The 144,179-nt window shown below is 42.6% G+C and overlaps 1 protein-coding gene and 1 pseudogene across 4 annotated transcripts; one reads left to right on the top strand and one right to left on the bottom strand.

The window, feature by feature from the left end:
- Window positions 1-5,416: 5,416 nt before the first annotated feature.
- ATP6V1C1 (ATPase H+ transporting V1 subunit C1) lies at window positions 5,417-105,188 on the bottom strand. Of its 4 annotated transcripts, XM_049633553.1 has the most exons (14): window positions 52,269-52,440; window positions 49,654-49,695; window positions 35,930-36,100; window positions 34,577-34,644; window positions 28,488-28,573; window positions 23,859-23,953; window positions 21,817-21,908; window positions 20,685-20,783; window positions 18,621-18,689; window positions 11,391-11,483; window positions 11,205-11,298; window positions 8,947-9,044; window positions 7,968-8,094; window positions 5,417-6,624 (listed from the first exon to the last, which is right to left on the bottom strand). In XM_049633553.1, exons 3-14 carry the CDS (start codon window positions 36,059-36,061, stop codon window positions 6,529-6,531), a joined length of 1,149 nt encoding a protein of 382 aa, XP_049489510.1. In that variant the 5' UTR covers window positions 36,062-36,100; window positions 49,654-49,695; window positions 52,269-52,440; the 3' UTR covers window positions 5,417-6,528. The 4 variants fall into 4 exon arrangements, with proteins under 4 accessions (XP_049489510.1, XP_049489512.1, XP_049489511.1 ...); XM_049633555.1 differs by lacking the exons at window positions 49,654-49,695; window positions 52,269-52,440 and adding an exon at window positions 105,073-105,188; XM_049633554.1 differs by lacking the exons at window positions 49,654-49,695; window positions 52,269-52,440 and adding an exon at window positions 53,329-53,493.
- Window positions 25,066-26,401, top strand: LOC125924779 (centromere protein N-like; annotated as a pseudogene).
- Window positions 105,189-144,179: the final 38,991 nt, after the last annotated feature.

Here is a 144,179-nt window from a genome sequence, read left to right on the forward strand (position 1 = left end):
GTTATTGGAACAAAAAAAAAGCCAAAGGACACAGGGCACACTGGAAACTAAAAGGCAAAATGGCTCACTACCTGAGCCTGACCAACTGGGCCTGTGCTGGCTGATGCAGGAGCCACTAGCCACAGGTAGCTATTTACATTAACCAAGTAAGATTAAAAATACACTTCCTCGGGGCACCTGGGTGGCTTGGTCGGTTAAGCGTCCGACTTCGGCTCAGGTCACGATCTCAAGGTCCGTGAGTTCGAGCCCCGCGTTGGGCTCTGTGCTGACAGCTCAGAGCCTGGAGCCTGTTTCGGATTCTGTGTCTCCCTCTCTCTGCCCCTCCCATTCATGCTCTGTCTCTCTCTGTCTCAAAAATAAATAAACATTAAAAAAAAAATTAAAAAAAAATACACTTACACCAGCCACATTTCAAGTGGACTACAGCTCATATGGGGGAGGCTACCAGCCTGGGTGGTACAGACACAGAATGTCCATCATCACAGAAATTTTTTGTGGACAGTGCTAAACCAGATTAACTGTGTGGTCATATTTGGAGGCAAAAAAAAAAAAAAAAAAAAGTCTATTCTTCACTCACTGACTGATATTATATAGGTTGATAGGTTGACTTTTATGGACAGATATCCTCAAGTATGTTTCAGACTTTTGATTTCACAGATCAGTAATTACAATACTTTTTCTAATCTCGGGTTGTTAGGCTCAGTGCCTTTTTCCTGCCCAGCATCACATCCCTGGTACCTAAAACAATACCTGATTGACGGTATGTGCTAGAAAGCTGTCTGCTGAATAAATGAACATATGTGCACACAGGTGGACAGACAGGTTGTATATATCCTTACTTTTTGCATTTTATCTTTGGTGAAAACTGTCACTGGCTGGCACTAGTCACCTCAAGGTATTTGGGTTCTAAACACTGGTTCTATACACAAAGCGCCTCACACACACACACACACAGGTTGGATTAAGTCACAAAATGAATACAAGTTGTCTAGAATTTTCTGAGACCTTTATATGAATAAATGCTTGTAACAAAATATTCCAAATCAGAACATTACCTAGTTTTTGCGGGCTTCTCTAAATTGACTGTATGTTTCGTAAACAAACCATGAAGGGGAGTTGGGGGTTAAACTACCTGTTTGCTTCTAGATGGCACCAGAGCGCCCTCTTGTGGTGAAATATAGTACCTGTGTAGTCACAATTTCTTTAAAAAAAAAAACAAAAAAAAGTGACTTTCTGCTTCTCACATTAAAAACTGGACTGACCTGTACCTACTCTGAGAATCAACCCAACTATGTACCAAGATAGTTAAGATCTGGCAAGTTGTGGTGGTGATAAAAGGTAATTTAAGAATGATTTGTCACAGAACCATCCAAAGAGGTCATCCACGTACCTAGGAAACAGCAAAATACATCAAAGCTGCTCTCTGGATTTGATACTCTGGATAGTTTCTGTTCATCCTCTGGTTAAAAAAAAATATTTTGAAGTTCAAATATATACAGTTTTTCCTTTTTCAGTCTGGCATCAACAATTATCTTTGCTGCACCCAACTGTTTTCACTTTTTTCTTAATATCCTTTTGTTTCCTCATACAAACCATTCTCTGAAAATCTGTTTTGGTTGTTCTTTTACACTCTTATAAGCAGTGATAAATCATTCCCAAAGTGGGTTTTCATATAAAGGATAGAAATGTGATTCTGGTCACTTTAGGTTATTTTTACAAATTTCAATTTGATATTCTATGGCCTTGCGAGAGTAGAAGACACCTGCATTCATCAGTTTCTGTGGAGGCAGAACTTTCTGGTTCTGCTGATTAATAATAATGTAGAATGCTTCTTTAGGTGGCAGAGTAGCAAAGCTGATTTATCCTTAATGATCCTATTGAGTGTTGTCTGTGAGAAAGAGAGAAGAATCACTATTTGAACGAGACCCCAACATGCTCCCAAATCCTAAATCAACAACCCTATCTGGGGGTTCAGAGGAAAGGTCTTCCAAGGGTGGTCTCACTTAGCTGGCTGATCACCAGCATCCAAGTCTCTTGGGTGTTTGTTAAAAATGTAGATTATTCGGGGCGCCTGGGTGGCTCAGTCGGTTAAGCAGCCGACTTCAGCTCAGGTCATGATCTCGCGGTCCGTGAGCTCGAGCCCCGCGTCAGGCTCTGTGCTGCCAGCTCAGAGCCTGGAGCCAGTTTCAGATTCTGTGTCTCCCTCTCTCTGACCCTCCCCCGTTCATGCTCTGTCTCTCTCTGTCTCAAAAATAAATAAACGTTAAAAAAAATAAATAAAAATAAAAAAAATTTTTTTAAAAAATGTAGATTATTCTTCGGACCTACACAAGACTTACCACATCTCTGTGGAGTATGGCAATGAATCTGCATTCTTATTAAATTCCCCAAGTAACAACCATTACGGATCTAATCAATTTCACTATTAGGTAAACTGTCAGGAAATCTGTTTGTGTTTGCTCACTACTGCTTCATTTTAAACTTTCTTCTTCTTGCATTATCTTGACCATTCTTGGTGCGAAGTACGTTGTCGTTTCTCATCAGTTTCACTTTCTTCTCTAGCTAACCATCCCACGAGCTATCCCCTACTGCCGATCGGTTCCATGGCGTTACCTTGTTCCCTTTTTCTCCAAGTCACGGGGCCCAGATGAAAATCTGTCCTAAGGGTGAATCTGCTGGTAAATAAAATAGTTCTGGTGGGTTATATTTTCTAAAAAGGCCAGAATTACATTCATATTAATCTAAAGCTATCTAGGCTAGAAAAATAAAGACCCTAAACAAGTTTACTTTACTGAAACGGTTAAACTTCAATTTACAGAAAACTAAGTTACCATAGTTTTCAATGTACTTCCTCTAGAACATAATATTGTTACAGATCTTCTAGTAGAAACCATCTTTTACTGATGCTAATAGATAAAAACAACCATTTTTTTTTTTCCTACAGAGCACGGCTTTCATTATAGGCTATTCTATAATATGTGTATGTATGGTTTTTAACCTAGTGCATTTGCTATTTCTTTAAAAAAGGGGGGGGGGTGCCTAAAGAGAATAAAGGAGAATAACCTCATATCTAGATCAATTTCTTGTTATCTTATTTCCAACATTTGGGACTATTTAATTTTGAAGTGAGAACAAAGGAAAGTTTACATTTGCTGAGTATTTGTGATGCACAAAGTATTACTTGAAAGGTATTACTTGGTATGTCCTTATTTAAAAAGCTGCATGGGAGTCTGATCCATCCAGACCACATGGTGTCTGCCTAAGAACAACTTCATCAGGTAGGAAAACCTTCCAGGTTGAATTACCTGAGCTGCTGAAATTAGCATACAACAGCTAGACACATCATGACCTGTCACCAACGAAAATGTCTGGGCTCCCAAGTTCCTGCCAAACACCAGCGCAGTTTACTATCTCATGAACTACACTTAATTGCCTTTTCTATATCGTGACCTTTTGGGGTGAAGGTGAAGGAATATGTCTGGCTCACTCCTACAGGACCCAGCAGAGGGCAGGAGGCATGATATGGACAAAAGAGCCCAGCAGTCAGAAGTCTTCAAGACTTCTTCAAGAGCTCAAGTTCTGACTCCAACTCAAAATCTGTGAGATCTAAGAAACCACTACAATGCTTTGCCCCTAAGCCTCCACAAGTAGAATGGGGACCACCAGTCCTTCCAGCACAAACAACACAGGGAAGGGGTGAGGCAACAAGTGTTGAGAGCACCGGCGGAATGGTCTCTGACAGACACCCAACAAATGTCTAATGAATGTCAAAGTTATCTGAGCTCTGTCTCAGAGAACCAGCAGCCTCTGAAGCAAACAAGGCAAAACAGTAGGAAGAGTCCCTTCCCAGAAACGGTGGCTGCCATCACAGGTGTAAAAACTTCAATGCAGGCTGAAGCTCAGAGACCCACACTGCTTTAACATTATGCTACGTACACAAACTCTACTCACCCCACCACACACACGCGTGCGCGCGCGCACACACTTCCTTCCTTCTATCTTCAGACTCCACAATGTCACAAATCTCGAAATTCTCAGATTAAACACGGGTGAAAAGAAGCTACAGGCACTCATCTAGGATGGTGAGTACGTGCATCTAATAAGCTCTCTCCCCAGCCACCATTCAAAGCACTCCGTGTGCAGGGGGGGATCTATTTCAGTCAGCACAGCGGCCCTATGAGGTGGGCACTCAGGTTGTCCCCAGTCTATGAAGGAGGGACCGGGGTGTGGAGATACAGGGCTCATCAGTAGCAGAGGTGGGCCTGGGCTCCACAGCTACACTCTCAGCCACTCTGCATCCCTGACAGAAATTATAGTGAAAGTTCCCAAGTTCCAAATGTACGCTGGGATTTTAAACTTGAAATAATCCCTACCTACATGGGTCAAAACATGTTACAGTCCAAGTAAAACCTTAAAGTCATCACGTAGGCCTACCAATCTTTTACTGTAATTGTCAAAACACATCCCCGACCCCAGATTATGCCCATTGTACAGATACTAAGACTCGAAACGACGCTTGCAACAGAAGGCAGAGAACCAGAATTTTCTGATATCAAAACCAAAAATTTTCAGCTGCCTCTTATCCAAAGGAAAATTGAAAATAAAATCTGCATTCTGAACGTGTCTTAAATTTAGAATTCTGACAGATAACTTGGCAGTTTGTGTCGAAACTTTAAATATACATACCTATGACCTGTGAACCCCAGTCCCAAGGTCTTGCATATGGAAATACTAATACAAGTAAACAAAGGTATTAGAAGGATGTTTACTGCAGCAGTGTTTGTTAAGAGCAAAAGCAAAACATAACCTGTATAGTCATCCAGTCAGCTATATTATGGCACAAATACATGATGGAAAACCATGCAGCCAGTTAAGAGAAACTGAGGTAGCTCTAGACAGATGGACCTGTGGCTCTTCTGGATAATACTAGTAAGCAAAAAAGCAAGTGACAGAATATATGCGGTCTGATCCTACTTTTATTTAAAAATAAAGTGTTGGCGCGTGTGTGATATACACGTTGTGGAAATCTAGTAAAAGGCCTGGAAGAATACACAAAAACTTCCTTAAGAAGAAATGTGAGAGGCAGGAAGGGTCATCTCTCATTGTTTACTTTACAAAAGTCTGAATTTGAAGTTAACTTCTCTTGAAATAACAGTATAAATTTTTGAAGTAGAAAGTATTTGGAAGGTTAATTTCTAGAAGGAATAGAATAGGTTAGAAATGCCCTTACAACAGAAACTTCTCTCTCCCATGTGCAAGCCTGGGAGTGCACAGGAAGGCTCGCACTGCCACAAAACCCGCTTCTAAAAGTTCCTTCAGGATGTGAAACTAAGTCACACCATTTCAGAGATTTTTAAAACTAACACTGCCTCTTTTCAGACCATGTCATCAATGACATATATGTCAAAATGAAGCCTTTTATCACAAATCTTAAAAAGGAAACCTGTGGGGGCTCCTGGGTGGCTCAGTCGGTTGAGCGGCTGACTTCGGCTCAGGTCATGATCTCGCGGTCCGTGAGTTCGAGCCCCACGTCGAGCTCTGTGCTGACAGCTCGGAGCCTGGAGCCTGTTTCGGATTCTGTGTCTCCCTCTCTCTCTGACCCTCCCCCGTTCATGCTCTGTCTCTCTCTGTCTCCAAAATAAATAAACGTTAAAAAAAAAAAAAAAAAAAGGAAACCTGTAAAACAAGGACTTACACAACACAAATGACCGAAACCGCACAGTTTTGCTATACTTTATTCAAAGTTGGCCCTTCTCTTAATTTGAGCGAACTCAAAGTCTAGTGTCCAAATGTAAATATCCGTCATACGTTGAAAAATAATCTTTACATTTGTGCTGGGACCCAGATTTGGCACACTTAAATAATACCCGAGTCAGACACAAATGGTCGACACTCCATACATAACAAAACCCTGCAAGTGGGACAGCAAGTTAGCTACAATATCATTTATCAAACTCGCAAACTCAACTGTCACCTTCCAAAGTTACACACACCACAATGCACCTTTGCACAGGTCATTTTATTCTCTCCTGTGGGTGTCAACAGTGCTCACAGATTGTAATTTGAAACATTCAGAAAGCACATACCTGAATATTGTCACATTTCTTTACATCATGATTCAGTCACTATTAAACAGTTATGTCTACTAAATACAGTGAACAAAATGGTATAAACGTTTACCATTCCCTTGTAAACAAGGTTTTTCTGCACAACAGTAACAAATGGAATTAATGCATACCACAATGAGGAAAGACCTTGTCTTTAAATAAACTGTTCTGTTTATAAATAAACTCTGATTTTTTTTTTTAGTACACATTTACAGACCTGATCAATAAAAAGAAATAAGACATCTATTTTCCTTGAACAAGAAAATACTGAGAAATGGACCACTACAGAAGAACTCACCTAGGAGAGGGGGTCAGAAGCAAGCAAAGGACAATAGAGAGTTAAAAGTACTGTCATACTGTAACCTATTTCTGTTAGAATACACCAACACAAGGACAGGATTGTCTGGGAAGGAGCTCTTTTTTACTTGAATTCCAGCAAGTTGCAATCAATCTTGTAGTACACATAGGGGTAGTATTCCTGCTGACTCAGGTTTAAGCCTGGAATATCCATAGGAGCCTATGGAAAAAATCAGAATTATTCAATGAAATACTTACAGAAATCAAAAAAAGAAGAAACTAAGTATTACCATTCACCTTCCTATTGACCACCTACTGTGGGCTAAGTTTGTATGTTTACCCTAATTTAATCTGAGTTAGGCATTATTACTCCTATTTTGCCAATGAGGAAACACAGTAAGTAGTAAAGCCAGATTTAAGCACTGACTCCAAAGCCTGTAGGTGTTTAACCATAATCCTACCAATGCATAAAATTTTTAAAAATTTTTAAATCTCAGGTTTGGGATATTGGGTTTATGGGACATATGGCTTATAAAATGTTGAACAGAAGTAAACCAAGCATAATTTTAATGATATCACTTACTATTTTAAATGTTTTAAAAATGTTTTTATTTATTTTTGAAGGAGAGAGAGACAGAGCATGAGCGGGGGAAGACCAGAGAGAGAGAGAGAGAGAGAGAGAGAGAGAGAGAGAGAGAGAATATGCAAAGCAGGCTCCAGGCTCTGAGCTGTCAGCACAGAGCCCTCCTTATGCGGGGCTCAAACTCACGAACTGTGAGATCATGACCTGAGCCAAAGTCAGTCGCTTAACTGACTGAGCCACCCAGGCGCCCCTGATATCACTTACTATTTATGCATGTTTTAAGAATACACTGGTAGGAAATTATGTATCAAATAGTTGGACATCATTTTTTACTGATAATGTAGGAAGTAATTTCCTTCATTTTCTTCTATCAAGAAAAACTGACTTTCCATGGGTTCTAACTAATGCAAATGTGAGTGACATACTACTATCCTTAAAACGAAAAGAAAATCAACAAGGTATTTGAAATAAAAAATATGAAATAAAAGCCCACTACAATTTTAAACAACGGCAATACCAAAAACACACGTATGTTGTTTATATCCTCTGTTTAAAAGAAGATATAAAGACACCAGTTTAGAAAACTGACAGTTCCCTTTAAAATGCTCCTCTATTGACTTCGCTACTTCTACCAAATACAGTTAAAATAACTACTTATTTTCTTCTTCTCTGCCATTTATTAACTTTTGTAAACAAGTGTATCACTGGTTGCTTCTTTATTTCCACAGCTATGAACATCTGATCTATAGCAAGATAATGACTGGCTTAGAAGCAAAGCACTGCTCTAACTAGTATAAAACAGTAAACAATGTAAATTACTTGCTATGTTTAGCTAACAAATTAATGGAGAATCTCAAAGCAATTAAAAAAGATAGATTAAATAATAGGATATTTACTATCCCTTTTCTATCTCCTTCCAATAATTTTTTCTGAAATTAATTCCAGTTCCTACTCTAATAAAATACCGAATAAGTACTTACATCAATAATAGCTGCCGCACTGCTGTCTAGATGTTTATACAATTCATATAATACTTCTCTTAGTTTCTTCATTGTTTTCTTATTGGGCTGAAGGAGCATTGCTTGGAAGTTCACGGGCAAGCCATACCTTATCAGGAAGCAAACGTGTAGTGTGTAACACAAGTAAACATATAAACAGACTTTTGTTTCAAAGCAAATATTCTCATACTCTTCTTTAATCACAGTTAATAGAGAGAGGGTACCTCATTTTAATGATCACCTTTGCAAGTTCAGCTAATTATACAAAGAAACTCAAATCTTCTCTGGTCCTCACTGTCCACTAGAAATCTTTCCTTAAAATGAGAGCCAATTGTCTACTAGGAATTATTTTTAATTACTCTTCAGTTTCTAAGGTAATCTATGAATCTATGAATCCCAGCAAATAGCAATAATATGTATACTTAGTAGACACCTTCATAGTAATAAACATAATTACTCACATCTTGAAAAACCAATGAAATTTACAAAGAGTGAGCATGGCTACAGGCAAGCATTTTGAACTATTTCTAATATAAGCAAAATGTACAGAGGATCACAAGATGATTGAGATTTTTAAGTGTCTCAAAATAAAATATTTTAGGTTAATATGAAACAATGATTTCAAATAAGTCACCAATACACTGTGTACTAAACTACCTATAAAACATACAAAAGATCTTCTTTTAAGCAAACATTGGCTAAATAGTGTATAATTTACTTTTAGCTTAACTACACAAGAAAAGAATCAGGGAGTACAGCAGCATGGATCACTTTTTCTAATCCTGGTATTAAGGACAAGACTAACATGCACGTGTGATACTGCCGATCTCTCCCTCATAGCTGTCCCTTCGGTTTCTCGGCTGCAATTTCCCATCACTGGACTGTGTGTTATAACAAAGAGGCCAATGTAAAGGGACCTATGACCCCTTCAATTTCAAGTTTCTTAATTAGCTTTCTTTACCTTAAGACAGACTCAACAAAAACTCTCAACGCTTTCACATGAATCCACGCAATAAACGCCTCACTGAAATTTACTTTCAGCCACCGTACAAGTGGTCCCTATAAAAAGGAAAAAAAATTACCACAAATTTAGTATAGAAATGGCAATTAAAAATAGACAAATCAAATATTTTTATTTTATTTTTTTAAACATTTTTTTAATGTTTATTCTTTGAGAGAGAGCGAGCACACGAGGAGAGGGGCAGAAGACAGAGACATAGAATCTGAAGAAGACTCCAGGCTCTGAGCTGTCAGCACAGAGCCCGACATGGGGCTCGACCTCACGAACTAGGAGATCATGACCTGAGCTGAAGTCAGACGCTTAACCAACTGAGCCACCCAGGCGCCCAACAAATCAAATATTTTTAAAGGAGTGACTATCTAGTAAGAATCTACAAGAAAATCAAATCACATTATAATTCGTTTTTAAAAATGTTTCATCTTTAAAATGTTTTAAAAATGTTAAAATGTTTTATTTTAAAACATTTTAAACAAATTTTAAACAAATTTTAAATTTGTTTAAATTTAACAAATTTTAAAATGTTTCATTTTTAAAAATGTTTTAAAAATGTTCTCATTATCTTGGATGCTTCATCTTCAATAAAATTAAAGGGTTAGTCACTACTCTATTACCTCAGTAGACACTAAAATTCACAGAACCTACTCACTACACAGGAAAAGACATACATTTTAATGAAAGTAATTTAAACTGATACAGAATACAGATGTGCCCTATGCTTGAAAACCAAAAAACAAAAACCTGGATGTATTATGCAATACATTTCAGACATTTAAAATAGAATTCAATTTACAAACAACTTCTCAGGAACAAGGATAAAAAGTTATGCAATAAGTCTTTTTTTTTTTTTTTAAATGTTTATTTATTTTTGAGAGGGTGTGCAGAGAGGGAGACAGATGATCTGAAGTGGGCTCTGTGCTGACAACAGAGAGCCCAAGCCGGGGATGAATTCATGAACCGTGAGACCATGACCTGAGCTAAAGTCAGATGCTTAACCGAGTGAGCCACCAGGCGCCCTGCAATAAATCATTTAATACCTATCCCTAGGTCTTAATTTTTTCTTTTGTAAAATCAGGGATGTTCATCTAGATCTCTTAAACCTCTCTGCACATTCCAAACTTTTAAAGATTCGATTACATTAAGTTCTTTTTGAACTTAAAGTATTCAGTATGATTTCCAGTATTAAATAAAAATACTTCTTCAAAGAAACAGCTTTCAAATAACTCAATACTGCCTCTCAATACTTAAAAGACATACATGATAAGTTCAGCTAAGTTATTTAGACAACATATTAGGCTCATTCAATGTACCAACCAATTAATTTAAGGAAAAAGGATCATAAGACAAAGTGAAAAATCTTTGGTTAAAATATCTGTTCTTTAAAAGGGTTTGGGTCCTTCCTAACAAGTTGGTTTTACTGGGCATTACTTGGTTAGGGTTAGTTTTATCCCAAATGAGATGATATGGTTTATAAAGTACCTAGGAATAATTTCAAATGGGATTTGCTTTTATTTCTTTTTCCATTTCAAGAGAAATCCATTTTCAGTCATTCTTCCCCTCCCAGACAAGCTTTTTGTCTTCACAATAATCCAGCACTTCAAAGATGGCAAGGAAGTTGACACCATCTTCCGTTTTCACAATTCTATCCCCCTTCCCCATTTTGCCCAGAACATACTACAACTCTCCAGTGGTTTAAATACCAATTGCTTCAGTATAAGATTGCGGCATTAAAAAAATTTGCCTCAAGTGAAAATTCTTACTGAAAAAGAAAGAATACTATTTAATTAAAATAATCGCTTGTAGGGATTTAGATGGAATAATTAAAGGTATGATTTCAAGATAACTATTCACAGATCGAAGTCTGTTTAGAGATAATAACCAGAGGCGCCTGGGTGGCTCAGTGGTTAAGCATATGACTCTTGATTTTAACTCAGGTCATGCTCTCACAGTTCATGAGTTTGAGCCCTGCGTCGGGCAATGCACTGACAGCGTGGAGCCTGCTTGGGAGTCAGTCTCTCTTTCTGTCTCTCTATAAATAAATAAACTTAAAAAAAAAAAAAAAACTATTAAAATAGAAAAAATAACTAAAACCAAGTGTCTGAAAAGTAAAATCAGAGTTTTCTTTTAAATAAAAAGAAGAAAGCAGTGCTGCCCTCTTCTTTTGCTTAACACTGATAATATTGAATATTAACAACACATACAAACTGCTTTTTCTTGTCAGTAGAAAGCCTGTTCATTTCTTCTTTATCTGCTTTCATCTCCTCTTCATTATACTGGAAGTCACGAACGATGAATCTAAATTTTGGGGAGCGGGGAGAAAACCAAAATTGTCCACTCTGTGTATATAGGTAATCAACAAATTAAAAATCAAAAAATAATAATCTTACTTGTTTTCCCTGGCTTTGTGTCTGAAGTCATCAACTGCCTTCCTAAACAAGGTGACATTGCAAAGGTAACTGTCTTGGTCCTCTGAGAGTACACTATGGGGGAAAAAAAGTCCATTTAAAGTTTGATATTTATTCCTCTCTTTCACATTGAGGGCAGACTTCACAAACAGGAGGAGGAGGAACAGTAAAGGGCAGCAGCCCTTCTTCCCAAACCACCTCAATGCTAACCATCTGTGTTTACGATTTTTTATTTACAATGTCTTCATAGCCCTATGTTACATTTACCTCTCTCTAACCCAACAAAATCCAACATTAACTCAAGTGAAGTGTCCAAACCCTAAGGACCATGCTTTTCAATCTGTAACAGTGCCAGGCCGGCTGAGGCAAAACCAGGAGCCAGTTTATTTCCAGAGTTTCCCTGCTTTCTTGCTAATAAGTACCTTCTTCTCTTCTGGAAAACAAATTCTCTCTCTCTCCAGCCCAACCCAGCCCACTGAGGCCTGGCCCACCCTCTCTGCATTGCCAGTACCTGCTACCACAGATCTTTCCTTTGTCTCCCTCCACATCTTAACTCAAAAACTGACAAATGCAATGGTCTAAACAACTTCTGACGCATCTCAGATTTTTTTTTATGCATCTCAGGGCTTCCTTCTAGGCTCTAGAAGATCCCAGCAGCGAGATCAGAACTTCCTCCAGTCACAGTTCCCATGGACATCACTGGAATGACTTTTCTAGACACGATGGGGAAATTTTAACTACCATATACATCTGAAATGCCTGGGGGAAAGACCCACTGATTGGAAAGGCAAACTTCACAGTTCACGTATACTATGATCCTGATTTGGCTTTCAAAACTTACCTACAGCTACTTATGTACAGAATCCCATGTATGAGGTCTATGAAGCTATACACTGAATTGTTCCAACAGTGATGATGGTGGGGCAAGAGAATCACTTGGTGGTGGGTGGCGGGTTGGGGGGGGGGGGTCTCTTCTCCTTTCTATCTTTCCTGTATCGGGTTTTTTTTTATTTGTTTAGTTTTTATTTATAACATGGTACTTCTAAAATCAGAAAAAAATGTTTTATAAACCTGAGGGAGTGCTTGTGGAATTCAAAGATATTTTACTAAATATGGGGGGGGAGGACAAGTTTAGTTTTTCTAGGAAGTCTAAGAACTGCCTGATTGGCAGTTAATTCAGGAGGCAACTACAACGCTTTAATGCAGAATGGCTAGAAGAACTGAAGCCACTGATTCTCAGTCTTCCTCTCCAGCAATAGGCCCAGCAGATGCCTCTGGGAGGAATGGCCACTGTCATCACTGACACAGAAACCCAGCTACTGCGGATTTAGAACATTTAAACTTCCTTTTAAAAGGTGCCCTCTCTGGCTGGCTCAGTCGGCAGAGCGTGTGACTCTTGATCTTGGGGTTGTGAGATTCGGCCCCACATTGGATGCAGAGATTACTTTAAAATAAAATTTAAAAAAAAAAAAAATTTTTTTTTTTTTTAAATGAAAGGTGCCCTCTCAAAACGATTACCCTTAGTTCCTGCTCCCAGTGACTATCAAATCCAAAGCAAGGCAGCTACCAAGTGGACAGAACTTAATAAAAAACCTTTAATGATCTTCTGGTCTACCAGGCTTGACTCTAATATGCACACTGTGATCAAAAGAAATCCAAATCCAACCTGACAGGCTACTACAGACCCCTAACAATATCCCACCACTGTCACAGTAATCTTTTAAATTCATACGGTACTCTGCTGTTTTAAAGACCGTTTCAAAAGCGCCTGATGTCTGACATGCTCTGAGACCATGAGCAGGGTGTCTATTACACAGGCTCCTCTGTCATGTAGAGACCTAGGTCACGGCGAAGTTGTTTGGTGTATTTAAAATCCTTATGATGAAGGGAGCCACGATAAAAATTCAGTCTTATTTTAGGACTAAATCCTGCTGTGCTACCTTATTAAGAAAAAAATAAATAGAAACCATTTATTTGCTTTTCCTTCCTATCCCCAGGAAAGAGATTTCTTAAAATCTTATTAAAAAAACCAACCACGTGTCCTTGGTACAATGGACTTTCAATCATTTAACATGTACTCAGCCTCAAAAACAAAACAAAAACCACACACACCACCACCACCACAAAAGCACGTACTGCGTCTCTCTATAAACGTGCACAGCTCTTGCTACGTATTAGGAATAAAACTAGGGGGTGCCTGTGTGGCTCAGTCAGTTAAGTGTCCAACTCTTGATTTCGGCGCAGGTCAGGATCTCATGGTTTCAAGCCCCGTATCAGCCTGTGCACTGACAGTGTGGAGCCTGCTTGGGATTCTCTCTCTTTCCCTCTCTGTCACCTCCCTCACTTGTGCTTTCTCTCTCAAAACTAAACTTTAAAAAAAAAAAAAAAAAAGGAACAAAACTAAGACAAAGTGGTTCTCTGACCTCAAGACACGGGTCTAATAAAGGAAACAGAAAGAAACAAGTAACACGATACAGAGTTGTCAGTGTATCAGAAGATATATGTGACATATTGGGGCAAAAAGGGAATTAATAACTTTATCTCAGGGGCACCTGGGTGGCTCGGTCAGTCAAGCGTCCCACTTCAGCTCAGCTGGGGATTGCACAGTTCATGAGTTCAAGCTCCACGTCGGGCTCTGTGCCGACAGCGCGGAGCCCGGAGCCTGTTTCGGATTCTGTCTCCCCCTCTCTCTGCCCCTCCCCCACTCATTCTCTCCCTCTCCCTCTCCCACTCTCTCAGATAAATAAACATTAAAAAAATAATTTCAAAAACCAACTTTACCTCAGAGAATATTAAAGAGTTTCACAAAAGCAGTGATGCCAAGTGGAAGTCTGAAAGACAGGCAAAGAAGAGAACATGCCAGTAGAAGCCCATATGCAAACGCATATAGGTGTGGAATAGCATGGTGCATTTGGGGAACTGCCAGAAAGAAGTGTAGCTGGAACACAGGGTACGAAGGGTGTGTGTGTGTGTGTGTACACACACGTGCCAGTAACAGACTGGTACACCACAAAAATGAAAATGGCAGCAATGCAGGAGACTGATGAGAAGAAGAAAATATTGGAGATAAGGAGCCCAGATAATGGCAATTACAATAGGCCAGGCAAGAGATGGGAGTCTAAACTAAAGCAGTATTAGTAGCTGAGGGAGTGAGGGGCGGGGGAGGAGGGGAAGAGGGGGAGGAACAGCTTTAAGTGGGTGGACCTGAATGAATTGTTGGTATCTGACCACTTTTGACCTACAAAATAGCAATTTCATATGGTTCAACCAAATGCTACGGATGGTAGAAATAACACAGCTGGTTAAATTGGGGTGGGGCGGGGTGGGGGAGGGAGAGGGAAGAGTTCGAAATGAAGGACTCCCATGTTCTGGTTTGGTAACTAGGCAGATCTTGCTCCCACACACACAAGGGAGATGGGCGACTGAGGCTGAGGTTGGGGGGACAATGTCCTATTGCGGTTACCGACGTACAGACATGTGCAGTGCCCGAGAAATCCAGGCGTGTAAGTCTGAAACTATGGGGATCTCCAGGCCACAGATGGAGATTTCAGGGTCCCAAAGCCGCAGGCAGAGGCCAGAGTCCTGGGGGTGGTTGAAAAGGCGCTGACAGAAGAACAGGTTGTCCCACTAAGACAGAAGAGCCCAAGTCCACTAGCCAATACTCAGGGCTACCACATTCTGTCTCACTCATGCAATTCAGGCATAGAAGCCAGGAGGCTGCATTACAGGCTAATGAGGGGAGGAAGTCACAGGAAGTCACAGGGTCCAGAGACGATGGTGCACGCAGGACAACAGTTAAAGTGATGACTTCAGAGTCCAGGTTCAGCAGGAGAAGCAGCATGACTGGAGGAAATCAACAATGTCAAGGTAAAAAGGTGGACTGGAGATGTGGACAAGGTCAAAGAGCAGGTTCTGTCACAGTGAAAAAAAAAAAAAAAAAACAGAAAGAAGGCTCTGGGTCAAGAGCTGGATTACAGGTTTAAGCCTTTCTAAAAGTAAAGCCTTTCTAGAAGTCAGGGATGTGGCAAGGGAAGGGCATGCAAAACTCAAGTGGACTTGGAGATCTGCAAGTGGCAGGGATCAGGGAGCTGACAAGCCAGAAGCTGGAGGGATTTCAAACCAAGCCAAAACAAGCAGTGACCTTAAGTGATATATGAGACCAAGGTATAGAAACAAAATGAAAACCAGAAGGAGAGGAAAGAGGTAAGAAAGTACCATCTTTTCATGATTAAACATGGACATAAACACTTCCCAGATGTGATGCTGGCTAGGAACTGGCCAGGAACAGCCTAAAAAGGAGCTCAGTTTGGCTTAACTCAGCTTGCCTAAGTTCTACTAGATTCAAATAAATGACCCAAACACACTCCTTTCTTTTAGTTCTATTACATAGAAGTAGCAGCACTATCTTCACACAGATGTAACCAGGCCTGAAGGAAACGTCAACATTTTCCAGGTGTTTCACGGCACTTTCAGTAACCCATGTGAGTGGCCGTGCTTCTGGAGCTCACTAACTCTGCCTGCCACTTCTGATTTCTTAGTTCACTCCTAAGACTCAGACCTGCCATCTTCTCTGTCCCCTAACCAATCTTCCCATGTCACTGCAGGGGCATCTCTCCTGCTTTTCTTCATAAAAGTTATCTTTGCAAGCCCAGCTATACAACCCAAAGGAAACTTTTCTCTGCACAAGTTTTTTCTAGGCTTTCCTAGCTACGTTCCTCTAGCCCCCTGAACACCAATCTCAGTGAAGAACCAATGCATTTGTGGTACTGCTTCCAAAAACACAGAAAAGGCAAAGCTAACTAGCAATTGGACCTGGTCAGACTATCTTCAGAAGCAGAAGTACGTAAAAAAGAAAAGTGGTAACCCTAAGTACCACTTAGGTGGTGAAAAACACCTCTCTTTGAGCAGGCTTTCCAACAAGAAGCAGAACAGCAGCCAGCCTCCACTTCTTTGGCCGTAACTTTGCATGGCATTTACACGCATCCCTACACTTATCTACACAACAGTGGCATGGCTCAAAGTCTGCAATAATTTTAAGAGTTAAGTAGAAAATTTTGCAGACAGCAAGATTCTAAGGGTTTTTTTTTTTAAGTGACATTGTTTCCTTCAGGTTTGAAGACAGTATTTTTCAATCCATTCTCCTACCTCACAATTCCACTCTCCTCTTCACTGCTCCCAAGTAAGGACTTACGTACCAAGAAGCGACAAGTGAATGCATCACTACTCACAAATGACTTAAAAATAAAGCACTTAGAAAAATTACTAGCACACAGCAGCTACTCAAAAATGTTAGTTACTATGATCAGCAAAAAAAAACCAGCATCAAGTCCTAGAGTTCTTTCCTGAACAATGGACAAAATTCCAGACTAACCCACTACAGCCTGTCTGTCCCCCATGAGTGAATCGTGCTATTCACGGTGCCGGCTGAGATGCTGCTGTTCTTGCGGACTAAATTTAAAAAGCTAAGCCTCACGGCAATGGTTCCAAATGTCTTTTGAACTGAGAAAAAGGTAGAACAGATGTTTCCACCGACTGGTGGTCAGGGAGTACTCATCTGTCATTCAGAAGACAGGTGTTGTCTACACTAAACCATTCCCACCTGGCATTTTTTCCTCTAAACTACTAAATTAATCTTCAAAAGATGCAACTCTCTGAAGTAATATTTTTAGAGTCCTTCTTTCAGAGTCAATTGGAAACGTGTCTCCACACCACTCCTCTGGACCTTAGGCCTGGCATATATACAACTTGCATTCCATATGCACTGGGTCCGTAGTCCCCTCCTTCCCCTGCCTCTTGGACACCAAGTCAACCTCTTCGGCTTTAATGGCCTACAGAGTACAAAGGTATATGCAGTTGTTATTTGTCCTTCAGTGGAAAACTAATATGAAGACACCACCTTGGTCTTCAGTTTGCCATGCGAAGGGCTGGTGTGTGAACAGAAGGTATTCCCCGAAATGGAGAAAAAAAAAAAAAAAATTTGTGATGAGCAGGGGTTTGTGGTTTAGTTCTCAAAAAATCAACATTCATGAAACTACGATAATCATATGACCTCATGTTTTGTATACCTTATCAAGCCTTAAAACAACCTCATAACGTGTACTGGGAAGGTGCTATGCTCTTTTTACAAAGAAAATGAGGCCCGGAGAAATTAAGACTTACCCCAGGTCACACAGCAAGTTGGTAGCAGAACCAGCAATAGAACTCAAACCCCTGGGTCCAGTACTCTTTCTATTATACTAAGGTACCTCCCATATAAAAACTGGAAAAGCAAATACTTCATGGGCCCAATCTCACTAATACCACTTCTTTACTATCTGCTATACCTTCCTCTCACCACATGTTGCCACCTCTTGAGGGGTATCCACACAAAAGAATCCTTGGGCGATGCATATATACTGTATTTAATACTTCCTCGGAGAACATCTCACGTGGAATGATAGAACACAGGAAAAAAATGACAAGGTAGCGTCAACAGTACGAGCCCTAATGTTAAAAAACCTGACTTTTAGTCCTAACTTTGTCACCGGACACTAATACAGCCAAATGCAGCCATATGCCTTAGATAACTATTTAATTCTTCTTGCATTTTTACTTCTTTATCCACAAGAGCGATAACTGCTCCAACCAGTTCACAGAATTGTTGTAAATATCAAATTAGATAATGTATATTAATCTATAAATTTAAAATGCAAAATTTTTAATGGAAAATACAGATTACACAGTCTCTATGCTCACTGGAAAGTGATGGTGAGTATTTACAGAACAACATGGTACTCTAGCAGCCATTTTGGTACATTTCCTTTGCAAGAGAAATGAATGGCAGACACATAGTAGGTATACAATAAATACCGGACAAAACATTTTCAGAAGGTGGCACAGCACAGCAGAAAAAGTACCACACCAGTGACCCAGGTTCTAATTCTAGCCCTACCATTAATGACATGTGCGACTCTGGGCAAATCACTTCACCTCTGCGGCCTCAAACTTCTACACCTATAAACATGAGTGAGTCGATCATATTGTACAAAATCCCCTTCAGGTCTATGATCGTGATAACTAGAGTTGGCGTAACTTATTTATGAGGTGAAAAAGATGGTTCTGAAACCATAAACTTACCACAAAGAAAAGGTAAAAAGATATTTCCTAACCCAACATCCCAACTATAAAAGGAATTCTAGGAAAGCAACAGGTTTTACAAAGACTACTACTTACTTGCTAGACCTTGGAACTACCATTTCAGCTAGTGTTTCATACTGCTTAATCCAGTCGTTGTGGTTTAACCTGCAAAAAAGGTACAGTAAGTAGTGGAAAAGAAAAACAAGTCTTACCTCCTGCCATGCTGAGACAGAAAAAAATATGGGACAAACAGGAAATTCAACTAAAGTATACTTCAAATCTATGTCACACACAAAATTCAAGTTTCCTACTGAGAATGAATTTCAAATACAGTGAGCAGTGAAGCAAGAAATACAGTTCACCACTCTCTTACATCCAGTAACTATTGCAAAAGAGGCACATCCTAGAACTAAGTTTGGAAAGGTAGTAAAGCAAAGTATACATTCTAAATTACCTTCAAACTTCAGAGTCAATAATGCATTACCTCATTAAAAATAAATAAATTCAAAGGCCATACTGAAGTCACTATCATTTCTGTTCACTGGCCATTATGAAGGGCTGGATCAAACTATTTACCAAAAGCACAAAGTAGCAGGAAGTATTGAGTAAATTAAGTGACAGTAAACCACGCTCCACAGAACACTGTGCAACAACTTTCTTTACAGACCAACGGATTTTGGGGGTGTGGGGAGAGAAGGTTATGTTTGCAATATAAAGAACTACAGGATTTATAGGTCAGGATGGTGACTAATTCATCATGGAAGGTGCCCCAGGTCCTAGGTTTCAATAATAGCGAAGCGAAAACTATAAAAACGTCTGATTTTAAACACAAGTTTTCAATAAAAACAGAGACAAATCTTTTATCTGCACAAAGGTTATTTTCCTACATGCATAAAAACATAGACACACAGAAATTTATTATAAAAAATCAGTGCTCTATAGTATTCTGAAGTTGGGGGAGAAAAGCAGAAGTCAGATGATAGTGTAGCCACAGTAAATTCAACGGAGGTGCTTTCCCATCCTTTCCAGGAGGCATCATTTTCTAATACTCCCCATTTCGTAACCAGATAAAAAAAATGGAGAGCACAGCAAAGGAAGAATTCGTACACCGATACTGTGAAGAATCCCCAACTTTTCCACCTCAGTTTGGATCCTCCAAAGATTCCCTGATAGCAAGACTTCAGTTCAAGTCAGAAGTGAAATCATTAAGTGTTTCTCTCTCATAGACACACATGCACACAGAGTTCTAATTCTTCCTATGAGTATCGAAAGGCCTCATTTTATTAACAATGATCAAATGTTAATTAACACAGAAGACCTAATCTAAAGATTTCAAAGGGTTATCTAACCCAGCAAACTATGCCGAGAGCCTGAAACTGTTTTTGTAAACAAAGTTTTACTGAAACAGAGCCACATCCATTCTGTAGGTACAGTGTATGGCTGCTTTCAGCTACAACCACGAAGTCGACATGGCAAAGGTGAGTGGCTGTAACACAGACCCTATGGCTGGCAAAGTGTAAAGTATGAACTATATGACCCTTCACAGAAAAAATTTGCCAACCCCAGATCTAATCTATCCTTTGCTTCTTAAAGGGCTTAATTCATCCTAACCAATCATAAAGATTTTTCACAAGGGCCACCTGGCTGGCTCAGTTGGTTAGGCGTCCAACTCTTGATTTCAGCTGAGGTCACGATCTCACAGATTTGTGAGTTTGAGCCCCACGTTGGGCTCTTCAAGCTCTGTACTTTCTCTCCCCGTCTCTGCCTCTCCTCCTCTCTCTCTCTCTCAAAATAAATAAATAAACTTAAAAAAAAAAAAAAAGATTTTTCAGAAAAACAAAAGCTTCCTCCTATAGAAAAATCTAAAATCTATATTATTTTTAAAATCTAATAATTTAGCATTATTTAATTTTTAAATAAGCCAACTCTACTAAGCTGCTAAATTTGATTTGGAATCTCAATTTATAATTGATGTCTCCATTATCAGATTATGAACTAAATTCTACTTACGTGCCACCTGAGTACATGTTAGTTGATGGAATGAATGACAACGTAATAATATTCCCTTTACAATTGAGTTCTATGGAAAACTTAAAATTACAGTATCAGACACTAACTTTTTTTAATATTTTAACAAGCAAAAGTAATTAAAAGACCTACTTGGGAACCACGACCAGTAATGTGACGAGATACTCTGAATCAAGAACAAAGTCATCCTTCTTCACAATTTCTGCTAAACTTCTAGTTAGCAAACTTCCTCTGAGGAGTAAGAAGAAAATAATCAGGCTGATCATGCCTCCATAACATAAGAAGTATCAGGCTAATTACATTCACATCTACTATATGTACACCTCAAGAGACTGATTAGTCTTAGGTAACGTTTCTACTTTGTAAGAAGACTAAATGTAGCTGAGTATTTCCCACCCTCACTATCGAAGAAATGCTACCATTTATCAATATTTGCCTCTAGTATCTCCCCTTGTGTTTGCTTTAATTATTATAATTCAACTCTTCTCCTGATTACATATCTAGTACCTTGACTGGGCAAGTGTTATTCATTGTATGCCAATTAAAACCTATTTCATCATAATTACAAAATTACATCATCTAAGGACAATCTCTGATCTTCCTCCCCCTCCCCAGGTATCATCTGATCCTAGGCAATTTTGGTTAGTTAACCCAATAATCAAATCAGTCTTCATTTGGTCTCCCAGTACATTTCATAATGAAAGTGACTTGCCCTGTTTGTACCACTGATAGTATCCAACCAACTTTCCCTCTGGAATATGAATGTGTAACTTGAATAGTTAAACATTTAAAGCTACACTTGCAGTGGTCATACTACAATGAGATCAAGAAAACAAACGTGTCCTACTTTTGGAAAATCTAACATGTAAAAAAGCTAAACTTGGAAAACAGATAAACAGACAAATTACATTCTTTGATAGAATTATTCTTTGATAAAATTCAAATAGAATTCTTTGATAGAATTCTTTTAAGCAGCAGGTGATTGCTATGCAATTAAACTATGATTCAATTTGAAACAATTTTAGGCAATCTTTCAGTGAAAACACAAATGGATCAAGGGACAAATTAGGACCCAACTCACAAGTTTTATAAAACAAGAATAAATCAGCTTCATCTGTTTTGACTAGTCTGAATTAATAAATTTTTCTCCGTGAAGTGAAAAAACACCATTTTAATTATAGAAATAGAATAAACTGGAATTCACTAAACCCCAACAATAGCTCATTCAGCACTTGCCCAATTCTTAATATTCACATATGCTTACGCATTCTTCCGTTCCAAATTCTGAAGATTCCCTTTCAAGTTATTATATGCGGATGCTCTAGATTTCAGGTCATTGTCAATCTGAGTCACTCCCTTTAAAAATGAAAAAGAAAAATAAGCAAAATTTTTCTAACAGAAATAAAGTAGCTGTACCTGAACACTTTAAAAAACAAATACCACTAGTTGCTGATGTAACAACTATTATTTTAAAAGGACAACTTTTTTTTTTTAACGTTTATTTAAATTTTAGTATATAGTGCAATATTGGTTTCAGGAATAGAATTGAGTGATTCATCACTTACGTACAACACCCAGTGCTGATCACAACAAGGGCCCTCCTTAACACCCATTAGCCATCTAGCCCATCTCCCACCCACCTCCCTCCATCAACCCTCAGTTTGTTCTCTATTGTCAAGAGTCTCTTGTGGTTTGTTTCCCTCTCCTTTTTTCCCCCTTCCCGTATGTTCATCTGTTTTGTTTCTTAAATTCCACATGATTGAAATTATATGGTTTGGTCTTTGATTAACCTATTTTGCTTAGCATAATACATCCTAGCTCCATCCACATTGTTGCAAATGGCAAGATTTCATTCTTTTTGATGTAAAAGCACAATTTAAAAGATGATTAAAAAAATAACTTCCTTCATTTTTAATAACCCTGGTAATTTCCATATGAATCTCTTCTACTAAAGATAATGTTTTAGTCCACATATATTTTAATTACTGTTATGATACTACATCTTAAACCATAAATGGAATCTAAGCCACTGGGTATAGAGATTATTAATTAAAAAGCTTTAAATTCACAAGGCTGAAGGATTAATTTCCAAAAGTAATGAAGCTACACAGAGTTTTATTGTTCATAATGCCACTGTTCTTACATAGAATATTTTTTCAATTAAATTAAAATTGTGGTTAGATGTATTTATAAATGTTACAGAAGCTGATTTTTCAAAAAGAGTCCTAAAACTACTAACAATGTAGGGAGAACATACAAATCAGCAGATTTAACATTTGAAGAATGAGTTTCAATTCAGCTCTACCATTATCAGTTGTGTGGCAATACGGTAAGTCAATTCACCTCTCTGAGCCTATTTCCTCATCTATAATAGTATCAGAAAATGATGATTAAATCCTTGATAACTGGACCAAAATAAGGAGACTTCAATCATAGTAAGAGCACCACTTTATATTATCAAACTACTGATTTTCATTATATTATAATGATTACCTCAGCTTTAAAATCCTTGATAATCTACTCATTTATATTTAACTATACAGCACTTACTCAAAGTCACTGAAAGCTAGGAAAAGGAAAGTCTGTCCAAGTAATTTAAACTCCACTTTTCATCTCAGGTCAAAATGTTGACAAACAGTTAATAGATCCTTGTCTATCTGCCTTGTTTGGAGTTTCAGGTAAGACTTTTATATTTTCTCTCAAGTTCAATGACTGTAATATAAAAGGAACTCTTAACTCGGTGAGTTCATGGATGAGCTTCAGGATCTGTGTACTCATTGAAACCGTACATAAAATCATGTGTACATGAATACAGGCATTTTTCTGTGTCGAGGGTCAATACTGAACGTCTGAAGGTGTCAGAAAACCCATAAAGTTTAATGTCTGAAGCAGTACTGTATGTAAACATGCCAAAGTAATCATTATCACTAGCTGAATGACTCCTAAATCTTTAATAGATTCCAATTTCCTGTTCTACATAATCTCAGTTAACCCTTAAAATTTGTATCAGTAATAATTACAGGATTTTAAAGTTTTTTTTCCTTAAACACTGTTGATGTAATATTTAAGTTAACCACTTAAGTAAGTAAACTACACAACTTGGATAATGTACACTGGAAAGTATAACACTTTTTAACATCTTTCTTTTTTGGTAAAGTTGTAGTAATGGTACCTCCTATTTCTATCAGTCACATATAATTCAGTTGCTTTCTCAAAACCTAAACAGTATTTCACAGCTAAATACTTATAAAATCAATAAAGCCACTATGAATCAGTGTGTCCTACCTGTGTCATTTTTTATCTTACCTTGGCAATTATTTCAGAAATATTTTTCAGGGACTGCTTGATTGGGTATTTAGCCATGTCCCACTGAAACCTTGTTATATAAGTAACCAAGTCAACTGAAATAGGGAAATAAATTAATTACTGAGAAGCAATAGAACGTTCATAGTTTGCTACACAGTAATAAATTTTAATGCTGAAATTTGCATCGAGAAAATCAGTAAAAACGTCATCACTGCTGGAGAGTCCGGATTTTTAAAATGTGGAACTATATTCAGTAATGGATTAATCAACATTTTTACTTTGTCATCTGACTGGATCTCTTCTTACTCAGAATTTTATATTTATAAATGCTCCTTCTAACGTGAGGACTTAATAAATGGAATATGCACATACCCATGATATACCTCATATGTAGGAGAAACAGACACAAAGATTAAGAAACTACTCCTCAATAAGTAGAATTTGATGCAAGTATGTTCTTTCTTTGCCAGCCTACCCAAATAAACTGAAAATAAACCTGTTAAAACCAGGTAACAACCGTTTCTAGGAGTCTATACAACAATCTTCAAAACACAAGCCCTTTCACATTCAAATGAAAATAAAAAATGTAAAGCCAAAGAGACACTCAACAACTACTCCCTGGAAAGTTCAGTAATCAAGATGACTTTACTTCTCAAGTCTAATGGGATCAAGGTCAAGGAGACCAAATGGCTAACTGGCAAAAATAATTTACATCAAAATATCCTTCTCTCCTCAGTTTCTTCCTACATTAATGTTAAGGGGTCAATATGGATGCTATTTCTAAAAGCAACTGCAGACGCAGTGCCACCCAGGTGGACTGTCAATCCCCATTCCACCTACTAGACTGCATGTCCTAGTTCATCAAATACCTACAAGATCAGTAAATGCATCCTAACTTAACATATCTACCTTCTATCCTTCTGCCCCGAACACAAATTAACAGAAATAGTAAACAACTAGGTCAGGATCACTATTGTAACAAAGAGCAAGAATAAATCACTAAATTTTTGTTTTACTAAGTATTTATTCAGCATCTATTATTTGCAAGGAGAAGAAATGAGGTTAGAGAAACACTAAATTAAAAATACAGTTAACTCTTGGCCGAGAAGAAACACTGCTAGAGATAACCGACTGTTAAGAGACCCGCGCAGTGTGGGATCAGGCCCTTGAGTGTGGCAGGAACCTTGAGAAAGCCACATCCCAGGCTTGTGGGGCGACTTTTCCACGACCGCCACATGTTCCAATTGCCAAAGAGATGGATGAAACTGTTGCCACGTTTATCATGAGGACCATCTTGAAAATCCCAATGACTGAAATGATGAAAATCCCCAAAGCCTGGGATTTTTTGTCTGCAAATCAACTGCAGACCGTAAACTTCCGGCAGAGAAAGCAATCTCTCGTTCAGGACTTGGTTCTGCTCTGTGAGAGTAAGTGTGCAAGTCTCCATGACACAGCCCTTTTAGACATCATTTATACTCAATTTCATCGGCACCAGAAAGTTTGGGATATTTTTCAAATGAGTAAAGAACCAGGTGAAGACGCTGACCTTTTTTGATACGGAACAATTCAAAAGTTCCTTTGAGAAAATTCTTCGGAGAGCATTAAAAAATGTGAGGGTCAGCTTCAGAGACGCTGAGGAGAATGCAGTACGGATCTGAATTGACTGGGGAACGCAGCATAGAAAGTCAAACCAGTACAAACCTGTTTGTGTGCTGTATTACTCCCAGACTCCCTACGCCTTCACTTCCTTCTGCCACCTGAAGAGCAATATACCCCTTCTGGGTCAGGCACTGACAGTGGCTAGCAATCACCATAAGATTGTGAAAATGGACCTCAGAAGCCAGTATCTGGACTCTCTGAAGGCTATTGTTTTCAAACAATATAGTCAGACCTTTGAAACTCACAACTCCACCAAGCCTCTACAAGAAACCCTTGAGCTGGACATACACACGGATTCAAGGACCATTCATGAAAACAGAATCAAAAAAGAGAGAGTCCGGAGAGTGACTCAAGAAACTTTTGGAGACTATCCTCAACCAAGACTAGAATTTGCACAATATAAGCTTGAAACGAAATTCAAAAGTGACTTCCATGGGGGCATCTTGGCCGAGAGAAAAGAGCCCCTCCGGTGCCTAATGAAGTTCTCTAGCCTGCATCTTCTGGAAGCACTGAAATCCTTAGCACCAGCTGGTATTGCAGTCACACCACTTTCTCCATTGCTCACCCAATAAGGGAATGAATTATTTTAAAATCAGAGATAAATAAGATGTCTGTGGTTTTGTAAGCACGGTACTTCCTTGACTATATTGCATATGCATTTCAGTTAACAGCTAGCTGGAAAGCTTCTGTTTATGAACTTGTGTTTTAGAAATTCATTCTTAATATTGACAGTCCAGAAATGTTCAATATGCTTGTTGGGACTGATTCTTTCCTCCTCCAGTATGCACCCCGCTCCCCCATATCCTGCAAAGCATAGCAATTGAGGGCCTTTAAAAAGCGATAAGGTGTCCTTTTCCTCACTCCTATCTCTCCTTGATCCTGGAGAGACTGGGTTCTAATTGCTTGTTTCCAAGGATTTTGTCTGAAGCCTTGGATCATGGAAAGAAACAGCAAGAAACTATCCTCAACTCAAAACTTTCTAGGAAAATCATAAAATTGGTCCATTCAAAGGGTAGAGTTGGGTCCATTAAGTTATTGCAGGAAGTAGAATATCAGATGATTCAGTAATATAATAGTTTCAATGTAAGTATGATACTTTTCATAATCTGTTTTATCCTACATATGGCATTCAAACTCACCATACAATACTGATTTGTGAATAAAGATTTCAAAACTGGTACATCAGTTACGTCTGATGGCAATTCTTCGGTGATCATCACAATATAGCATGTCCTTTCTTAATAACATTTCGAAATCTGCTTCCTATTGTGTTCCACAAAGGATATGGGGTATAAAAATGTATATTACAATTATGATAAAATTAAAAGGTGAGGCAGTTTTGGACAAATGGGAAAGCAAACGAAAAGCAAGGACCGAATAAAGGTAGAGATAAAACTGCCATGTAACAAGATACGAGTGCCTCCATCTGCTAGAAGATTGAAAAACTGGAGTGGAGTTAGCCAGTGGTCAAAGCAGAGAAGAAAACACCATTCGTGAATGAAGATATTTAAAAACTGGTACATCAGGGGCACCTGGGTGGCTCAGTGGGTTAGGCATCCAACTCTTGGTTTCAGCTCAGGTCATAATCTCACGGTTCGTGAGACGGAGCCTTGCGTCAGGCTCTGCGCTGACAATAAAGGGCCTGCTTGGGATTCTCTCTCCCCCTCTCTCTCTGCCTCTCCCCTGCTTGTTCTCTTTCTCTCTCTCAAAATAAATAAACATTTAAAACAAATTTTTTTAAATACAGTTAACTCTTAGTCAAACTACTCCATACTGCTGCCTCGGCATCCATTTTGTGTGGCCAAGTGGCCCACAGGGAACTAGAAATGACAGAAGCCTTTTCCTTGGGAGCAGTTCTAGGTAAGAGCCTGCAGAGTGGCAAGAAATGTGAGTTCCTGATAGACTCCCACTGACAAAACACTCTCCCCCACTGCCCAGGGCCTTCTCCCTAAGACAAGACCCCCTCAAAGTTTGCCAAAGCCCTACGCTTTTTGGTTTGAACTGACCAACCCCAACTTAGCCTGGGAACCCCAAAGCACTCCACCCGCAGACCCTAATAAAGGCATGTGCCCCAGGTCCTGCCACTCTCTGCCTGGACCTTGATCTCCCCGTATGGTGCCCCCTCCCACAGGACCCGTGAGTAATAAACTTCTCTATTTCACTTTCCCTTGAGGTCTTTTGCTGAATCATGGCTCAACATCCCATGATACTCCAGGACTCTCAACTCAACAAATGTTAATATAACAAAATCACAACAGTGACATTCATCACAGTAGGCAATACAGGACAGAATGAAAGAAATCTTATTATAATGACATATCACTAAAGATGAGCCTAAATTAAAATGAAGTGTCATTTCATAAAGAACACCAAATACAAGTACAAATGACAACAGTGAGGTCAAACTATCTTTACAAAGTCATTATTATACCAAGCAAACTATTAGCTTCCAGCTACAGAGAGGTCAGTAGCAGACTACTCCATGGCACTAAGGTAAAGAAATGCCATATTCAAATTTGAGGGGAAAGGCATTTCCCCTGCACTAAAATTAAAAATTTTTATTCCAAGGCTTTAGAGGCTGGATGCTATTAAATACAAAAGCTAGAGAAGACAAGTATTCAGCTGGAAAAATGCTGAGACACATAACCTAGAAACACTGTGAACGTGAGTTAACAACTGGCTCCAGGAAAGAACTCAGGTAAATCTTTATAATATTGCTTTTCGAAGGACGTGACATCCATGTCATAAGCTGTATTATCTACTATGTATGTAAGACTGTCTTACACAAAATGTTAAGGGGGACAAGATGTAACTAGAATATCACCAAATTCAGTAATAATTCTATCTTTAGTGGCTTTCTATTATATTTAATATCCTTATCTATAGTTTTTTTTACATTCTTTTTTTGTTTTTATAGCTAAGTCATTCACCTTATACAAGTCAGTATCAAATCTTGAAACATTAGCTTACCTCCATTGGCCAACAGATTCTCCTGAACTTTATCTTTACTATCTTCCAATACATCAGCCATATATTGAGCCACTTTCTTAACCACCCTTGGGAGGGGAAAAAAAAAAATCAATAATCGTTTCCAGGAAAAAGACCTAAATTCCATGCTTCACAATGAACACACTACATACACACATGAATTGGACTATATATCCCTTTACATGTATCTATTTAATACAGAACAAATGGGTTATAACTTCTTAAGTAATGTTTTAAGGATAGAAGGGACCAAGATTTTGTAACATGCAAAGCTGAACTCAGTAACCGTAGACTTTTAACTATTTCTTAACTATTATTTAACTATTTAACTACTATTAACTATTAGGAACAATGCTAAAGAGAAACCATGGTGTTGTTAACTACTGAGGCACCTACACATCACCTTATCAATCCCTTCATTTTATATAAGTAAAGACACCAAAGTATAAAGAGAATAAATGACTTAGTCACAAAAGTCACAAAATCACAAAAGCAGCTAATGGCAGAGCTGAGACTAGAAACATAGTGTCTGGGCTTTGGTGTTCTTTCTCTGGTTCCATGTCTGCCTCTAGGCCCTAGGGGGTGGGATACAAAAGTATACAAGACAAAATATCGAGTTGAAAAGATACCAAAAAATACAAACGACTAAATACAAAGCAATGTGTGGTTAAGTGCCAACTGAGATTACCAGGTTACAGAGAAGAGAAGCATAAAGGAAAAAGGGATCACTTTCAGCTACTGTAATCAAAAAGTCATAATGACTCTGGGGCATCAGGGTAGCTCGGTCAGTTAGGTGTCCGACTCTTGATTTCGGCTCAGGTCATGATCTCACAGCTCATGGGTTTGAGCCCTGCATCGAGCTCTGTGCTGATAACGTGGAGCCTGCTTGGGGTTCTCTCTCTCTGCCCCTCCCCAGCTTGCGTGCTCTCTCTCAAAATAAACTTTAGAAAGAAAAAAAAAAAAGCACCATGACTCATGAGCAGGGCAATAAAGGATAGGAATGGTCTTGAAAGGATGATTAGATGGGGAGAAAGTATTCTCTTGCTACAGGGCACCCTCCGAGTCAGGATCAAGAGAGGCAGAAAAGCCAATGGGCCTTCACAGTATTATGAGGAATCCAGGCTGCCCAGCGTGCTGAGAGGGGGAGGGGGGACGAGGAAGGTGGCCCAGAGCCAGACTGCAGATAGACAGCCTCTGAGGTCAGACTTTACAGAGAAGTACAGTATAACACAGTCCAAACAGGGTTTTTGACAATTCGTCTGAGGACCATATGCTCAATGGCAGGGAGAGCAAACTGGTAGACAAATTAAGAAACTCCATGCAATATGAACCAATAAGGCCCAGAAAAAATCCTATGCTGAATGACCTCAAACCTAATCAAGCAGAACTGCAGAAAAAATGATAAAGCTGTTAAGTCTTCAACTCGAATTTGTACACACATTTGGCTATGTCTCCAAAATTCACTTATCCCTTCAAAGGAGACAAACCATTATTCCCATATAATTTCCCAAGCATCTTGTAAACAGAACCATTTACTATGAACATGCAAAAATGGTCATATGTTTGCCACAGAAATAGTTCAAGAGTGTAGAACAGACTGGTGTCAAGTTTATACACTTAATGTGTAATTGAGAACTTCACAATCTCCCTGTGCATCTCCACAAAAGTTATCTATGTCCGAGTACACATGGTAACCTCAAAAGCTGCTCTTATCATTAGATTACTTGGTAAGTAAAAACTGTAATTTACTCCACATTATCACAATGTTCAGACTTAAAAAGCTAATATCTGTCAATTCTACCAAGGTCTAACCACCACAGATTTTTAAATTCTTCAAAGGTTTCAGGAAAACTGACAAAGACAAGTTGCATAACAGTGCAGAAGAGGAGACAAAATGCACAGGCAACTTTTAATTCCACGACCAAACAGACTGCATTTACCCTAAATACTTTCCAGATTCCTTCCCTAAAAAATGTGAACAAACCTTAAACTATATGCAGGACATCCCAATGACAATTTAAAGAAAGACCTATAGAGCCATCCAGGTGATTAACAAGAATCCAAGTAAGTGTTGATAATTACATTCTCAGGGACTTCCCTTCTTCAGATTTCTTTGGTTGTCACCACCTGAAACTGTAATGTGGGGATGGGACTGTAGGGAAGACCATCATCTCAGGAATGGCAACTACGAAGAGTTTTCCTCAACTAAAAATGTGTAATCCAGAAACCAAGAGATGATTCATACCATCAATCAGTCCCCAGAGAATATCATCAATAATTACTTTCACATTTGCCCTACCATGAATACATGAAATTGGTAACCATAAAGTGCTGTTACTTTTTCTTTCATCCTTTTACTAATTCTTATGCCAAGTGTCTTGCCTCAGTTGAAGCTTGTAATATCTCTTGCCTAATCTACTGTAAACCTGTCTCCTAATTGGCCTCTTTGCCTCCAGTGTTAAAGACCATCAGTATATCTTCTGGTCTATTTACTTACTATATGTTGGTATGTTAAATCAATGTAGAGAGACAATATTTGCCTCTATTACCAGAAAGATTGCATTACGGTGGTTCTATCGATTCAGAAAAGCCTAATAGCATACATGGGAAATCCTTCTACACAGACTTCAAGTTCCCTTAAAGCTTCAATCAAATACACATTTCTAAGATTCTCCAAAATTCTGTATTTTACAAAATTGTACCTATTCACCTCAACCCTACCTATTTAAAAGCTCTGTATTCCAAGAGTCAAAGGGATTATAGACTGATTCTGCCAATTAATCAAAATGCAAAAAGTTATCAAGGACCCACACCCATCTTCAGCTAAAACACAAAGTAAATTTCAGAAGTAACTGAAACTGGAGTTTAGAAAAACCTATGCTCATGGATGAAAGACTTAATATTGGTAGGATGGCAATAATCCCCAAACTGACCTACAGATTCAACACAATCCCCCTCAAAATTCCAGCTGACTTCTTTGCAGAAATTTGACATGATCCTAAAATTCATATAAAAATGCAAAGAATCAGAATAGCCAAGACAACCTTGAAAATTTAGAAAAACACAGAGAATTCACACTTTCTGATTTCAAAACTTACTACAAAGCTACAACAATCAAGACAATATGGTACCGGCATAAAGACAGAAATAAGGAATAGAAAGAAATACAAAATAAAACTGAGAGTCCAGAAATAAACCCTCACATTTACGTTGAATTGATTTTCAGCAAGGGTGCCAGGACAATTCAATGGAAAAAAAATAGTCTTTTCAACAAATGGTGTTAGGACAACTGGATATCCACATGCAAAAAAAAAAAAACCCTGAAGTGGGGACTCCTACCTCACATCATATACAAAACTTAACTCAAAATGGATGTAAGACCTAAATGTAAAAGCTAAAACTATAAAACTCTTATAAGAAAATATAGCTATAAAATTGTGTCACCTTGAATTAGGCAATGGTTTCTTAGACAAACAAAACAAAAGCAACGAAAAATAGATATATTGGACGTTAAAATGAAAAATTTTGTGCTTCACTCTCTCAGGTTTCCAAGATGACCAAGAAAGAAGGAATAATGGTCATGCCAAAAAGGGCCACGGCCCCATGCAGCCTATTCTCCGCACCAACTGTGCCCGTTCCGTGCCCAAGGACAAGGCCATTAAGAAGTTCGTTATTCTGGGGCACCTGGGTGGCTCAGTCAGTTGGGTGTCTGACTTCAGCTCGGGTCACGATCTCACAGTTTGTGAGTTCCAGCCCCGTGTTGGGTAGGCTCTGTGCCGACAGCTCAGAGCCTGGATCCTGCTTTGGATTCTGTGTCTCCCTCTCTCTCTGCCTCTCCTAGCTTCTGTTCTGTGTCTCTCTCTCTCAAACATAAACAAACATTTAAAAAAAAAAAAAAAGAAGTTCGTTATTCAGAATATAGAAGAGGCTGCCGCAGTCAAGGACATTTCCGAAGTGAGTGTCTTCGACGCCTATGTGCTTCCCAAGCTGTATGTGAAACTACATTACTGTGTGAGTTGCGCCATTCACAACAAGGTAGTCAGGAATCGCTCTCACGAAGCACGGAAGGACCGAATACCACCACCCTGATTTAGACCTGCTGGTGCTGCCCCACAACCTCCACCAAAGCCCATGTAAAGAGCTAAGTCCTTAAGGACTGAAGAAAAACTGTTCTCTGTTAAAAAAAAAATAAGACAGAGATTATACTTAAAAAAATTGTGTGTGTGTGTGTGTGTGTGTGTGTTTCAGAGGTGCCTGGCTGACTCAGTTGGTAAGGCATGTGACTCTTAATCTCAGGGTTGTTGAGCTTGAGCCCCACACTGGGTATAGAGATTATTTAAAAATAAAATCTTCAAAAAAAATTTTTTGCATGTGCTTCAAAGGACACTATCAAGAAAGTGAAGACAATCCACAGAATGAAAGAAAATATGTGCAAGTCACATTATGATAAGGGACTTGTATCTAGAATATATAAAGAACTCTTAGAATTCAATAATAAAAAGGCTAATAAGCCAATTTAAAAATGGGCAAAGAATCCAAATAGACATTTCTCAAAAGAAACAGAAATGGCCAGTAAATGCATGAAAAAATGCTCAACACATCATTAATCATTAGGTAAATGCAAATTGAAAATTCAGAGAAAGGGGTCTCTGGGTGGCTCAGTTGGTTAAGCGTCCAACTTCAGGTCAGGTCATGATCTTGTGAGTTTCATGGTTCATGAGTTTCAGCCCCACGTCGGGCTCTGTGCTGAGCCTGGAGCCTGTTTCAGATTCTCTGTCTCCCTCTCTGTTTGTCCCTCCCTCAATTCATGCTCTGTCTCTCAAAAATAAAATAAACGTTAAAAAATTTTTTACAGAAAGGAAAATGCATTGAAACACTATTTCATACCCACTAGAAAGACTATAATCAAACAGATGAATAGTAACAAGTTTGTCAAAAATGTGAAGCAATGAGAACCTCCATACTCTGCTGGTGGGTCTGTAAAACGGTGTAACCACTTTGGAAAACAGTCTGGCAGTTCCTCAAAATGTTAAAAATAGAGCTACCATATGACCCAGTAACCCCACTCCTAGGTACACATCCAAGAGAAATGAAAACATAGGGGTATACAAAAACTTGTACACAAATATCCATACCAGTATTCTCAAAAAGTAGAAATAGCCTAAATGTCCACCATCTGATAAATGGATTAATAAAATATGGTACATCTATACAATGGAGTATTATTTGGTAAAAAGAAATGAACTACCAATACGCGCTACAACATGGATGAATCGTGAAACATCATGCCAAGAAGAGAAGCCAGTCACAAGAGATCGCGTATTAAAGGATTTCATTTACACGAAATGTCTAGAATAAGCAAATCTGTAGCGCCAGAAAGTGGGCAGGGGGTAAGGGGAGGCAAGGAATAGGATGTTTGTGATGGTGGTAGTGGGAGAGTGATGAAGATGTACTGTGACTGACTGTGGTGATGGCTGCACAACTCTACGACTATTCTAGAAATCACTGTACACTTAAAAGGTACACGTTGTACACTTTAAACAGGTGAATCGCATGGTAAGTTATATCTCAATAAAAATATTAAAGATAGTCACCATTTTCATACTTCAAACAGGTATATTTTATTGTATATAAAATGTACTTTCATAAAGGTGATTTACAAAGAAAACAGAGTCATCATTTTCTTTTATTATTTAAATAAATTACTTATTAGCATTAAATTAAATTATTATTATTTATTTATTTTTATTTATTTTGAGAGAAAGAGAGGGGAGGGGAGGGTCAGAGAGCAGGGGAGGGTCAGAGAGAGAGGGAGAGAGAATCCCAAGCAGGCTCCACGCTGCCAGCGCAGAGCTCCACATGGGGTTCAACCTCACCAACCGTGAGATGATGACCTGAGCTGAAATCAAGAGTCAGACGCTTAACTGACTGAGACACCCAGACGCCCAAGAGTCAGCATCTTCTAAAACCATTCCAATAAGTAAACTATACATGTGATAATAAACCCAATGTCCAGGTAGCCTGAGAACAGTGACTCGTTTTGCTCTAGTCAATGCATATAAATACATTACCCTTCTACAAATGCATCCAGTTTAGCCAGTTCATCCGACAAACCAACCAAGACATCCAGTGTGCCAACCTGGAAGGGAAATACAGCATTTTACTACTTAGGTTTCATCCCCTGCCATTTTTTTTTAACAAAGTGATACAACATCTTGATTTGAAGGGCCCATAAATCCTAAGTTCTCCGTATTTTATTCCATGATGTGCAAGTGTGGTTAAAAAAGTTTGCCAGCCATTTCAAAGGTATTTATATGCACGGGATAATCCTCTAATTCATGGGTACAGCCAGCATTTAAGAGGTGAAGATTCTGCAATGGCAGGCCTATGCGTCTGCTTCTACTGCCCAGTGATGGGTGGACCATTTGAAGTCATGGTTTACAGCAGCAGCTCTTAAATAGGGAGGGGTCCATGACTATCAGTGTCTCAAAGGAATTCGTAGCTCCCAAAATACGAAGAACCAGTAATTTCAAGTTATTTCTTAAATGAATGCTCTATAGAACTACCTGCTAAGTTACCCAGCAAAATAAAAATACTGTGATTTTTCCATTCTGTAAAATTACTGATAACCTGCTTCCCTTTGAGGCTGCTAGGTTACAGACCTTCAATAAATATTAACTAAATTAACCACATTAAATAACTAAGGTAGACCTGCAAAGTATGATTAAAGAGGTCTAATGGTAAAACGTTTACAACATTACTGAAACTTGCATGAATTTAATAACAAAAAACTGGGTTTGCTGTGATATTGAAGTATATTACTAAGATTTTTCACTTCTGAAGATATATGTGAATATAATATATCAAATATTTTCATAACATTTCTCATTACAATTCAAATTACAATTTAGAAAAGCACAAAAGTTTAGAAAAATGTTATTCACTTTGGTAGTTTACTTCTAAAATCTCAAGTTCCTCATTATTTAAAATGTGAAGATTAGAGGGGCTCCCGGGTGGCTCAGTCAGTTAAGTGTCCAACTTCGGCTCAGGTCATGACCTCTCGGTCAGTGAATTCGAGCCCCGTTTTGGGCTCTGCGCTGATAGCTCAGAGCCTGGAACCTGCTTCAGATTCTGTGTCTCCTTCACTCTCTGCCCCTCCCCCGTTCACTCCTCTGTCTCTTCTCTCTCTCTCTCTCTCAAAAGTAAATAAACATTAAAAAAATTTTAAAGACCGAGAGAAAATCAAATTAAAAAACAAAATCTGAAGATTAGAAAGAACAAGATAAGTTTTCAATTATGCCGATGGCTAGAAATGAGGTTTTTTTTGAAGGAACCCAGATCTCTAATTTCTACCAAAATGTAAGCAAAGACAACTGTTCTCTTCACAATGAACTCATGCACTACTTTGCACCATGCCGTTTTACCTTTAAGTCAGGAATGTTAAATTTTGAAGTAATAGCAAGATTATTGTTCTTCGTAGTTGCTGCATGCAATTTCTCCCATGTTTGCTGACATGTTTTCTCCCCAGGAGCAGATATAAGCCAGAACTCAGTCATATTTGTTACCAAGTGTTTCTTTCCAAATCAAAAGGGACTCTGAAAGGTAAAACGAAACAAACAAAAAATACTTTCAATGCCATTTGTTTCTAAAGTATTTCAGAGTCACAGGATAAGTGATAAATATTAACCTTTTTCAAAACGAATCCAGCATTGGCAGCTGATCCCAAGCAGAGTCAAATGTACCTACCTGAAGTAAATCCACATAAATGGGAAAAGGGGATTTATTTATGACACTAGGGGGAAAAAGATGATAAAAACCTAACACATTTAGTATCTAATTTTTTTTTTAATTACAAAACATTCTAAAATGGGAATTATTCAAAGAGGTGCAACTACGGAAAATACCAGCCACCAAAGGTCTCATTCCACAAAAGCAGTAGGAAGAATCACAAATTTACAGGCTAATCTTAAACTTTTAAAACAAAAAACCAAAATAGGACATTTTAAAACATGCATAACTTTTACCTTTGAGAAGGAACTGAATCAGTGCACTTGAAGAGAAGCCACCAAATAAATTTGTCACATCTGGCTTAGCAAATCCTACGAAGTTAGCCAAATTAGTTATTAATTTTAACCCATATTCAACCTAAGGGAATCTCCTCACATCCCTGGCATACAGTTAGCTGCCATCAAACTTTACGAATTTGCAAAACAATCTTCCCAATTGGCCTTACACTTAAAAATATAACAGGGTGGGGGCCGGGGGTGGTACACTATTGGATCTAAGTGAGAGGCTGTGGACCTCCCTCTCCAGGCAGTTCCATTAAGACACAACCAACCCTCTTATACAATCTCTCTCCTTCCCTCCCACGTGGAAAAATAAAAGTCCAGAGCCAAATCTATTCAGAATCTAAGTAGGTAAAGCACACAAGCTCCTAAAAATGAAAATATTACCGCACCATTATTTCTACTTGAATATGTCTTCATTAGGACCACCATAAACTTTCTACTACCAGTCACTGTTGACACTCTCCCGAATAGAAAAGAACTACCTTACAAAGGTGTCCTGATAACAAAATCATGTAACGAATGTGAAAGGACTTTGTAAATTTAAATTTACTTTAAAATATAAAGTAGAATAATCATAATGGACTTTTATTAAGTTCATAACTTCACTCATTTATTAACTTCGTAACTTCACTCATCCTACTTTTAGAATTGTAATTAAGGTACTCGTAGGCAATCATTACACAATTGAAAGTGAACACAGATGCCATTCTATATACTTTATCTTTTTCCAATTTCTGTTTATACAGATCTTCTACATACCAGGTACTGTTTTAAATGTTTTAGGGGCACCTGCATGGCCCGGTCAGTTAAGCATCCGACTGCAGCTCAGGTCATGATCTCATGGTTCGCGAGTTTGAGTCCCACATTGGACTCTGCTGTCAGCTCAGAGCCTGGAGCTGGCTTAGGATTCTGTGTCTCCCTCTCTCTCTGTCCCTTGCCCACTCACATTCTGTCTCTCTCTCAAAAAAGAAGTATTAAAAAAACAAAAAAATAAAATAAAAATAAAAATGGGGTGGAGCACCTGGATGGCTCAGTCGGTTGGGTGACCGACTTGATTTCAGCTCAGGTCATGATCACAGGGTCGTGGGATCGAGGTCCATGTCCGGCTCCACGCATGGAGCCTCCTTGGGATTCTCTCTCTCTCTGCCCCTCCCCTGCTGGTGCTCTCTCTCAAAACAAATAAATATTTAAAAAAATAAAATAAAAATATCTAGGGAAAATATGGCACAATGTTAATAACTGTTAAATCTGGGTAGTAGGTACACGGATGTCTGTTAATCTAAAGTATTTGAACTTTTCTGCATACTTGAAATATTTCAAAATTAAGTATTTTTAACTGTTACAAGAATGTAATTACTTCACAATAAAATAAAACAATGTTTAGCAAATTTATAAATTTTAATGGACTCTCAAACAGAATATCCAGAGAATAGTCTTGTTACCATGTTGATCCCCCAAGCACAACTTTTCTGTTTTAAAACTAGTCAAGATGCTTTCTAGTCTGTTCATACTGTGTTATGACCAAGTATAGCAATATATTGAACAAAAACCTTCCTGATGTCTTGGAATTTTTTGTCAAGAAATACTTCAGGGTCAACATATTCAGGAACTCTAACTGCATAATATTGTAAAGGTAAGAGCTTGGGCTACACTTGTATTAACTCCAGAGTCCACCTCAGTAAGTTGCTCTTTAAATTCCTGATGAAATGTTGTGGTTCTATCTCCTGCTTTCCTGTCTTCCCCTAACCCGAGTCACCTCACCTAAGCTGCTCCAAACCTTGCTATCCTTTCATTTGCCTTTGGCAACTTTGGCTCTGGCTTTTCCCCTTCTCTGGTCTCCTCCATCTAATATTCTTGCACTTATCAAATCTAGTTTTTTTTAGCCCAAACACCAGTCATAGCACTACCTTAAACTTTAAAATTCTAAGTTGATCAGAGAATTCCATAACATCTTTAAACCTCTTTTACTAATCCAGATCTTCTACATGATGGTAGTTTTGGGAAATCTGAGGTTTTATTATTATTATTTATGCAAGCAATTTTGTTAAAGTGTATCTGATGACATTTTATACCTCCTCTCCCTTCCAAAATAGCAGGGATTAAATCAATAAGTTCTTTCTGATATTTTAAAATTATCCAAAGTGCAGCTTCTTCAAAGACTGTAATAATATGAGCTATTACAGTAGATGTCACTATCATACCATTTAGAGTTCTAGAAAATCTTTTTTTATCCAACAGGTTTCCAAAGTATTTCAAAAAATAAGAAAAAGAACCCCATTTTTCATCTATAAGTAACTGCCCTATCCTATTTCACTGAGCTATTATCAGGACCACATAAAATAATGTCACGATGATTCTAAACAAAAGTAGAGTCTAGAAATGTCTAGGAAAGAGGTACCTGCTGGCTCAGTCAATGGAGCATGTAACTCTTGATCTCCAAGTCATAAGTTTGAGCCCCACACTTAGCCACCAGAAATCATAAGTTTGAGATTGGTTAAAAAAAAAAGAAAAGAAAAGAAAAAGGAAATGTCTAGGAAACTTATACAAAGTACTCTAATTCCATTTTTAACTGGAGCCCTCTCTAGGGCCTAATTGTTTGGATATGAGGAGGAAAAGGTACTCTTGATCTTGGGGTCACTGAGTTCAAGCCCCACACTGGGAACAGAGCCTACTTAATTAAAAAAAATTTTTTTTTCCTTCAAATTTAAAAAACTTTAAGCTCAGCTCCATATAAAATTTATCTTTGCAGATGAATATACATATATCTTAAATGAAATTGTATTGTTAAACACATTTCCCCTTTTCTCTCAGCTGCACTGAAACAGTCAAAACTGGGTGTCCACTGGTTATCTTCTCATCAAGAACCTAGACATTTCCATCTCCTCTGAATGCTTCAAATGACTTCTGTTTTTATTCCTAATCATTTCCCTTTTTTCATCTTGCATATTGGAAGTCAGGCATAAATACACATGAATCATATATTTAACAAAAGGGAAAATTAAAAGGTACCCTAATCAAATGTTGGAATTCCTCAAGACTCAGACCTAGGTCTGACTCCCTCTGTTACATGTGGGTATAAACATGTGCATACAATTTTTCTCTTGAGGATGTTATCTATAACAAGACAATTCCAGGCTAGATGAACTCTCTCAAATTTTTACCTCCAGCTCAGACTCCTCTGCTGCATCCAGAGCCATACCCAACAAGCCTCCTCAACTAACTACAAGACCTCTCCACTTGGAGGCCTCAAAAACATCTAAAACCCAGTGTTTTTAGTCAAATTCATGTCTTCCCCTAAACCTCTTCCTACTCCAGTGTTCCCTGGGTTATTACAGGTATACATTAGACAATTAGAACTGTCAAATGTCATCAAGGTAACAGCCAATACTTACTGGGCACTTCCTATCTCCTAGCACCAATAAAAACACTTCATATATATTAACTCATTTAGTATGTTTAAAACAACCTTATCAGATGGGTAGTAGTTGCAAAGAAACCAAGGCACAGAAAGTACCTCATATGAGATACACCACAGAATGGATATCATACATTGTGACAGTATATATTATATGCTACAGATAAATATGTTATATGCTCTCATAGCACCTTCTTTTTAGTGTTTCCCTGAGGGACACTTTTTATTCAAGTCTTTCTTCCAAATAAACTGCCCATTAGAGTTGGTGGAAACCATGATAATTTTTGCTCACAACTCAGTACCTGGCACAGAGGCCAGTATGTAGAACCTCAAAAAGTACCTACTGAATATTTGTGAATGAATAAATAACTGTGAGGATTAAATGAGATAATCTAGTTAAAATATCTGGTTTATTACTGATTAGCTCCCTTCACTTCCCCTATATTTTTAAAAATCAACTTTATGAAAATACAAAGTTTCATGAGTTGTTGACAAACATATACACCTGTGTAACCACTACCACAACCAAGATTTAAAACATCTCTTTTGTCCCAAAGCCTTCCCCCACACCCAGTCCCAGTCAACTCCTACTGCACTGCCAGCCCTGGGCAGATGCTGATCTGCGGTCATACGACAGCTCTGCCTAATCCAGAAGTTTGCTGTAAATGAAAATACATCATGTACTCTCCGGTATCGGACTCCTTTTGCTCAGCAAGTCTTTCGTATTTGTCCATGTTGTATCAACAGCAGTACATTCTGTTTTACTGCTTATTAATTCATTGCATGAATGTACTACGGTTTGCTGATCTATTCGCATGTTGAGGGATATTTAGACTTTCTGCTTTGGAGCCATTGACAACAAAGGTGCTATGAACATTCCACGACAAATCTTTTTTTTGAAAATATATTTTCATTTCTCTTAAACATCAAGAAGTGGAATTCCAGAGCTGAATGATTAGCGTATGTTTAACTTCATAAGAAGGCGCCAAACGGTTTTCCCAAGCAGACAGGCCATCAGAAAGGTATGCAAGCTCCAGGTGTTATATGTGCTCACTCAGTGCTTTCAACTTATCAATTCTGATGTCTAATTTACCAACTTTTCCCCCATAATATATGCTTTCTGTGACATAAGAAAAATTTGCCTATTCCATGGTCACAAGGGTTTATCCAGCTTAGACTTCACTGAGCTTCCTGAATCGGTGTTTACTTTTCATCAAATGTGAAAAAATCCCATCCATCTTCTTCTTCAAATTTTTTTTCCTGCTTCCCTTTCTCTTCTCTTGATACAAAAGTCACACATTAAACCACCTAATACTGTCCCACAGGTCAAAAAGCTTCGATTCATTTTTTTTTCAGTTGTTTTCTATGCTTCAGTTTGGGTATACTCTTGCTCTATCTTCTAGTTTGCTGAACTTTTCTTTAGAGTATCTGCTATTCATCTCACAAAGTGAATTTTTCTCTTTAGATGTATTTTTCAGCTAAGTTCCATTTTCAAAAGCCTTTCATTTTTATCCTCATTATGTTCCGTTTTCTGTTAGATCACTAATTCACAATGTTACATTGCCAATCACTGGATTTTGTCGTCTTATAAGAATGTTGTACTCTCTTCTGACAGGTACTTGAGAATTAGCATAATACACTGGAGGCTTATTTTTAAACTTTGTTAGAATGTGTCTAAAGCTAATTAAGCTCTACTACTAAGGTCTTTCTGGGGATTCTAGCGAATGCCCTAGGTATTCAAACACTTCCCAGCCCCATGTGCCCTGGATATTGTTCCACTTAAAGCTCTCTAGTCATTCTTTGCTGGGCCTCCTACAGAGACCTCTATACAAATTTTTGGTGTTTTTTCTGTCTGGCTCCCTCCTTTCTGACAATATGATCTGCAACTTCCAGCCAGGTAAGTGTTCCCCAACTCCAGTCTCCTCAATTCAGCAAGACCAACATGCTTTACTTGGTTTTTCCTTCTGAGACCATGATCTAAAGAGTGACTCCAGACAGAAAGCAATTCCAAGTAGAAAGCAGAGGAACTATGGATCTCGCTTCATTTGTTTCCAGTCTCTCAGTTCAAATACTACCTGTTGTCCAATATTTGGAAGAATTTTTTCATACATTTTGTCCAGTTTCCTAGTTGTTCATGGTAAGAAAGCAAGTATGGTACCAGAAGATCCATCATGGCCAAAAACTGAAGTCTCATCTAGTTTTGTTGTATAGACTGTTCATCAGTTTTTGTTACAAGTTATCTGTTTGTTTCTATGTAGGGATCCAGCCATAACCTTCCAGCCTCTCTCAGCAGTGTTTTAACACTCAATAGAAAGCAGGAGTAACAACAATGAACTTGAGAAATGTTAACAAGTTTAAGCTGACTGTAGTAATACTGTGAACACAACAATGAAAATGTATTGCTTTAGTAATATGGGGAGAAATTGTTCATTTTTGTTAAAAAAAAAAAAAAAGAACAGATGGGGCTTGAATTAATGTCCCACACATTCATACATGTTATTACTTCCGAAATGTATGGCATGCCGACATGATTGATGAAACAAATTCATTTAAAACCATTAAAAAGACATAATAACTTGCTATTAGTACTTTCTCCTCAATCTAAAATAACTATATAATACCTGAAAGACCAAAAAGTTTTGTGCTTAAAAAGAGACAATTTCTAGAAGGCAGTTTCAATATTTATCAAAAGCCATAAAAATGTACACATGTCCCAGCTATCCCAACTTAAAGAAAGGAAAGGATGTATGTACATGTGAACATTAAATTATAAAGAAACTGTTAAAGATTATCTCTTGGGAGTGAATAATGAATGTTCTCATTCTTCCTACACATTCCTGTTTCCTAAGTTTTCAATAATGAAGTACTATATGTGAACACACACACGCGTGTGCATACACACACACACACACCCGATACAATTAATTTAAAAAGGCAGTATCCTCACACTTGAAATCATGTAAAAGTTTAGAGACCACTAAATGGCATGGTAACAATGAACCGTGGAGATAATACAAAAGGGCAATGCTGGTTAGTAATAGTTACGTCTGAAGCATGAGATCAAGGTTGGTAAGCAATCCTTTTATCTCACTGGAAATTACAGCCAGAGAAAACCCAAATGCCAACTTCAGGAAGCACAATGTAATGGCCAGAGCACTGCACTGAAAATATGAACACCTGAAATCTAATTCCAGTTCTGCTTATCACTGTCTGTGTAAGTTTCTTCATTTGTAAAATGAGAGGACTGGATACGATATCCAAGATCCCTTTCTCCTCCTCTATTCCATTAATCTATACAGGGTGAGATCCAAGAATTTTTTTTTTTTTTTTTAATATTCTTGTTACATCCCTCAGGTAATTCAGGTGATCACTCCGGTTTCAGAACCACTGTCCTAAAATAGGCATTTCCGTGATTAAGTAGTGGATTGCATACTGATTATATGGTGAATGTTATTAAAAAAATGGTAGATATTCTTTAATAAGATGGCTAAATGTCATATCATCAAGAATCATACAGTATTGCTAGTTCTATAACACAGAAATGGATTTTTGTTCTGTGGAGTTTAGAAACCCACTTTTTGCATGCTTTCCATGGCAGGTTATAAGCTTAAAATGTGAAAAGCAATACGATATCAAGTACAGAACAAAACAAAATCTGAGTAAACTCTTACTTTGCTCAAGAAATGCGAACTTTTATTTAATTTATGAAGGACAGCATACAGAGGATTTTAAACGCCCTACATAAAAGTCCTTTCTTTGACCACAGTGTAGAATCCAGATTCATTCCCAAAACTTCTCCTTAAAAAATTTTTCCAACTCTAAAAAAATTACTGTAGATGATAGAAGGCTGATTAACTCACAAAAATGTCTGCCCCTACTTTGCTTCTTTCCTGGAAATAAAACTCAAATCTGCCAGTCTTCACTGTCATCACTACTGATGTCCTTGTCTGAGTTTTTCTACTTTATCTTCACAATCTTCCTGAACTCTATCAATCTTGTCCTCAGGCCTGCCTACCTTTAGTCCTCTTTCTACTTGCCTCCGCTCAGTCCATTTTGCACAAAACAACTCCTTTCCTGTTTAAATCAATTCAAACTTCCCTTCATGAAAGATTTCCCCAACTACACCCAACCATGCACTAAAACCATTATTATAATACCAAACCAGTATGTCCCCCTCAGTATGTTCTCCCTCAACCCATTTAGAACCATGTAATTAACTAACTGCATTAAAGCAGACATCTATTTTGTGTTTTGTCACATGTCTCTTGCTTGACTGTAATTGTTTTCAATTTAGGATCATATCATTTATCTCACCAAACGTTGTGGGTGCTTAAGTTTCCAGAACCGTAGTAGGATCTAAGAAGCAAAACAAATAAAATGAACTCCCTATCGTGAAGGAGCTTACAATTTTGAGCACGCAGGTCTGTATGAGTAGGTAGGTCTGTGTGTGTAGCTAGGGGTGGGAGGGAAATTTAATCCAGATGACAAGATAAAAAAGAAAAATCAAGGCAGCATCCAGTGGAAACACAAGAGAAATACTGATCAAATTTTTAAAATACTTCTATATTGTCTGACTGCAGTAAGTATGCTGCTTTTAAAAACAAAGAAACAAAAAACAAACAGTGGGGCGCCTGGCGGCTCAGTCAGTTGACTGACTGACTTCGGCTCAGGTCATCATCTAACGGTTCATGGGTTCAAGCACCACATCAGGCTCTCTGTTGTCAGCAAAGAGCCAGCTTTGGAGCCTGTCTCCTTCTCTCTCTGCCCCTCCCCTGCTTGCACTCTCGCTCTCTCAAAAATAAACATTAAAAAAAAAAAGCAGTAACAATTATTTTTCAAAATGGAAGAAAGGAGAGAAGAAAGGAAAACCTGGGTGCAAAGCTCTATTTACTGTTATCAACCCATTGCTGGGAATCTGAAGGCCGTGGATTATTTTCCTACCACAATTCACTTGAATATAAAACAAAAACAGTAAAGCAATAACTATCACAACATAAATGGTGGGGATAATAAGCTCAAACAGAGAGCTGCTAGCATTTCTTTTTGAAGGTATGAGCCTGACCCAACTTAGGGGCAATCACAGAAAATATAGCACCCCTGTAAGTGCTCCAACACTGAACTGACTTTAACTCTTTCAGAAAGCAATATGTTAATCTTTGAAATGCAACCACCTTTCACAGTAAATAAATTTTTGCAATGAGACTGCAAGTGGTCTACATGCAAAACCACCTCCTTTTCAGTCCTTGAGAATACAGGTTTACTAAATAAAGTGCCGATTTCAATAAGCACGAGAAGAAACACCTTGGATGTCAGAGAAATATCACATAGCCTTCCAACTGTGATTTTAAAAACTAATAAATTATTTAATAAAATTTAAAAAAAAATTTTTTTAAATGGGGGGCACCTGGATAGCTCAGTCGGTTAAGCATCTGACTTCAGCTCGGTCATGATCTCACAGTTTGTGGGTTTGAGCCCTGCATGGGGCTCTGTGAGGACAGCTCAGAGTCTGGAGCCTGCTTCAGATTCTATGTCTCCCTCTCTCTCTGTCCCTCCCCTGCTCACACACACTCTCTCTCTCAAAAATAAACATTAAAAAAAATTAAAAAGAAAAAATAACAACTTTTTCCTCTTTGAATGTTAAAATTCTACTCTTCAAAACAGAACCATCTTGAGATTGTGGGAAGGGCTTGGCTTACTGGTAATAAAACTTGTTTAAAAGTTTCTAGTAACTAAAAGGGGAATTTTACCTTTCAAGGAGTAGTCTCATGACTCATACAGAATGAAACTTAAAAACTGTCAGAACATATTTCTTTAAATAAGCCTTAATTTTTGCTTTTTTCTGTTTTCAACTAAAGTATTTAAAATTGTTCTATAATCCCATTACAGACTACCTGAATTTCATGCCATAAATACATTTAAAGATGGAAGACAATTTCATCTTTAATAGACATAGTTTATAAATGATCATCTTTTTTATTTCAGTTGGCTAGAAACAATTTGTAAAAGCCAAGCCTGGGGCGCCTGGGTGTCTCAGACGGTTGAGCACCCCACTCTTGATTTTGGCTCAGCTCATGATCTGAGGGTCATGGGATCAACCATGGGTCGTGGGTCACCTCACCCGTGTCAGGCTGAGCGTGGAGCCTCCTTGAGATTCTCTCTCCCCCTCTCCCCCTCAGCCCCTCTCTCCCACATGTGCTGTCTCTCCCTCAGCCCCTCTCTCCCACATGTGCTGTCTCTCTAAAAAATAAATTAATAATAAATTGGCAGCGCCTGGGTGGCTCAGTCGGTTAAGGGTCCGACGTAAGGCTCAGGCCATGATCTTGTGGTTCATGAATTCAAGCCCCACATCAGGCTCCATCCTGACAGTGCAGAGCCTGCTTGGAATTCTCTCTCTCCCTCTCTCTCAAAATAAATATATAAATTTAAGAAGAGGAGCCAAGCCTTCCTTTTGCATAGATATCTGTCTTAAACACTGAAGGGTTAGGGAGGGGGTGGTGTTAGGTTGTGTTAGGGAAAATTTCTTGTAATTTCTGGTAAGCTAGACATGGCAAGGAGGGCACTGTACACCTATTACTGAAAGTAATCATCAGGACCTTCTGAGCTCCTAGAGACTTCCTCTCTGCCATATGCAACTCAGCAATGACCCAAGGAACAAACAATTCCTTCCAATCCAGGGGAATCCCTGAATCTACACTCATGGCTTCCAAACGTTATTTCCCTTTTCTTTGGGGTGGGTTTTTTGTTTTTTTTTTAATTTTTATTTTAAGTAGGCTCCACACCCAATGCGGGGCTCAAACTCACACCCTGAGATCAAGAGTCACATGCTCCATGGACTGAACCAGCCAAGCAACCCTGGGCTGGTATTTTGTAACCGTGAATGGACCACAATACCATGTTCAGCCAGAAGATGCTTATATCTACAACACATATCCTAGCCTGAAATTCATCAAGTTACAGACTTACAACATGTTAGTTTTCTCCCATTCTTCACTCTAGAAGCTTGAGATTCTGTTTACTGGTAGTGACAACCACTTACTGAATATGCACTATGTGATAACCACTTCAGTATGCTAAGTAATTTTGTGCTTAACTCAAAGAAGATATTACTACCACCCCCACTAGAAAACGACAGAACAGTTAATGAAATTATGTGCCCAAGATCACACAGCTAGCGGCTATACACATTTTACATGCTAGCTTATTAAAATACTACTCTTAACTTCTAGATCCCCAATAACTAACAGAGTGCCTATCACTTAACAAGCACGCAAGTATCTGTCCAACAAATAAATGGTAGCACCACATGTGTTTTGCAAGCAAATGGTACCTCTCTCCTCCAGGAGTCTGAAAATATACGAGAGCATTTTAGGTTCTCCCCGTACGGAGGCCAGACGACAGAGTCCTGTCCAAAATGCCAGTAGCACTCATACAGGAACACTAAAGTATAGGCTGCTTCATAAAGAAAAGCTTTCATGGTAAAGTTACTCCACCTATTATCAGTTTTAATTTACAAGTAACTTTCTATTCACTGATAGCTTGCTTAAAATATCTTTAAAAACACATCGGTTTCAGGGGGTGCCTGGGCGGCTCAGTCAGTTAAACATCTGACTTTGGCTGAGATCATGATCTCACAGTTTATGGGTTCGAGCCCCAATTGGGGCTCTCTGCTGGCAGCTCAGAGCCTGGAGCCTGCTTCAGATTCTGTGTCCCTCTCTCTCTGCCCCTTCCCTGCTTGCTCTCTGTCTCTCTCTCTCTCTCAAAAATAGTAAACATTAAAAAAAGAAATTTAAAAAAACAACAACAAAAGAATATAGTTTGCTGGGAATGCAAGCTGGTGCAGCCACTCTGGAAAACAGTATGGAGGTTCCTCAAAAAACTAAAACCAGAATTACCCTAAGACCCAGCCATTGCACTACCAGGCATTTATCCACGGGATACAGGTGTGCTGTTTCGAAGGGACACATACACCCCCATGTTTATAGCAGCACTATCAACAATAGCCAAAGGATGGAAAGAGCCCAAATGTCCATCAAAGGATGAATGGATAAAGAAGATGTGGTGTGTGTGTGTGTGTGTGTACATATATATATATATATATATATATGTATATATATGTATATGTATATGATGTGTGTATATATATATGTATATGTATATATATGTATATGTGTGTGTATATATACGTACACACACACACACACACACACACAATGGAGTATTATTTGGCAATCAAAAAGAATGAAATCTTGCCATTTGCAACTACGTGGATGGAACTGGAGGGTATTATCCTACGTGAAACTAGTCAGTCAGAGAAAGACAAATATCATAGGACTTCACTCATATGAGAACTTTAAGTACAGAACAGATGAACATAAGGGAAGGGAAACAAAAATAATATAAAAACAGGGAGGGGGACAAAACAGAAGAGACTCATAAATATGGAGAACAAACAGAGGGTTACTGGAAGGGGTGTGGAAGGGGGGATGGGCTAAATGGGTAAGGGGCATCAAGGAATCTACTCCTGAAATCATTGTTGCACTATGTGCTTATCTGGATGTAAATTTAAAAAAATAAAATTAAAAAAAAAAAGAATATAGTTTGAAATTTCTAGTTCCAAAGGTCAGTCATCTCAGTAAGATTTTAGAATGGTCTGGGTCATTGCCTGAGCTATCTTTCCAAGGGCACTATGCTAATGGTTTCTACTAGGTCTTAAAAACATTTATGAAATGGGAATCTAACATGAATTAGTTTATACATAAAAGGGTATTAAATGTCACATCCAAAGGGTGAAAAAGATTTACTCCTGCAGACAGATCAGAATATGTACAAGAAAAAAATTTACCTAGGAGGTACTTAGTCAAAACTGTAGCTACCCCTAAACAAACTCAAGTTCAATAGGAAGACTGCTCTGGAACTAGTGGACTACAAAAGGAGATCCTGCCATAAAGGTTTATTTCGGCATTCCAGTTTTGCTCTTTGGCCAATGGAATTATTTCACAAGTTGTGGAAATAATCATAGTATCCAACTTTTGAAGCCCAGAAGTTTCTTTTTAGGTTGTAAAAGCAAATGTAAATGAAGCTCCTAAGACTAACATGCCAAAAATTAAAAACGAGTATCTTCTATCCAGTTTAAATGCAAAATTACACTATCTAGCTCTCAGCATTTACTTTAGTCAGATGCCAGGTACTGTTTCTTTAGATTTTATCTAGTCCCTGCAAGATATACCAAGAGAAAAAGATCCGGGAGCTCTGAGACACAACCCTGAGGCTCCGCTGCGTCTTCAGCACACCTTAAAACCTGCTTGTTGCCAAAGAACCGTGATTGACAACCTGAGCACTTTGAGCTCTACTTTGTTGCTCATTATCTCCTCCAGCCGCTGTGTACTGACTAGGTTTACCCAAGCTTACAGAAAAGCAGTTTTAAAAGCGCTGACCACCACTGCCAATCCTTTGAAGGTGTCCTACTAGAAAAAGTTCACCAAAACTGCTGAATCAAAGATTACAATGTACTTTAGGAAACTCAGCCTTCTCTCTAGATATGATTGTGGTTAAGTATTATGTAGGTGTATCAGCAGGAACAATACCAGGAGTCAGTACACTCTGGAAGTTATGCCACACTGAGACAAAACTGTTTCTAGCTCCAAGGGTCTTAACAGGTTCCTACCTTTACAATGAACAGCATTTTCATCTACCTTCTCTCAAAGACCTGTGAGAACAAGATAAACATGAAAGGTAACTGAGTCCGCCCGTTACTATTGTTCAATAAAAGGTATTCTGGAGAAGATAACATTACCAGACGATAAGTCTGAGAGACCAAAGACAGATTTTTGCAAAACAATCTCTAGTCAACTCCCAAACGATTCCCTGTGGACTTCAGGACTGCTTAGGGGGTAGTTAGAACTGCCCTCAGTGAAGGGTCAATATAGAATCTAATCACTTTTTCCCTTCCCTGACTCCTTGAGTCTCAAAAGTGAATACAGTTAAACCTTCTCAATTCCTTACTGGAGAGAGAAGGTATCCTGACTTCAAACCCTTCAGTGGCTCTCCATTTCTTACAGGAGGATCTATTAATTGCTTTGCCATCTCTTGGCAGGAATTACAACAACGTCCTCCCAAGGTGGTTTCCCCTCATTTACTTTTGCACCCTCCACTCTCTCAACAAAATTTTATTTTTAAAAAAAATTTTTTAATGTTTATTTTTGAGAGAGAGCATGAGTGAGGGAGGGGCAGAGAGAGAGGGAGACACAGAATCTGAAGCAGGCTCCAGGCTCCGAGCTGTCAGCACAGAGCCTGACATGGGTCTCGAACTCATGAGCTGTGAGATCATGACCTGAGCCGAAGTCAGACACTTAAGTGACTGAGCCACCCAGGCACCCCAACAAAATTTTATTTTTAAAAACCACGTCTAGGGGACCTGGGTGGCTCAGTCGGTTAAATGTCTGACTTCGGCTCAGGTCACGAACTCAGGGCTGGTGAGTTCAGGCCCCATGTCGGGCTCTCTGCTGTCAGCATGGAGCCCACTTTGGATCCTCTGTCCCCACCCTTCCGCCCTTCCCCCACTTGCGTGCTCTCACTCTCTCTCTCTCAAAATAAATATTAAAAAACAACAACAACACATCTAACTCACTTTACTGACTATAATCTTCACTGGCTTCCCTTTACTTTTAGGATAAAAGCCCTGCTGGGCCTGATCCCAGCCTTCCTCTGCATGCCTCTCTCACATAGCTCCCTCCAGGTTTGGCCATGCTAGCCCTCCTACAACTTCTCAAAAGCTTTATTCCTCTTCACATCTCAGGGCACGGACATACATACGCTGTTCTTTCCACCTGGAACATTTTCAGTCACACCTTCTCCTCCTTTCTAGCCTCTTTTCAGCTATCAGTTTGAAAGTCACATGCTCCAAAAAGCCTCCTTTGTACTTTCTAAACAGGCATCTCCTTTACAAACTCTTTCACACCACTCTGTTATTCCTTCCAAGCACATTTCACACTTGCACGATTATTTATTAAAACCCATCTCCTCCACTTGACTGTAAGTTTTACCAGAGAGATCCTGTTTTCTAAACCTTAATAGCAGCATAGTACTTGGTATATATACATAGCTCAGTTGAATGAGTATCAGTTGAATGAATGAGTAAATATCATTCAGTAGTCTTCATTATCAGACCCCAACTTTATTTCTCACTTCTCTGTAATTCAAATCCACCACAAACCTGGATTTTTTACTCCCCTAGAAGCACTTTCTTCTCATCTTCAGGCCTTCAGATCCTGTGGATTTCCTCACCTAGAAAGTTCTCCTCATTTCTCTCCACCAGTTCAAATCCCACCGGCTTGCAAAGGCCCAGCCCCAGTTATCTTTCCTCCAGGACATTTCATGATACTGTCGGGTCATATCTCCATCCGTACTTCACAATTCCAAAGCACTTAGCATTCTTTTTGATAATTTCTTGTAACTTCATAGTACTTCAATGTTTCATGTGTGTCTGACTTCTCTCCCCAACACTGGTGGGAACTCCTAAGGCTGGACTGTTTACACCCCACTCCCGCATTCCTAGAGCAGTGCTAAGTTCTGAGCTCTCACTGAAATATTTTATCTTTCCCTAACATACCAGACCTTTCCTCTGAAAAGAGTATCAGCTTCTATTTACTCATTTTCAGGTGATTCAATTTGCCTTACGTGACTCTCTCAAGTTCCTTTGCAGGGTTTCTTGCCTACCCTTCCCCCATTCTAATAAAAAATGGTTTGAGTTCTCTGGATTCTCACTCTTTCCCCTGCCTACAAAGATCCTGCATCCTGTGCGAGAGACCCCTACCAGTAGTGAAGGGCTCGCAGACCCTTTAAACTGCCATCCCCCTACTCACAAGCGCGTACACCCAGTGAAGGCTCTCGAGCTCGCGGTGACTTCACACAACACCACCCCTGATCCTCATCTGGGCCACTCTGTCACATTTCATCCCTCTCAATCAGGGGGCGTGGATTTGCTCCCCACCCTCAATGCAAGGAGAAATGTCCCAGACCCTCAGTGTTTTGCCTTCCTGTCTCTGCTATTCCGTACCCCCTAGGGCCATTTCTTTTTCCCTGCTTCCTCTTCCTTAGAAACAGAACCTACGCCCAAGGTTTCAACGAACTGGCGCCGAGAAACCAGCCACAGCCACCCAGCCAGCTCCAACGCCACAGCTTCGGCCCCTGCGCCCGCCCCCATCCCTCCCAGACGGCGACCGCAGCGCAAAGTTCGGCCTGGCCAGGACTCCCCATCCGGGGTAACCATCGCTCACTGACCCAGGAAGATGTCAAACGACGAAGTGGCTGCACTAACAGGTACGGAGGCGGACAGCCCGGCAGACGTTAACGGCTCAGCGCTCCATCCCTCCCGGACCTAAGCTCCGGCCCCACGGCTTTCACGACCCCAGCGTCTACGGAGCAAGTCACGTGCCAGCCGAAGCAATCAGCTGACCGCGGCGCGCGCCGCTTCGCCTACGCGCGCGCCACTGCGCAGCCGCAGCTGCCGTCGCAGCAGCGACCTCCGAGGAGAGGAGGGGCGGGGCTGGGATGCGGTCCCGGGAACCTGGAAGACCCGGGAGGGCAGGCGGCCGCTGTTACGGGGTGGGTGGAGTTTGCCGCCTCTCCCAGAGTCCTGGCGCCGTCCGCTCCGCCCCCTGCGAACGTCACCACCGCCATCCCTAACGTTATTCCACTTCTTCAGGTGTCTGCGGCTCAGAGTTTGTCTCCAGCCGCCCCCCCATACGGGCTATTCCATTCGGGGTTTTCTTCAGACAGCCCCGTTTTCTAAGTAATATCCTTAATAGTTCTCTTCAAGTGGTTCACGTTTTCCTGCCAGTCCACTTCCAGTTAATTCCATAAATGTTCGTGGAGCATTTACTGTGCACTAGGCGTTCTGCTAAGTTTTTAAGAATTTACCGGAGCGAATCCCTCCTTGCCACGAGAGCACGTTCTCTAGTTCAGGAGTATGTGTGGCGTGAGATAAACACCACAACAGTCGAAACCACATTAGATAATGGGAAGCCGAGAAAGGTTTCAGGAAAAAGTATGGATGGGAGAAAGCATATCCTTAGGTAGCAAGGCGCTCTTCCAAACCCTGCATAGTTCATTGGCTTGGGAAAATGGGGGGCGGGGGGTATTATTCTAACTTAGAACATAGTTTTAGAAATGGTAGAGAACTTTGGGATTTTCTAATTTAGTCCTTTTAGACTTGCAGATGAGGAAAGTGAAGAACCAGAGGTTTACAGGGGTGCTTAACACATGAGCATAAAGGTATCTTGTTTTAGATCCTGGCTCTGCTACTGTGTGACCTTAGGCCTCTAAAGTTCAGCTTCCTTACCTGTGAAATGGTGGCAACGATACACATCTTTTAGAGGTTTTGTGAGGATTGAAGGAAGTATGCATTCAGCACAGTGACGGGCACATAGGAAACACCCAGTGAATGGTCACCAGTCTTACTGGATATTACAGGACAGAAGTTTTCTGAGCTATCCTGGGCTTTTTCTGCTCTTGTGTCCCTGTAGAAGAAATTCACCACAGAATTTCTTAGAGCCTTAGTATTATATTGGACAGAAAGTAACAACCAACCAAACTATCCCCAACCTGATGCTTTTCACCAATTCTGGAGGAAGTTCAGGCAACTCCAACAACCAGTTCTGTTACACAGCTTTGGAAACTTGTCAGGAATTCCAAAAGCTTTATCTGGTATCACAAAAATGGCCCTGAAGGCAATATTCTGTTAGCTCTGCACTGTCCAATAAAACTTTCTTCGATGATGGAAATGTTACTCTGTGCTGTTAATATGATACCTACTAGCCTTATGTGGCTGTTGAACACTTGAAATGTGGCTAGTGTGGCCAAAACTGAATTTTAAAATTTATTTCACTTTAGTTAAAATTTAAATACGCACGGGAGGTTAGTAGCAATTGGTTTGGACAGTGCAATTTTAGGGTCTGCATTTAAAACCTTTCCGGGGTTTTTGTTTGTGTGTGGCCCTGAAGCAGAATTCTCATCCCAGTTTCTTAAATTTTAAACTCAAGTGCATCCAATTCTGGCCTCCCGACACATTCCAGTGTTGTAAACACCATGTTATACTTGAGAGATCGTGTAATGTAGTGCTCGGTAAATGTTAGCTCTAATTATTACTAGGTCTGGCATATGTCAATTAAAAACCTAGCAAGTGTTTATATAAGCAGGGAATGATTGCTTTTAAGAGTAGGAGAATGTGTTTTACAAAAAGAGAGCAAGCTCACTTTTCTATACTACATGTAGGAGCATGCTTACTATGTCAGTGTGTATAACAGGCATGCCACACTTTTCCCTCCATTTCCAAATATATACTCCCCACCAGGAAGTGCCTTCTAAGCTTAAAGGCACTGAAAAACTGCATAGAGAACACTTATTTTTTTTCTTACAATTTTTTCAAGGAGAAAAAGATAAATATTTTAATTAAACAAAGTGAGAAAAGTAGTTCAAACTAATAGCACAATAGGAATCAAAATCATGTCACCTGGGGCACCTGGGGGGCTCTGTTGATTGAGCGTCCAACTCTTGATTTCAGGTCAGTCATGGTCCCAGGGTCGTGGGATTGAACCTTTAGTCAGGCTCTGGGCTGAGCATGGAACCTGCTTAAGATTCTCTTTAGGGGCACCTAAAGAGAATGGATGGCTCAGTCCGTTATAGTGTCTGATTTGGGCTCAGGTCATGATCTCACAGGTCATGAGTTCAAGCCCAGTCTTAGGTGCTATACTGACAGCTCAGAACCTGGAGCTTGCTTTGGATTCTGTGTCTCCCTTTCTGGTTGCCTTTCCCCCACTCATTCTCTGTCTCTCTCTCAAAAATAAATTTAAAAACATTTAAAAAAAAAGGTTTTTTTTCAAGATTCTCCTTTCTGCATTTCTCCCCAACTCATGCTCTCTCTCTCTCTCTCTCTAAAATAAAAATTAAAAAAATGTTTGTTCATTTGATAACATTAGGGTGGAAGTAATTCAAAAGACAGGAAAATATTTACACAAAATATGTCCATTATGTCATAATGTCTGTTTTCATCAACAGCAACATCAATTAAAGATTTAATTGAAGGACTAAGCCCCCTATAAAGGTGAAGTGTTGAAAATGATTTGAGGTTTATATCTTGAATGTTGAGTTTAATATGAATAATTAATTCATACATAATTAATGATTAATGATATATATAATTAATAATTAATGAATAGAATACACTAGACCAGTGGTTCTCAATCAGAGGACATTTGGCAATGTCTGAAGATGTTTTTGCTTGTCACAACCTGTGAGGAAAGGGATATTACAGGTGTCTAGGGGTAGAACCTAGGGCTGCTGCTGAATGTCCTACAATGCATAGGACAGCCCCCGTGACAAAGAATTTTCTGATCCAAAATGTCACTAGTGCTGAGGCTGAGAACCCTAGACTAGATGCATGATATTCTCAGATTCCAAAGTTTTTATAACTTTTTTTTTTTTTTTAAGTAATCTCTATGCCCAGTGTGGGGCTTGAACTCCCAACCCAGAGATTAAGAGTCACATGCTCTACCAACAGAGCCAGCCAGGCATCCCATTAGATTCCCAAATTCTTGATTACCAATATGATATATAATACTCTAAGTTTTCATCTATAAAATTGAGACGATAATATCTACCTCTATTGTTCCTGTAAGATTTAAATGGAATCAGGTAATATTATGGTCACATTGCCATTTTGGGTTGTCAGCCAGACTCACTTACTAGCGAAGAGATTCGTTTCCATATGCCACCCTCCTAGTGAATTCTGGACTCATCGTAGTCACAAATTTCTGCATATTATAGTCCTTGCTTGAGAAGAATAGAAACACAATTTTTTATCAATAAATGCCAACTGTTTAAATGAATAATGGCGTTTTAAAACAGGGTTTCATTTATTCCTAATATAACAAATAATAGATATTAATTATTAGTAATTAGAAAGTATAGACAAGCAAAAATAAGAAAGTAAACATCACCTGTCATTCCACGACTCAGGGAAAATCAATTGGGTACATCCTTCATGAATATTTCAGTTCAGATGTATGCACATATGCAACCTTTGCCCTAGGCTCAGAGCAGCAGGTGTGGAATGTCTTTGTCTAGCCTTCCCCAGAGCAAGACCCAAGGACATCCATGTTTCTAGGGCCTCAGCTGGGCTGTCAGAAAAGGGATGTCTGACATTGTCTCCATTCCATTTCCTGCTGTTAACCAGGATCACCTGTAGTGACTTCTCATTCATAAAGGTTGTTTTTTTTTTTTTTTTTTCTGAGCTCCACAATCATACATATAACAACAGCAATTACAGCTGGACTTCTAAAGCACTTAGCTTTGTGCCCAGCACTGTTCCGTGTGCTTTGAATATATTAACTCATTTAATCCTCAAAACAACCCTTTGAGACAAGTATTATTATCCCTATTTTACATATGAGGAAACTGAAGAACGATGGGATAATGTCATTTGACTAATTAGTAAGCGGCAGATCTGAGTTCTGAACCCAGGCTGTTTCCTGAGTCCATGCTCTTAGCCTCTGCTACATAAAGCTCTCTTTGCACTCTGAGACATACTCCTTTTCTACTCTGAATTCTCACGGCATTCTTAGGGCATTTAATTTCACTTGCATTACGATTTATCAGCCTAACCAAGACCACCTTTTACTCAGTCTTGAATGGGTATTGTACATGGTAAGCATCCAATAGACGATTAAATAGATTTTATAATTAAAAGAAAGGCGGGATTTTCAAACATTGAGTGACAGCGGGGAAGGGAAGAGGTTACTGAGTCATTAAACCTGTCGGTTCCTTTCTTCTGTTCCCTGCATTGTTGGTCCCTGAACTAATAGAAATTATCACCTTTGTCATTGTCTCCTTGGAAATGTTATGAAACGTTCTTGGGAGCAGCAAATATTCATAGAAGTAGGAAGATAAAATATATTTTAAAAAATTTTTTTATGTTTTATTTATTTTTAAGAGAGAGAGAGAAAGAGAAAGCAAGGGAGGGACAGAGAGAGAGGGGGAGACACAGAATCCAAAGACAGGCTCCAGGCTCTGAGCTAGCTGTCCACAGGGCTCGAACCCATGAACTGCAAAATCATGACCCAAGCTGAAGTCAGATGCTTAACCGACTGAGCCACCTGGGCACCCCTAAAATATATTTTTTAAAAAGCAGTTCTGTCCTTGGGCACCGACTCTTGATTTTGGCTCAGGTCATGATCTCGTGGTTTGTGAGATCGAGGCCTGCATCAGTTCTGCACTGACAGCATGGAGCCTGCTTGGGATTCTCTCTCTCTCTCTCTCTCTCTCTCTCTCTCTCTCTCTCTGCCCCCCGCAAAAATAAATAAATAAACTTAAAAAAAAAGCAATTCGGTCCTTTCATCTGTATTTCAAGATTTTGTTCCCTTTATCATGACTTTCTAATTTGCTCATTCCAGCTTTAAATAACACAGTGGGCAAGATTTTGAACAAGTACTGTTCTGTACTGGGAACTGGCTGGCTTCAGACCAAATCAATTTAATTTTCCTCTTATTTACACTAATAGCCTAGAAGTAATAGCACAGGAAGTTAGCATCCAGTAGTTATAATGAACCAATCAGGTTTTTTTTTAAAGGAAAAAACATGCCAAAAAAAACCCTGATAATAATCATAAACATGTTCTCTTTAGTCCCTCATTTATTGTTACATCTAATTCCTCAATTTACAAACATAACATCTTTCCAAACAGTTAATAATACAATGGGTTTACTGAAGGGAAAGTGTGTTAAAACAAATTAACAGACATAATGAACGGTGATTTCAAGTGCCTTTTCAATACTTTTATCTCAGCCCTCACTATTTTATTAAATGTATTTATGTGACCCCTGTAGGGAAAGAATTCTTCATGGGTCTCTCACATCTCTGCACGTCTTGGTAGTAGAAGCACCAACTTCCCCAGACTATCTTTTCCAGGATGTTTGTATAGCACACAGCGTCTCCTTCTGAAGTGCTGGACAGCCACACATACTGTACCGTATGAAAGATCTGGGTTCCCTAAGCTCAGGGTTACACGCCTGTAATGAAATCGACTATGTGTCCCCGCATCCATCTATGTCCCCGCCGTGGGCATCGGGGTGGAGGAACGGATAGAAATACACTGAAGCCCCCACCACGTACTGTACTGTGAGTCTAAGACCTCTGTTTCTGACCCAGGGGTCTTATGTCTGCGACTAGCATCCATGAAGCTCTGACAGGCCAGGCTAACTTGTAGTGTTCAATCTCAGACCTTTCCCAGCTCTCGATAGTGTTTGTGACAGGGACTGCGGACTACATCGCAGACACAGCTTTCTGGAAGAGGAAGGATGAGGATCTCATGGGCTGATTGATGGATTTTGCAAGAAGTCCCTGAAAACAGATAATAAGCCAAGCTGTATGGTCCCTGGGAATCAGTTGTAGGCTACATCGAATGTCTGCTGAGCAATAAATGGTTCTCTGCTTTATAGCCTGTTGCCGAGGAGGAACTGGGGAGGCGGTTGCAAGTCATGCGGTCTCAAAGACTAGCTGGGGCCAGGGTTGCTGGGCTGCTAACTCTCCTCCAGGCGGAGGCACTTCCTCACCATTCTGGCAATCAGCCTCAGCTCTTCCCTTTATAATGACTGGTACTGATACGTGTCCTGGGTGAGCAGAAGCCCCTGCCCCCACCCCAGTCAAAGAACAGTTACAGAGATCATAAGGATAACGAACACTTGGCTGAACACACTATTCATCAAGTCTCCCTAGAGTGGCCTGTTGGGGGCCAGAGTGGGGACATAATAAATCACGGTAAGTTTATAAAAATTCCTTATCCTTCTTGCAAGTTTCTTCCAGATGAAAGGTCCAAGTGAGCACAGAGAATGACTGGGGAAAGGTGAAGGGGAAGCCGCTGGAATGGGACACTTGGATTTTGTGTTGGAGGAGGGAGAATAACCCAGCCCCTGGGCAAGTAACACTCTAGATCTTAGCAGGTATGGAGGAAGAAGGACCTTGAGGATCTTTGTCATTTAGATCATCCCCAGAGCCTTCCTCAGAAAGGAGAACATCTTATCGTGATTCTCCTAAACTTTCCTAGCACTTTCCATTTCATTCACTGCTTTTCCCAGCCTGTTGGCTCTGAGAACAATTGGAGGTTTGATCCTCTTCCCCTTAACCTTACCGCCATGTTTATCTGAAATAGCAAGGAATGGTCCCAGCTCCTGCATGTCCTACACAAAGCACCTGTCAACACTCCTGGCTGTCTTCCCGAGCCCCACTCGTACAGTCATTGCACAGTCATTCCAAGGGGTGGATGAATGCCACCTGCCTGGTGACACGGACAAACGGACAATTTTAGTCTGACTGCCCCCAGGCAGCTCCTCAAACAAGACTAGGCTCAAGTATTCCAAGTGACATGAGAACTCTAGGACTTAACAGCTGGTGGGTGACCACATTAGTGGAACTGTCAACCTGTGCCCATTGAATGACGTAGGTTTAACTTGGGGGGCTCCGACAATTGTAAACAACACTTTCTTTCCAGGGCTCCTAGGTACACCCCCAGGAGTGTATTGCTTGCCTAGAATCTAGGCATTATCTTGACTTATGATTAATATCATCACATCACTTTACTTGTGGAGGACGGAAAGTGTATTTAACACAAATTAACATCTCGCAAAATACTCTTGGCATAACTGATTCTCTGGGGACCACGAGAGTTTTGTGAACATCAGGAGTGAGCTGGGAAAGGGAAGGGGCATTGTAAAGCATGATCTTAGACAGACTGGGTATTGGGCAGGGACTCAATGCACCCGTTAAGGGTGGCCCTGGTTCTGTCACTTGCTACCGTAACTGAATCTCAGTTTTCTCATCCATAACCCTTGCAATAGGCTTATTAGGAGGATTAAATGAGATCATGCACTTATGCAAGCACCTGGTGCCCATTGAGTCCCCACAAAATGCTAGCTATAATGATCATTATCATTTATGAATAAAACTGGAACACACGAAAGGGAATTGAGTCTCAAAAAAGCAGTTAGCCAAGTTCCCAGAATAGTAGCTGGTGTGTTAGGCACAGGGTGATGATCATGAATCTCAGCATGGTGAGCTAGAGGGCCTCATATCTCAGCTCAGAAACTGGAACAGAGTTCTGAGCCTCCAGGAAAAAATTAAATAAATTAAATAAATTTAAAAACTGCTGCAGAAACTGAACACAAGCAGTATCTAAAGAACCTTGTGAATGATCATAACCTATTTTCTGTTAACACACATGAACACACACAGACACGTACATTCATAAAGCTTTTTAGCCTTCACTTTTAATTGTTTTTTTTTAAATATTTATTTATTTTTGAGAGAGAGGGCAGAATGTGAGCAGGGGAGGGAAGACAGAGAGAGAGAGAGACACAGAACCCGAAGCAGGCTCCAGGTTCTGAGGTGTCACCACAGAGCCCGATGCGGGGCTCTAACCCACGAACCGTGAGATCATGACCTGAGCCGAAGTCGGATGCTTAACCGACTGAACCATCCAGGCACCCCATAGCCTTCACTTTTTTTTTTTTTTAATTTTTTTTAACGTTTATTCATTATTGAGAGAGAGAGAGAGAGAGAGCATGAATGGGGGAAGGTCAGAGAGAGAGGGAGACACAGAATCTGAAACAGGCTCTAGGCTCTGAGCTGTCAGCACAGAGCCTGACGCGGGGCTTGAACTCACAGACCACGAGATCAGGACCTGAGCTGAAGTTGGACGCCCAACCGACTGAGCCACCCAGGCGCCCCATAGCCTTCACTTTTTAAAAAATGTTTTTTAATTATTTATTTTTGAGAGAGAGAGAGAGAGCACAGGTGGGGAAGGGGCAGAGAGAGAGGGGGACAGAGGTTCTGAAGTAGGCTCTGCACTGACAGCAGTGAGCCCATGTGGGGCTCCCCTGAGCCAAAGTCAGACACTCAACTGACTGAGCCACCCAGGGGCCCCTAGCCTTCACTTTTAGAGGTTAAATTCACATTAAGCATCCAGATTGCACTAAAACAATCCTTGACATTAATAACACCCTAACCATATCAATTTACTTACAGAGCATCCAGATGTAGCTACTATTGCATGAATGAAAGCAGATGAGATGATCTATCTTTTAGGTTTTAAAAAATAATCCTATAAAATTAAATCCAGTTTATATGACACTACCAAATCCACCATGGCTTATAATTTTTTCCCCCCCGGCTGCCCTATTTACTAACTGTATGATCCTGGAAAAATATCAAATTCCTAACCTGCTAAGTGATATGCATATTAGCACCTCATAAGTTTTGAAGTTTGAGATAATGGAAATCACAGTGCTTTGAAATCATGCTTGCTATATAATTATAGTTATGATTATTACATACATTCTCCAACCAGGCTTTACAAATATCCAATCCAAATGGTATATCAATACCAGTGCATTCACTGAGAAAATAAAATACACACACACACACACACACACACACACACGAGCAAAGGGAGTGAGTACAATGCAGAAATAAAAGGGTGAATTAGGAAAGGGAAGTAAAAACTAACCAGATATAAATGAAAATGACATTGGCAACATGAAAGCAAGCACGCATGTACCTGCTGGTTGGAATTTAGACCCTATTTCTTCAGACAGTTAAATAAGAGCTGTGGCAAATTAAGGTTTTCTTCCCGTATAAATGTAAATTTTGCAATTCAGAGGGAAAGAATAGTCTCACCCTACACCTACAAGTTTCTGAGTACAATAAATTATAAAGAAATTGGGGCAGGGGGCACTGGTGCTGGGGAAGAATAAGAATGAGCAAATGTTTTCAATCCATTATAAAACAGCAGCCTGATCATTGTATGTGATTGTATTCTCAAATAAAACAAATACCTTCGAATTTGGAATTTGGAAACACTGTTTGATTCACCTTTTCCTCTGCAGTCGATCAGCTTAATTAAGCCCAGAAGGGAAAAGTTGCACAGTAAGTTCCCTTTGTACTTACGGTTCTTTGATAAGAACTCTAAAACATTATTTTGTGGATCCTAGCAACCATTTTACAAATATCAGAAGGTAAATCACCAGTTCTCTAATTTGATGATTCATTAGATGGCTTTAAACAAAATTTTACCTACCTACTCCAACCACACCCTTACAGCCACCCTCCCTAACTCTCATGGAGCTTGTATTAGAACCCCCTAGGCTTCTTGTTTAAAAATGCAGGTAACTGGGGCCTTGAAAAAACCTGAATTTGAATTCTAGGGGTTGTGACTTGGGTATCTGTATTCTAATAGAACTTCACTCTACTTGATAAATCTTTGCACTAGAACTGGTTCAATACATCTGAATCTCTGTGCATGGTTGTGTTATTTATTTAGCATTTAGGGTGTACTGGTACGTATTCATTCATCCAGCAAATTCATACGTGCCTACTATGTATCCAAACTGTGCTAAAAACTCTGCTGTCATTTTTTGGAGTGTCTACCACCAACCAGATTACAAGGCCCTTTCAGATAGGGATCCTAAGCAAACATTTCTTCATAATCCTAAAGACTGATAATATAGCCTCCATTTAAGAGTTGCCCCCTCAGGGTCCATTCCCCCTCCTTCCTTTCTAACAGAATTTCAATTTTGTCCAGGGACTCATCTGCATAGCCAAGTATTTCAGAGGAAATTGTCAGGAATGAGTCTGATTCCTCTAAAGGTAATGCCATTACCCTTACGAGAACTGTGTCAGGCATTTGCATGTGACCTAATTCTGGCCAATGAGGCATGAGGGGAAGTCGGCTGGGAGGCTTTGGCAAAGTTTCCTGCCTCCTCCAAGAAAGCTACAGGAAGAGGTGGTCTCTCTTTTTCCTCCAAATAGCGATACTTCTGCTGTGTTATCTGAAACTGCGGCAGCCATCTTGTTACTTCTCTGAGGAAGAAGCTTCCACTGGGGACAGCAGAGAGGAGAAATGGGAAATACTTCGTTCCTTAATTAATTAATTAATTAATTAAAAATTTTTTTGAGCCTCTAATCAACCAATGGTGACATCTACTCTACCTTAGGGCTTCCGATTCACTGAGAGAAAGAGAGAGACACAGAGGGCAAGCAGGGGAGGGGCAGAGAGAGAGAGAGAGAGGGAGACACAGAATCTGAAGCAGGCTCCAGTCTCTGAACTGTCAGCACAGAGCCCGACGCGGGGCTCGAACTCGCAAACCATGAGATCATGACCTGAGCCGAAGTCGGACATTTAACAGGCTGAGCCACCCAGGCGCCCCAAGTCTGCATTTCTGTATTTGCAGCCAAAGCACACTGATGGTTCTAGATGATGTTGACAATGACTGCAAAAATAAAATGATAGGCTTTCCATATTCACAGATGGCACTACTGACCACAAGTGAGGTTTATTTGTGGGGCTGTAAATAAAAACATCAATGCAAGACCTAGAATCTGTACAGAGCTACCCTCTTTCTCCTAAGCCCCTATAACCTTTTCATGTGCCTTTCAGACAAAGGAAGGTCAGGAGAAGGTGAGTGGCTCCCAAAAATATCTAGTGGCCACCATTGCCCTCTTGCTTTTTGGCCACCTCCTCCACCCCCTGGCTTGAATCCTCCTCCTCCCTTGGCTTATCTGACACTTGCTTACTATGTCGCTTTTCTTCCTTACATGTCAACACTGTTCTCCCTCTCCTTCAATGGCTCCCTTCCTCCTCTACCCACAAAAGATGAGTCTTTCCAAAGAATGGACTCCTCCCTTCTCCATTTCTCCCACTCTACTAGAGTTTCTGACTGCTTAGCAGACAGTTTTACCTAGATATTATCCTCTAATCAAAATCAGTGTGTTCAAAGTCAGACCTACCCGTTTCTATCTGAACACCATCTCCTCTATCTGGAAACGATACCATAATTTTTTCAAGATTAAGACCTTGATTGTGATCTTTGATTTCTTCACCTTCCCCATCATTTTCTCCTGGCTCCAAGTCCTAACAAGCCCTCTTGCATAATTTCTCCCTCACACATCCTTTCCTTCCGTTCTTACGGTCACTATCCTGGTTCAGGCTCCGACTTTATCACCTTAGACCTGGAATACCACAGTAACTCTCTAATGCATTCCTCTCTGTTCTTGCCTCCTGCCCTGTGCCCAGCCCTTCTTGCATAGTCCAGAACATCTGCCCCGTCAGAAACCTTCAGTGAGTTTCCACTGCCTTTAAATTTATGTCCAAACTCTCTGGCCAAGCAAGGCTCCAAAATGAGACCCGCAGTTATCTTTCCAGGCACGGCTCCAAACATGCCTCTCTACAAACTCAACACAAACAAACAAATTTACTCCTCATTTTTCATGTATTCCTTACAGTTTCCTTCCTTCAGCCTTGGGTTTATACTGGACTACCCTCTGCCTCCTCCCTGTCTCCAGCCACCAACACTGAACCTGTTTTCCAAGGCTCAAGTAAGAGTCTGAAAGTGTCCTGATTGCCTCATATGGAAGTTATTCATAAAAGTAATAATGACGATTTAAAACAATAAGTACTATTCAATGAGTGCTTACTCTATGCCAGCCACTTGTAAAATGTGGATGATAAAACCCACCTAATGGAGTTATTATGAAGAGTCAATGAGCCGGTGTACAAACAAGGCTGAGACCAGATCCTGGTATATGTGGAAGGTGCCCAACACACATTGACTGAATTGTCACTAATTATGCCATTGAAATGTCACAATGAGGTTTTGCTGCAGTCCAAATGCCATGTGTTGGCTACTCAAAAGAGAATGAATGTGGAGGAAGTGGTTAAGATTACCAGGGGGGTTGGGAAAGGAGAGACCCAGTTCCAGTCCCTCACGGCACCCCCAGCACAACTTTCCGAGTCGCAGGCAAATAATTATGTCTTTGTTTCAAATCACATATATTGTCTGGTGATATGCTTGTTCTTCACATTTCTATTGTGTGTGTGTGTGTGTGTGTGTGTGTGTGTTTCATAGCCCTTCACTTCCTTGTTCTGGGAAGCGAAATGCAGAACTCCGAGAGCATTGGGAAACAAGTTCTTTCCAATGTGATTAGAGGTATAAAATCATGTGGGAGACTAAAGAGAAAGCTCTTTTCTGGTGAGCAAAAGCTCCTCATAAATTTTTATCCCCTTAAAAATAAACAACAAAGTTTCCCCCTCGTGCTATATTTATTCTTGCTGTTTCTCAAACCAAAACACAACTTCAGAGACCGTTACTACACAGGAATGTTAAATACGTGGTTTGCATGCTAAGTCTGTGACAATCCTTACTCACATTCCGATGCTAGGAAATTAGCAATTTAAATCTCTCTTTGAAACATACTGTGGATTTACTCCTCAGAATTTCTCCCCCCCCAAATCCCAAACTGCATTCAGTTACGCTAAGGTTAGAACGTTATGATTTGCATAATAATTATTTGTTAATAAGTAAATATCCCAGTCCTCTAAAACTGAGATGGGAAGTGTAGTTAGAGTTCGGACCTACTTAAAAAGATTCATTTAGACCAAGGAAAGCCCCGATCTGGTGCTTTGAAAAATATGGGGCCATACGTTCATGAATGACACAGGATTTAAAATTCCTGGAGGGAGAAGGTCCACCTGCTCCAGTAGGGGGCTGGATTATGACACACAGGGATGCAATCTCCATTTCTCGGGAATTCAGGTACAAATTAGCATGTCAAGGATAGCCGAGTTACTCCCTGGAAAGCTACAGCATATTCTTCCATCCCAACATTCTTCTATAGTCAAGACTCCCTGCTTGGGTTTTAGCGCCACACCGCCTGGGGTGCTTCTTAAAAATACAGATTCTCATGCTCAACCCAAGGCCTGAAAATCTGTATTTTTAACAAACACCCATGTCTCAGCTGACTCATCCTTCAATCCACATCACCTTGCAGAGAAGGTTGTTTTATCTTCGTTTGTTTGTTGTGTGGCAACAGATCCTCTGGCTTTCTCTTTTTTGAAGCGTGTCCTTCCGGGGTGCTGAAGATTCCCCAGGTATGGTGCCAACACCCAGCTCTGTCCTCTGAAGCAGATCTTCCTTTTCTTTTTGCCTCCTCAGTATTCACCTTTTCTGCAGCACCCTTTCTTTCCTGGGGGGGACGAAGCTCTTCTGATGTGTGTTAAAGGACACCAGTGACAATTACTCACATGAGCTTTTATATGTGACTTTCAATGCCTTCATTATGATTATTCTGTTCTTCCATGGGCCTCTTGTCAGAAAGTGGTTTTAAATGCATAAAATGAAATACAAAGGAAACCAACTGTATTGAAATACTGCTCTCAAAATATGTTTTGAAATGTGAAATAGTAACGTGTTCTTCTTTATTGATATATCAGAAAATAAGACCTAGAGGCATATCTAATAGTTTTCTTAATTTGAAAATATCGTGAGCATCAATGGTATCTCAAAATATTCATAGCGACGGTAACGTCATACAAAAATACCTATGATTTCTATTGGTGACGAAGTCTTAGGTGGTGCTAAGGTGTGTTGACTACATTCATAATTAAAATTTCAGTTAGGTGAGAATGCAGATATAATTTAATGTAATTTTTTTCTTCATCCAAGTTCACGGACCCCCTGAATTCAAGGTCCTTGGGCCTTGGATCCTGATTAAGAAATCTTGCCTTCATCAAATGATTTGATTAATTGTGGAAATTTAGCCACTGTGGCTGGCCAGTGCAGGCTTTTCCTACACAAATAGAGTGTGTTTGAGTTTTTTTAGCCACGAGTCTCTGAAAGTCACCCACCATATTGCCTGGCAGTTAGTGAGGGATTACAAATGTTTTGCAAGGCTTCTCTTCCTTGGGTGTTTATTTGTTTTATGTCCCCTGGAGACTTCACCTGTTCTGGTAATGCCCCCAGGCCTTCCCATCCCCCTCCCATCTCTCTGTGGAATCTTCATTGGCTCCCAGGCCCTTACTGGGCCAGGCCCCCTTTCCCCTCCCCCATCCAGCTTGCTGCTCCAGCCTGGGTCCGTTCCCTTCCCTCCCCTTGGGCTTCTACTTTCCACTGTGTCCCCTAAAAAGCTCCTGTCCCCTCTGGGAGTTACCCGGTTGTGTTTTCCAGTTTGCCAACAAATGTTTACAAAATCCTTCAGAGGTCTCGTCCCGTGAGAGATACTGAAAAATACCATTTCTCTTGCCCCACTGATCAGTCAGCTTTGGACAACACTTTTTTCACCCTGTAGTCACAGGCATTAGTGATAGACACGTCAGCAAGTTATTTGGCTGAAGCCTCGGTGCTCACCAAAGCACTGACCTGGCCTGCTTCTTTCTAATTGAGTGCCAAGCCCCCAACCCACACCCACATTAAAATAAGCAGTTGATATCCGAGAAAGAGAGAGAGAGAGAGAGAGAATTTTCCATGTTTACACAGAAGGAAATTTAGACAAAAGTTTCAGAGTCAGTGGTTTTTCACTTCTATTCCCTGGACACAGATTTTGAGACAAGGAATATTCATAGGAAAATGATGTATTAGGGAGTGTTCCCAGGAAAAATCATTAGGGGAATAAGGAAGTGGGGCAGGGAAGAAAAGAGGACCAAGTAAGGCTGTGATACCAAGCCGAGGTGACCTGGGGAGGGGTAGCTCACACCTCAAGAGTTGTCCCACCCAAGGATAGGGATGGCAACATTCGTATCCCCGTTTCTGCCTGTGGTCCATTACGGACTACAGGTTGTGGAGGGGGATAATCGCCAGGGAGACCCGGCTTTCTGCAGCACAGGTAAAGCAGGCTACAGCAGAGATGGGGTGGCTGATGGCAGAAAGCACACCCAGTGTCAGGGCACACTGACAGCATCTACTGAGGGGACCTCAAGAAAGGAGCAGCCTTATAAAAGGACCGGGGTGGCTCGGTCAGTTAAGCGTCTGATTTCCATCCACGGCATGATCTCAGGGTTCGCAAGATCAAGCCCCATGTCGGGTTCTGTGTTGACAGCACAGAGCCTGCTTGGGATTCTCTCTGCCCACCCCACCCCCGCTCTGCCTTTCCCCTGTTCTCTCTCTCTCTCAAAATAAATAAACTTAAAAAAAAAGGGGGGGGAGGGGAAACAACAACATATAGCTCTGACTTTGTTGTGTTCTATCTGTATGGATAACATTCCCTGCTGGAGAACAAGCACCAGGAAGAGAGCAGCAGCAAGCACTGTTCTTCGAGTCAGGAGGCCTGGGTTTCAGTCGGGGTTTGGGCCGCAGCGTGACCCTGGGGGAGTCGGTCAGTCCCGCTGGCCCTCAGCTTCCCCTCCGGACCCCGTGCAACGTCAGAGGCAACAATGGAGATGCCAAGTAAACACTTGTGGGTCGACTAAAATGGTAGTATTTCAGCACCGTAGGAATTTAGGTCGTGGCTAACCTCCAAGCTCCCTCCCTGCTGGGTCTTTAGCACGAGGCCGCCTCCCGGTTTCCATGTTTCTGTTATTCTTCTAGGGGGAGTTTGCTTTCGTATATGTGATTCAGCTCTTCAGAGGGAACCCGTGACAGTCATGTGAGATGTGTTTAATTTTGTACGGTTTAATTGTACATTAGCCACAGGGTCTGCTAGATGACTCTGCTTTTCCGAGGAAAACTTTTTCAAGATTTTTTTTTTCTAGGAGACCGAAAAGAGGGAAACATCAATGACTATTTCCTTTGTAAATATCCATGTCGGAATAGAGAAATCACATAGAGTGGCTTTTTGTCCAAAACAGGTGAATAAATGACTTTTTTTTTTTTTTTTTCATTCTCAGGATGAGATTTACACTGTCAGACTTGTACTCCAGTTTTGTGGTATTCTACAGTCCGGTCACAATTAGAATGAACGTTGTCAATGCCGTTATATGAGGCAGAATCGGAGTGAGGAAGGCAACTCCCGTGATCTGGTAGACACAGAGGGGTGCCGCCCAGATCCCCCTTCAAGGAGGTATGTGCTGTCTGGCTGGGGGCGGGGAGTGCAGTCAGCAAACAGCCTGGCCGTCAGCTCCTTCTTGGTGGGTCTCAGCTGCCTAAACGGCTTCGTGCAAGGTCATGCCCTTCCCAGGAAAGCCTGAGTCCAGTGGCTGAGGAAAGTGGGGGGGTATTAAAGCCTAACTGTTTTGACCTAACTGGGGAAAGCATGACAATAAATGCTTGCTCCAGATTGTCCTGTTGGGTTGCTGAAGCCTTTGTTGGGTGGATGTAACAGTTAACTTCTTCCCCAAAGCAGTCCTGCTTCCTCTCACATCCTTTTACGGGTGTTCATCTCTGACAACCATCTTGCACCCCAGACTTCCAGAGACTCTAACCTGCGGCCATTGGTGCTGGGCGTGGTCCCAGAAAGCAGGCGACAAAGTGAGGGTTTGAAAGTGGGTCACACACCACCAGGCTGGCCGTGAGGCCCCCATCGCTGGTGGTAAGTAGAGTCCAGATGCTGCTAGCACCGGCGGCCATTCAATTGTTACATCTCCCAGGGCGGGGGGCTGGGGGGTGGGGGGTAATTTGGGCACGAGTACCAGGAGAAGCCAATGCACTAGTGGGTGCGATGTATCAGGTATTTGAAACTTGGAAGGAAAAGGTAGATATAAGGATAATTGGATCGGGTGGCTCTGGCTAAGTCCCACTGATGGCTACAGAAACTTAAGGAGCAGCTGAGGGTGAAAACCATGTATGAAATCCAGGCGTGAACGCCAGAAGGCTCTCACTGGATATTCACAGATGCACCTTCAGACCTACAATGGTGGGATAAGAAAAAATTTTGGACTCTTCCAGCTAAGAGACTGGACTTCATAAAAAATTAAAGCAGGCCCATGTCAAGAGAGGGGACTAGGTTAGAAAAACCTTTAGTCCTAACAGATGGAATGGAGACATCTTGGTGGATGTCCCCAAAGATTTTGACATCTCACCGTCTGAACTTCCTAGGCCGTTGGCCACCCGAAAACTGGCATGATGGGCACATGAATGGAGAGGCCACCGTGACAGAGATGGAGGCTGAGAATATTTCCAAGGGCACATAAAGGCAGTTCTTGTCTTGCACAGTAGTGCGGGATGGTAAAAATGACCATGCACCCTGAAACCGTGCAGTGTTAATAATCACTGGGGAAGGGGCGCCCCGGGGGGCTCAGGCGGTTAAGCCCCTGACTTCAGCTCAGGTCATGATCTCATGGTTTGTGAGTTTGAGCCCTGCATGGGGCTCTCTGCTGTCAGCACAGAGCCCACTTCAGATCCCGTGTCTCCCTCTCTCTGCCCCTCCCCAACCGTGCGTGTGCGTGCACACGCGCACATGTGCTCTCTCTCTCTTCTGTCAAAAATAAACATTTTTAAAAAATCAGTGGGGGAAAAATGATGATCATGCTGCGACTTTAAAAACGTTTTGTCAAAATATTAAAAACCGTTTTACTGTTGGTTATACATGTATAGGGAAACAAAAAAAAAATAGTACGACTAATATTTTGTTAGTCAACTATGAAAACATGAGAACGTCTGGAAATTAGTGGTTTATTCCTGTATAAGTAAACTTAGCAACAAGAGTTGGGACAATGTTTACCATCTTGTATACTTTTCTATATGGAGAGAGCATCTCTTTTATGCCTCTGTGGAGAACTGTTGTATTCCTTTCTAAGTCTGGATCAGTTTCCGACATTTGATGCTTTGCGCTTTCCACGAAATTGAACGGGAATGTCATGAGAATTTTCAAAGAGCCGCTTCCGCGTGAAGTTTCTGCCAGGTCCGCTTCCTCTGGGACACCTCCGCTCTCTTGCTGCCACCTCGTTCTCAGTTCCGTTGCTACCTTTGGCCTTCACTAAGTTCCTCTGCTGTGCATCTAGAGGCTCCCAAAAGGCAGCTGGGGGTGTGTTCCCAGAGTCAGCTGTTTCTTCTATAATTCGTTTGACTCGAATTTCACTTCCAGCCTTATCACTGTGGGGATTCATTGCCGCGCTTTCATCTCTTTGGCCAATTCCCTTTTTCGAGTATCCATCGTAGTCAACCGTCACATGGGTAGCTTCGCTGGGAACCAGGTAACACAACTAGATGCTTGGCTGCCCGCCTGTGTGTGAACCGAACAAAGGTGGGCAGTGACCGGTCACCACCTGACTTTGAAAGAAGTGATGTGATCAGCACCGATCATGACATGCATCTTCTATTTACATAGTGATCGTTGGCCTACAGAGCTAACATTGGGGTTTGCGCTCTGCACAGTTTGTACAGTTAATACAGTGTGGTAACAGATATTTGAACCGTGTTGTTGGGGGACCGGTGTTATTTAACTAAATCATGGTAACTGAAGTTTTGTGCGTATTGGAACCATGCAAAGCAAGGACTAACTGTACTTCCAAGACTGATGTAGCTACTGCCACTGTCCAATGTCCAATTTGCCTGCAACAGAGACCAATATTGAGCCCCTTACTCCTCAATGAGGCCAACTGGCCAACTGGGGGCAAGTTGGCCATGTTGGGCCCCTTCCATTTTTGGAAAGGTCAACAGTTTGTTCCCACAGGACATATTCCGGTATGAGCTTTCCTTTCCTCATCCAGCACCACTATCTGAGGGCTTACAGAGTGTTTGACCCACCAGTACCAGATCCCACGTTGTGTCAGACAGGGGAACTAACTTCACCAGAAAGGAGGTGTGGAAATGGGCCATGACCGTGGGATCCGATGACCAAATCACCCAGACGCTGCCAGCCTGATGGGGCTGGAGCAGCCTGCTGAAGACAGAGCTGAAGTGCCAGCTAGAGACATTACTCTGTGAGGATGCATCTTCCAGAGCACATCATGTGCCTTGAACCAAAGTCTTTGGGTAGCTTTGTATTCCCAATAGGAAGTGTAAATAAGTCCAGATGGCCTCACTTACCATCATTCTCAATGACCCACTTCTGAGGGACTTCGTGTTTCCTGTCCCCACATTGCTGGGCTTTGCAGGCTTAGAGGACCTCAGCCCCAAAGAGGATTCACTTTTTCCAGGGGACCCAGCAAGAGCGCATTGAATCATAAGCTACAGCTATTGCCCAAACACCTTGGGCTTCTTGTGTCCAGGGGCCAGCAGGCAAGAAGAGAAGTCACCATTGTGGAAGGGGTAATTGACCCTGATCATCAGGAACAGGTAAGGCTATTATTACGCAATGGGGCAGGGAGACATTCGTGCCCAATCATGACTGTAAATTGACAAGTACAGGAGCCTGGCCAGAGAAGGAAATGGTGACCAGGGCTCAGGCCCCTCATTGATGGCAGTCCAGATCAAGCCCCCAGGTAAGACTCCAAGGCCAGAAGAGCTGGTAGCCGAGGGTGAGGGGGATCTACAATGGACAGTGTAGGAGGAAAATGATGTAGGTCAATTGTTGCCCCAGACCAATTGTAGAGACGGAGGCAGAATTTGTTTCTCTAAAAGTGTACCTCAAACAGAGAGGCCGCTGGAATCCTGGGGAAGCTGCTTTTTCAATGCCCATAAAGAATGGGTTCAAGCAGCATAAGGAGACGAAGGACATGGAGACGCCAGCCCAGGATCTCCCTTCAAAGAAGGCCTGAGGTGCAGCCCAGCTGCAGGAAGAGGGGTTCATGGATAGCCTGTAGCTGTCCTTTTCTTCAGAGCTGTCACAACTACAGAGAGCCACGTCACCTGAGCTTGCACCTTTCTCTGGTGCCTCGTAAGGCAGGAGTATAGAGACCCAGCCCTTCCAACCTGAGGCAGGACACCGATGGGGAATATGCACTTCAGGGCTCCCCACCAGGCTGAAAGCTTGTGGCGGTATATCACAATTCAACCTCTGCCCAATCCTGCTCCTCCCCCAACCCTTTTATAAGTATTTTTTTTTAATTTTTTTTTTAACGTTTATTTATTTTTGAGACAGAGAGAGACAGAGCATGAACGGGGGAGGGTCAGAGAGAGGGAGACACAGAATCTGAAACAGGCTCCAGGCTCTGAGCTGTCAGCACAGAGCCTGACGCGGGGCTCGAACTCACGGACAGTGAGATCATGACCTGAGCCGAAGTCGGCCGCTTAACCGACTGAGCCACCCAGGCACCCCATAAGTATTGATCCCTAACAAACATCCCCCAAATTTCCTCCCATGCCTACTTCTACTTCTCCAACAGTAGGTGTCCATATCCTAAGAACTTTTTGGGTTAAACCACCTATCATGTAATTTTCATGTTTCAATCTTATTTTGTAAGTAATTTAAGAGGGGAAGAAAGCTCTTAGTCCCCTAAATATACGATCTCCAGCAAGCCAGACTGCAGAGATCACTAAGTTGTGAACGATAATACTATTTATTTATGCCATGTGTCACAATTTACGAAGCATTTTTATATTTACAGGGTTACTTGTTCCAAGCAGCCATTCCATGCACTAGGCAGATATCTGTATTCTTTCCAGAAAAAAACAAAAACAAAAAACAAACCCAAACTAAGATAAACTGCAGAATGTCTAGGCATAAATCCCAGAGAATATTCCCCACTTGTGCTCAAGGAGTAAATACAAGGTTATTCACATAAGTGAAAAATTGAAATGGTGAGAGGCTGGAACATTCCTAAATGCCCCTCAGTAGAGGACTAGACACAATGTGATCTGATCATCAATTACAATACCATATAGTTAGTTAGAACAGATGAAATATAATACATCATTTATAAACTACATCAAGTCTCAGTATAAATCTCTGAACATAATATTAAGTCACTGAACAGAAAATTTCAGAATCTATATACTATGGTATCATTTAAATAAATTTTTAAATAATGTAAAAACAATACTAAGCATTAATACATATATAGAATTTTTTAAGTATTCTTATTTTATTTTTTTAATGTTTATTTATTTTTGAGACAGAGAGAGAGAGAGAAAGAAAGAGAGAGTGGGGGAGAGGCAGAAAGAGGGAGACACAGAATCTGAAGCAAGCTCCAGGCTCTGAGCTGTCAGCACAGAGCCACACGTGGGGCTCAAGTTCATAAACCGTGAGATCATGACCTGAGCTGAAGTCAGACGCCAACCGACTGAGCCACCCAGGTGCCCCAAGTATTCTTATTTTTAAGTTTATTTTATTTTATTTTATTTCGGTAATCTCTACACCCAACATGGGGCTCAAACTCATGACCCTGAGATCAAGAGTCTCACGCTCTTCAGACTGAGCCAGCCAGGCACCTCAAACTTTTTGAAGTATTTTTAAAAATTAAAAAAAGAAAAAATTTAGTGTTTACACATTTATTTTTGAGAGAGAGAGAGAGAGAAAGCCGGAGAGGGGCAGAGAGAGAGAGGGAAAGAGAAATCCCAAGCAGGCTCCGTGTTGTCAGTGCCTGATGAAGGGCTTGAACTCATAGACTGTGAGATCGTGACCTGAGCTGAAACCAAGAGTCAGGTGTTTAACTGACTGAGCCACCCAGGCGCCCCTTAAGTATTTTTAAAAAGACTGATTAGAGGGGCGCCTGGGTGGCTCAGTCGGTTAAGCATCCAACTCTTGATCTCAGCTTACATCTTGATCTCAGGGTTGTGAGTTCAAGCCCCGCATTGGGAGGAGCTGGAGCCTACTAGAAAGAAAGAAAGAAAGAAAGAAAGAAAGAAAGGCACTGTACTCCCTGCAAGGCTTTAGGTGGTAAAGCATAAAGACATGGAAGGTCCCTTGCTTTATAGGAATTGTCCTTAGATTCAAGATACTTTTAAGGCGACATTGGGACCTGGCAAAGAAAGACCCCATTGAATCATGGCTGGTAAGTAAGCACAGCTTGATTTTTTTAACTTCCAGCTCTTTGCAGAGACTCATGATCCTCATTTCCCTTTCTCCAGGGCTAACCCACTCCTTCCCACGCTCAGATTTCTGATTCTAGAATACAACGTGTGCTCTGTGAAAGTCAGAGGCAAAGGAATGCCCCTCACACCCCAGCCCTTCCAGCCCCCCAGTGCCTTCCCATCCTCATCACAATGAGGTTTAGTTCTGGGGTTAAGCCCAGTGGCGGTGAGCACCAGTCCACCTACCACTCAGCACTTGGGGCAGTTTTAGGAGCCTTCTGTCTGCCACCCCCAGACTGTATAAAGAGAACAGCTGGGTGGAGGCCCATGGAATCTTTCTTATAGAAAGGCATTTAATCGGAACGGGAGGTCCATTGAAAACCGACCCAGTGAGCAAGGCACACACATGTTCATGGCTCTGGAGAGTGCCCACACCTGGGTTTCTTCTACCCTGTTCAGTGGGACTGAGCACTGAGCTCAGGGAGAAGCAAGAAGATACAATTTTATCCTTTCCTAGTCTGGACAAGGCAAGGAAAGACGGTCTCCATGCCTCCTCTGGTAAGACAGGGCTTAGCCTCTTTTTGCATGAACTGTTGATGAATGCAGTGTTGTAGGAGTACCTCAAACCTATTCCAAACTCTCTAAGATTTGGCTCAATCTGATTTATCATTTTTGAAGTCCACTTAACAGTGTGTATTTCTTGCTTTTTATTTTTTTTACCCCTGTTCTAACCAGAGTGCTTCTGAGTTGTCTCCCACTTCTCATAGGTTGAAATTATCCAGGCATCTGAGATCATCCCAGCTGTGAGAGTTTGCAACGTAGGGAACAAAGAGAGCAAAAAATATTATGTCAAAATATTTTACATATTGAATTTTAAAAAGCAATTATTTGAGGTTTTGAGACACTAATGTATTCTTTACACCAAGTTCAACCACAGAGATCACAGACAGCAGAGAAGATTGTTTCGTTACTGAGAGTAAAGATCACCTCTATTTCATAAGACTGGGACATTTGAGAATTAAGTAGACAGGCTTTGCGAAGCACTTGGTAGTGTGCCTGGCTCATAGTAGGTGCTTAATAAACTCAGTTGGCATTCTGTTTTGCATGTACCATATTAAGTCTTCGGTGCAGTTTAAGAAGATTCCTGCTCTCTCTGAAACAGCACTTGTCACAGGTTCCAAGCAAATAAAATTAACTGGGGATTTTGTTAAATTGCAGATTCTGACTCAGTGGGTCTGGGGCGAGGCCTGGCAGGCCAAATTTCTAGCCCCCTCGTGTTGCTGATGCTGCTGGAATGAGATCCACTTGAAGTATCAAGGTTCTACCTCAGGCATTCTTGGAGTACCTGGCTGGCTCAGCCAGAAGAGGGAGCGACCCTTGATCTCAGCGTTGTGAGTTTGAGCCCCACGTCGGGTGTGGAGATTACCTTTTAAAAAAATGATCATTCCTACTTATCTGTATCTGACAGTTGTGAATATACTGTTTCATCCCATGTGCCTTCCTCGACCCCTGATCACCTATTCAGATCCTATATAACTTTCAAGGAGTACTTTAAGCTCCACTGTTTATTTTTTCAATTTTTTTATTACATTTATTTATTTTTGATTAGAGACAGAGCACAAGTGGGGGAGGGGCAGAGAGAGAAGGACACACAGAATCCGAAGCAGGCTCCAGGCTGTAAGCTGTCAGCACAGAGCCCGATGTGGGGCTCGAACTCACAAACTGCGAGATCATGACCTGAGCCGAAGTCGGATGCCCAACCGAGCCACCCAGGCGCCCCAGAAGCTCCACTCTTTCGATTAAGCCTTCTTCCCAAATTTTTGCAACCCTAAATGATTAATATCGTCTTTGAAGCCCTGAATCAAATTTAATAAGACTGGAGAGGGGGGTCTGGATGGCTCAGTTGGCTGAGTCTCTGAATTCGGCTCAGGTGATGATCTCATGGTTTGTGCGTTTGAGTCCCACGTCGGCCTTTCTGTTGTCAGCAAAGCCTGCTTCAGATCCTCTATCTCCCAATCTCTGTCCCCCACCCCCCGACTCATCTCTCTCTCTCTCTTTCAAAAATAAACATTAAAAAAATTAAAAAAAAAATAAGACTGGAGAGAGATTGGTTAGTTAACCTAAAAATTTGGTTAAAGTGGGAATATAATTTAAATATACCTGCTTTACACTTTTAATAAAATCATCTAAAATCACCTTGTTGACCAAGTTTTTTAACAATTAAAAAAAATTTTTTTTAATGCTTATTTAATTTTGAAAGAGAGAGACAGAGCGTGAGTGGGGGAGGGTCAGAGAGAGAGAGAGAGAGAGACAGAACCCGGAGCAGGCTCCAGGCTCTGAGCTGTCAGCACAGAGCCCATTGTGGGGCTCAAACCCATGAACCGTGAGATTGTTACCTGATGCTTAACCGACTGAGCCACCCAGGCGCCCCTGACCAATGTATTTTTTCATGCGAGGCCTAGTTCTTTTGTGCAAGTAGGTTTCCCGATGGTAGAGATTTGGAACTTTGCACGTATCAGTACTAGGTAGGAAGTTGTTCCTGCTACAGTGTCCTCGTCTTTACCTACCCTATGTATCACTACTGCTCTCCCTGAAGCACTATTTTTTCTTATTCTGTCTGCCTGTGCCAGTGTTAACGTCGGCATACCCCTTGGTTCTCAAAAGCTTACCAGCATGGATTTGGTCTGTGTCAGCCATGCTGCTTAGTCAGATGTATATGTGTCCTGTTTTTAAAATACAAATATATTCCTTTTTTTAAGTCTTTTAAAAAATGTTTTATTTTTGGGGCGCCTGGGTGGCTCAGTCGGTTAAGCGTCCAACTTCAGCTCAGGTCACGTTCTCACAGTCCGTGGGTTCGAGCCCCGCATGGGGCTCTGTGCTGACAGCTTGGAGCCTGGAGCCTGCTTCGGATTCTGTGTCTCCCTCTCTCTCTGCCCTTCCCCTCTTGAGCTCTGTCTCCCGCTCTCTCTCAAAAAAATAAATAAACATTAAAAAAATGTTTTAAATGTTTTATTTTTTGAGAGAGAGAGAGAGAGAGAGAGAGAAAGTGGGGAAGGGGAAGAGAGAGGGGGACAGAGGATCCAAAGCAGGCTTTGCGGACAGACTGACAGCAGTGAACCTGATGTGGGACTCGAACTCACGAACTGCAAGACCCTCAACTGACTGAGCCACCCAGGCACCCCTTAATATAAATATTTTCTTTTTTTTAATTTTTTTTAACGTTTATTTATTTTTGAGACAGAGAGAGAGAGAGCATGAACAGGGGAGGGTCAGAAAGAGGGAGACACAGAATCTGAAACAGGCTCCAGGCCCTGAGCTGTCAGCACAGAGCCCGATGCGGGGCTCGAACTCACGGACCTCGAGATGATGCCCTGAGCCGAAGTCGGACGCTCAACCGACTGAGCCACCCAGGCGCCCCCATAAATATTTTCTTAAAAGGAAATTAAAATGAGTACGCTTACCTTTCAAAAAAAAAAAAAAAAAAACCAAAACGTGTTCTGCTTCGTCTTTCTTACACAAATCATCCCTATTACATATTGTTTAATTGTTTTGGATCTGACATTTTTTCCCTCAAATTTTCACAGATTTCCTGGCCATACCTAATTTGACCACATTTTTAAAACGACTTGCCTTAGCTTATTTACCTTGTTCCATAGATATTGCAACTCTTTCTTTTTGCCCCCCAGAATTCATTGGTTTCATTATATTTAAGTTAAATTAGGGAGTTGCAAGAACAAGTACAAAAACAGAGCTGGAAACAAACACAACCGACCGGTGGGAGTATGATTCATCTGTGAGAGAGGAAGTGGAGGAGTGGGATCTGTGGTAGGCTGAATAATGGCTCCCCAAAGACGCCCCTCTCCTAATCCCAGGAACCTAGGAATGTTACCTTATATGGCCATGAAAATTAATAAAGGGAAACCTCCTTAAAATAGAGTCAGGAGACCACAAGGGGGAGCCCTCAGGCACTACCACTTGCCATCGAGTACAGACCCTCAACAGAAGAAGCTTACGGAGGACCTCAATGGGAAGAGAGGCATGTTGCCACTTGATACGACTTTACTAACACCAGCAAGAGGAAGGAAGATTTTTCTCTTTGCCTGGCAACAGCCCAGACAATGAGAGACAGTCACAACTCGGCCAATGAAAAGCCACTACAATTTGAGCTCTGAATTTATTCCTACGGACTTTTTGTTTCTAACAGTCTTCCCAGCTTGCCCCTTTCCTCTATGAAAGAGTATTCCTTGGGGTGCTTGGGTGGTTTAGTCGGTTAAGTGTCCGACTTCAGCTCAGGTCACGATCTCATGGTTCGTGAGTTCGAGCCCCGCGTCGGGCTCTGTGCTGACAGCTCAGAGCCTGGAGCCTGCTTCGGATTCTGTGTCTCCCTCTCTCTCTGCTCCTTGCCTGCTCACACTCTGTCTGTCTGTCTCTCAATAATAAATAAAGATTTAAAAAAAAAATAAGAGTGTTCCTCTCCTTGGTTCTGTGGACTTTGCCTATGGCTTTAGCTATAGCTATAAAAGCTATAGCTTGCTTATTCTGAGTTGCAAATCCTTTGCTATTCTCAACTAAACCCATCTTGCTGGTAAAATAACTGTGATTAAGAGAAGGATTTTGAGATGGGGAGATTTTCCTGGACTATCTGGATGAGTCCAACATAATCTCTTATAAGGGTCCTTGTAAGAGATAGGCAGGAGGGTCCGAATTGGTGGCACAGTATGTCACAATGCAAACAAGAGGTCAGAGTGACAGGAGGAAGGAGCAGTGAAATAGAACACAGAAGCTTTCCGGAAGCTGAAAAAGGCAAGAGAATAGATTTTCCCCACAGAAATTCCAGAAGGAATCAGCCTGGCTCGCACCTTGACGTTAGCCCAGTGAGACTGATTCTGGACTTCTGACATCCAGAACTGTGAGATAATGGAAGTGTGTTGTTTTAAGCCACTGTGTGTGTGGTAATTGCTGCAGTTTCCATTGGTACTAGCACGGGACCCAAGTGTCATGCTCTGGAGAGGCACCCAGAGTGCTGGGGGCAGAGTGGCACTGAGGACATGCGTCAGTCTGTCTGGCAAGTGCAGCCGGTGAAGAGGAATCAAAAGCACTTCTACTGTAATTAATTTGGCACTGTATTTTGTTTACTAATTCTTTCCTATGTCTTGCCGGAGAGATGGGGAGATTCTCCAGGGCATCGGTATATTCTTTTGCCAGCTTTGCAACTTGAAAGATTACATTTTAAGTCAGCAACTGATCACTTTTGTGGTTTATAATACAAGATGGCCTGGGTGGAGTGTGTGTAGCTTAATCGTCAGATTGGCATATTTAAGATTTTTTTCCCCCTGTCAAGAAAACTGGATTCTCGACTGTGCTAAAAACCTTTTACCTAGGAGATGTGAGATGGAGAAAACTTAGCAAAGGTTTTGGGGTCCTACAGGCCTGCATTCTGCTACTGGCAATGCTATGCCCTGGGACCTGTTAGGGAATTTCTCTCACCTTCGTTCTTTTTTACCAAAATGGTGATTATAATAGTATCCACCTGCTAGCCTTGCTGAGAGGAATGAATAAAGTACAAAAAATAAATAAATAAATAAATAAGCTTGGTCTCCAGGTACACAAGTAAGGCTAGTAGATTCTTACAATTGTATTGTTGATAGAGATAATGCTCTAGAATGGCATGAAGGAGTAGACAAAAGGATACCCTTAACAGCAGTGCAGATCATCAGACTTCTTTATATATACACTTTATTAAATTCTATTTTTTAAAATTTACACCCAAATTAGCATACAGTGCAACAATGATTTCAGGAGTAGATTCCTTAGTGCCCCTTACCCATTTAGCCCATCCTCCCTTACAACCCCTCCAGTAACCCTGTTTGTTCTCCATATTTATGAGTCTCTTCTGTTTTGTCCCCCTCCCTGTGTTTATATTATTTTTGTTTCCCTTCCCTTATGGTCATCTGTTTTTTTTCTTAAAGTCCTCATATGAGTGAAGTCATATGATTTTGTCTTTCTCTGACTAATTTCACTTAGCATAATACCCTCCAGTTCCATCCACGTAGTTGCAAATGGCAAGATTTCACTCTTTTTGATTGCCAAGGAATACTCCATTGCACACACACACACACACACACACACACACATATATATACATATATATATATATATGATTGCCAAGTAATACTCCATTGTGTATATATATATATATATATATATACACCCCATCTTTATCCATTCATCCATCGATGGACATTTGGGCTCTTTCCATCCTTTGGCTATTGTCGATAGTGCTGCTATAAACATGGGGGTGCCTGTGTCCCTTCGAAATAGCACACCTGTATCCCGTGGATAAATGCCTAGTAGTGCAATGACTGGGTCCTAGGGTAGTTCTACTTTTAGTTTTTGAGGAACCTCCATACTGTTTTCCAGAGTGGCTGCACCAGACTTCTTTATATTTTTTAAAGCTAGAAGGACTCTTAGGGGTTGGCAAACCACGGCCCACAGGCCAAATTGGCCTGCTTCCTGTTTTCATAAATAAAGTTTTATTAGAAGACAGCCATTCATTTATCTATTGTCTATGGATGCTTTTGCACTACAAGAGCAGAGTTGAGTACTTGTTATAGAGACTTTACCGCCTGCAGGATCTAAAATACTATTTGAGGGGCGCCTGGGTGGCTCAGTCGGTTGGGCATCCGACTTCGGCTCAGGTCATGATCTCACAGTCCGTGGGTTCGAGCCCCGTGTCGGGCTCTGTGCCGACAGCTCAGAGCCTGGAGCCTGCTTCAGATTCTGTGTCTCCCTCTCTCTCTGCCCCTCCCCCACTCGTGCTCTGTCCCTCTCTATCAAAAAATGAATAAACGTTTAAATAAAAATTTCTTTAAATTTTTATTTTCTTTTTTTTTTCTTTCTTTGTTTTTCTTTAAAAAAAATAATAAAATAAAATACTATTTGGTCTTTTGCAGAAAAGTTTTGACCACCTGATCTAGAACATCTAATTTTACAGATAAGGAAAAAAGTCCCAATAAGATAAGTGACTTGGTCCAAAGTCACATTGGCAGTTAAGACAGAACTAAGACTATAATTTAGATGCCTTGACTCCCAGGTCAAAGCCTGTATGAGACAGAGAAAATGGTAGGTCTCTGAATTCAGCTCAAAATGGGGTCCTTTGGTGGAGTTTGGCTCTGATCTAGGCTTCTAGGGAAAAGACTGCCAGGTGCCTTCTTCAGACACTCCCTGGTTGGTGCACACCTTCATATCCTCACATATGCAACTTGTAGATCTTCCCCAGAAGAAATGCTAATGCAGAAATAGAAGGCATAATGTGAAGCCTTATGAAGGCTTCATAAGGCTTCATATATTTCTTCATATATGAAGAAATAAAGAGCATTGAAATATAACCACAAGGTAAATACAAAGCCAGTATTATATTTTTAATTTGTAACCCATTTTTCCCCATACGTTTTTTTTTTTAATGTTTATTTATTTTTGAGAGAGAGATTGAAAAAGAGACATCGAGTGGGGGAAGGACAAAGAGAGAGGAGGATGGATGATCTGAAGTAGGCTCTGCACGGACAGCAGCTAGCCCAATGCGGGGCTTGAACTCACAGACTGGGAGATCATGACCTGAGCTGAAGCTGGACGTTCAACCAACTGAGCCACCCAGGCGCCCCTCCCCCTAGGGCTTGAAATACAAATGAATGAACAGCAATTACAGATTTATGCTAATGGGCACATCATGTACAAAGATGTAACTTGTGATGAAAATAACAACATGAAAGGGGAATGGAGTTGCACAGAAGCAGATTCATATATACGATTGAAGCTAAAGTGGTATTAATTCAAAACTGATCGCTGTATGTTTAAGAGTGGAATTGTGATCTCCAGAGTAAGAGTATGAATATGATTAAGAATATGACTAAAACCAAATAAACAAAACATTTAAAAAATGGAAAAGGAAATAAAAAAGGAACCAAAACAGTACGCTACAAAACAAATCAAACATAAAAGAAAAGCAATAATGGAGGAACTGAGGAACACTGATTTCCTCCCCTGGTTCTTCTCTTGACTTAACCTTTGTGTTAATGACTGCAAAACAAGATGAAAAGAAGATGCTGCGTATTGAAGAATATTTTGCAATGCTTCTCCAGCAACTGGGTGTCACAAAACGGAAGTCGTCGCTCGTTCCTCTGCACGTCTCACTGGTGCCTAGCTACTCTGACTTCTCCTTTCAGTGTACTGGCCTGCTGGGCTCTTGCAGTGGTTCTGTAGGGCGGCACCGGCACTGAGGTGATTCATTTCTTTAGGTTTTATTACGCCATTTGAAAGATTTTTGAGTTATATTCTTTTTTTTAAGTTTATTTATTTATTTGGAGAGAGAGAGTGCGTGAGAAAGTGTGTATGCACAATTAGGGGAGGGGCAGAGAGAACCCCAAGCAGGCTCCAAGCTATCAGCACAGAGCCCGATGTGGGGCTCAAATCCACGAACCATGAGATCATGACCTGAGCCAAAATCCAGAGTCGGAAGCTTAACCCACTAAAACACCGAGATGCCCCATATTATTTTTAACCGTGAGTTTACATGTCTTTTATGTAAGAAATTCCAAATACCTGAAGAAGCTCAAGTAGACAGTGAACGAAGGGAAACTACCTTGTCATGTCAGGATCTGACAACTGACGTTAACATTTCAAATTATCGAGTCCTTTTTAATAACATTGGGTGTTACTGAAACAAGATTTGGAAAATTTTGGGCTCTTTCGGCACATTAATAGAAAACCCAATGTGCGTTAAGACAAGAAGAAAACCTACTGGTTCAAGGAACTGAAAAGTCCAAGGCTTCGGGCACTCAAGACTATGTCATCGGGATCTCTTAGGTTCCCCCAACTCTGGGCTCTTCTGCTTCTGTGTTGGCTCATTGCTGAGCCAGGCGCTCCCCTGGGCTGCTAAGATTGCTGCAGCAATCACATCCTTGCTTCACATCCTTGCAGGTTCAGGTAGAAAGACAAAGTCCTGGGACTCATTCTGATGGACTGGCCATGGGTCCTGGAGGATTTGGGGCACTGATGTCCAGGCCTGTCCCGGACAAAGCACATGGGTGGAGAGTATGGGCAGGGATGGCTTCCCTAAAGGAACTCAGAATGTTACTAACAGAAGGGGCCGTGGATGCCGAGTGGCTGCTATACTCCTTCCTACGTAAAATGCCAGATGGCAAAAAGACCACCAATGTCCACACAGTCTTCCCTCAGATGCTCCAGAGGGGAGAGGCTGGTCAAGAAGGAGGTCAGACTGCCAGGGTGTTCAATGTGACTGCAGTCCAGCCCCCTCCTGTGACTTCAGAAAATTAAATGATTCATTTCTGAATCCAGAAAAATGAATGACATTCACAAGATTACAACTTCTTTGCAGTGTTTGCTTGAAGGGTGAGGGAGTCCAGGTATCCTGGCCCCTCATGCAGGCCGTTCTACTAAGTACCCCTGGCAGAAGCGGTTAATTAGTAGAAATACCGAGTGCCCAAAGATAAAAATTTTTCTCAGAAATGGACAAAGATGGTAACTTACATTTTTTCTACCTCCTCCTATACCTATAAGATGTTGAAGTATATATCTGTATATGTGTAATACAAATAGATTTATGTTATATGTATCTACATAGGTATTACATAAATAGATATATGTACGTGGGTGTGTGTATATGGAACATATATGTGGAAAGAGATTATCTGCATTTTTTTTTAAATTTTTTTTAACATTTTTATTTATTTTTGAGACAGGGAGAGACAGAGCATGAACAGGGGAGGGTCAGAGAGAGGGAGACACAGAATCCGAAACAGGCTCCAGGCTCTGAGCCGTCAGCACAGAGCCCGACGCAGGGCTCGAACTCACAGACCGTGAGATCATGACCTGAGCCAAAGTCGGCTGCTTAACCGACTGAGCCACCCAGGCGCCCCAAGATTATCTGCATTTTAGACTCATGCCTGAGTAGAAACACTTAAATAAAGGTGTTTTTTTTTTCCCCCTTCAAAATGTGTAAAGTTATAGGATAATTATAATTCAACACCAGGGAGAAGGAATTGATTTTCTCCAAGTTCCCCCACAGTTTGTGTTATTTTTATTGACTTTTTTCTGAAGCTCATTTCCAAACATCTGAGTAAACATACAAAATAAATATTCCTCTTAAGTCATTACTATTGTTGTTGGGGCTGGAAGCCAGGCCCTTGCATCTGTCCCCTTTCCCATTATGATTCTGTAAAGTGCCCGTGAACAGATGGCTTGCGTGCTCCGCTGAAACATCTGGAAAGCTTGGGCTGTGTTTGGCCACAGATGTGGCCGGGCGCTGTATTACACTGGAGGCCAATCTCGGCACAGCTCGTTTGACTATATCATACCAGGACAGAGGAAAAGGCCCTCAGCTGAGGACATAAACATGGAGATCTCATACTTGAGATGGGGGGTGTTTGTTCCTATGATTTAAGAGACATCAAATGACTAATCCAATAATCAAACATAGGTACTAGGTCCAACATTTGGTTTCCTTCCCCCGCCCAGGATAATCCAACAGGCAACATGTCCTATGAAAAATAAGCCTTGTTAAGACCTCCTTCTGTAAGTTGGCCATTCACCTGGCCTTTTCACTGTGGTCACTAGTCTTGACTACAGTTTTTAGGTGTGGATCACCCAATAAGTATCTAAAGGGGTTCTTCGACTTACAGCTTTATAAACGTATATAATAAAATGAACTTGGTACAGCCATTTTGGAAGACAGTTGGCAGTTTCTTGCACACTAAACATGCTCTGACCACACCTTGTGGCAATTGTGCTTCTTGGTACTGTATTTACCCAAAAGAATCAAAAACTTATATCCACACAAAAACTTACACATGGATGTTTCTAGCGGCTTTATTCATAATCGCCAAAACATGGAAGCAACCAAGATGTCTTTCAGTAGATGAATGGACAGATAAACTGTGGGTCATCCGGACAATAGAGTATTATTCAGCACTAAAGAAATAAGCTATCAAGCCATGAAAGGATATGGAGGAATCTTAAATGCATATTACCAAGTAAAGGAAGCCATTCTGAAAACGTTGTATATTGCATAATTCCAACTAGAATCATAAGATAGTGGTTTTCAGTGGATGGGGGGGGGGATGAATAGGCTGAGCACAGAGGATTTGGGGGGGTAGTGAAAACACTCTGTATGATACTATAATGATAGATACACATTATTATACATTTGTCCAAACCCACAGGATGTACAACACAAAGAGTGAGAACACAAAGACCAACTATGGCCTTTGGATGATCATGATGTGTCAATGTAGGCTCATCAATTGTAACAGATGTACTGCTCTGCTGGGGGATTTTCTTAATGGGGGAGGGTATGCATGTGTACGGGGGCAGGGGCTATATGAGAAATCGCTGTACCTTCCCCTCAATTTTTCTGTGAAGCTAAACATGTTCTAAAAAAAAAAAAAGATCTTAATAATATAAATAAATCAGTAGATAAAATGAAGTCTAAGCAATAGCCACCAGTTAATTTAAGCTGCTTATATTTATTCATTCATTCTAAAAATATACTGCATGCTTCCTACAGTCTAGGCACTGAGCTACTGAGCTCAAGGCAGGAGGCAACACCACAAATAATATGCAAATTTTTTATATGAACCCATCATCCCTCTTAAGTGAATTGGTAAAAACCCTTAGACATTCTGATCCAGAAGTCTCTCTGTGTGGTTCAACCAGCTCCATTTCTTCTGATGCCCAATAAACCTTTTCTGCCTCACTCAAAAGAGTTTAATCAGTGGCTGTTAATCCCAACTGCAGAAAATCCTCTCCCCAGTTGTACATAAAGTTCATTCTCTAAGTTCAGCCATCTCTTTGGCAATAGAGTTCATTAATATTGGCTATGGCAGGAATCACTTTTTGAAGGAAATAAAAAGCGTCCAAGTTGAAGGAACAAATTCCAGGTACTTTAATTACCTGGAAGAGTTGCCTCTATTGCTAAGAAGTTCTTGAACTATATGATACTTCCTGTTCAACACCATTAGAAGCTTCCTCTAAAGTTGGCATTCCTCTGACTCTCTCAATTTGCCATGATTCTCTTCCATAGTTATTACCTGAAGCAGGGGGTTAATATTAAATACTTTGTTTAGCACACTAAACGGGAACTGAAAGGTCCTGGGGGTGGGTAATCGAGAGAAGGTCAAGGTGCCTCAGTATGAGACTCTTTCGGACCTTATGCCAATCCCTCCCTGCTCTCCTGACGTGGTCAACTGGGAAGACTGTTCAACGCCCAGCTCAAGACCACTTGCCACAAGCTATAATGTTTCTTCTCCTTTATGCAATTTTAAGAAAATGTTTTATTTTCAACAGTCATATTTAAGGTTAAGGGCTCAATCTTGAAAACTGCATAAAGTTGAAAGTTTTAGATGGCAGATGTGGACAATCTGAACCAAGTGATCTTCAGTCCCTGCCTGCTCTATAAAATTATTTGAAGGCTATTTCTTCTGAAATTCACTCTTCAAAATGACCAGGACTTGATTAGGTCAGCTTGCCAAAATTGGCCAGGTTATTTCATTATTTAATAGAAGAGAACTTTTCAAACTATTTATCTAGGAGACATGACTATTCTCTCTGTTCTGGTGTCCCAGTCCCCAACGCCATCAAACTTGGTGTCTATTAGGGGAGGGATGGATGAGTAAGTAGGTGGGCTTCATACTGTGGAATCCTGTGCAGCAGGTGAAACAGCAAATGAGATGAATGGACAACAATCTTAGCTCTTTAAAACACAGTACTGGGTGAGAAAAAAATAGACGAAAAAATAAAACATAAAGCACATATGCACAAAACACTATCTTGTATGAGATAAAGGTACATTTTTTTAAATTTAAATTCAAGTTAGTTAACATACAGTGAACTCTTGGCTTCAGGAGTAGAACCCAATGATTCATCTCTTACATATGCTACCCACTGCTCATCCCCAAAAGTGCCTCCTTTCGTGCCCATCACCCATTTAACCCATCGCCCCCCACCTCCCCTCCAGCAACCCTGAGTTTGTTCCAAGAGTCTCTTATGGTTTGCCCCCCTCTCTGTTTTAATCAAGATAAAGGCATATTTAAGGAAGATAATAAACACACGAACATGGGTACTTAAGGTGGGGAGTGGGGGGTTGGGGATAAAGGGGAAAGATAAAATACAAGAGAAGCCCTGTTGAAATTGTGATCATAAGGTAGTGTGAACTGAGGATGAGACGGACTCTTTTGAGGTCTCAAAAAAGGCATAAATAAATGCTAGTTTTCAGAAACATCATCCTGTAAATTAGTGTGTCCCAACTGAGGCCCGATGGTACTTGAACATTCTCGAAGATGTTAATAGGTGTTCCCCAAAAGGAGATGCCCCTATCAAGCACAGCTGGGAAACAGATTAAACAGAGCTGATCAGGGTTCTTCACTTCAGGTGTTCCCAGAGCATATGATACATAGTGTAACCCAAGGTGGATATATGCACCATTTCCCAAACTTCTTTGGTCTTAGAATGCTTTTTGCCAAATGCCGTTTTTGTAAAAGCACAGAGCAGGAAATGCGATTCTAAATATTTACCCCAGTTAACTTTCTTCCCTCAGGACATCCTTCGTAATTTATCCCTCCCTCTGCTGCAGGTCTCATCTCTTCCATGAAACCCCCTTCGTAACCCACAACTGTCTCTGTTCTGATTTTATTGCTGCAACTCTCTGGCCTTTGGACAGAGACCGATGAGTGGTAAGATCAGAATACTTCACTGTTACTGCAAAATACTTATTCCTGTAGCAGTAAGATCAGAATACAGCGGGCAAACTTTACTGCTGCTTCTGCATAGACTGTTTGCTCTCGTAAGGATGATGTGACATAATCTTTCATCTACATCCTAGCTTTTGGCTAAGTTGGCTTGAATAAATTACAGGGAAGGTCCTTTCAGCCAATCATTTTACTCCATCTATTCAGATCAGATCAAAGTAATATTTACCGCTTGCTTCTCCCACTGGCAGGTTGGGGGGGGGGGGCGGTGAGGCGTATGTACAAAGCATCCTAACAGCCACAAGAAAAAAAGCTTTCTTCACAATGTTTCGATGCTTTAATAAATTTAAGGGAAAATGAGAGGGCAAAACAAGGAGTTTGCAAGCTTCCACACAGAGCTCCAGGTCAATCAAATGGCTTCTTAGCTCTGCCTAGCTCTGTTCCTCAGGAATATTGGATGATGATGATGAGGAGGATGAAGAAGAAGAAGAAGAAGAAGAAGAAGAAGAAGATGATGATGATGAGGGTGGGGGTGGCGGTGGTAGCTACCTATAAAGTCCATATTTCAGGCCAGGTATGATGCTAAGCATGTCTTTTACCCCCACAGATTTAATAAGAGAGGTCACTAAAAAGCGCCTCTGACCAAAAATGCCTTCCCCACCTGCCTCCCATAGACCTAAAATTTCCATCTTTTTAAATATTGTTTGTTTGTTTGTTTGTTTTTGAGAGACAGAGAGGGATAGAGCATGAGCAGAGGAGGGGCAGAGAAAGAGGGAGACACAGAATCTGAAGCAGGTTCCAGGCTCTGAGCTGTCAGCACAGAGCCCGATGTGGGGCTCGAGCTCATGGACCGCGAGATCATGACCTGAGCCCAAGTCTGGTACTTAACCAACTGAGCCACCCAGGCGCCCCAATTTCCATTTTTTTTTTAATTTTTTTTAACGTTTTTTATTTATTTTTGAGACAGAGAGAGGCAGAGCATGAATGGGGGAGGGGCAGAGAGAGAGGGAGACACAGAATCGGAAGCAGGCTCCAGGCTCCGAGCCGTCAGCCCAGAGCCCGACGCGGGGCTCGAACTCACGGACTGTGAGATCATGACCTGAGCTGAAGTCGGACGCTCAACCGACTGAGCCACCCAGGCGCCCCCCCATCTTTTTTAAAAGAGTTTATTTTTAAGTAATCTCTACACCCAATGTGGGGGTCGAACTCACAACCCCGAGATCAAGAGTCACATGCTCTGTCTGAGCCAGCCAGGTGCCCCTAAAATTTCCATCTTTAGATACCAGTTCCTACAGCCCCTTCTACATTTATAAACATGCCACAAGTATTATACTTAGTGATACCTTTGTATAAATTTGTTTATTGTAAATTTTAAAAAGTCACCCAGCAGAAGACGTTGGTCAAATATTCAGCTTTGATTGTGGTGTGAGGGGGTACTCTTTGGCAGAACAGAGACAGAAGAAACAAAGCAATCCAATTTTTCCTCCCAGTGTTTGCTTAATTAAATACTTGACATTCACTAAGAACACACTATTTATAAAAGATACTTTCAAGGTCCCTGGAATTTTACAGATCAATATAGACTGCAATCCTTACACTTAGCACTTACCAAGGAGGCAATCACCAATAATTATAATATGATACAACTGCTTTAGTAAAGACATGACAATTATGTATGTAAAGCACCCAGCCCAGAGGCTCAGCACAGAGGGGTTGCTTTCTTCTCCCTGTTTCTCTGTGGGAGTCAAATAAAGCTTCACAGAGAAGCACTCTGTCTTGGAGAATAAGTAGGAATCTTCCAGGCAGAGAGCAGGAGGTGACGGCAGTGTGCTAGTGAATGTTTAACAACCGGAACTCCAAGGGCAGTGGGGGGAGGGGGGAAGCCCTGACGAGTAGGATTTGCTAATTTCCACGGTGTACATTCTCCTACTGTGGCAGATTTCAGGGTACCAACAGGATGCCACTGAGCAGAGTTGGGACCACAGATGTGCCTGAGCCGACAAGAGCCAGCTCCAGCATACCACTGGAGGACAGATGGAAGGAACAGCACGTTCTAAGGTGTGGAGGTCCAAAAATGTCTGGTGATCAATTGGCTATTGTCCTGAAGAATCTGAGTTAGGGTCTGGAAAAGAGATGGAACCAGAGAACCTTGCACGGTCTGAACCAGAAAATCCACAAGGGCGAGATAGATGTAGCCTGTACTGGGAGAAACAGATCTTGAACGAATTTGGAAAGCGGTTTGGAAAGAGATTACAAAAGGCATTGAACTTTTGCAACTTTCTCTTTTACGCAACTGATAGCAATCTAAACCATCCAGGATTTACCTCTAAATTCTAGCGGCAGTATGCAGGAATTGCCAGAGGACAGAGAGACTGGGAGGAAGGTGACTGGTCAATAAATTCTCAAGACAGTCTTGAAAAGAGCTCTAAACGGCCAATGCTTGGCATCTCTGGGCCACAACTCAGCCATTTCGGTCATGCTCATAGATACCCTATCTCATGGGGTTCTTTAACTCAGGTCTCCGGAAAACGACAAGAAGAAATAAACATAATTTTTAAAACTCTCCTAAATACAAACTATACAACATAATGCGCGGCTTTCTCAAACAGAAATGTGAGTTTATACCCAGCGAATTCTTTTATGAATTCCTGTTCTTCCGCAACAGGGAATAGTTTATCTGCTTCTGCTGACCTTCTTACCAATTTTTATTGCCTCTTGCTGAGTATCACACTGGCCCCATTAAGCTCTCGTGTTTGTGATATATTTGATGTTCAATGACGCAAGTGCTCACCCCCTTTCACTACGAACCAGAAAAGTTCGTTTTTGCAGCTGCAGCTTCCTGCTGCTCATGGTGATGAGCCAGACTGCCTAGGTGGTACGTGTTGTTGTTGCTGAACTCAGCATCTACCCTGGAGATGTCCCACTTTTCTCAGGCCTCCTGGCCTAAGCCCCACTCCCGGCCCATGGCCCTGGGTCTATGTCAGCTGACTGTCCAGAAGGCTCCCTGACAGAGCTCCCTGGTCAATAGTGGTCCATCAGACGGTCACGTAACTGCCACCTCTGTGCCTCGGCCACACATTGCTGTGACGCTTTCCAGGCATAGGCGTGTATCCTCACGGGTGGCTCTGTGGTTTAAAAAGGGAGGGGTGAGTGTGACAGTGCCTGCAGAATCTCATACCATCCCTCTACCTCTCTCCCCCTCTCCTTCTCTCTCTCTTATTTTTTTTCCGGTTTTCCTTTTCCTTCTGGATTTGGCATCGGAACCAAGCATTTATTAGCAAAGGCTGCATTGCCCAGCTCCCTGAACTCTTGTACCACCAGCAGGTGGGGACAGCAGCAGCAGCAGGAGAGCACAGGAGGTGAGGGAGAGGTGGAAAACTCCACTGCCGCTTCTTTCTCACTCCCCCTCAGCCTCACCTCGGAGCCAAGTAGGCAAGTCTGCTCCCTTCCTCCCGTGCACGCTAACCCACTCTGCCGCACCGAAACGCGGTGGTTCAAAGTGTGGACCCTAGAGTCTGACCACTTGATCCAAATCTTGCTTTGTCACCTGCCAGCAACGTGACCTCAGGAGGCTTGCCAGATTTAGCCAAAACAAACAAATGTCAACAGGAGACTCATTTGAATTTGTCCGATATACAATGAATACTTTCTAGTATAAGTACATCCCACGAAATGTTTATACTAAACCATTATGTTATTTATCAAATTTAACTAGCTGTTCTGCAGTTTATCTGGTAACCCTAGACCTCAGGCTAGCTACCTAACTTCTCTGTGTCCAAATTTCCTTTTCTAGAACTTGAGAATACCGGGGCTGCCTACCAGCAAGCATTCTTTATCTTGAGGATTAAATGAGATAATACATATATAATGTTAGGAATCTGCCTGCTGGCACACATATGGTATGGTGGAGTGCATGGCCTTGGGAATCATATAGACCAGGTTCAGCATGACCCTGGGCAAGTTAAACTTCTCTCTGCCTCAGTCTCATCGTCTACAGTATCTTACCTTATGTTGTTGAGAGGAGTAAAAAAAACTATACAGGGGAATCATTTAGCACAATGCCTGGCTCATAGTAAATGTAACCAATAGTATGCTAGGTAATATATAGTCTAAGAACGCCATCCTCACTCCCTCCATGAGCCATCTTGTTTTTTTTCCACTTAAGCGTTACTCTAGACCCGGGACTTGAACTCATGACCCCGAGATCAAGAGTCAAACGCTCTACCAACTGAGCCAGTCAGTCGCCCCTCTATGAGCTACTTTTGCTACGCCGCTTCTCCGTCTTATTCCAGAGGCACTGATTTCACAGCCTCTGAATTTCTGCAGTCCTTGATGATTTTACCACAAACTGGACCCTTGACTGCATTTTCCCATGTACTGCTTGCTAACTGTCCCATTTATGGATGCCTTATTTCGTCAGTCAGATCCTAGAGGCCTCTTCTCCCAGCCTCTCCCTTTCATGCTGGGCCCCATTTTCAGTACCTATCTTTTGACTGATTAACTTTTTAGTGCTGTCGTCATGGACGCGAGGACCAAAAGAGTCAAACCCGTGTATCTAAATGATCTACTCCCCGAGACTGACAGTGCAGATTCTCTCCTGCACGTGGAACCCTGGAGAAACAATACAAAGTGTCAGGGTTACCACTGTCAGAAGGTTGGTCAAGCAAACCATCAAGGTGGTTGCATTCTCCGTCTTTGGGACAGGTAGGCTCCTTCCCTCAAGTCCTACTGGTGGGGCTTGAGACATGAAGATGTTCAGCACACGGGTACTGAACAGACCAAAGATAATGTGTTCGAAACAGCCTTAGACCTTAAGAAGGGACAAAACCAGGAGTTTTCAGTACATCCTGAACAGGGTAATGATAGCACCTGGAGAGTTTTAAATAAAACTACCAAGATTCTGGGGCACCTGGGTGGTTGTCGGTTAAACGTCCAACTCTTGGTTTCAGCTCAGGTCATGATCTCAAGGTTTTATGAGTTCGAGTCCCACGTGGGGCTCGGTGCTGACAGTGTGGAGCCTGCTTCGGATTTTTTCTCTCCCTCTCTCTCTGCCCCATCCCTGCTCATGCACACACACTCTCTCCCTCTCTAAATAGATAAACATTAAAAAAATAAAATAAAAACTCCCAAGATTCTGGCTTATTTGGTCTGGGTTGGGGAGCCTGGCTGTCTGGAGTTTTAAAAGTTCCCCAGGCGATTCAAATGGACAGCCGTGGCTGAGAAACTCTGCTTACACAGCTTTACATTTTTTTTTAATGTTTATTTATTTTTGAGAGACAGAGAGAGACAGCATGAGTGGGAGAGGGCAGAGAGAGACAAAGGAAGACCCAGAATATGAAGCAGGCTCCAGGCTCTGAGCTGTCAGCACAGAGCCCGATGCGGGGCTCGAACTCACAAGCCATGAGATCATGACCTGAGCCAAAGTCGGACACTCAACCGACCGAGTCACCCAGGCGCCCCTGCTTGCACAGCCTTAAATGAAAACTGACGGCTTGCCTGACACATGATGTCTGCTAAGTACAGAATACTAAATTGGCAACAGGTGGAGACCTAAATACCATTCTTTGCTTCTGGACAGTAGATAAAACAACTCTAAAATGACTTGATGTTCTTCCAAATTACTGTGTAATTAACTATCACTGAACAAACTTCTTGTAAGGCTTTGCCAATGGCATATTCCTATATCCTGTTCAGCAAGCAAACGAAGAGCCAATTTTCCAGCTCAGGGTAAACTCTGGTTTGTGGGAACCGATCACTAAAATCACCTGGTGGCCCACGAAGGCAGGAGCAGGGATCACAAAGCTGCAAACTGTTAGAGCTGGATGGGATGCCGGAGCAGAGCTCCCTGCACTGGACTGTGCACACAAATCACCTGGGGTCTTGTTAATGCCCACGTACTGATTCAGTGGGTCTGGGGAGGGGCCTGGGAGTCTGCATTCCAATAAGCTCCCAGCTGGTCCCAGGACCACGTTTTGATAGCAAGGCCTTGGAATAAATGTGCCTTACAGAACTTTTAAAAATGTCCCTTGCCTGGGGCACCTGGGTGGCTCAGTCGGTTAAGTGTCCAACTTCGGCTCAGGTCATGATCTCATGGCTCGTGAGTTTGAGCCGCGAGTCTGGCTCTGTGCTGACAGCTCAGAGCCTGGAGCCCACTCAGCGTTCCGTGTCTCCCTCTCTCCCTGCCCCTTCCCTGCTCACGCTGTCTCTTTGTCTCTCTTTTTCTTTCAAAAATAAATAAACGTTAAAAAAAAAAATTTCATGTGCCTAAGCCCCCACCCCAGACCTAGTGAATCAGGATCTCTAGGGGTAGGGCCTGAGCATCGGCGTTTCTTCGAAGTTCCCCAACTGATTCTAATGGCAGCCAAGACTGAGAACCACCCATCTGTCAGCTGAGGAAACTGACGCCCATAGACGTGAAGTAGGAAAAGAGCTAGCTGAGGGTCCTACACTTTGAACCTAGCACCCAGGATTCTGGCTACAAAAACTTTCTTCCTCTTCCTCTTCCATTGAGCCAGGAAGTAGATTGGTGGTTGCCAGGGCCGGAGAGAGGACGGAAATGGGGAGTGACTGCTCATGGACACAGGGTTTTTTCGGGGGTGATGACAGTGGTGCTGATGGTTGTACAACTCTGTAAGTGTACCAAATGCCACTGGGTGGTGCACTCGAAATGGGTGAACTTTATGGCATGTGAATTATATCTCAATAAAACCACAGAACACATTTTTTGAAACTTCTGCTTCTCCTCACTATTGTTTTCCTTTATCTGATTCAAGAAATTCTAAAAACAGCAGGGGCTGGGGGTGGAGAAGGGGGGGGCGGGGCAGGGTGTATCTAAAGAGACTAACACCTGCTTGGATGCGGGCTAATTCAGGGGTGTTTCTAGCTGAGCTGCTTCCTCCCCGTGTGGCATTAACTGCCATAACTTTAAGGCATCCTGGGGTCTTCATTCTGTACGGGCGTTCAGTTGCAGGGTGGAATATGGGGTTGAGTCATCAAAGTTTCAGTCTCTGTCAGGTCACAGTCATCTCAAAAGCAGACCTCTGACACTTAGGGAAAGAAGACTTCTCCTATGCAGATGAGGGCTGCCATAAAATAGTTTCCTTGCGATGGCTTTTCACTTCAGAGACCAGGAACTAGGAAGTGGAACTTTTTTCCATAGAACTCATCACCATCGTATTAACATTTATCGTCCAAGCATATTTGTATTTCAGAAGATTAAGTAGATCCCAACAATAAACAGGTTTAGGGTGATAAACCCTCAGCAATTGGTAAGCAAAGTGTTTAAAAGGATATGTCCACCAACTTAACAATAAAATAAGGGAAAGGGATTCTGAAATTCTTAATCCTCTTCATAGCAGAGAGTGGAAAAGTTAGGGATAAATGTCTTCACGGGATTTCGTAGTGTCTCCTTCTTCAATTTTACCCCAGAGGGGTTTCAAATGACTCTGGGCAACTAAGATTCCAGAACATTCCATGCCCGGAAAGACATTCTATTCTACCAGTTAATTCCTAAAGTTCAACTCCAGCCAGTCGGGGAGCTGTTCCTCCAGTCACTGGACTCAGGCTAATTGTTAATCCACACACAATTTCAAGGCCATTAACCAACAGAGGATTTCTTTATACACACTCTTTAAAACCTTTCTCCTAGGAACAGGAGGGTGAAAGGAGAAAGCTGTAATCATTCTTTCACTGCTTCAGTGAAAATGGGAAGTCTTAATAGATCGATGTGAAGGCAGGTATTCAAGGCCATTTATTTTTTGGGAAAGGATCAAAATCCCTTTCAGTTTACAGGGTGAATTTCCCATCTACTGAGGTTGGTTAAGAAATCTGTGAGATAAGCCATTTTTGTTCTGTGGCATCTTTTAACTTATATTTAAGGGAAGATAAAAGACACATGGAAAGGGTTGGGTTTTTTTCCCCCTTTCTTTCTGGGAGAAACTAGAATAGGACCTTGTTACTCGAAGCAGTATCGGGGGACTAGCAGCCTTGCACTACGAGGGAGCTTGTTAAAAATACAGGATCTCAGGCCCTTCCCAGGACTACTACATCAGAACCTGTGCTTTAACCAGATCCCAGGTGATTCATATCATATTAGTCTGAGAAGCACTAGTCCAGGTCAGGTGTTGTTGAACTTGGCTGCACATTCTAATCACTTGGACAGTTCTTAAAAGTCCCAGTTTCTACGGGCGCCTGGGTGGCTCAGTCGGTTAAGTGGCCGACTTCGGCTCAGATCATGATCTCACGGTCCGTGGGTTCGAGCCCCGTGTCGTGCTCTGTGCTGAAAGCTCAGAGCCTGGAGCCTGTTTCAGATTCTGTGTCTCCCTCTCTCTGACCCTCCCCTGTTCATGCTCTGTCTCTGTCTCAAAAATAAATAAATGTTAAAAAATAAAAAATTTTAAAAAAAGTCCCAGTTTCTAGACCAATTAATCAGAATCAGACCAAGCATCAGTACCATCAGTATTTTTTAAGTTTCTCAAATGATTCCAATGTGCAGCCAATATAGAAACTAATGGTCTAGGTCAGTGCCACAAACTTTTACTGTAAAGAATCAGAGAGTAGATGGTTGAGGCTTCATAGGCCATACTGTCTTTTTTTTTTTAATGTTTATTTTTGAGAGAGGAGAGACAAAGCGTGAGTGGGGGAGAGGCAGAGAAAGAGGGAGACACAGAATCCAAGGCAGGCTCCAGGCTCTGAGCTGTTAGCACAGAGCCTGATGCGGGGCTCGAACTCACGAACTATGAGATCATGACCTGAGCCAGAGTCGAATGCTCAACCGACTTGAGCCGCCCAGGCGCCCCTTTAGGCCATACTATCTTAATCACAACTTCTCTGCCATTGTAGCAGGAGACTATCCAAAGCCAATATATGAATGAATGAGTGTGGTCATATTCCCATAAAACTGACCCTGGACACTGTAACCTGAATTTCACATAATTTCATGTGTCATGCATAAAAATACGTTTTTATTGGGGCGCCTGGGTGGCTCAGTCGGTTCAGCATCCGACTTCAGCTCAGGTCACGATCTCGTGGTTCACGAGTTCGAGCCCCGCGTCAGGCTCTGGGCTGACAGCTCAGAGCCTGGAGCCTGCTTTGGATTCTGTGTCTCCCTCTATCTCTGCCCCTCCCTCCCCTGCTCATGCTCTGTCTCTCTCTCTCTCTCTCTCTCTCTCTGTCAAAAATAAATAAAACATTTTAAAAAAATACGTTTTTATTGTTTCCACCATTTAAGCACATAAAAACCATTCTTAGCTTGAAGGTCATACAAAAACAGGTGACAGGATGAGATTTTGCCCTCCAGCTTTCGTTTGCCTATACTTAACTAGGTCACTTTCTTACCAAATGGGAGGAGGGGAGCCCTGACGACCTTCACTTTAATTTAGGCTGATGCATAAGACTGAATGCTAGTCACCAAATACCAACTAGCATTCTAATTCAGAGAGCTTGATTAGAATGTTCTGTCTGCAGAGACGCTGTTTGCTGTTCGCCATTCCTGCTCCTGGGACGACCCGAGGGAGTAAAGAAAACCTAAATAGGAGTCCTCCCACTCGACTGCTACCTCTCACTTACTTTTGAAGACTTTGGTTCACACTAGTCCGTATCAATCCAGGCTCACTGCCTGCAGGACGTTTCGTTGTTTGCTTGGAGGGGTTTCAAAGCAACTAAGGAAGGCTCAACTCTTGCCCTTGAAGGCCTTGAAAGGTAATGAGTGACAAGACAAAAGATACTGTAGGAAGCTGGACATATATTAAAATCAATCGTGCTTGTTTCTTCTGGCTGGCATTTTCATTCTAAATAGGGAAATGGTTACATGAACATCTGTATCATGGTCCTCTACCAGATTAGCAACGTGCTTTAATTGGAACATTCGTGCCTGTTTTCTAAAGAAGTGATTCACAGAGTTACACGGCAGTCAGGGGCAACAAGGGTCGTTTAATTTTCTCCTTTGATTCAGCCTTGGGGCTGTGGTTTTGTGTGTGTGCACTTACGCTTTAGTAATGATTCTAAGCTGATGTGTACCCTTTAGCATTTCCTTTTCCTTTAAGATTTAGATTTGCCGTACAAGGTTCGCACTCCCAGCCAGTTCCCATCTACCCAGAGCCCCAGCATTGGGGCCCTACCATCACCTGGCCCCAGCTGCATTGTGTAGGCTGCCTCAACAGACTCTAACTTTCCTTTTAACCCTTTTTTGATGACTTCCAGAAGGAAGCCTCAGCCATTAGTTGCCTTTAAGGCTCCTAACACTTGCTATTTTTAATTTTTAAATGATTATTTTTAGTAGTCTCTACCTTTAACGTGGGGCTAGAACTCATGACCCCAGAGATCCAAGATCCACATGCTCTACAGACTGAGCCGGCCAGGCACCCGCCACTTTTTTTTTTTTTTTTAAACATAAAACAGTCTTAGGGCTCAAGGCCTGCAGTTAGTCATGCTATCTAGCTGGAATTCAATGACGTTATTTTATCTTTATTGTACTACTTGTCTTTACAGTTAGCAGTAACTGAACTACCCATTTAGAGCAGTGAAACACAGTTTTCAAAATGAATTGATATAATCATGGTACAGATGTATGCAAGTTTATAAAAGTAAGCTGATTTAAATTAAAAAAATTACGTCCTTGGCAAAAAAATAATTATGCGACCAGACAGAGGTATGAGCTAACACTAAAGTGGTAATCATGTGGCAAACATAAAGGTATCAGATCAACGACGAAACTCACACACTATTATATGTTGATTATATCTCAATCAAAATTTAAAAAAGTAAAATATCTCAATCAAAATTAAAAAAAGTAAAAACATCATGTAAATACTCTGTATCTATATGTATAGCAAGTACATACATTATCACAAATCATGGTATAATAGGAGAATAACTGAAGTATGGGGGAGCCGAGCCTCAGCAAGAAGGAACAGGCAGCCACTGCAGCCCAAGGTCAAAGAGCTTAAAGAACCATAGCAGCCTTTCAAAGAAGGTAATGGGCAGAAGAAGGTGAAGAAGGGGGCCCAGAAGGGTGGGTGGGCTGGGCAGAGACATCAGTTCTCATTGTCTTCAATCCAATCAGAAGGCCACTGAAATTTAACTCTTTCACTGCCCACAAAAAAAGTAGTAAGCTTTTAGAAGCCTCTTCTGGTAGTTGCATTAAGACAGAGAGAGAAAAAAAAAATAAAGTAGCAAAGAAAAATATTTTTTAGTTTCTTTTCAAATCAACAAGAAGAGCAAGGCAATATATGCTCAAGGAATAAAATATCCGTTTAAATGTGGAATTAGAAATAAACCTTGTAAAGTATTTTAATAATCAATAAAAATATATCAAGACGAATAGATATTATATTAAATAAGTAGCATTTGTCAGTGTACAAACAGCTTTTCTTTTTTTAAAAAAAAATTTTTTTTTAACGTTTTATTTACTTTTGAGACAGAGAGAGACAGAGCATGAACGGGGGAGGGGCAGAGAGAGAGGGAGACACAGAATCCGAAACAGGCTCCAGGCTCCGAGCCGTCAGCCCAGAGCCCGACGCGGGGCTCGAACTCACGGACCGCGAGATCGTGACCTGAGCCGAAGTCGGCCGCTTAACCGACTGAGCCACCCAGGCGCCCCCAAACAGCTTTTCGAATACATTCTGGAAATTTACTTTTATAATTGTGAGGTAGGAATAATTGCTGGTGGTTTTCTTTTTCTTCTCTGTATTACGTAGTAAGCAATTTGTGACTCACAGAGAGCACATTGATCTCCAGATATCACATAACTGAAGCCTGCGTTCACGTGTTCCGGTTGCAAATTCTACCTTCTTTCTGCTCTGCATGGAATAAAACATCCACTACTAAACCCTAAAGGTAAAGTTTTAGAAGATTCTTTGAGAAGAAGAAGGGACATGTTTTTATCACTTTAACAATCCATCAGCAAATACATACATATGTGTGTGTGTGTGTATGTGTATATATATACGTATGTATATATTTTTTAAATTTATTTTTAGAGAGAGAAAGAGAGTGTGTATGTGCCAAGGGGAGGAGGTGCAGAGAGAGAATCTCAAGCATACTGTATGCTGTCAGCACAGAGCTGGAAGTGGGGCTCGAACCCCCAAATTGTGAGATCTTGACTTGAGCCTAAGTCGAGTCAGACACTTAACTGACTGAGCCACCCAGGTGCCCTTCCATCAATATTTCTTGAGGGTTTACCAATTGCTTACCGTGTTCCAATTGCTAGGAGGAATGCATACGAAGGAGTGTGATGCAGTTTCACAAATACAAGAAAAGTTAAAAAGTGATAAAGACAGCAATTCCCGGGCCACCGCAAATGGCCTTCAGGCTCTGTGTCCTACTTCAGACAGTGCAGCTTGAGGCCACCAAGCTTGATCAAGCTTGTAGCCCGGTGCAGGGAGGGAAAAGGATGTTCTCGGTTGTCTGCTAGGAATTGTGAAGGTTTTTAGAAACCAATCTAGGAGCTCCTGGGTGGCTCAGTCAGTTAAGCAGCCGACTTTGGCTCAGGTCAAGGTCTCACGGTTTGTGAGTTTGAGCCCTGTGTTGGGCTCTGTGCTGACAGCGCAGAGCCTGGAGCCTGCTTCAGATTCTGTGTCTCCCTCTCTCTCTGCCCCTCCCTTCTTGTGCCTTCTCTCCCTCTCAAAAATAAATAAACATTAAAAAACGTTAGAAAGCAATCAAGCAATTCTATTAAAATTTAAAATACATAGATCCTTGCAGCATGCTTTTAAGGTCTTGGTAATCTTCTATTTCTTGATCCAGGTGTTGGTTATACAGGGATATTCAGTTTGTAAAATTTCAGCAAGGTGTACAACTTATATATGTTATATATTTTTTTTAACGTTTTTATTTATTTTTGAGACAGAGCATGAACGGGGGAGGGGCAGAGAGAGAGGGAGACACAGAATCGGAAGCAGGCTCCAGGCTCTGAGCCGTCAGCCCAGAGCCTGACGCGGGGCTCGAACTCACGGACCGCGAGATCGTGACCTGAGCTGAAGTCGGCCGCTTAACCAACTGAGCCACCCAGGCGCCCCAATATATGTTATATTTTAATGTGTTGATTCTGTATGTATATTTTAATAAGCAAAACAATAAAAATATACCCTCTGATCCAGTAATCCTTTTCCAAGCAAGATATTCCATAGAACCAGAATGTTTATTAAAACATTCATAGTGGCAAAATTTGGAAACATCACGGAAGCCCATTAATGTAGTGTTTGTGGTACATCTGTGTGAAGAATAGTATTCACCTATTAAAAAGAATTACGTTTAAAAAAATGAATTATATTGACTTGGAAAGATTTCCATATTTGTTGTTGAATGAGATCTAGAGAGGTGGATATAATTTCATTTTAAAAATAACACGAGGGGTGCCTGGCTGGCTCAATCAGAAGAACGCATGACTCTTGATCTCAGGGTCGTGAGTTTGAGCCCCACAGGGGGTGTAGAGACTACTTAAATACACTTTTTAAAAAGCTTAAAATAAAATATAACATAATTCCCCAGTACAAAGATGTGAAGTGTCTACATCAGATGTTACGGCATGGAGAAATGAATGATGAATGCCCACAAAGCTGGTAACATCGGTTTGTGGGGAAATAGGGCGGGATACACTTGATTCTTATACCCATTAGGAAGCAAGAACCACCTGGAATTTTTTTGAAAATAGACCTCATTTTTTTTTTTTAATTTTTTTTTTCAACGTTTTTTATTTATTTTTGGGACAGAGAGAGACAGAGCATGAACGGGGGAGGGGCAGAGAGAGAGGGAGACACAGAATCGGAAACAGGCTCCAAGCTCCGAGCCATCAGCCCAGAGCCTGACGCGGGGCTCGAACTCACGGACCGCGAGATCGTGACCTGGCTGAAGTCGGACGCTTAACCGACTGCGCCACCCAGGCGCCCCTAGACCTCATTTTTAACAACACTTTTACATTACAGAAAAATCTTTAAAGCACAGAAAAATTGAGCAGCTGGAACAGATTTCTCATATACCTCAGCCTTACACGTAACAAGTTACGTTAGTATGGGACATGTGTTACAATTAACCAATATTAAAACATTATTAACTGAAGACTATAGCTTTATTCAGATTTCCTTAGTTTTACCCAAGACCCTGTGTCTGTCCTAGGATCCCATCCAGGATACCCTCAGTATGGTAGTTTTTAAAGCAGGCTTCACACCCAGCATGGAGTCCAAGGTGGGGCTTGATCTCACAACACTGAGATCAAGACCTAAGCTGAGATCAAGAGTCAGATGCTTAACCAACTGAGCCACCCAGGTGCCCCCACAGTGCATTTAGTTGTCACGTCTCCTTGGGCTCCTCTGTGACAGTTTCTCAGGGTTTCCTTGTTGTTTACTGAAGTGTAGTTGACACACAACATTACATTAGTTTCAAGCGTACAACACAGTGATTCATCAACTCTGTACGTGAAGCTGGGCTCACCACAAATATAGCTGTCATCTATGCTTCCCTTATTCTTGATGACCTTGATACTTCTGAAGAGTATTATCAAGCACATCGTAGGCAGGGAGATGTGAAGCTAAAGACGTGTAGTGGGGGTGGGCATTAACTCAGGACAAATTCTGTTAACTGGATGGGTCTCATCAACCAGTGAGAAGGACAAGGGCAGAAAAGAACCAGCAACCTGGGGCAGGGGGTTGGGGGATACATGCAGGTCTTCCTTCACAAAAGAGAAATCGGACACAGAGATTTTGTATGAGGCAGTGTGGTGGTTTCGAGTGTGAATGCAAAGCCAGCCTGCCAGGCTCCAATCTCAGCTCTCCGCCTCCCATCATGTGATCTTGACTAAGGTTCTTAACCTCTCTGGGCCAAAGTGTCTTCAGCTCCCCACCCTTTATTTTCTACTTCAGCCTCTGACTTGCTTCCTGTTTCCTTCCGTACAGATGAAAACAGGCAAATTAATTTGTCTGATTACTTGCTTTTTTGTCTGTCTCCCCAGTAGAATGTATACACAAGGTAAAACCCTGACTGTCGTGTTCACTATTGCGTCCCCAGTACAACCACAATGTCTAACACATACCAGATATTTAATAAACATTCGCTGAATGGATGTTTGGATGGCTGCATAGATGATATAAAGATGGATGGGTGGATAAATGCATGGGTGAAGAAAGATAAAAAAATAAAGTTTCTGAGTCTGCAGAACTGAGGGCCTGCGAGGTGTGGTCACCCCACCAGGTCACATCTACCCACTAAAACCTATTCCTGAAAAGCCTCTACGCATCTTTGCTAGGATGTCCTTCCAAACTCATTCATTTGTAAAATGTCCCATCTTTAAAAAATATTTATTCATTTTTTGAGAGACAAAGAGAGACAGAGTATGAGCAGGGGAGGGGCAGAGAGAGAGAGGGAGACATAGAATCCGAAGCAGGCTCCAGGCTCTGAGCGGTCAGCCCCGACATGGGGCTTGAACTCCTGAACTGTGAGATCATGACCTGGGCCGAAGTCAGTCAACTGACTGAGCCACCCAGGCGCCCCCAAAAATGTCCCATTTTTTTAATACTCCTTGCTGATATATTAGCATACAAACCTAAGAATATTTCTTAAACACGGGATGGATATTATCTATTATTTGAAAGAGTGCTCTGTCTTCTCTTCTCTCTCAGATATAAAATACAGCGAGGCTGGTCCTATAGCCACAGAAAATAAATTCCACACAAGAAAGGCACTTTTCTCCACATTGTAAAGTCACACTTGGGTTTGAGTAAAGTATGTACATAATTAGATTCATTCCTGCTCCTAGAGTTCTTAGGGTAACCCACTGACTGCTATCTGTATCTCATATTTGAGAAAATCAAATCTTCTGTGGTCACACATGGTTTTCTCTCCCATGTCTTGTGATCACATTCCATGGGGCCAATGGAAGAGGATTAATCCAAACCATGAGGTAGTCTTGGAGACATTGCCGGCCCCTAATATTGCCCCAAGTGCCAGGCCCTGGTGTAACCTTTTTATTTTTTTAGGAAAATTCACATTTGTGACAGACAAGATGGAAAGCAGGACTACAGGAGCCAGAGGGTGGACATGTGATCCCAAGTAGCCAATCAGATGCCACATCAGGACGTGGCCTCTCTAAGGACACAGCAGTCCAGTGCAGGCACACTATTCAATATGGTAGCTGCAGGGTTGGAAGCCACTGGAAGATGAAAACAGGTTGTGGCATCTACAGTTGTAACTCCACAACTCGGATTGTTTTTCCTGTGGTGACCTGACATGTTTTTCCTGCTGCTCAGCTCTCGTGGCTATTTTCTGAGCCCCGTTCTCCACCTTCCCATTGATTTTGTGAACACACTACCCTTCTAGTACCTTCCGGTAAACAAGTTATCAAGAGCCTGTTTCTGTGTAGACACTGTGATGGGCTCTCCAAAATCCCTTTTAAGTCTGAAGGATTTATTTTCTCAGCTGTTGAGTGGGCTGCTGGCAGGAGGCCCTCAGCTGTCAGCTTGCTTCAGGACGGCCTCAGCTGAAGAGCCTCATTACCTAAGGTCACGCCTGCTTTACTGAACCAGTGTGAATCCAGGGACTGGTCAAAATAGAGGGAAAGACCTGGCCCCTTACCCCAATTCAAGTGGGATTGCCAGATAAAATACACAATGTTCAGATAATTTTAGATAAATAGTGATACACTCTTTTAGTATAGATATATTAAAAGTACTGTGTGAAAATACTTACGTTAAAAAGTTATCCATTATTGGAGCACCTGGCTGGGTCAGTCGGTAGAGTAGGTGTCTCTTGATTCAGGGTTGTAAGTTCAAGCCTCACATTGGGTGTAGCGGTTACTTTAAAATCTTTAAAAAAAAAAAAAAAAGTACCCATTATTTATCTGAGATTTAAATTTAACTGGCCATCCTGTATTGTTATCCGGTCAATCTGGCAACACTAAACTGAAGTCAATTCCGAAGGTCCATCCCAGCCACAGAACCTTCCATGGTATTGACTGAGGCCTCTACCCAGAATGCATTTCAGCACATCTCCTGCCTCTGCCCACACCTGCTTCTGTCTCTTCTTTTCCCTTCCTTAGGTGGTGATCCCAAGACCACTCCCTGGGGTAGCTGCTGCAAGGTGACCTCTGTCACAGAGTCCGCTCCCCAGGCAACCCAACCTGTGACATGTTGTAATAGGGTGGCCAACTGTCCTGGTCTGCCCAGGATGGAGAGGGTCCTCAGATGAATTAATCATCCTATCTTGCAACCAGGAATTCTAACAGAACTCTTGTGACTTGGGTGACCAGAAAGCATCCTTGCACCTTGTCCTTTTAGGTGCCTAATCCACAGCATGTGGGCCTGGGCTTTTGCTTTATCTGATCTCTGTGCTCCCCTGTCCTGCCAGGACCAAATCTTTGTACTGAATCCAAGCCTGTTCTACGGAGGCCCTGAAACCCTGCCTTCTCTCACATGAGATTAGATTCTGTGTTGCCTGGAACCCTGACGCTGTGACTTCCTGACGTGGGCAACTGTCTGGAGGTTAGACTCTCCCTGTTCCCCTGCCCACCTCTATTACCTGCCTCCAACTATACTTGAGATATCCATTTATTAATACCTCAGATGCCTCTCCAGGGTCAGTCTCTCTCTTTCCAGAACTTTTTCTTAATAGCCCACGTTTCTGAAGCCCTATGCCTAAGCATCTCTCTCTTATGGTTATAAACCTAAAAGCAGGGGGAAAAAGCATGTAATTTCCAATAATATTAATTGAACATTCTTTATGCCACATACTGTACCGGGAGCTTCATTCATTCGTTCATTCATTTAAAAAATGTATTGATTGCCAACTATGTGGCAGGTGCTATGCCAATAGAATCTGTGATATGAGAGTGAACAGGAGATAAGGTATCTGCTCTGGGGGGGACTTCCTTTTTTATGCAGGATGCAGTCAATCAGCAAGTGTAGCCTGTACTATCCTATCCTAGCCTTCCTCCTTGGGATCCCTTCCACTATTTCTGTGTGCCTCTGCTCTGGCTCCTGTGTGTGTCTGCCCTGACGGCCACACCTGCTCTTGGGCAGCTGCAGGGAGTTGGAAGTGTTTGGGTGTTGACCCCGCCCCCAGTAACCCTTGGCCAATGACTGACTGGTGAAGGAATGGGAAAATGCGGCACATCTGCTTCAAGTTGAGATAAATTTAGGCAGGATTTATGCTGTTGAGCTGCCTTATGGAATCAGGTTGAGGCTGGGGCTTTACCCGAAATCCCACCCTTCTCTGTCCTCTTCCCCCTTCCTACTCTGCTACCGCCACTCCCTTAGCCATCTCCCCTGGAAATCATTCCTTGATATGTCACTTGTACTTGAATGCTCTTCTCAAGATCTATGCCTAGAGACCTAAAACAGCAAGCAAGTAAATAAGTAATGATAAACTGTGATCAGTCTATGAGGAAAGGAATATGGTGATAGAGGAAAATAGAGGGACCTACTGTAGACGAGGAGGACAGACGAGACAACCCAAGGAGGCGACATTTCAGCCAAGAAGGAACCAGATATATGAAAAGTCAGGGGAAGAGTATTTCAAGAGGAGGGAATGCGAAGGACAAGTTCTCAAGGGAATGTGAAGGACAAGTTCTCAAGGCATGGAAGCGCTCTGCATTTGGCATGTTCTAGGCATTGTCTGAAGGCTAGTGGAGATTGGTGGCAAGTAGTCATGAGGACGGGGCACAGGAAGGCAGATGCCAACTCCTATGGGACCTTGAGGCCCAGGATAAGGCCTTTGGAGTTTATGATCAGTGAGATGGAATACCACTAGAGAGCTTTCAGCCGGGGAGAGATACATCTGATTAACATTTTAAGATGGTTGCTTTGGGGGCGCCTGGATGACTCAAGTCAGTTAAGCATCCGACTCTTGATTTCGACTCAGGTCACGAGCACATGGTTATGATATCCAGATATACACTGGGTGTGGAGCCTGCTTGAGATTCTCCCTCTCCCTCTGTCTCTCTCTTTCTCTCTCTCAAAAAACAAAAAACAAAGCAAACAAAAGTGATTGCTCTGGCTACTTTGTGGCGGTGACGAGTGGCAAAAAAGCAGTTGGGACACTATGGAGATGGTCTGGTAGTCAAATAAGACTGGGACTAAGGAAGGAGAGGCGGAGAGAGAAAAGGTAGATTTTGGAGGCAGAACTGACAGCACCGGCTGATGGGTGTTCCAAAGAGGGATTAGTTAAGGACGACTCTCAGGTTTCTGATTTTAGCAATTGGGTGAATGTTGATGTCTTTCACCAAGACAGGGATCACAGGGAAAGAGGCAAGCCTGGGAGCAGAGGAGCCCACACATAATTTAATTCTTGTAAAAGCCCCTTAACCAAGGTGGAAGCCGGCAGGGAGAAGTGTCTGGCCGCCGCCGTCTGCAGCTAGGGCACAGCAGAGGAGAAGTGAAACCCTGATCTGAATACTGACCCCGGCAACCTTGGGATGTTACAGCTGTTACAGCAGGCCACCAGCTTCCTATTTGCATAAGAGGCCCTCTGTCCCCAGAGAGAAAGACTAAGGAGGACTCACGACAGAAAATATGAGGGAGATGAAGCCACCCTAACCCTGACACCTCAGACTGATCAGGGAGCTCACCTTGGAAGTGTTCTTAACTCCTGCCTCTCAAAGGTTGGGACCGAAAAGTGATGCCTCCTTGCAGCTTTAGGGGAAGCTGTGGAGCAGTGGGTGCTGCAGGCTGGCATGGCCCGGATTCCCTAGCCCCTTCCCCAACCATCGGCCTTCGCTTACCAGGCCCATCTCCACCCACACAGCCCTGACTCCAGCCAGGAGCAACTACCTGCTGTTTCCTGTGCACAGCAAGTTCTTTCATGCTTTTGTCAAAGGCAAGCTGTTCTCTGCTGGGGCACAGGGAGCAGGGCTCCTTCCCAGCCCTTTACCTTGTGGCAACACCTCCTTCCCCTTCAGGATTTAGCTCTAAAATTAGCTTCTTTGTGAAGTCTTCCCCACTTCCCCAGGCAGCGTTAGTCACCTCTCTGTATTCCCACAATGTTCTGTCCAGGCATGTGTTCTGGATTTAACTATTCCCGTCTTGCAGGTGGGGGAAATCTGAGCCTATATAACAACTGAAGGTGGGGGGAGGGGGCGGGGGGAGGGGAGGAGGTGTGGGGCTGGAGGTGGGCACTAGACCATTCTGTATTACATAAGCTAGATGGGGCAAGAGAGTTTCTGGATGACACTTCCAGGCCTAGTTGGGCAAGAATGGAGGATCCAGGAATGATGGCAAGGAGGGTAAAATAAGGGAAGGCCGCTTTGAGAGGCCATAACGTGGGTTATTTTATTCTCCTAAAACCTTTTCCCCAGTGAGGTTTACAAATTGAAGGTATCCCTTGATGTGTCTTTTCTCTGGAGCTTCTAAAGGGACATTTTCCTGGCTTACTCAAGAAAATCCTAAGTGTGGCTTTTCACCAAAGTATCCTGAGTTTGTCCTGTGTGCAAAGGAAATTAAAGAAAACAAGAGCCTATTTTATATCTGTCACCGGGTTCCTACGAAAGTTTGCGTTAATAGCATCTCCCATTTATGCAGCACATTACAATTCACAAACTACCATATTGTTTCATTTTAATCTTTCATGCAAAATCAGGGTATTGTGCTGTAAATCCGTGCAGCCCATGAGGCAACTGAGGCTCCGAGAGGTCAGGTACCCTGAGAGGAGGTACAGAACCAGGATTAGAACCCAGGTGCCTAGTACTCATTTAAAGAATGACCAACAAATGCTCCCCGAGGAGAGGCCTTGCTTCCACTCCTCCAAAAGCCTGAGAAAATTCTAATTGCTTGACCTTCGGAACTCAGGAAGACCTTTCTGACTGTGGTTTGTGTCCTGGCCAAAAAAAGCATTATCACAGGGCCATGCAATTATAGGGGCAGTTTTCAGCATGCCCTAACCAAACCAGGAAAAGCTCAATCACAGGTTGATAAATAACTCTGTTTCCATAAAGGAGAGATGACTCCAGAGAAAATAAACATACAGCAAATTGCTCCTTGTAGTAGGAATGTTCCAGTGAGTGAGTATAATAAAAAGTATTTTGCAAAGAAGGAAGACAATGATGCTGTTAAAAAGAACCAAGAAGGAACACCAGGGAGCAAAAATTGGAATGGAACCATGGGCAGAAAGAAAAAGACGGAGAATGTGGTCCAAGAAAAAGGCCATGAAATGTCAAAGGTAGACACTTATTTAACAATCTGAAAGTAACAGTGAAAGAAATTTGAGGTCCTGTATTGAATCAATGTGTATTGAATCCCACAGGGTGATGGTGCCATGAGAGACATCAATGACCAGAGACGGAAAAGACTCTAATAGCTGTATTTATTGAGTTCTTGCTATGTGCCAGGTGCTGTTCTAGAGCTGTAAGGATATAGTCCCATTAATGTGCACAATGACCCTTTTACAGTTTTGCAAATTGTACAGATGAGAAGCTAAGGCAGAGACAATTCAGGGACCTTACTCTAGGTCACTTAGCTAGTTGGTGGTGAAGAGAGGCTGTGGACCCAAGGCTCTTAAGCTGATGCTCTTAAACCCTGTGCTCTGTCACCTCTGGTAGGTGGCCTACCTTGATAACACAAGGTTAGTATTCAGACTAACACTTAAATCCAATGAGCTACAAAGTGATCTTAGCAAAAGGAGGGGATTGGGGGAGGAGTCTCTGGGTAGAAAGTGATAGAAACACAACTTAAACTAGCTTAAGCTGAGAGGGAGACTTCTGGCAGTAGACTGAGGTGGCTCCCAGGATGAAGGAAGAATTTGACAGCTAAGCCTTGAGAGCTCAGGAAACAGGGAGTCTCTAAGATTTCGGCTCCCGGAATTAGGGATTTGAAAGGTCTCAGGACTCTCCTACCTCTCATCCTGTTTCTCTCCTTGAGTTGACTTCATTTTCTCCTGTTGTTGGAGGGTCCCTTCAAGGGTGGTGGTAGTGGTGGGTGGTCTTTGGCAGCTCTGTGCACCCTAACAAGAAACCCCACAAGCTGAGAGAAAAAAAAGCCCTCTTCTGTCCTGGCTTCTTTTCCTTTTTCCCTAAGGTAGAAAAAGTTCCCAGGGAAGAACTGTAATTGGTCCAGCTTGGGTCATGTGCTCACCCCTGAGCCAATCACTGTGGCCTTGGGGGCAGGGTTCTACGATTGACAACCCCGACTCACATGGGGGCTACATGGGGTTGTGACAGAGCTTTTCCCGGAAGACGGGAGCTGCTCTCCTGGAGAGTCAAAACAAAAACCGCATGAGAAACTGGACTACTGGCAAGAAGATTACAAACATCAGAAGAGATGCAAAAACAGCCAAGGTAAAACAGTTGACAGAAAGGATAAAATGCTCAATAAACTTTGGTAACAGTATATAATGAAAACAGGACTTAGGCATGATGAGAGGAAATTTATCTAACAAAGTAGAGGGTCTAAAAAGCAATTTAAGAGATGAATTAGGATGTCGGCTCTGAAACCTTTAAGTAGTTCTACTATTAAGGCAGATGCATTCTGGGAGGCTTGACTAATGCAGGGTCGTGCTCCTAGTTTGTGCCCACTAACTACTAATTCATTTTGATGACAGGTTTTATTAGAAATTATTGCTTGCAGCACTTACATATTTATAACATATTTTAGATGAATAATTTGCATATGTAAAGTTCTGCACAAATGCAACTAATAATAATTTATTATTGAATCATTGACCTTCTGTTTACTCTTTCATGCATGCATTTATTCATTCATGCATGCATGCATTTCTTCATCTGTTACTTATTAATCGAGTGGCTATAATATTTCAGGTACTCGGTTGGGCACACCTGTTTTTCTGCCTTCAAGACGCTTAGAGTATAGCGGAGAGGACAGCTATAAATAAACTGTGTCGGGATAAGTATACAGTGGGCACTGTGGTGCACTGACAGGTTTTCCCTTCAAGACTGAGACACTTTGGGGTACCTGGCTGGCTCAGTTGGTAGTGCAGATGACTCCTGATCTCGGGGTTGTGAGTTTGAGCCCCGTGTTGGGTGTATTACTTAAATAAATAAGTAAGTAAGCAAACAAACAAATAAGACTGAGATGCTTTGGTCCCACTTGTGGAGAGTGTGTTAACGTTAAAGGCTCACAGATGAGTCTACCCTCAGAAAATGCCCTTGGCTGATGGGAGCTGCCTTCCCCAAGGAAGGGACCTCGAGAGCCGGGGCAGTCCACATCCTCGACTGTTCAATGACTGGTCATTGAGAGGATATAAGGCCAACTTCCTCCTGGAGATAACACTGAAGGGTCATCCTAGCCCCAGAGCTCCTTGTGGGATCAGCTGAGGTCTTTGCTACAACTGTATCACAGTCCAGCCCCTCCCTTTGCCCCATCTGGCTTCTCTTCTCACCTATAGGTGTTGTTCCTGAGAACATTCTCCCCAAAACAGTCTGCATGCAAATTTCCACCTCTAAGTCTATCTTACAGAAAACCCCACCTAAGACAAGGTACAAATCGAAAAAATTCTTATCGAGTAAAGCTGTCATAGTCACAAATTTCCAGAGCCTGCTTTCCAGATAGAAAGTACTAGTCTCTGCTAGCAAGTCTCTGCTTGAAGAATCAGCTGGAGAGTCCCTCTATTTTGTGTAAATATAGGAAAGAAGGCACCCTTTGGTCTAAAGGAAGAGAGTAACAGAACACTCCTCCCAGCATAAGAAAGCCTGGCCTTCCCCATTGTTCCCCTGTATGGAGTTGGCCTGCTGAGGAGAAAAAGGGTATTTTGCATAGTAGACCAGGAGCCTCCCAGGAAGAGAGGAATAGAGGCTTGGACCCTCTCCTTTGTGAGGTGCAATGTTATTATAATCTCTCTGATAAATGGGATGGTCCCTACTGAGGTCCGCTGGTGAGACAGGGGAAACAGGCCCCAAAGAGGAACTTAACGAGGGCAAAGGGGGAGTCCCTGGAAAGCCCCTCCTGTCCCAGCCGACCTGGTATGCAGGGTGGGCTTTGAGAGGAGGGATGAGCACGAGACTGTAAGTTAAAGAGTCAAAGAGAAACATTTCTAACTAAGGACAAACCCGAAGGAATCTCCCCTCAGAGGACAGTTGAGGAATATGAACTTGCAAGGCTATCATCCCTGTAGTAGATAAACATACTATTTTACAAAACCAACTTTCTTTCTTTTAAAGTTTATTTTTGAGAGAGAGAGAGAGAGAGAGAGAGAGAGAGAGACAGTGCATGAGTGAGGGAAGGACAGACAGAGAGGGAGACACAGAATCCAAAGCAGGCTCCAGGCCCTGAGCTGTCAGCACAGAGCCCGACGCGGGGCTCCAACTCATAAACCACGAGATCATGACCTGAGCCCAAGTCAGATGCTTAATCGACTGAGCCGCCCAAGCGCCCCGAAAACCAATTTTCAATTTCAACCTTACAGAGTAGTAACAGCATCAGCCATAGTGTAAAATAGGGGCCTACTAGGGGATTATCAACATGATGAGGTTTTCTAATCTTCATTTTCTAAGTCGGAGTCCCACTAATTAGTGAAGGAAGGCTATGAGCAATTTATTTAACACACAGGAGAAATGCAATTGTATTACTACTTTAATCTGGTAAAAGGGGCCGTACAAGTTGCAAATAATTCCAAAACAACGTGAGGAGTCCATTAGGAAGAGGAATGACTACTGCCAGGGAGGAAGCCTTCATAGAGGAGAAGAACCAAGCCCCATCTTGTAGGCTGAGCAGAAGTCAGAAGGTGGATGATGACATGTGGACATTGGTCAGAAGGGTATCCAACACTTCCCAGGGCAAAAGCACAGAGGCGGGAAGGCATACTGTTGTCCCCTGTAAATAATCTCTGTGAATTTGGAGCCCAGGAGGAACTGGAGGCAGGGTGAGACAATAGAAGGCTCTAGAAGCCAGAACAAGACATGGAAACTTGCCCAGGTTACCAAATCTTGCCCAGAAAAGCTTAAATTCCTGATTTTTAAAGACCCAGATTTTTAGAGTTGGCAATTATCCAAAAATTTTTAATTTATTTTAATTTTTCAAAGAGATTTGAAATACTATTTTTTTAAGTTTATTTATTTACTTTGAGAGAGATCGCACAAGCAGGGGAGGGGCAGAGAGAGAGAGGGACAGAGAGAATCCCAGGTAGGCTCTTCATTGTCAGCACACAGCCCAATGCGGGGCTTGAACCCACGAACTGTAATTGAGATTGTGACCTGAGCCGAAATCAAGAGTCAGATGCTTAACCGCCTGAGTCAGGTGCCCCACAAAACATCTTTAGATTTGCCCACAGGCCTCTAGTTCATGACTTCTGCTAGAATGAAGAACAGATAAATGGAAAGATCATATTTGCATGTTAAAAGTTCACTCTTAAAACAAGTAAAACAAAAAGTTCACTCTTGGCAGCACGATTAGAGACAGAAAGTGACTAGACAGGAAGACGATTAAACAACGAATATTTTGAGACTTATATGTTGTGACAAGAGTTAGCGTCACAATAGTGGGTTGTGGACCCTAAGCTTGGTGCAGGCGATAAATTTAATCAACAATCACACAGATGTGTAGGTACTCACTGTGAGCATACTCCAGGGAAGAAAGGGGAGGGCCTAAATTATGGCAAAAGATGCAAGGGAACAGATTAAAAGGATCATTGGAAAGTTTGGTAGCAATTTAGCTGGGAAGAAAAGAGAGAGGGAGTTTCAAGGTCTTATTTGGCTGAGTGGGTAGATGCTGTTTAGAAAAAATGATCACTGGGACCTTTGCCACTATTGACAGTTCCATAAACAGAGTGAACATGGTTTAAACAGATGGTGCAAAGGAATGAGAGCTAACACCTACATTGTAATTTCTGTCCTTTTACTAAGGCTTCCAAACAGTCCTATTTGCCTCTTTCTGGAGATAATACCTCCCCACCTATTTCATAGGGATTGGTCAGGATGCTTCAGAGAAACAAAACCAACAGGAGAATATAGAAGGAGGAAAAAGAGAGAGAGAGAGAGAGAGAGAGAGAGAGAGAGAGAGAGGTTTATTATAAGGATAGGCTCACATGCCTATGGAGGCTGACAAAGCCCTAGATCAGTAGTCAGAAAGCCAGGGACCCAGGGAAGTCAACGGTATATTTCTGGTCCAAAAGCCAGCAGACTCAAGACCCAAGGGGAGCAATGTTCCAATTCAAGTTCAAATGCAAGAAAAAGCCCGGTGCCTCATCTGGAAAGCAGTCAGGCAGAGGACTTAGTTAAGGAAGAGTCAGCCCTTTTGTTCTATTCAGGCCTTCAACGGATTAGATGAGGCCCACCCACATTAGGGAGAGCAATTTGCTTTAGTCAGTCTATGGATTCAAAAGTTAATCTCATCCAGAAACAGCTTCCCAGAAGCATCCAGAATAATGTTTGACCAAATGTCTGGACACCCAGTGACCCAGTCAAGTCAACACATAAAATTAACCGTCAAGTACTTTCGGGTATATAAAATGAAATAACCGATTTGAAACTACCTTAGACTTTCAGGGGCCATACAAATACAATGTAGTAAGTAGAGAAAAAAGTCATTGCCTACAAGGTATACATTTGATATTCTCTTTTTGATCCATTGTCTCTCCTGTCTGGTGCCTGGAAGGGTGGTCTCCACCCCCTGCAGTGCCTGGACCCCCTGAGCCTCTGGTCTTCAGTTGGGAGATACAGCAGGTTGGGAGATACAGCAGGAGATTGAGAATGAGGGGAGAGAAAGGCTGAGATGGGCACCTACTCTCCCATGGGAGGCTTAGCTCCTTTGGTGTCTCTTCTTCCTTGACTGTAGCTCCCTCCCCTGCCCTATCGGGCCAAGAAGTGCCAACAGCTTCCCTCTGCTTGAGTTTCTGGGTGCTTCTCCATCCCCTCTTGGGCTCTTCCCTGCCCAACAGTGGGTACCCAGTAGCTGTCTTGATAATGTTAACATTAAATCCATACCCAAGCTCTTGGAGGAAATTCTTGGCAATTCCATCTCTAATCGCAAATCAACTCTTGCCATCTTTTTTCTTTCAATAACGACCACTTCAATATGAACATGTTTGACCCTCCAGAAACTGTCATAACATAAAGGGAAGAGCCAGCCACCATTGAAAGGAGTGCGTGATGCTTAGGGATGGAAGGCATGCTGTTCCTGGATCCAGGCGATATTCATACATATCAAAGCTACTGATAACAGCAGTCATTTGAATATCATGACTTCTTCAAATACTGGGTCATTTCTTCCTTGGAGTAGGTGGGGCCATGGAGTCCCTCCTCCCAGCTCCTAGGTACAGGTGACATGACCTGTTCTCCAGCCTTAGGAGGTAGGAGCGCCCCTTCTGCAGTTACTAATCCCTGGGTTACTACCCTCTTCCTTTCTTTTCTTGTATTCTTCCTTTTACTTTCATCCTTCTGAGGCCTGTGAAAGCACTTCTTTATATTAAAGCCCCTCTGTTTGAAATACCCGCTTGTGGTTTCTGTTTCTGATTGGCCCTTGGCTGATTCCCTTTTTAATCCATTTTCCACTTAGCAGCCAGTTATCTTTTGAAAACGTGCCTCAGATTGCATCCCTCCCTTGCTGTACTAGCCAAGGCAGTTGGCTTCCAATGACAGAAACCGGCACTGGCTAACTTTCAAACAGACGAGGAATTTATTGAAGGTACTCGGGAACTCCAGAGAACCGAGAGGAAGACTGGGGAACAAAGCACAGAGGGAGGCTTGCGCAGCGAAGCTCCTGGAACGGTTTGCTGAGGAGGCAGGGCCTGATTCCTTTCCCCAGGACACTTAGGGCAGCCACGTGTCAGTGGCCATCGATCACCGCAGGCTGGACTCCGCTGCCCTTGGACACTCATCTCTGCGCTCCTGACTGCACCATGGCCACCTAATAACTTCTAACTGGCCTTGTACCTTTGAAACACACCCTCATGATTCAGAGTCCCACACCGGAGCATCTGATTGGCCTTGTTCTAAATGTCAGGGGAGACATCATCCCTTCTAAGCCTTGGCTTCCATTGTGAGAACTGGGACCCTGCCTTCCGTGGCTTTTTGTGATTACCGCCAGTAAGAACTTTTGCATGCTGGCCAGCCAGAGTGATAAATATCTGCTGTGCTGCCTAAAATCGTCCAGTAGCTTCCCTGTCACTTAGAGTAAAATCCTCTAACTTGGCCTTCACGGCTGACATGATCTGGCCCATCAAATTTTCGGACCTCACCTCACCCCACTCTTCCTTGCTCCTGCTCCTGTCACATGAGCTGTCTGTCCTTTGAACGTGCCACACTCGTTCTGACCCCAGGGAATCACTGTTCCCTCAGCCTGGAGGGCCCTTCCCTGATCTTTTCAGCAACTTCCTTTTCACTACCAAGTCTCAGCTCAAATATCTGCCCCTCAGTGAAACCCTCCTAAGGGAGCCTCCACTTTTCGTTGTAGCCCTTGCACGTACCTGATATTTTCCCGTGTGTTTGTTAATTTTCTGCCTCGCTCTCTGCAGAATGTGAATGCCTGTCATTGCTGCGCTATCCCACCCCCGGGCAGAGTGCCTGGCGGAGAGCAGCTGCCGACAGTTTGTTGAGTGGACGGACGGGTGGATGGAACGCTCCATTCTGTTCATGACAGGGTTCCACTTGATGAAAGAAGCAAAATAATGTTGTAATGGCAGTAATGGCAAACGGGATTTCATGAAGGCTTTCTTAAAATAATTAACTTTTTGGAACCCATCCATGGCATTTCTTTGGGAGGTTTCACTAAGGAGTTTAGGGACCTTAGGTGGGTCCCAATAAGGCTGTTTTGATCTTCCGGAGAAACCGTGGGTTTCTTTCTCATGTCCCCCAGCTAGTGGCCCTCCACGTTGTGAGTTAAAGCAGACGGTCAAATTAAGGTAAGGAAAAGCACAAAGGGCACCACATTCACACTGAGCATGAAGGAGGCCACACAGACAGTTACAGTTGCTACAAGGGTAATACACGTGTTGCATGGATTTGGGCATAAGACAGACCTGAGTTCTACTCCCACGTCTAACTCTTACCAGCTGCGTGATGTTGGCTCTGCCACTTCTACCTATGTGACCTTGGGCAAGCCCCTGGACCTCTCTTTGCTTCCACTTCCACAGTTGCAAAATGGGAATAATAATACTACCTACATTATGGGATTGTTGCGAGGACAAAATTAGTAAATATATAGAAACGACTTAGAAAAGTGTGTGGCAGACGGCTAGCTTTGATAAAGCACAATATAAGCATGAGCTATTATTATAGTTAGGATTGTGCTTATGAGTTGGTAAGAGAAACTTCAGTAAGATAGAAGTTTATCTCCCATATAAGTTAGAGCTAGGCATCCCAAGGCAGATACAGCAGGTCCACAGTCATCAGGGACCAAAGTTCCTTCTTTCTCCATCATCATCTCACACACAATTTATAGCCTCAAAGTCCAAGATGACTATTGATGCTCCTGGCACCACATGTGTGTTTCAGGCATCAGGAAGGAGGGATGAAGAAGGACCTCAGGGCACAGTCAATACCCTTTAAAGAACCTTCCCAGAAGACCCACATAGTACTCTCATTTGCATTTCATTGGCGAGAACTAGACACACGGCCACTGGCAAGGGGCACTGGGAAATGCAGTTTTTTCACTGGGTGCCTTACCGCCCCAAATATAATTGGCCTTGTGTTACTAAAGAAGAAAGAGAGAACGGGTATTGTAACTTGTGCAAGTTATTTAACTTCCCCCAAGTTTTAGAGGTTTTTTGTTTGTTTTGTTTTTTTTTTCATTTGTAAAACAGGAACAATGGTACATGCCCCATACAGCTAACTGGAAGGTTACATGAAATAAAACCTAAAAACTGCTAGCCCAGTGCCCAACACATGGTAAATAAATATCAGCTTGTATCATAACAAGGAGAAAATGTATCTCTGAGTACTTCTAAAAATAATCTAGACAGGGGCGCTTGGGTGGCTCAGTTCGTTGAAGGGACTGACTCTTGATTTCGGCTCAGGTCATGATCTCATGGTTTGTGGGACTGAGCCCCACATTGGGCTCTGCGCTGACAGCACGGAGCCTGCTTGGGATTCTCTCTCTGCCCCCTCCTCCCCCACCAAAGCAGTCTCTCTCTCTCTCTCTCTCTCTCTCTCTCTCAAAATAAATAAATAAACATTAAAAAATCATCATCATCATCATCTAGACAAAAACAAAAAGTACCAAAAGTAGAAAAATATCCCTGCAAAAAAGTTCTGATTAACCTCAGAAAGAAACCTACTCTAACTAAGGTTTCTTCTGCCTTTTCGTTACTTTGACCCTCTTTCAACTGGTTCTCAGCTGACAAAGTTCCAATTTTATTTTTTTTTACTTTTTTTTTTTTTACTTTTTTTTTTTTAACGTTTATTCATTTTTTTGAGACAGAGAGAGAGAGAGCATGAACGGGGGAGGGTCAGAGAGAAGGAGACACAGAATCTGAAACAGGCTCCAGGCTCTGAGCTGTCAGCACAGAGCCCGACGCGGGGCTCGAACTCACGGACCGCGAGATCATGACCTGAGCCGAAGTCGGCCGCCCAACCGACTGAGCCACCCAGGCGCCCCTCAAAGTTCTAATTTTAAATGTCACATCACCCTGCTATGCTACTAACAAAAGGCTACTATGTGTCTTAGTGGCACTATCTCAAACTCACCGTTCTGAATCGTTCTGGTCTCACCCGCCATCCAATTTCTGTCCAACTATGTCCAGTGTTCTAGACCGGTGGCTTACGAACCTGACTGATCCTAAGACCCACTCACCTGGAGAGGTTTGTAACAATACAGACTCCCAGTCCCCACCACAGGAATCAACCCCCAAAACTTCTATATCTGCCTCAGCTGCGTCAAACTGACTCTGGGTTTTTGGACTAAATGACTCACCAGCTTGAATGTTTACATAATACTGATGAATGTGCTTTAAAACACAAACACTGATTGAATGTTATGATGGGCCAGGCATTGTTCTTAGCATGTTACATGGGCTGACTCATTTAGGTACTATTTAGATACTATTCCCTTTCGTACAGGTCAGGAAACTGAGGCAATGAGAAGATAAGAAAGTTGCCCAAAGTCATGCAGATAATAAATGGGGAAACTGGGAGCTGGAATTCAAGCCCAGGCAGTCTGGCTTCCGAAAGCCTCTATGGTTAACCCTATCCTCTACCATCCTCCTATCTATAGAGAACAGTTAGGACATTCCAATACAAACTATAAAAAAATCCAAAGACTTCCTCCTAGCATCTATTAAGTAAATTGCAAAATATTCTTATTCACGATCATTCATTTCTCTTCCCAGGCACGCTGTGGCACAGAGAAGTCTGTTATAAAAGTATTTCAAGGCAGGTATCAAAAATGGTGTTGCACCTATATTTTTATGTGTGTATGTGTTCACAGTGATGTTCTTCATGTAAAGAAATACGGGGCACCTAGGTGGCTGAGTCGGCTAAGCATACAACTCTTTTTGTTTTTAATTTTCTTAATGTTTATTTATTTTTGAGAGAGTGAGAGAGAGAGAGAGCAAGTGGGAGAGGGTCAGAGAGTGAGGGAGACACAGAATCTGAAGCAGGCTCCAGGCTCTGAACTGTCAGCACAGAGCCTGACGCGAGGCTTAAACTCACGGACTGCGAGGTCATGACCTGAGATTAAGTCGGACCCTCAACCAACTGAGCCACCCAAAGCATCCAACTCTTGATTTTGGCTCAGGTTGTGATCTCACAGTTCATGAATTTGAGGCCTGTGCCGGGCTCTGTGCTGACAGGGTGGAACCTGCTTGGGATTCTCTCTTTCCCTCTCTCTCTGCCCCTCCCCTGCTCTCTCTCTCCGTCCCTCTCTCTCAAAATAAATAAAGCTACACTTAAAAATACATATCTGCACACGCATATATACACATTCAGGCTGTTTATCCTACAGAAAGTCTAAGGGGAAACGTAGCAACATTTGACAGTTAATTCTGTGTGGTTTTTATCTGAAATTCACATTTGAATTTTGTCTAATGAAAAAATTCTTAAAATTTAAAAATAAGGTATTTTATGTACTTTGAAGCAAGTGTAAAACAGCAGCTATATCCTGTTTTCTTGGAGAGTCTTCATTTAAGCCCTTCATTTAAAATTCCTCCTATTGGGGCGCCTGGGTGGCTCAGTCGGTTGGGCGGCCGACTTCGGCTCAGGTCGTGATCTCGCGATCCGTGAGTTCGAGCCCCGCGTCGGGCTCTGTGCTGACAGCTCAGAGCCCGGAGCCTGTTTCGGATTCTGTGTCTCCCTCTCTCTGACCCTCCCCCGTTCATGCTCTGTCTCTCTCTGTCTCAAAAATAAAATAAAACGTTAAAAGAAATTAGAAATAAAAAAAAATAAAATTCCTCCTATAAAACCCTTCAAAAAGAAATCTGATGGAAAGTGTGGATTACAGGTGTTTTTGCATGGTGGCCGAGCTATTGGTTTTAGAGTCTAATAGATGTGGGTTTACATCCTGGCTGTGAAGCTTCCTGGCTGAGACACAGAGGTCAGACAGGTCACTGGATGGCCCACCCTCACTCACGCTCTGTGAAAAAGTACCGGGGCTGATGCATTTTGCCGGCTGAACACATGTAATCGGGTGCTTAATACAAGCAAATGACCAAGTCGCAAGCGGCTGTCATCATCAGAACATGACTCAGAATTGTTAAATGCTGATCGAAAACCAGCACCTTTTGGCTAATAATAAGGATTATAGTTAATGTGCTAGTTTGCATTAGGCGAGCACTCTGGTGAAGAGGTTTGAGGAATGGAAAATGTCAGGCTGCCCTAGGGATCCAGCTGAGGTCGATCTAAGTATCATTTCCAGTTCAATGCCTGTACGCTCCTTGGGACAGGCAGTCACCCTAAGTCCTGGACTACCAGTTTCTGAACTTTACATTTTCCGATACACAGATTTGTGTGAGTCACACCCTCATGTGCCTTTCTGCTGTGTCTGCGGTCGGCTGTCTCCATCCTACCCACGGCCATCCCTACGCCCTCTGCTCTCGTGGCAGCTGTCCAGGACTTGCTCTCCTCACTCTGCTTCCACCTGGCCTTCCTCCACACGCCCACTCCCCACTCCCTGCCCCCACGCTGCTGAAACTGAGGTCTCGAAGGTTACCAGTGACATTCTTATCGCCACATCCAGAGTTTAGCCTTATATTCCTGGACCTTGCTCTATTAATCATCGTCCTCTCCGTATCTCCAGGCACCGATCTTTCAGTCTGTAAATGTTCTCCAATCTCCAGCAGCCTTAAAAAATAATGAAAATTAATAACCTTGGCCTCATGTTGCTCTCCAGCAACTGCCACGTTTCTGGAACTCCAGATTTCTAGTGGCCAAAAGTTTGGATTCTGGAAACTTTAGCTCCCAGCTCTGCAATCTCTAACTGTAGGATCTTTTGTTTAACTTTCTAGTGCTTCAGTTTCCTCCTCTGTAAAATAAGGCTATGGATAATACCTGCTTTTTAGGTTGTTCTAAGAATTAATGCATCAACACAGAACCTTGTCATACAGAACGTGGCCAATAAATGTTAACTATTATCTAAGCCCTACATTCTCTCTTTCATTCTTCAATGTACCAGAAGCTGGCTCAGGGCCTTATGGCTCACGAGATACTTCTTTGAAAAGGTCACCTGTGACCTACTACTTGTCAGTGGATGGCCCTCTATTGCATTTGACATTACTGGTTATTTCCTCCTTCCTGAAACCCTCCAGTGCCTCATCTGTTGCCACATCCCGCTGAGTGCGTCATCATGCCCTAATTAAACTGAGGGAATACACGCATGCACACACACACACACACACACACACTTTCAAGCTTCTGCTCTTGTGCAACTACCAATGCCATCACCATGGAAGGCTCTTCCTCAGTCTAGTCCTCACCTCCAGTCTCAAGCCTGATTTGTCCCCCTCACGGTCCAGAGCCTTCTCCCCTCATGCCGACTTCCACGTATCCTTCAAGATGCCTCTCAGACCTCACTTCCCCAGGAACACCTCCTTAATACCCTTCCCCCCCCAAAACTGGGTTAGGTGGCCCTTTCTGGTGCGTACAGATCACTCCTGTGCTTCTCACACAGTATTATAATTCTGTTTTCCCAAACGACTGTGAGCTATCTGGTAAAACTATCAGAATCATTTCTTACGCCTTAGTTTCTAGCTCCTGATAGGGTGCCAGATACATAGTAGGAAACCAGCCAATGTTTATGGAATTAAATAATCAACTAATTAATGTCAACACCCATGTATATTCCCTGAGGCCTTGGTAGTAGATGCCCAACAACCAGACTTCCTGGGAGTGAAGGGGTTAGAAAGAAGTCAGAGGCAAGGAAAAGAATATATAGGGCTTGAGGTATCTTCCCACTTAGTCGGTAGAGCATGCAACTCTTGATCTCAGGCGTTGTAGGTTCAAGTCCCATGTTGGTTGTAGAGATTACTTAAAAATAAAATCTTTCAAAATAAAAAAATAGGGACACCTGGGTGGCTCAGTCACTTGTGTCTGACTTCGGCTCAAGTCATGATCTCACGGTTTGTGGGTTCAAGCCCTGCATCGAGCTCTGTGCTGACAGCTCAGAGCCTGGAGCCTGCTTTGGATTTTGGATAATGTGTCTCCCTCTCTCTCTACCCCTCCCCCACTCGTGCTCTGTGTCTCTGTCTATCTCTCAAAAATAAACATTTAAAAAATTGTTTTAATTTTTTTTAAATTAAAAATAGATAAGGGGTGCCTGGGTGGCTGAGACTTTGGCTCAGGTGATGATCTCACGGTTCGTGGGTTCAAGCCCTGAGCTGGGCTCCACACTGACAGTGAGGAGTCTGCTTGGGATTCTCTCTCTCCCTCTCTCTGACGGCTCTCTCTCTCAAAAATAAATAAATAAACTTAAAAGAATAGATAAACGATAGGTAAACTCTCAAAATGGAAAGGCAGCACCCTTTGGAAGGCTGACTTCACCTTCCTTTAAGCTTTAGGTTCTTGCATACAGTCACTAGCTAAAAGGAATGCAGAAGAAATGTAAAGAAAAGTATATTCCCCTTTTTTTTCGTTTCTTTCCAAAAGAGCACATTTAAAACCATAATGCTGTAAAACTTCCAGATACATGCTATTTGTTTTTAATACTAGAAAAAAAAATGCAAGAGGGAAAAATTTGTTTTCAAAAACTTAGGAGAAATTCAGAACATTCTATGCAAGCTGATATACATGCCCACAGGCACAGTTTATTATCTCATTTATTATCTGCCTGTGGGCATCTCCCTTGCAAGCCAACTATTAGACCATCAAGCACAGAACCCAAAGAATGTCTGGATATTTAGTACCTTTGTTATCAATGATCTTCCCTCTGACATTAAGGCAGATTCACCTTAAAAGAGAGTCACCATTCCTAGAACTAGTCATCAGCTAACAAGAAGCATTGAGCATTAATGCTAACGATTAAGTTTTTAAAAATCAAAATGACATCTTTTCAACAGATAGTGCATTCACATGGTTCAGAATTCAAGAGATACAAAAGAGTGTACAATAAAATTTTTTTCTACTACTCTGTCCTTTCAGAGTTCTGGTTATACAAAAGCACACATAAATATGTACATTCCCCCCTCCCCCGCCGCTGCCTGCTTTTTGCTATATCCAACTATACATCGGACCTTGCACCTTGCTTTTAGCGGCTCATCTATTCTGGAGGGTGTTCCAAATGAGTGCATAGAGGAGCTTTCTCATTTTATTGGTTACATTATATAATGCACCATGATGTGTTTAACCAACTCCCTGCTCATAGACATAAAGGCTGCTTCCAGTGTTTTGATACTCAAACAGGGCCATAAGGAATAACCTTTACAGACATCATTTTCCACGAGCGCCCGGATATCTGTTGCATAAATTCCTGGAAGTGGATTAGCTGAGCCCATGGGTATGTTCATGTGAAACTGTGAACTATTGCCAATGTTCTCTCTGGGAAGGTGGTTGTACCATTTCATCCTTCCACCAGCTTCCTTATATCTCCACCGACACTGTTAGCTGACTTTCTAAGCTTTGCCAATTGGGAAGGTGATGAATGACAGACATCTCAGTGTAACTCTAGCTTGCATTTTTATTTTTCCTTTTTGAAAGCTTATTTATTTATTTTGAGGGTGAGCAAGAGTGGGGGAGGGGCAGAGAGAGAGGGAGAGAGAGAGAATCCTAAGCAGGCTCCGCACTGTCAGCACGGAGCCAGACACAGGACTCGATCCCACAACCGTGAGATCATGACCTGAGCCAAAATTGAGAGTCAGATGTTTAACCAACTGAGCCACCCAGGGGCCTCTGGCTTGCATTTCTCTTAATTTGAGTATGGCCATACTCCCACCCCGCCCCTGCCTGTTTTTTTTTTTTTTTTTTTGCCCTTCCTTTCTTTCCTCCTTTTTCTTTTCTTTTCTCTCTCTCTTTTTTTTCTTTTTTGAGTCCTCAAGTACTATTCATACTTTTCTCTCTCAGTATAAACAACAAAAAATACTAATAGCTAATGCTTATGGGGTGGCTTACCATCTAGGTAATTACCAGCCTAGGATATTACAGGCATCTCATTTACGCCTCTCAACAGTCCTGTTGTTGTAGGTACTATTACTGTCTCCAATTCACAAATGGGGAAACTGAGGCAGAGAGCGTGGAAGTAGCTTACTCAGGGTCGCAGAGCAATAAATGGCAGTGCCAGGGCTTGAACACAGGCTTCATTGACCACAAAGTCCGTGTTCCTAGAAACGAGGCAACTTTATCTACCACTCAGCAACCACACAACAAAAACAGAGGCCTTTGGGCACCAACTCCCAGATTCCCTCCCCGAAATTCCACGAAGGTAGCCTACTAATGTTCTCTTACACTCTTATCTCCTTGAGGATAATGTCTTCTCACGTCCCAGCCTCCTTTCGAGACATGCTCTTCAGGGACTGTGCTATCACACAGACCCAGGGCTCACAGAGATGAGACACAGAGAGGAATGCAGCCACATGCGAGAAGCCATTGGGCATCCGAGCAGACATCGGTTCACCGATAGCAACCACAGGCCTACGAGTAAGGAAGAAGTGAAGTTCATTAATTCGACAAACATTTATTGAACATCTATTATGCACCAGGCCCTCGGAAACAGCAGTGCACAAGACAAACCAGGCTCCTGGCCTCATAAAACTTACATTATTATATTGGGCAATAAATAAACAAGGAAAACATTGATAATAACAAATACTGTGCAGAGCCTTAGAACCTTGTCATTTGGTGAAGAGAGGCTACTTTGGGTGCGTGAGTTGGTGAAGGCCTCGCTAAAAGAGGTGTCAGTGACACTCAGAAGCAAATGACGTGAGGGAACCAGCTGGTGTGGTTCAGGGGACGGGCACTGCAGACAGAAGAGCAGTCAGTGCCAAGGTCCCAAGTCGGGGAGAGGCCGAGCGCATCTGCTAAAGGCAGAGGCCGATTTACCTGGAGCCCAGGGAAAGGAGAAGGGAGGTTCTGTGAGGGATGTAGCCAGCGCCCGCCTCAGGGCTCTGAGGAGCAGGAAAGAACCTGGACTCCACCATGCTCAGTGGGGAGCTAGGAGGTCTTAAACCAGCGTGGGGGGATGGGAATGTGTATGTGTGTGACATAATCTGATTCCATTGTTCTTAAGAACAATCGCTGGCTGCTAGGAGGACAGCAGATAATAGTGAGGCAAGGGAGCAAAGATGGAGATCAGCTGGAGGTCGTTGAAGCGGCTTGGACTGAAGACCACGAAGGCTTGGACCACAGTAGTGCTTCCCAAACTTTAGGGCGTCAGAATCCTCTGGAAGATCCCATCCCCAGAGTGTCCAGTTCTGGAGAGGACTCTTAAGATTTCCGCATTTCTAACCAGCTCCCAGGTGGTGCTGACGCTGCTGGTCTGCACATCACACTGTGAGCAGCGTCGGTCTAGACTGGAGATGGACGAAGTGGACAGATTTCAGCATATTTCGGAAGTAGAGCCCACAGGACTTGGTAACGGATTGCACTTGGGGGATGAAGGAAAGAGGAGAATCAAGGATGGCTTTGGGGTTTCGGTTAAGCAACTGAAGAAATGATGCCACCGACATATGTTGAGAGTAGACAACAAGAGAAGGAGCAGATAGAGGGGGAAAAAATCCAGAGTTCTGTGGTGGGCATGTTGTGGGCGTGTAGTAATGTCAGTCACGAGGTGGTGAGTTCTGGTGTTGGGGCAACTGGTCAGGCCTGGGATGCAATTTAAAGTGACAGGACAGGAGGAGGTAGCCCGGGGAGAGAGTGTAATTGGGGAGGAGAAGCAGCAGAGGACAGAGCCCTGGGCATCCAACATGTAGAGTCAGGATGAGCAGGGGAAGCAGTGGGCAAGCCACATAACTGGAAGCAAGGTACAGTATGAGAGACCCAGAGAGCAGAGAAGAGCACCCCCTGGGAAACGAAAAGGAGACCCAGCCAAAGTGGGGGAAGAACACTGTGAGAATCCATAAGTATAACCACATCTAGGTTCTTCACGCATCGTGATCAACTGTCAACTCCAAGTGCTTTTCTCCTGGGAAAGTGAAGAGGGCAGAAACCCCAGATATTACAGCTCTGTCTGTCCAGCCAGCCTCATGTCCTGGAGTGGTGGCAGCATTTGAGGGGAGAAAGAAACAGACTGAGTTCTGGGAATTGGGCCTGGAAAGGGGACAAGGGAGGAAGCCACATTGGGATTCAGCAATGACCATGGACGGCTTCTCAGACAGAAGGCCTGTACCATTCTGGAAACTTGCGCACTTTCACCTCGAAGAAATAAGCATCCCTACTCCTCTCCAAGAACAATGAATTCTTCACCCAGTGTTTGTGGGCCCTGGGACTCCCGAGCTGAGTCCTGGCTCCACAGCGGTCTCCTCCCTCGTCTGCATTTTTGATGGCTTCCTCTAGCCTGGCTCCTTCCCCTCAGACTACAATAATGCCACTCCAACCTAAAATAAAGCTCTGTTCCTCCGCCCTTCCTCCCCCGCAGCTACTGCTTTCATGGCTTTTACCCCAAACTTCCTACACCAATGCCCATGCTTCCTCACTTTCTTTCTCGTCTGCACCCCCTGGAATTTGGCTTCTGTCCCTGCCACTGTCTCCAAAGCCACGGCCACCTCCTCAGTATCAAACACAGGGCCTGCCCCTCGAGGCCCTTGGCTCTGCAGTGTCAGTGCTGCGTTTCACACAATGATCACCCCTTCCTTCTGGAAACTCTCGCCTCCTTCCCCATTCCACACAAATGCTTTCCTCTCCCTCAGTGTGGCCTTGGGGTCCAGAACCCTCTGAGTTCCACAACTGGTGGTCTGGTCTCCTTCTCTGCCCTCTCCTGGATGATCTCACCCATATGCTTCCACAATCACATGGTCATGAACTGATGGCTGATGACAGCTTAAACTGGTATTTGCAGCTGCCTATGTGACATTTCCATGTTCTGCAGCCATACTGGAGACATCCAAAGCAAAAGTGAGACCCACTGTTCGCACTTGATAAATGTATATACAGTACATATTTGTTGAATGAACTGTTTTTTTTTTCCTGGCTCATGCCCATCTCCTTTGTATTAGAGAAAAGGCAATAAGCAATCAAAAAAGACAAACACCTCTTCCCCTTCTGTCTGCATTAATGGAATAACCTCACACCGTCCTCTCTCACTACATCTAATTGGTCACCCAGCCTTGTAGAGTCTGTCTCCAAAATGTTTCTGAAATCTTCCTTCTTTTTCTCTGTTCCTCCTCCGAGACTGTTATCCTTTTTTCACCTGACCCACAGTAGCCTAACTCGGTGGTTCTCAAAGCTGGCTACAACTAGAATCACCCAGAAGATTTAAAAAATCCTGATGCCCAGGCTTACGTAGACTAATTAAATCAGAATGTCTGAGGGGTGAAGTTGGAGTACTGGTATTTCTAAAAATTTCCACAACTGATTACAGTAGGCAGTCAGATTTGAGAACTACAGATTGTTCCTCTCTCTGGTATCCAGTGCTTCCCTCCAAAAAAAAACAAAAACAAACAACAACAACAAAAAAAAACAGAAAGAAAGAAACAAAAAAAGAAAGAAAAAAAAGAAAAAAAAATCATCTTTTCTAAAATGTCAGGATTTTTATCTTGGAATCTAATTTAAGAGGATCTGTGAACTCCATTAAATTATACCCAAAATATTGTGTGTAGGGAGATGATTCATCCATTCTCCAGGAAGTCTGATTCCAAAAAGTTAAAGAAATATTAGCTGGAGGAAAGTTAACAGTTACTCAACACTTACTGTGTGTTCAGCACTTTACATACACGAGTTTATTAATACTCAAAACTAACCCATAAGTATGAGTATCACCTCCATTTTACAGGTGATGGTTAAGTAACTTCCCCAACGTAGCAAGCCACGGGAGTCTGGATTTCTAGCCAACTAGATCTATTCTTTACCTCTCTGAATGGCAGGACTCATCTGGACCCAGCAGTAGGGCAAACAAGGCCCTCCTCCATCTGCCTAATCAAATGTGTCCCTCCTCCCTTTTCCACGCTCCAGCCACCCACTTCTCTCCACTCTCTGTAGAAATCAGGTAGTCTGTGCCTCTGTCCCCCACACATGCTGTGACCACTCTCTAGAATGTCCTCCCTGCACTTCCCTGCCAGGCGGAACCCTACTTATGCTTCAGGACTCAACAAAAGCATCCCCTCCAATTCTTTGAATCCTTCTCTTCCCCACCCTGCTTTCCCCGAAACCATCCGTGATGGTACCGTTAGCATCAGATGATAGAGGGTAGTGTTCTCATCTTTCCCCTGACAGGTGGAATTCTTTGAGAGAAGCACCTGTGTCTTGTTCATCTGGGGCTCCCCAACATCTCACAGCACCCTGGCCCATAGGAGGGGCTCAGTGAATATTTGTTGAAAATAATAAACTTTAATTGTATGAGGACCTGGGTTTGATCCCCAGTACCTCCACCAAATAAATAAATAATAAATTAATTAATTAATAAATTAATAAAATAATGTAAGCGTGCTTTCTACTTACTAGGGAGTACCCATGTTCTAAAGTAGGAAGAGTAGGCCTTTGTCTTGTGAGAATGACGTTTAGGATGTTCTTATGTTGCCAAGATGTCCCTACCGATCTCATAGGGTTATTGTTAAGATTAGATGAAATAATTATTTAAAAGCACTCTGCATTGTTAAACACACTACGAAAATGAAGGCCCGAGTATTAACTAACTCTCTGCTCACGTCCAGTGGCTAACGGGCCATTATGAATGTCAGGAAACGTAAATTTAACAGGCACCAGCTACATGCCTTAAAAAAGTGTCTGTCATTGCATTGGCATCTCCTGCTCTGAAACAAACAATTTCCTCACTGCTGTGGCATTCTGCACAGCTGAAAGAGCCACACCAGGAATGCTCCATTGAATTAATACTTTCTTAAAATTGGTTTTGTAAAACATGTCTCAAGTGTCTTGGGAGGTTCAGACAAAGTTGTTTTTACAGGGATGAGAAAAAAGAGAGGCATCAGGAGTGCAGCCATACATACGTCACTATTTGTTCTCCAGTATCCATTCTCCCCTTCTTCCCTAAATTTTAACTGGACATGTGGCCTTCAAGAATAAATACTACATTTCCTAGCCTGCTTTGCAACGAGGCGTAGTCCCAGGTGACCACTGGGCTCTGAACACAACTGGGATCCAGATCCCAGCCCTGGGATCCGGCCACTGGGATCTGAACACAACTTCCAGGTCCCGCCCTCGAAGTGGCGGCTGGATCCTCCATGTCCTTTCTTCCTCAGCTGGAAAACCGAAGAGACGTCGCTCCATCGTTGACAAAGGCGAATCGCATAGCCCCTCAGGGAGGCAGGGTGACGTGAAAGAAGCCTGCCACCTCGACAAGGTCGAGCTGCGTCCTCAGCCGTGGGCCGCTCACCATGACACCAACGTGAGAGAGAAGTAAAGTTCTGTCTTGTCTAAGCCATTGTTACTTTGGGCCCTGCTAGCAGCCAAACGGATATCCTAACAGAGTAACTGATGAAAACCAAGTTACTTAACCTCTAGGGGCCTCAGGTTTGTCATCTGTGTGTTGTAGAAAATATAATAAGAGTAGAGACAGCAACGGTAGTAATACCTTCCTCATAGGGATAGAGCATGTAAAATGATTAGACCGATGTCTGGCACCTAGTAAGTACTTATAAGTATTAGCTATTATTAACACTGGAGCAGAGTTATTGAATGCCAGTTATATACATGGCATGATAGCCTCTGGCACAGCTGCCCTGTGCCATGTTTCATTGGCATTGAAATATCTGTGTGAGGTTACTAAACACTATTATAATTGGATTTGGTGGGTGTCAAGTTGTATCCCATGAGCATCGTACGGTGTAGTTTTGGGGAGGTTTTTTTTGTTGTGGTTTTTAATTTTTTTAAATATTTATTTTTGCGATGGAAGGAGACAGAGCGCAAGTGGGAGAGGGGCAGAGAGAAAGGGAGACACAGAATCCAAAGCAGGCTCCAGGCTCTGAGCCATCAGCACAGAGCCCGACGCGGGGCTCAACCTCACGAACCATGAGATCATGACCCCAGACGAAGTCAGACGCTTAACCAACTGAGCCACCCAGGCGCCCCTGTTTTTTGGTTTTTGTTTTGCACAGCCTGTATACATAAATTCCAGCATGTGACTTGCTTAAGTTAAGAAAATCCAGGAGGAGCTTAAAGTTAACCATGAAAGGTACAGACTTGAGAAAATTCGATAATGGGCAGATTTGAAACCTCATTAAAACCAGTATTTGTGTTTATAATAGGAGGCCGAGAGATCACAGGGACAAACTCAACACGTTCAGGACTGATTTCACCTCCCAGGCCCTCCCCAAACTCAGTCCCCCTCCTTTATTATTACAAATTTACCCACCTGACACACTGAAAAGAACCATCTGAAATCAAATACCTCTCCCTGTCCCTAAGACCTCAGGGCTCAGCTGCTTTTGTGCGTGAAGGGAGGTGGTGCTCCTCTCAAAGGCACGCAGGTTTGCAACCTGCAAGAACTTTCTGGAAGGAAACAGTAAGACCGATAGGCTCTTCTTTTACTTTCAAAGTTAATGTAATATCCCTGCTGGCCTTGGGGTGCGGACCGAGGTGGCCTCGGGGTGCAGACCGAGGTGGCCTGAGCTGAGGCCGGCTGGCAGGAAAGAACAGCCAGCAGTGCCCCTCTGCAGGCTCAGGGTCACAGTGGGGCTCCATTTTGGAAAGCTGACCCTGGGAGCAGTGCCCAGGGCTGATCCCCTGTGGTCTCGCTGCTTAATCTCACGGGTGGGCCCAGGGAAAAATGGCTAATGGTCACTGAAAACGTGGGTCCCCTTGTCTGTGGAGCAGTCGTATCTAAGCATAACACGGGGCTTCTCTCTCCGCAGCCTGAGACTGGAGGCCTCAGGGATGTCTGCTCTTTCCAACGTGTTCAGGGTCTCGCCTGGAATGCCTGGTGCTGGCCAGCATGCATACCTCAATTACTGCAGTAGGCCCAGGAATGGACGGGGCCTGCTGCTGAGATAAGGCCTCGTCCTGCTGGATGCCTTTCTGCTTTGGGGCCCTTATACCTTTAGGTGCTGAAGAGGAGAAAGGCTTATCAGTAGACATAATGGTAGCCAGGACTGACTCCTTTAGACTGAATAAGGTCTCTTAGGATTCCTAAACTTATCCTAAGAAGGATCCCCAAGAAGGAAAGGAAATAAAAGGAGGAAAGGAAGAATGTATCATCCTCTTTTCTTGGATATACATTGAAAACTATCTCTGGAAGGATACATAAGAAGCTAGAAACAGTGGTTACCTTTTGTGGTAGAATTGAGTGGATGGAGGACAGGTGAGAGGAACACTTCACTGTCTTCTTACACTTTCTTGGTTTTTGAAGCATCTGTGAAACGGAGTCAAAAAATAAAATAGAATACATTAAAATCAGCAAATACAAACCAGGTCTTCAAATGATTCAGGGAGGTTGGGCAAGGGTGAGAAGAGGAAGGAGGGGAAGCAGCAGTTACAGACCCAATTCCTATGCCAGGCTGGGGCTCCCACAGGAGACCTGTGGGACTCACCTGAATGTAACATAAGTCCAAGATGCAAAGAAATGTGGCCTCGGTTTGGACCTCCCTCTAGTAAAATAGTTACCATTATTATCTTGCCTCTGCTACCTCTGAACTCGCTCTTAAATTTGGCCTTTCTTTACCTCTCACTTCACAACTCTGACAGGCCTCCAACTGGCTTCCATGTGCCAAGCGTCTAATCCCTCAAATCCATCCACCAAACTTTAAATTTCTTTTTGGGGGGCGCCTGGGTGGCTCAGTCGGTTAGGCGGCCGACTTCGGCTCAGGTCATGATCTTGCAGTTCGTGAGTTCTAGCCCCACATCGGGCTCTGTGCTGACAGCTCAGAGCCTGGAGCCTACTTCATATTCTGTGTCTCCCTCTCTCTGACCTTCCCCTGTTCATGCTCTGTCTCTCCCTGTCTCAAAAATAAATAAACGTTAAAAAAAAAATTTTTTTTTTTAATTTCTTTTTGGAAATGAAAACCGGATCGTGCCCCTCCAGCTCCCCTCCAGCTCCCTTTGCAGTTGCCCACTGAGCATATGATAACCTCTAAATTTCTTCAAACTCTCCCACTCACCCTGCTCTACCCACACGTGGCTGCTGGGAGTTTTCCGAATGGCCCATCCTGCCACGCTCTATGACTTCACCTATGCCGTTCCTTCACCCTGAAGCCCCTCTTCCTGTTTTGTCACCCCAGAAAGCTCCATTCTTCCATCAGGATTTGGCTCAAATGCCATCTTCTCTGTGATCCATGTTGGCCCCTTTTCTTGCCCCCCAACCATGACCTTTCACCCCACAATACTTTGGACACATGCCTATGAACACTGACTTCACTCTATTAGCACTATTTCCACATTTTTTTTTTACACTTTTTAAAGTGTTTATTTATTTTTGAGAGAGAGAGAAAGAGAGACAGAGCATGAGCGGGGGAGGGGCAGAGAGCGAGGGAGACACAGAATCTGAAGCAGGCCCCAGGCTTGGAGCTGTCGGCACAGAGCCCAAAGTGGGGCTCAAACTCACGAACGGTGAGATCGTGACCTGAGCTGAAGTCAGACGCTCAACCGACTGAGCCACCCATCCGCCTGCCCCCCCAATTTTTTTTTTTTATTATTATTGAAGTATAGTTGGCATACAATGTTATATTAGTTTCAGGTGTACAACATAGTGATTTCACAATTTTATCAATGCTCATCATGATAAGTGTGGTTACCGTCTGTCACCATACAACATTGTATATTTTTTAAAGATTTTATGTAATCTCTATACCCAATGTGCAGCTCAAACTTAAACCCTGAGGTCGAAAGTCACATGCTCTATTGACTGAGCCAGCCAGGTGCCCCCATCACACAACATTATTACAATATTATTGACTGTATTCCCTATGCTGTACTTTTCTCTTCGTCTTTCTATTTCCAATACACAGAAAAAAACCTTGGGTTGTAAAAGGATGAACGGTTTGCTTCAAATTAAATCCTCGGGACCGGCCACAGAGAACAACTGCTAAGGTACTCTAAGGTTAAGCTTGCCTTCCAGAATTCTGTAAACTTGGCTCTGTCCCTGTCTAAATAATAATGAAGTTTAAACACTACAATTGGCTCTGTCCCTGACTAAACAATGACTGGAGTTTAAATTGTAGCCAGATAAATCTTTAGCTTACTTTTTTTTTTTTTTTTTTTTTTAATGATTAAGTACTTGAAGGAGATGTGGCCTTATACCAAGGCACAGAGTGGTTTTATGCACTATGTGAATGCTCTGAAAGTCAGGACATGTCACATTTCTTGGTAACAGCATGGTGATACTGTAGCAACAGGTAGGGTCCAATAGCAACCACGTGTGGACAGATTCGCTTTGGGGGAAATCCAAGGAGTAGAGTAGGGGTGTTTTTAGTTCCAGTTAGAGAGCCAAGTGTAGTTTTCACATGGTACTCCTCTCTGCAGGGTAGGTGAGGTGAATGTTAATGGAATTATAAACTGCTGGATGATTAAACCCCACAGAACTTTTTACATTACACTTTTTTTGTGTGATTTTCGTTTTGTTTTGTTTTGTTTTGTTTTGTTTTGTACTCCGGTAAAATTATACATAACATAATTTACCACTTTATCCATTTAATGAGCAGAGTTCAATGGCATTGAGTACATTTACAGTGTTGCATAACCACTACCCATTTTCACAACTTGTGCGTTATTCGAAACAGAGACTTTGCCCCCCCCCCCCTAAATTTCTCATTTACCCCCTTCCCTCCAGTTCCTGCTAACCTCCACTCTACTTTCTCTTTCTATGAATTTGCCTATTCTAGGTGCCTCATACAAGTACAACCATACAATGTTTGTCCTTTTGTGTTTGGCTTATTTTACGGAGCATGATTTTTTTTTTTTTTTTAACATTTCTTTATTTTTGAGACAGAGAGAGACAGAGCATGAACCGGGGAGGGTCAGAGAGAGAGGGAGACACAGAATCTGAAACAGGCTCCAGGCTCTGAGCTGTCAGCACAGAGCCCGACGCGGGGCTCGAACTCACATACCATGAGATCGTGAGCTGAGCCGAAGTCGGACGCCCAACCGACTGAGCCACCCAGGCGCCCCCATCATGATGTTTTTAATGTTCATCCATGTTGCAGCAGGTACCAGACCATCATTCCTTTTTATGGCCGAATTTCATCGTGTGGCTATACCACACTTTGTTCCTCTTGTCACCCATCGATAGACATTTCGGTTGTTGCCACCTCTTAGCTATTGTGAATAATGCTGCGACGGACAATGGTGTACAAAGGATCTGAGGCCTTGCTTTTAATTCTTTTGGGTATATACTCAGAGGTGGAATTGCTGTATCATCTGGTAACTCTATGTTTAACTTTTAGAGGACCCGCCAAACTGTTTTCTACGGCAGCCCCCCCAGTTTACGTTCCCACAAACAATGCACAAGGGTCCCGCTTTCTCCACAACCTTACCAACACTTTGTTTTGTTTTGGTTCGTTTTGTTTTGGTTCGAGCCATCCTAATGGGTTGTGTAGTTTTGATTTGCATTTCCCTGAAGACTAGAGAAGTTGAGCCGCTTTCCATGGGTTTGTTGGCCATTTGTATACCTTCTCTGGAGAAATTCCTGTTCAAGTCCTTGCCTCCTGTTTTGTTTTGTTTAAAAATTTTTTAAGGTTTATTTATTACTGAGAGAGAGGCAGAGAGAGAATGAGCAGGGGAGGGGCAGAGAGAGAGGGAGACACAGGATCCGAAGGAGGCTCCAGGCTGTGAGCCGTCGGCACAGAGCCCAACACAGGGCTTGAACTCATGAACCATGAGATGGTGACCTGAGCCGAAGTTGGACACCAACCAACTGAGACACCCAGGCGCCCCTAGTCCTTGCCTCATGTTTTAGTCAGGTTTTTTTCTTGTTGAGTTGTAGAGGTTCCTTATATATTCTGGATATTAATCCCTTATCAGATGTATGATTTGTGGAGAAAATTTTAAACTCCATTCAAAAGAATGTAGCAATGTTACAACTAGTAGTCACCAAAGTCGTGACATCCAGCCTTTTGAATGCTAAAATGAAAACTCTGTTGCCAGCTGGGAGACATGATTCCTTCCAGTCAGTACCTCAGAAATGGGGGCAAGCAACCAACAGCAACAGGTGACAGGAATGAGCACCCAGTGGGGTCAAGGTGGGTGGGGAAGGATGACCAGAACTCAGAGGGTCAAGGGAAAGACCCTGGGTTGTCCCTCCCCGTGTCCCCTGCTTCCTTGGATGTTGACTGAGAAAGACTCTTCTGATTCCTTTCTACTGCCCACCTGGGGATATCCTATCCCAACTTCTCCCCTCCCAACCCTGTTCCCCAACTGGGAACTTCACATTATTTCAGGGCAGCCTTTCATTTCATTTTGTTTCTGGGGCCTCATTCATTCAAGGCTGGCAGGCAATGTAGCTGATGATGAGATGGTTGAAAATCCCCATCTCCCCAAAATAGAGCCGCGGTTAAGAAAATAGCATCAGTTGTAGCGCCATGTTTGAGATCAGTCTTTGAAGCCACTGGCTGCTTTTGAATCCTGGATCTCCTGTTTATGAGCCCTGTGATCTTGGCAAATCAATTCTCTAAGTCTCATTTTCTTCATCTGCCAAAGGGGGATAATAATAGGATCTACATCAGAAGGCTGCGGTGAGGATTAAATGAGATACTTCCTGGAATGTGCTTTGACTAGGGATGGCACGTTGTGAGGGCTTAATAAGCATTAGCTATTATTATCCTCATTCCTTCCAAGGTGCCTCTTAAGTTCTGGAATTGGCGTGTTCCCGTGAATGACCCCAGACATTGCTCCTGTTGGGATTTTCTACTCTGTGCCTTTCCCAGATGGCTGATTGCATGTTCTACAAATAGGTAGTGATGCTTCCAGTTTGTCCAGCATCATATTCAATAACATTAGAAACTGAGTCACAGTGCCCAGATCCAAAGAGGAGAAGAGTTTGTCCCAGAGGAAGATGAATCCTTCAGAGCCGCCCTGCGGAGGGCATGGACAGCGCTATGTGATATTTTCCTTGACTGCCCAAAATAGCATGGCATTCACCTGGGAATCTGATAGAATTTCAGCGTTTGCAGCCAAGAGCCAGATATGGCGGCAGCGGCCCAACCATGGAACGCCCAGGAAGAGATGCATGAATGAACACCTGGCTCAGACCAAAAGCACTATGGCGGAGCAGCTAAGAATGTGAGCACCAGAGTCAGGAGGCCCAGATCCCTACCCTGGTTCTGCTACTCACCAGCTGTGTGACATGGGCAAGGAGCTTAACCTCTCTGGGCCTCAACTATTATCACCTGTAAAGTGGAGACAATGGCACTGCCCACCTCATGCTATTTTGTGAGGATGAATAGTTAATACGTGTATCGGGCTGAGAACAGTGCCTGGCGTAGGGTAAGCCTTCTCTTAGAAACACATGTCATGCTCTGGATTCATCAAGCATGGAACACACAGTGATGGAAGAGAAATGTACCTATCAAAGAGAGACAGATGGAGAGCATGACCCCGGGTCCACCAAGCAGCACGTCGGGATGCGTGGTGAGTGAGAAGATAACGTGGCAGCATGCTTTGATGTTGGCACTTACCGGAGTGGCCGCCCTCGCTATCACACAGAGACACCTGCAGCCAGCGGGGTGGGAATAGGAAGCGGAGGTGGAGAAGGATAAAGAAGCTTCACTGGGGCTTCTTGGGAATGGGTATTGGGAGGTACCCAGGCGAGGGGCACTCATTCCATTCAAAATCTCTCGGAAGAAGACCAGTTTATACTTGCATCTGACTTCAGCAACATCGGCTTCGTTATGTTTTGCCACCAGCCTTTCCCTGCAAGATTACATTAAGATAAATTGTAAAAAAAAACAAAAAACAAAAAACACCCATCTGTGGCTCTCTACACTCCTGCGATGCCCAAAGGAGTATCAGGGAGCGGCCGAGGGTGCTTCCAAACAGGCGTGAGGCGGCTGCCGTTTGCGTCCCTGCCTGGTGTCCCAGAAACACCTCCACCCGCCCTGTGTTTTCCCAGTGGTAAACTGCCAGTTCTCAGGTTTCAAACCCCTTTGCGTTTGGCATCTTGGCAATGGTTCCCTTCCTGGCTCAACTGGCCTTTCTGGCACCCGCTCTTGTTAAATTCATCAGCTGGAAGCAGCTGTGCAGCCTGATGCCGAAAAGTGCCGAATCGGGACAGTTCGAACCTGCTCTCGGTCACTGGCTGTGTGAGTTTAGGCCAATCGCTCCCTCTCTTAGAGCTTTAGTTTCCGTCTCATCACGATGGGGATCACCTGCACCTTCCAGGGCTGTTGGGAGGATTACAGGAGATAAAGGAGCCCTTGCATACCTGGCAGAGCTGGGGTGAGATAACTGGGAGCTATTATTAGCCAGCATAGGCTAGCACAGCCAGGCCCTGCAGCTGCTCTTCTGAATCCCTAGCCCTGCTCCCTCCTTCCTCCTGGACTCCAGGTTTTAGGAGTGGGATAATTACTAAGCGCCGAAATCCGGGTGGGTGCAGGTACATCTAAAATTACAAACAAACACATTTCACAAATAAAATTACAAACCAGCTCGTGACAAACTGTTCCAGCTGTCCAGATTGTAGGGCACCATTTGCCCCAGGCAGCTAACTGTTGCTGTTTTGTGAAGTCGTTTGAACCAGGGGGGAAGGGGGGGTGGGAGTGAGGACAGCGTGGCAGGGTCCTAGATGCCAGGCTCTGCTATTGGCTGATCTGGGGGGAAAAAAAAGACTCTCATGGAACCCACCCACGGGAAGGGGGAAGTCAGTGCCTCTCTGTTCTCTGTGTTCTAACTGAATTACTCTCGAGGGCTGGGGACAATTGAGCCAGAAGCAGGCGGTACTAGGATTTGTCTTTGGCACCAGGGTAACCAGACTCTCAACTGTTCATCATACCCACTCTTGCAAAACAAAACAAACAACAACAAACCCAGGTGCCTTTCGCCAATATTAAGCAGAATGGTGTCCTCTGAAGTGAGTTCACAGAGACTACAACGGGGCCGGCCGGCTGGGTATTTGACGACCTTTCACAGGACTGGAATGAGCTCGAGTCTTCCAGACAGAAACAAAACAAAGAGATCTTGGGTCCTTTAACTCATAGGAAAACAGTCTTTATCTCTTTGAGGTCAGCCTCCTCCCTCCTTGTCTAGTTATATTAATATCAAATGAAGGACACAAAAGGGTCAAACGTGCCCCTGCTTATCTCTTAGCCAAATCCAGCCTTTCCTTGCTGAGGGCAAGCTTTTAAGACAGGCCAGTTTCAGGCGACCCAGACCCTCTCGGAGTTCCCAGGGGCCCCCTGAGGTCCTTCCTCCCATCAGGCAGGTATGGAGTTCCAACCTCCCTGCTTCATGAAAGTCGGAGGTAACGTGGCCATAAGGACTCAGCAGTACTCCTCTGTTGCTTTGTGCAACCCAAACGAAGCTTTCTGTTGAGCGAAAGGGAAAGGGGGGATCTAGGAAGACACAAAATTCCCTGTGGCATTTCTAAGTGGGCCTGTAATTATACATACACAGGTATGTTATCTGCTCTAAAAACAAAACTCGTGATGGGGTGGGGGGCGGTCGTAGACTAACCTTCCCTGAAAAATCTCCTAAGACAATCTTGGCTATGGGTTTTTCTCTTCCTCTCCCTCTCCCCTCATCTTTCCTAGCTCCTTCTCCTTTGTTCCCCTCCGTGGACGTTTCTGGAGGAAGGCAAACCAGCACCATCCATCCCCTGCAGAGCATAAAAACAGAAGTAGAGATGGTCGGAAAGGCAAACCCAGCCACAGCCTCCAAGCTTGCACAGTATCCTCTGGCAACCAGAGCGGTCCCGGGACGGCTGGAGAAGTCTTGAGTCACTGGCTTGTGGACTCTTTTCTTGTCCTTAATCCTCAAGCCCGCCAAATCTCTGCAGGTCTCTTGGGGTGATCTCAGAAGCGGCCCACTGGTCCCAGCACCTGAGTGTCCTGGAGTGCAGCTCCTTACTGACCAGACGATGGGGCATATGAGCCCCAGAGGACTGGAAAAGGAATCCAAAATCGAAAAAAGAACCCCAGCGTCTCCCCATCTACAAGCTCCTACGTTCCTTCTTTATGAGGAGAGCGAGCGGGAACTTCTCCACACAAAAGGGCTGGGCTTGGGGGGCCTGGGTGTCTCAGTCGGTTGAGCGACAGACTTCAGCTCGGGTCATGATCTCACAGCTTGTGAGTTCGAGCTCCGCGTCGGGCTCTGTGCTGACAGCTCGGAGCCTGGAGCCTGCTTCGGATTCTGTGTCTCTCCCTCTCTCTCTGCCCCTAACCCACTCGCATTCTGTCTCTGTCTCTCTCAAAAATAGTAAACATTTAAGAAAAACAAAAGGGCTGGGCTGCACGGAGGGGCTGCCTACCTCAAGAGGAGACCAAGAATCTCTTTGGTATGCAGGGAAGCAAGACCTGGAGTTTCCCTGGGGCTTCTCTCGGGCCACTCGGTCTTACCTCAGCTTTGGAATTGGAGAGAGGCACCAGGATGGTGGGAACCCCACCTCCACCCCTGCCTCTATATATCTGCCCCTGCCCCTGGAGGGAAAAGCTTTCCTTCCCTTATATATGGGAGCCTTGGATACAAGTAGCTTCAGTTGATCACTTTTCTTTGTTTTCCTGTGTGTGCATGGGAGCCACAAAAAACAAAAACAAAACAGGAGGGTTGTTGTTATCGCTATGGAGATTTTTTTTTTTTTTTTTTTAGCAGTTAAACAAAGTTACAGAAGAACCTCTAAACTTCGGTGCAGAGGACTAAACATAACCTTCAATCTTTGAAGGATTCCTGGAACACTGTTTAGGTGAGTAGAGAATCCCCACTTATCCACAGGGTTTTGATCTTTGCTGCCCGGCCCCTCCACACATGCCAAACAGACAACGTGTCCAAACCCCAGAAGCTCCAACTCTCGTGAAGTTCAATCAGAAAGTCATCTGAAGGAGACTGAGAAGAAACAGAGCGACAAGGCCGCAGAGGGGCTGTGACAAATCACACCAACAGTAGCTCACACCGCCCCGTGCTGTAAACGGATTACCCCACTCGAATATCACAACACCCTAGGGAGGAGGCATCACGTTCCTCCCCATTTTACAACTCCTGAGCCAGCGTAGAAGACAGTGGCCCAACACGCGGTTGCTTGAGTCACGTGGCTAGGTTCAACTCCTGATTCCATCACCATCTGGCCCTGTGACCTTAAGCAGAGTCCCTAAGTATCCCGTGCCTCAGTGTCCTCATCTGTAAAATGGGGACAGTAATAGGACCTAGAGTAGCTGCGAAGAGTGAGAAAAGAGACACAAAGTGATTAGAGCAGTGCCGAGCACAGAGTAAATCACGCGTTATCACTGTGACCTCATTCACCCAGCTGGGAGGCTATGGAGCCAGATTAGATCTGAGGATTAGATCCAAGTTATCTGGCCGCCCAGGTCTCTGGCTCCAGGTTGGGCAGGGAGCTTCTAGGAAACTAGAAGCAAGGAGCTGCTGACAAAGCCCTGGGGGCATGGCCTTGCCTCTCCCGCTCACCCAGGTCTGGGTTTTCTCTTTCACACGAAGGCCAAGCTGCAGCTCAAACACCCTTGGACACGTTCAGCAGCGGTGAATCACAAACACACAGACCAGGCCCGTGAGATCCCTTCTGTCCCTGCCATGGCCAGTTTGTGATGCAAAACCCTGCCCCAAGCACCGATTCTGGGCGGCCTTTGCTGTACCTTTCAGGCCTGATGTCCTGCCAAGCGCTGTGCTTGAGGCGGCCACATTCTCCAGTCTGGCCTCTTGGGCACCACTCTTTTCCACGAACTATTCAATGAGCTCTTTCTTCAGCCCAGCCATGCATCAGTGAGGGCCGACGTGGCTTTGGCTCACTACCGCCAATCAGAGTGATTGCTGGATTCCAATTACCAGTTGTGGTGGCGGCGAGGGAGGCTCTCCCTGCTGGGGGCTGTTCTTTCTCGGGTATTCCCCTGGCTGGTGCTCTCATCCTGGTAACTATTCCTGAGGGGCTTCTATGATTGTTGCTAAGGCAATCACTCCCTACCCCACACCCACTGTCAGGCAGGGCCTCCCCGAGCTCAGAGAAATAGACCCAACACTCAGGCCCATGTCATTGCTTAGTGGAAAGGCTCAAGGGACATCTAGTATCCCCAAGTATCCTCCCCACTAATCAACCATCCAGCCAAAGATAGACTTACATCTCTTCATTATAAGTATTCCTTTAGGTTGTATTTAACCTAAGCCTGTGTTCCAGGTTGCCACCTAGTTTATACCTGTTATCCTAATAATTGTTAATAGGGTCCCTTTCATTCTCAAAAGTGTCTCGGTTTGGGCATGAACTATCTGGTCCTTCTAGTTTTAGTACACTTTCTCTCTGGGGGACTCCCGTTGAGATGTGCATGGTCCCTGGGCACTTGCATGTGCCAGTCCAAGGTACAGAAAAGTCCTTATGGGACTTTGAGATATTGTTCTAGGTTTGTTCTATTGGTGGGGGCCAACAAGGGCAGGGGGAAAGGGGGTGAAAGAGGGGAGAGACTTCAGATCAACTAGGCTTAAGAAAAGACTTAGGGGGCGCCTGGGTGGCGCAGTCGGTTAAGCGTCCGACTTCAGCCAGGTCACGATCTCGCGGTCCGTGAGTTCGAGCCCCGCGTCGGGCTCTGGGCTGATGGCTCGGAGCCTGGAGCCTGTTTCCGATTCTGTGTCTCCCTCTCTCTCTGCCCCTCCCCCGTTCATGCTCTGTCTCTCTCTCTGTCCCAAAAATAAATAAAAAACGTTGAAAAAAAAATTAAAAAAAAAAAAAAAAAAAAAAAAGAAAAGACTTAGGGTTCTATCTTTACCTTCCCTGACAACCCCAGTCTGGTCAGGTGCCATCTTCTGTGTTTTCCGACCTTCCCTGGGTGAACTCCAGGATAGCAATTGTCTTGATCCACCAGATTCTCCACCGGACCATAAGTTTCCCAAGGGCAAGGACTACATGTTACTCAGCTTTCTATCCCCAGCGTCTAATCTCATGTTTGGCACATAGTAAGCATTCATTAAAAATTTTCCCTGAATGAATAAATGAATCTGAGACTCAACGTCTTCATCTGTGAAAGGGAAAGCCTAGCCTTTCAAGACGGTTGTGAGGCATAGAGGTATTTGTGTACACTGTTTAACACATGCCCAGCTACTAGAGACTTTCATTAAATAATAACTTGTTTGCTATCATTAGTATTAGTCATGCAATCAACCTCAAAGCAGCCCCACTAAAACCAAGCTGGAAGACTGGGACTGCACCTCCCAGAGAGCTGCCATCTCATAGTGATGACTTTTCCCCCTAGAGGGAAGTTCAATGTCAGTTGGGTTCTCGTACAAGGACTTCTTGGCACAGAAGGGGAAACATACAAGGTGATTTGTTCCACACTCACTTAGGGTCACCCGTTCTTAGAAAATAAGGCAAATAAGTCAAATGGGTAGGGGAAGCACTGGGTGTTTGGGATGGGTCTGTAACATTGCTGGTTGCAGAAAGTGTGGGTGAGGTGCAGAGGGTGCAGAGCAAATATGATAAATGGGGAGGGTGTTCCAAGGACATCTGCTTTGCAGTATGGTGCAGGACCAGCATGTCAGCTCCATTCCCTGTTTCATTCTCAGAAAGTCCTAGGAGATGGGATTTTATTACCCCATTTTCACTTGAGAACACTGAGAGGAGTGGTTAGATAGCTTACCTGGGGTTCAACAGCCGCTGAGAAGCAGCACTGAACACTGGGATTCACCCCAGGTCTGCCTGGGCCAGAGCCTACATGCATTCTTCCCAGTTTGCCGTCTTTCCCAAGGTGGTCCTAGGGTAAGGAAAGCAAGAAAGATCTGAGATGAGGTAACCTAATTTCCATGTCCTGACCCAACTTACAGGAGGTGGGACAGCGTGGGGCTTATTCCTAGCATGGGGTCTGGCCTATGGCAAGCTCTTGGCAGACATCAAATGGAGCCAATGAGAACTGAGTTCAGGTGAGTCTTGCCAGACCATGGCAGTAGGGGAGAAGGAGGTACCGTCTGCATCATTCCCAAATGCTCTTTGCTTCACCCACAGGGTTGTGAATTAGGAACCCAGAGACAAATGTAATTATATATTTTGCTCAGAAACCATTACCTTTCATCTTTTTTATTTTATTTTATTGTTTTGAGAGAGAGACAGAGTGTGGGCAGGGGAGGGGCAGAGAGAGAGAGGGAGACACAGAATCTGAAGCAGGCTCCAGGCTCCCAGCTGTCGGCACAAAGCCCGATGCGGGGCTCCAACTCATGGACTGTGAGATCATGACCTGAGCTGAAGTCGGCCGCTTAACCGCCTGGGCCATCCAGGTGCCCCGTCATCTTATTTATTTTAAATAGGAGAGATAACAGTGCCCATGAG

Source organism: Panthera uncia, chromosome F2 (genome assembly GCF_023721935.1).
Source record: "Panthera uncia isolate 11264 chromosome F2, Puncia_PCG_1.0, whole genome shotgun sequence".
Taxonomy (NCBI): Eukaryota; Metazoa; Chordata; class Mammalia; order Carnivora; family Felidae; genus Panthera; species Panthera uncia.

Coding starts and splice junctions, on each gene's coding strand:
- ATP6V1C1 (XM_049633555.1), bottom strand. CDS start 36,061: ATGACTGAGTTCTGGCTTATATCTGCTCCTGGGGAGAAAACATGTCAG. Junction 11,484..18,620: donor GTAGTTCCAAGGTCTAGCAA/GTAAGTAGTAGT, acceptor TTTCCCCCATAG/TGTACTCTCAGAGGACCAAG. Junction 6,625..7,967: donor GTGCGGCAGCTATTATTGAT/GTAAGTACTTAT, acceptor TTTTTTCCATAG/GCTCCTATGGATATTCCAGG.